At 53.2% G+C, this 122,645-nt stretch overlaps 3 protein-coding genes across 15 annotated transcripts; 1 reads left to right on the top strand and 2 right to left on the bottom strand.

The window, feature by feature from the left end:
- Nucleotides 1–4,053: 4,053 nt before the first annotated feature.
- On the bottom strand, nt 4,054–49,057 carry Tgfbrap1 (transforming growth factor beta receptor associated protein 1). Of its 5 annotated transcripts, none has more exons than XM_063229738.1 (12): nt 48,795–49,057; nt 27,206–27,907; nt 19,237–19,431; nt 17,559–17,713; nt 15,190–15,272; nt 14,316–14,657; nt 14,102–14,159; nt 11,199–11,342; nt 9,254–9,397; nt 8,716–8,875; nt 7,154–7,587; nt 4,054–6,079 (listed from the first exon to the last, which is right to left on the bottom strand). In XM_063229738.1, the coding sequence occupies exons 1-12, from the start codon at nt 48,940–48,942 to the stop codon at nt 5,903–5,905; spliced, it is 2,742 nt and encodes a 913-aa protein (XP_063085808.1). In that variant the 5' UTR covers nt 48,943–49,057; the 3' UTR covers nt 4,054–5,902. The 5 variants fall into 5 exon arrangements, with proteins under 5 accessions (XP_063085808.1, XP_003471651.1, XP_005004530.1 ...); XM_003471603.5 differs by lacking the exon at nt 48,795–49,057 and adding an exon at nt 44,506–44,643; XM_005004473.4 differs by lacking the exon at nt 48,795–49,057 and adding an exon at nt 44,385–44,542.
- Nucleotides 49,058–49,063: 6 nt separating this feature from the next.
- On the top strand, nt 49,064–59,818 carry CUNH2orf49 (chromosome unknown C2orf49 homolog). Of its 2 annotated transcripts, XM_013154485.3 has the most exons (5): nt 49,064–49,230; nt 51,141–51,307; nt 55,634–55,997; nt 57,095–57,184; nt 59,002–59,818. In XM_013154485.3, exons 1-4 carry the CDS (start codon nt 49,132–49,134, stop codon nt 57,149–57,151), a joined length of 687 nt encoding a protein of 228 aa, XP_013009939.1. In that variant the 5' UTR covers nt 49,064–49,131; the 3' UTR covers nt 57,152–57,184; nt 59,002–59,818. The 2 variants fall into 2 exon arrangements, with proteins under 2 accessions (XP_013009939.1, XP_003471652.1); XM_003471604.5 differs by having other exon boundaries at nt 57,095–59,818.
- Nucleotides 59,819–64,473: 4,655 nt separating this feature from the next.
- On the bottom strand, nt 64,474–111,257 carry Fhl2 (four and a half LIM domains 2). 8 transcript variants are annotated; one of them, XM_063229741.1, is made up of 7 exons: nt 111,074–111,204; nt 109,294–109,353; nt 82,997–83,175; nt 76,500–76,674; nt 71,112–71,281; nt 68,830–69,016; nt 64,474–65,751 (listed from the first exon to the last, which is right to left on the bottom strand). In XM_063229741.1, the coding sequence occupies exons 3-7, from the start codon at nt 83,150–83,152 to the stop codon at nt 65,597–65,599; spliced, it is 843 nt and encodes a 280-aa protein (XP_063085811.1). In that variant the 5' UTR covers nt 83,153–83,175; nt 109,294–109,353; nt 111,074–111,204; the 3' UTR covers nt 64,474–65,596. The 8 variants fall into 8 exon arrangements, with proteins under 8 accessions (XP_063085811.1, XP_063085812.1, XP_013009874.1 ...); XM_063229742.1 differs by lacking the exon at nt 109,294–109,353 and adding an exon at nt 97,271–97,481 and having other exon boundaries at nt 111,074–111,200; XM_013154420.3 differs by lacking the exons at nt 109,294–109,353; nt 111,074–111,204 and adding exons at nt 90,975–91,116; nt 91,778–91,863.
- Nucleotides 111,258–122,645: the final 11,388 nt, after the last annotated feature.

Here is a 122,645-nt window from a genome sequence, read left to right as displayed (position 1 = left end):
AAGACAGCCGCCCCTCTCTTCACCCCTGCCCTGCAGTTACCAGTCTTCTGTTCAAAGCACAATGTGCCTGCATCCATGCCTGAGTGAAAGAAAAAACACCACCTTAGACCTTCTGGCCCCAAAGACTGGAGGCAGAAATGCTACACTGTTTAAAATTTGCAGCCAGAAAAGGATGAACTCTGTCAAGACAAGAAAAAAAAAAAAATTACCGTTTCAAACAATAAGCCAACAACACTGCCTGTGACCACTTTGGCCTGTGGGCTTGATTATGCTGGGAAAAGTTTCAGGCTGTGGAATGGAGCAGAGGTCGTCATGGCAGCGTGGAGCAGGACACGGGTAAACCTAGTCACTTAACTCCATAAGGAGAGGCGGGGTACGGAGGCCCTGGCCCGGAACCTGCTTCTGGCTTCTGTAGCAACGAGAGGAGGTTGTGGGCTGTGCCCTCCCCGGGGCAGGTGTCCAAGGCTGCTTTTGCATTCAGAGTCCCTCTGCTCTCTGGGCTTCATCCTGGAGAGTGAGGACAAGGCCGGCAGAGGCCCGCAGGTGACTGCCACCACATCCCCGTTACCAACAGGCCGCTTTCCCTGCTTCCTGAGTCCTCTCTGGGCATTCATAGTCCCTGGAGCCCAGGAGATAATGGCCCAGCTCGCTTGGCGGGTTGCTGCTCCTGTGCACGGTCCAGGTGAGCTCGGCTCTCCTTTCCTCCTTGTGGACATGCTGCTGCCCACTTCCGGAGGCTCAGCAGTGCGCGGTGGCCAGGAAGCCTTGGGATGCTGCGTTAGGAGTGCCAGTTCCCAGGACCGGTAGACCAGGGCCCACACTTCCAAAAAGGCACAGGGAATAGCAGAAAATGCAACTGGCTCTCAGTGGACGGAGGTAAGGGAGAAGCACTGTGTAAAACTCAAGGCTCTTTCTCCCGAGGCCTCCGACGTCTCCAGGCCTGGGTCAGCCTGGCACTGGCAAGCACTTCCCCACACAGAGGCTGGGGCCCGGACCCACCCCTGGGATGGCACTGGTGGCTGTGGTACTCCATTGTCTTCAGCCAGGCCCAGCCAGGCCCCTGGGTGCTTCCCGCATCCTCCAGAGTCTGCAGTGCAAGGCTTGTGTCCCACTCTTAACCTCTGCTCCCATCCTGGGAGCCTCCTCCTCTGCCGCCATGTGTCCTCGTTGTCCCTGGCCTTCCTCGCTGCTGTCCTGTTTCTCGATGCTGTAACAGGACACCCGATGGTGGGCACTGTGGAAAGCAAAGTCCTCAGGGGGCTCACGGTTCTGGAGGCTGGGGTGGGGATGGGGGGCCAGGAGCAGTGCGTGCCCTGTGGCTTCAGCCGAAGGCGTCTCTTGGAGGATGAGTGCTCTGGCTGAGGACCCAGCCACTCTGCACCCACGGGAACAGACCTGACCCGGTGTCCACGCTTGACCATCCCCACAGGCCATGTCATCGGCACCATGGCAGGGAGCGAGTGGGTTCCTGGGGCTCCCACAAACCACTGTGCCCCTTCTCCCTGTGCTTCTCCTCAAGCCGTGCCAATCTGAGAAGGCACCGACCCACTGAGGCTGGGCATCTGGATTCTGTAGGAGAACTGCACACTTCACACCTAGACAAGGGTTTAGAATGCTCTACACACTGGCCCACATCCAGACGCAATTGCTCCCTGAAGAAACAGGAGCAAAACAGCCAACATGTTTACTGGATCCTTTTAACACCCAGACAGAGATATCCCTCCCCACCATGCCGGGTCTCTGGGCAGAGGCCAATGCCCCAGCACACTCTGGGCACCACCGTCCAGGGCCACAGCCTGGACCCCCCTGTGTCAGCCTCTCACACACCGGGTCACCCCAGGTAGGGACCAGACATCAGGACCCTCTGCCCATAGACCCCAACATGATTCAAAACTGCCGGTGCTCAGGGCCCCGCCCGCCTTGGTGGCTCTTCCCCACCCATGGCTCCTTCCCATGCCTGTGCCCAGCTGCTTGAGCAGTCCAGGGTGTCACCTCGGCCTGTGCCTATCCGTGGGGGCTGCGTCACCAGTTGCCCTCCCAGTGGTCCTGACCCGCCAGCCTCAGTGCACCTCAAAACTTCTATTAGATGCTGTCTTTCAAAGCTCAGTCCTCCAATCATTAAACACTGACAACATTGACAGGCGGAGGAGTGAATGGCGACATGGCCCTGAGGGCGCTCCTTTTCACTCCTCTGCCTAAGATCAGGGTAGGGCTCTGGCACCACCTAGCAACTCTGCAGCCCTCCCCAGCCTGTGGGCTCCTCAAACTCCATGCTGAGCTCTAGCAAGTCCTGGGGGCCAGGCAGTCACCCTCCTCAGACACACAGTTCGCTCCTCACACGGTGCAGTGAAGGATGATGATGGCTGAAGGCAGGAAAGGAAAAGCCTGTCCCTGTGGAGGGCTCTCTGTCCGCGGCCTGGCAAGTCCTCCCATCTGTCCTGTGGTCCTCTACAGCACCATCCTCCAGCTCTGCTGCTGTTGGGCTGGACGGTGAGCGTGGGGCAGTCAGTACTACTGCGACACCCTGGGGGGACAGGGCCCTGACAGACCCACACATAGACCTTTCCTGTTGCCCACGCGAGGCGTGTGAGACGCTTATTCCGGGTCAACATCGCAGGGCCACAGGCACCCAGGCCACATGGAGCTGCTGGGCGGTGATGTTTAGAAGAGCCGGGTGGTCCAAATGGTGGCCTTGCCTGTGGGAGTGGCATCATGGCTGCAGGCCGAGGGTGAGCATCACGCCCTCTATACCCCCCCCAATCCTCCGGGGCACCTGCACCCCTCTGCTCACAGCCTCTGCTGTGGCTCTCAGGCCGTGGGTTCAGACCAAGCTCCAGCACCATCTCCCACTGGAGATCACGGGACAGCATGGTTTTCACGAGTGTGTGGCCCTGTCCTCGGTTTCTCTGTCACACACGCGTGCTCCATCAGGGAACGCTGATGCACATGGCCTGTGTCCTGACTGGGCCGGGCTGGACTGACCCGCTCTGCCACTCACTCTCTGGACCTGCGTGAACAGGGACTATTTGCAGTGACTGAGGTTGGTGTAAATCAAGCACTCACAGGATACCAGCACTTCCTTTGCTTGCTCAGGTGGGTTTTCAGGGGGCTCCCCACTTGCCGTGCCCCCACTATGGAGAGGTGCTGCCTGCCTCACAGGCTCTGTCCCTCTCTGAGGCTGTGTCCCGCTGCCTCAGGACACAGGGGAGCACAGCCCTTCTTATCCTGCACCCCAGCCCTGCAGTCATAGCTTGATCGCCCACAGGTGAGGAAGGAAATGGCCCTGCCTATCAGTCAGCTCCTAGGGTCAGCAGTGTCCAGATGCCCGTGTCCCCAGGCAGAAAGATCTACACTGTGAAACAGGAATCAGAGGGGATGGACCATGAGCTGGGGATGGGCACATCTCTCCCTCCCCGGGGTGCCGCAAGAGGCTAAGGAGCCACAAGGGGACACACCCAGGAGGCCCAAGCTTCCCTCCTGGCTGTCGAGCTGCTTCGCACAAAGCTCAGCAGCTGAGCTGTCATAGCAATAGTGGGGACCCTCGTGTCTATCCCTGGGAATGTCACCACAGGAGTGGGGGATCCTTAGGTCTCCTCGGGACAAGGGCTGTGCTCTGGTTGGAACCCATGCCCAGGGCCTGCCTGAGGCCACTCTTGGGCTCTGTGTTAACTGCAGGGAGGAGAGCAGGACAGTGCATGGGTGGGTGCAGAGGGCAGGCAGCAGGTTCTCCTGTAAAGGTCCTGTGAGCACTAAGGAGCGATTCTAACTTTACAGAAAACTACACGTGTAAGGAGTCCATGCAATCCCCTCAAAGGCCCAAGCACCACTGCTCAGGTGACCCCTGAAGGCCACAGCAGGCCACCTAGGAGAGTCTGACCTAAAGGAGGCTGCTCAGAGGATGGAGGGGTAGGATCCTGCAAGGCCGGATGGAGTCTGGGGCTGGCACTGCGGAGCCAGCTCAAGCTCTGGAACTAGACACTAGTGGTGATGGTGGGCATGGGCGTCACCGTGTCACTGGACAATTTTTATTTTAAAAAGAAAACATACCAAGCAAAGAATTAAGAGTTTTAATAAAATTAACAAGTTTACATGTGTACAGGTTGTGTATCTGGGACTCAAGGAGATAAAGGATAAAGTTACAAGGACAAAAATTCCCATGGGACAGCAAAGACAGGGCCAGGGTCACCTGGCTGTGCATCCATGTGACGGTGCCACCCCTTCTGTGGCTGGCGCCGGCGCCCCTCATGGCTCTGTGCTCTGGCCCACGGCCACAGTGCCCTATGGTAGACCACGGGAGGGTGCGGCCTGACAACGGTCATGCAGAGGGAGTCTGCACGCGCCCCTGAGGACGGGCGCTCTGGGCGCCAGTCTCACCAGGCTGCACAGCCGCGGTCACAGAACCTCGAGCCAGGGAGGAAGAATCCGTCTGAAAAGCAAGGCTCGAGAAAAAGCCCCGGTAAGGGTGTGAGGCAGGCTGGGGACGCGGGGCCCCGCGCACAGACAGTGGTGCCATGCCAGGCTTCAGCAGGGACAGGAACTGCTCAGCCCTGAAGGCAGACACGAACTTTAGAGCAACGCGCGGTACCCAGAGTCTGGGCGGTGCCGGCTTGTGCGTGCAGGGCGCAGTGCTTCCAAAAGTGCAATGAACAGTAACGTCATCTCCATGGGACCCAAACCACACAGCACAGTGGGGCTGGTGACACCAGGCAGGGCGTGTGGTCTGGAACAGCTGTCCACAGGGTGCCCACGGCAGGCCTTGAACCCACGCTGGCTTATGTGGTGCAGTGCAGAGCAATGGGGAGAAATTCCCCACTGCTTCTCCTTAAATAACTGAAACACAGGGGGAAATATTGCCAATTCTTTGAACAACACAGACTGGTTTGTTTCTTGGCTCGCGGGCAGCCTGAGAGGTAAACCCAGACTGAGTGCGGCAAGGCTCTCCATGGCCGGCGCCACGCACTCCCTCGTGGCTCAGGCGGCGGAACAGTGCACCCAGGCTCCTTGTTCTACACCTCAGGAAGGCATACGCAGCAGGGCAGTGAAGTGACAACAGCCTCAGCATGTCAGGATGGACACAGAGACCCAAGGACCCCCAGCAATGGATAGGAGGCCTTTTTCTGCAGTTTGGGGACCGTTAGGGCAGGCACAGAGGTGCAGGGAGGTAAGGCAGCCTGAGCCAATATCCCCAGGGCCACGCAGAGGGCACCCGATGTTCTGATGCGTGCTTGTTCTGGGCAGTGGTCTCCTGGGTCTCCAGAGGGGCCAAATGCTAGCAGAAGAAACATCCCCAGGGGGCAAATCTTCAACTGGAGAGAAACTGCAGAGACACTGCGGATTCACATAAAAGTGCCCGGCTGCACAGGGTCAGGTGGACTCCTTCAGGGCACATGTGCCTGCCCTGGCCTCGCCTGCCCTGGTGCACACCGTTCCTCAGGCTGGCAGGCAGCTACCTGGGGACGTCAGGAGGTCCCAGGCACATGAGATTCTCAGGCAGCCAGAAGCACAGGCGCGCTCGGGCGGACAGGGGGGAGCTGAGAGGAGAAGGAACACACGCCACGTCCCCAGGGCCAGCTGTCCATGGGGCAAAGGCTGACTGAGTGGGAACAGGGCCCGTGTCACAGAGGGCTCTACTGGGCGCGGCGTCTGCACCCTGCGGGTGACCCCTCGCCTTTGCTCTGGTTGACGGCACCACACAGCAAGCCCTCGACATCTGGCCAGCATTCTTGGGGTTCGAATTTATGTTCACACAGAGCGCTCAGCAGGGAGGGGTCCCGGCTTGTGGCACAGATGCTTCTGGGCACTGATGCCACTTGTGCTGGCTGGCGCCAGGCGTGCGACCGCCTGCTCGGTGTCCAGCAGACTCAGAAGAGAACTCAGTCATGCTCAAACCCCCAAGCCCAGCTCAAGTCCGGCTGCCAGGGCTGGGGGAGCTAGGGGCTTTCTGTCTGTTGGCGGCACAGTGTGGGTGCACAAGTCCCCCATTCGGGTACCGGACAAACGCAGGCTCCGAGAAGGGATGCTGGCACAGCTGGCAGAGCTTTTGGTCTGAGAGCCAAATGGCGCTGCCTCTCAGCTTCATCTGTAAAAGAAAGGAGCTCAGAGTGCGGTTGGCAGCCAGGGGCTCCTACAGAGGTGACACATGGCATCCCGGCACTACACTGATGGGCCGGCTTCCACGGGGGCTTCCTCAGGCAGCACACAGGGGAGGAAACAAACACTGGACCCTAGGACCCGGACAGAGGGACAGCTCCACATTCCCTGGACATAGTCATCATGGGGTCTGCGCCTCTCTCCACCTGTCTGGAGCTCTGGCTGCCTCAATCTAGGCCCCAGGGGGCTGGAGTGCCATCACCGCCTGCACCTTGATGGTGGGTGAGGAGAGAAAGGTACACAGAGCGACTTGGTCACAGTCATAGCAGTGCCGAGGCCTGGGAAGCTCTGCTGTCTCTGGAGGTCGCTAAGCGGCTAAGCTGAGGCACCCGTGTGCTGTGTCTGCCCAGGCAGGGCTGTCAGCACTGGCAGTCACCTCATCCTCATGCCTGTGCCCACCAGTGTGCCAGGATACACAGGCTGAGCCCCAGGGAAGCAGACCTTCTGTCAAGCTGCCTGCCCTCAATGTACTTGAGGTCTAAAAAGGAACATCACAAGCTCAGCATGGAGCAGCCAGGCGGGCATGAGAGAAGACTTGTCTGCTCCAGGGTGAGAGGTGCCATGGGAATAGCAAGCACAAGCCTCCCAGGCAGAGAGACAGCACATCCCCTCTGAGAGGCCCATGTGGCCAAGCAGGCTGTGCGGTCGGGAGGGATGGGCCAAAGGAGGGGAGGCCTCACTGGGGGACACTGGGGTCCCTACTTGGCGGGCCATGCAAGAGTCACCCGAGGGGGAGCAGAGAGTAGGGACAATGACGTAGCAGGGGTACCTCCGTGCACGGGCCCTGTGACCCTCTGAACCTCTGCCTGCCCTGTGTGTACGATGACACCACGTGAGGAGATGATGAAGCACTGAGGACCTCGAGGGAGCACAGTGTACATGCATCACTCATGCAGGGAGTGCAGCTGCTCTGATGGCTGCCCTGTCCCATCTGGCTGCGCCAGCCCCGCCGCTGCTGCCCCCTAGAGAAGAGTGGGACACCACATCCCTGGGCCGTACCCACCTTGTCAGCTGCATAGAGCAGGTTTTCCGACCTGGCCAGGCCAAGCGCCACCTGTGCAGTCCTCCTGGCATGGACAGTGCCCCTCATGGCCCCGGTGAGGAATGGGCTAAGCAGCTGCACCGACCAGGAGCCAGGCAGCAGCTGCAGCACCTGGGCGGCGTCAAAGTCCGTGGCATGGCGGTTGAGCAGATCCACGGCGGCCACGGTGAGCGTGGGGGCCGCGGGCCCGGCCTGCAGGTACATGGCAAGCAGCGTGTGGAAGAGGTGCTGGCGGCAGGGGGTGTCCTGGCCCTCGGAGCTCCACAGGCAGTAATCCTCGGCCGCTGCCGTGTCCCCCAGCTCGTGCACCAGGACCCGCAGGGCCTGCTCATGCTCGCCCAGCTTCCCGTGCAGGATGGCACGCTCCACGGGCAGCCCGGCACCCTGGATCCGCTCTGCAGGACAGAAGCCACTGAGGGGCAGTGTCACTGCCACACACCAGGCACCGCCCCCAGTACCCCTCAGACACAACAGAGAACTAGGGTGTTATTGAACCAGGAGACAACTCTAGAGACGTCTAGGAACCAACTGACCCCACGGTCCAGGACTGGAGACAGTTGGGGATGACCCTGACCCACCCCGACCGTCCTCCCAGGGCCATATCTGAGGAGAACACAGGTGCTTGCACCTTGGAGAGGTTCCAAGACCCTTGCTGAGGCCCCCGACTCTGCAGTGCTTGAGTCTCATGTAGGGAATATGGCACACACCCTCCCAGCCTTCCTGGGACCACGTGCCTCTCACGCCCAACAGGCTATTACACTACACCACTCAGGGGGCAGGGACCAGGACAAGGCCACTGCATCAGCACAGACACCTGTCACCACACTTCCCCACTGCTGTGGGCCAAGTCACAGACCCAGAACCCAGAGAAGGTGGGCCCCTGTGCACCCTTTACACACGGACGCTCTCAAAACTGCACCAAACCCTCCAGTCCAATTTCAAGCCTGCTCTGTGGAACGGACTGTGAAAACCGCATCCTCATTAGCCAAAGAAATTCGAGGATGAAACAGTTTTCTTCTCTTTTACCAATGAGCAAGATTTCAGGAAAGAAGGAAAAGATGAACCCCAAAGACTGTGCAGGTCCTGATCGAGGTGGGACACAAACGACTACCTTGAGGCTCCCACCCTGGTGGCTAGGGCAGAGAGCCGCAGCAACCCCCATCCTTCTGCTCACCTCACCTGCACTAAGCTCCCAGCACCCCAAGCAGCACCTCAGGCAGGAAGCATTACTGCAGCCTCCCTGGCCTGGCCTAGCCCGAGCCACTGGCCACATGGAGCACTGCCACCAGGTGGCATGGGCGAGTGAGCCCAGGGCTCACTGCCAGAAGCTCGGTCTTGAGAGTGGCAGTGGGGTTAGGGTCACATGACAGGATGGTAGAGCATGCACTTCAGGTGCATGGGCCTGGCTCCACCCCAGCACCCCACAAATATGCAGACAGACAGTCAGATCCCGGCGTGAGACAAGCAGGTCTCGCAGCTCGACCCCTTCTCCCCCTAAGGAGACGGTGTTGCACTGCCCTCACCTATCAGGAAGTGGACTCGGTACAGGTCAGATTTCTGCAGCAGGCGCCGCAGCTTGGTCTGTGTCTCGGTGGCTGTGGGGTCAGCTCCACCAGAGGCCGCCCTCTGCCGCAGCACCTCCTCCAGGTAGAGCACAGCCAGGTGCGTGTGGTACTCTTCTTTCTGGGAAGTGGAAGCAGGGTGGCATGCAGTGTTTGCAGCCGGAGTGCGGGGGCTCTGAGCAGCAGGGCTGCACTGAGCCCAGCTGGAGACTCCCAGAGACCCCAGCCCCAGCGCCCCTCTAGGCTGAAACCTTCTGGGGACCACAGTGCACACAGGGCAGCTCGAGACTCCAGGCGGTCCTCAGGTCACCAGGGTGAGGCCCCGCATTGACCGTAGGCCTTGTGCCTTCCTCCTGAATATGTGTCCTCTGCTCTGTTGTGGAGGTCAATACAGCCTAAGCAGCCGAAGGCCCCAACCCAGGAGTAGACAGCCAGGTCCACTTTCTGCGTGGCCACTGTGGTGCTTTGGCCCACAGCCCGAGCGGCTGGGAAGGCTCACCTGCACGTTCCTGTCCACCACCAGATGCTCCAGGTATCTGGCCAGGGCTCTGGGGTACTTCTTGAGGCAGCTGATGACATCGTCTGGATTAAAAATATTCTGCTGCTCGTCCAGAGGCCGCTTGGTGAAGACCTGAACTCCAACCTGAAGCAGAACACAGCTCGTCAGCAGGGCGCTCGAGGTCACCCTTCCCCACCTCCATTTCGGCCACCACGGGTTGCGCCTTGGATAAGGTCAGTGCAGCGGGTGCAGTGACCAGTACACTGCAGGGCCATGGCTCTCGCCATGTTCCTCACAGCGCCACCAAGCGGCTGGGAAATGTTTTTCAGGAGAAAACAGTTCAACAAGAAGCACTCGCAGAGACTGGAGTACAAAGCCAAGCTAAAATAGCACCCTATGCTTGGAATGCTGCACACATCTGCCAGAAGTTTCCTAAAAGTTCGAAACCGAAGAAAGCAGCACTTGTTGGTAACAGACTTCAAGGACCCCAGGGGAAACCACCCGGCACTCTCAGGGTCACCCCATGCCAAGGAGGCACTGGCCTAGGAGTTAGTGAACCGGCAGGGAAGTGCTGAGGTCTTGGTGCCAGGACCCAGGGCTCAGGCCACAGGCGACCTCCCCAGCCCGGGGAAAGCAGCCAACCTGAGCTGGACACTGGGCAGTCTTTAGGCAGCTTCCTGGGCCCTCACAGGAGCGATTCCATCTTCTATGGAAGGGCCAGCGAGGCAGTGACACCCAGGCTGGCCCCCTGGGCACTCCTGTGTCACCCATCACACACACAAGCTGCGAATCCACAGGAGCATGGCCTCTGGGTTCTCTTGGCCGGGCCTGTGCATCACTTCTAGCACCCCTGCCTGCACCCCTCTGAGCTTCAGTAACTCACATCCACCTGGCAGGGTCACGTGCTGTCCAGAGGTGACCCAGTGGGCATGTGGACTTGGGTACCTCCTGATGTCCATGCCCTGGAGCCCCAAGAAGGGGGTCCAGGCATGGCAGGCAGCTCTGTAGGTTGTATAGAGGACAGTGGGGCAACAGCAGGTGGCATCAGGAGCACAGGCTCCAGCCGGGCCTTGGTAGGCAGATGAAACCTCAGAAGGTCCTCACTGAGGACAAGGTCCTGCCTCAGAGCGAGCTGCCTCTCCAGGAGCCAGAGCAACATGTGGTCACTCAGCAGCAGGAATGGAAACCCTTGTCACCTGTGGGTGCTACTCAGGACTCAGCCCTCAGCCACACACTCCCTCCATCACTAATAAGCTGGATCCTGCTCTCCGCACTCCCACCATTCCCCTGAGCCCGTGTCTGGAGAGGGGCTGAGAAGAGGACATGACCATGCCCTACAGGCGACCTGACCCAGCTGCAGGACACAGCGGTGTCAGACTTCAGGTGGGGCAAAAAACACCAAGGCACCAAGAATGGCGGGCTTCCTGCTGGAAAGCAGCACGACTCAGAAGCACCAAACTGCCAGCGCTCCTCCAGACCCAGAGTTCAGATGATTGAAAGGCACAAAAAGGAGAAAAAAGCCAGATGGGGTGCCCCACGCCTGTCATCCCAGCACTTGGGAGGCTGAGTCAGGAGGATCACAGAGAGGGTGAGGGCAGCCTAGGCTACGTAGTGAGCTCAAGGAGCTCACTCCTATGGTGAACTACACCAGGAGACTCTGTCTCTAAATGAATGAATGGCTAAACAAATAAATGGGAGGCAATGGGGGGACAGGAGGGGAGCTGGGCATGGGGGCGCACACCTGTCAACCTACCACCTGGCAGGCGAAGGAATGCCAAGAGTTTAAGGCCAGCCTGGCATACCTAGTGAAAGCCTGTCTCAAAAAACCAGAGAGAGAGAGAGAAACTGAGGCAACTGCAATGCCACTTCGGCCCCACTCGGACCAGGGTTTGGTTTGGGCTGTTTCTCTCAGCCGTCTGGGGAGGGCTCCCAAGGATGCACGTACCTCCTCGCTCCTCTGCAGCACCCAGTCTGCGTAGGCCCACACCAGCTGCTGGTCCGAGCAGCAGGCGAGGAAATCCACAATGTACTCGTACAGGTCGGCGCGCGTGGAGTCCTGGATGTCCCCGTTTACGATGTTCACCCACAGCTGGACGGAACGGAGTGAAGGTTACACACCCTGGAGATGCAGCTCAGAGGGGCCACGCTGCACTCCTGGCCTTGTGAGGCTCAGAAAAGTAAGTGGAAAGCCCTAAGACCCAAAATCAGAGGCCTTTTAAAGCATGTGACCCCATACTCTGGGCTTCAGTGTTGGGTTGCCCTACCAGTACAGTCTAGGTGAACATTCCAGGATCTGAGAAACCAAAATGTGAACTTTCCAGGAGCCGAGAAACCAAAATGTGAGCTGCTTCCGAGCCCAAGCACTTTGCATAAGCAATACTGCACCTGCTGCAGGTCAAACCATACATGCTGAGCACAACCTTAACTTGTTTTAGAGAAAGAAATGTAAAAAGACACAGTCTGGAAGATGAAGACAATAAGCCTAGTTCCTTCCTTCCTTTTCCTTCTCTCCCTCCGGCCCTTCCCTGCTTGTACAATCCATAACACGACAGCAGACATTTGGGAGAGTGGAGGGCGACAAACGTGTTTCTCCATAAATTGGGGAACATCACCCACGCCTGGGCTGCAGGGGTAGCACACCCCTCCCCAAAACCTCTCTTCCACCACAGTCCCAGGCCCCGGGGCCTCTGTCTCCAAGGCGCCCCCATCTTCTGCACAAGGAGCTTGGGACAGAGCCCGATGAAGAAAGCTTTCTGCCACTAGACAAGAAATGCCCCTCCATGATTACTAAGCTGGGTTCAGGGCCACGGAGGCAGCAGCATGCAGGGGGACAGAGGCCACACAGGGGTCCCCCATGTCACCTGCCCATGAGCCTTAACTCTTTCTACCTGGCCGCACCTCTGAGACCCACGAAGCTCCTGGGAATGAATGAGGCAGTGCTGTGAGCTGTCGGTCTGACGCCAGCATGCCAAGCTCCCTCTCCCAGCTGGACCAGCTGGGCACCTGGGGGCACAGGGCTCCGGACCTCAGCCGGCTCAGCTTTCAGGACAGTCACACACATGTCACAGCACACTTGTAGTTGGGACTCAAGCTGATGCCTGAACCGCACACGTTCCATGTAAACTCCACTATAACGCGGCCTGGAGGGAATCTGATGTCTTTTAGGTGATTTCTTACTCAAAACAGAGTTACACAGTGTCGAACTTTCCACTTCAGGTGTCACGCCAGCTCTCAAACAGGTCTGGATGTTTGGGTCAGAAATATTCAACCTCCAACAGTGCATGGCCCAACCAAGTGGCTTAGCCCCACCCGAGCCCATCGCGCAGTGCTTTCCTTAAAAGATTTTGCTGCCTATGGAAGTTTACTCTGTATTTACTCTGTCTTATTGCAAGTTTGCAAATTTCTTTCTCCATTTAGTTTTGTTAATATTATTGTACTTACATCACATTATAATTCAGAGAACACCACGTTTTAAAAAAATGAGAAATGTAAGCCAGGCCTGCTGGGGCACACTATAATGCCAGCCACTCAGGGGGCTGAGGCAAGAAGAATCGCAAGCTCCGGGCCATCCTGGAGAGCACAGAAGACCCCACTTCCAAGTAAAAACTGAGAAAGGACTGGGAGCATAGCTCAGCGGTCAGCACTTGCTCAGCGTGTGTGGCCCTGGGTTTGACTACCAGGAAGCGAATAAATACATATATAATCAGTGACCCTCAAATCCAGTCTTACACTGGGGTACACATTCACGGGAACCCATTCTTCATCTTATTCTGCAATTTTGTTATCACGATAGATCCTCAAATTCACCGAAGACTAAACCCCTGGCTCTCGAGCTGTGTTAGCCTGGTGAATGTGGCCGATGTCCTAGGCTCCACACAAAATTAAAAGAAAAGGCATATGAGAGAAGGGTCACCCAACACCACACAGGGGGACAGCAGGGCAGCAGGGAAGGAGGTCCTGGGAACGTGGGACACGGCCTCCCTGAGTGAGGGGAACTGCTGGACGCTGTAGCACACTATGCTGGCCTCTGCCCAGGCACTACCCTCACTGGCCACCGGGAGCACTGGCTCGGAGACAGCCCATGCTGACCGCCAGGCCCTGCCCAGCCCGACCACCATGATGTGGGCACAGCTATGACTCAGCTCTTCACAACCACTATCATCAACAGCAGAGAAACCACAAGCCCTGCACCCAAGGTTTCTGATAAGCACTCAATTCACATGCTGTGCGGCTCTGTAAGACATCTCATTTTCAAGGTGGTTTCATGAAAGTCGCGTGAAGAGTGGTTGGCAGAGCCCAGGAAAACACGGGCCAGATGGCCTTCAGTCACGCCTACCAGAAGACAGTTGGGCTGGAGAAATAAGGCCTGGTGTCTCAGCTCGGGAACAGAATTACTACACACTTTAGAAGGAGCCGAAACAGAGGCATGCCAAGGTTCCCAGCACAAAGAAACGATACATTTATGGAGACAGAGATACCAATGACCCTGACCTGCTCACTCCACACCGTATGCAGGCACTGAGTGACCACGCTGTGCCCCACAGGTGTGCGCAACTGTGTGCCAGCTAATATCTACTAAGAAAAAAATCCTCAACACTATATATTCCTTCAGTTTTCAAAGGCTCGATTTTGATAATGTTCCTTAGAGAAAGGTAAAGACAAAGAAAAGAAGACATTTGGCCATCAGTTCTCAAAAAACTCATTTCCTAAAACAGTATTATTTCTGTTCCACATAAATAAGGTTACGGATCAGACAAATGTGGTCTCTATCAATCTGAGATTTTTTAAAAGTGGAGCTAAGTTAAATGGTACCAGCTTGCAAATGATCAAAGACGCCTGTAAGCTCACCTGCACCGCAGTGGCGTCCTGGTTGTTGTAGTGGTAGAGCAGACCCAGCGCAAAATACCTGCAAGAGACAGGTGGTGAGCAGGAGCGCCCCCACCGGGATTGCAGTGGTCACTGCATGGGCCCTGGGTGAGGGAGCTTCCTGACAGTGCCCCAGAGAGGAGCACAGACAGGCAGGCTGGACTGGCTGGGACACACACTGCGGGAGGACACTCACTTTCTGTGCTTTTCCAGCCAGGCCACGCTGTCCGTGAGGAGGCAGAAGTTCTCGGTGACGAGGAGGTCCAGCAGGCTGTCGTGGTCGGCCTCTGCATACAGCTTGAGCAGGGCCGTGTCAATGTCCTCCTTGTAGCCATTGGCCACTTCCGTGCTACGGACCTCGCTGAGGTAGCTCATGAGGAAGCGCTTGCACTTGGCCATCTTCTCCTGGTCACCCTGTGTCAGCTGGTTCAGGTCTGCGTACTCGTGCAGTGGGGGGTGAGAGCGGGTGAAGGAGGAGGAGGTAGGCAGCAGGAATGGGTGCAGGGAGATCAGCTCCCGGACATCGAGCTGCCCGCTCCTGCAATGAAAGCATGAAGCCACATGGAGGGCCAGGCCGCGGTGGGCACAGGACAGCGGGGTGGACAATGCACCTTAATCTGCAAGTGCCAGAGCACTACGGAGAGGATGGGGCAACAGTGAGAGCCAGTGGGACCTCAAAACACCTGTGCTGCCAGCTGGAGAGGCCACTGGGGTCTCCAGGGCTGACCAACTCCGACACTAAACCGCACACTGCTGAGCACCCCTGGGAGGGGAATCTATAAGACCTGCAGCTAAGACGCCACTGGGGAGGTGCTGGGCTCTGTCCTGAGGACAGACAGGCCATGCCAGCCAGCAGAGGGCACTTCCCACAGCATCCCTGAGAACAGGCATGTCAGGCTCACCCAGGAGACCTGCGGCAGTGTGGGGATACCGAGGCCCGCAGGAAAGGGCTGAGGCCCACAGCAAGAGCAGGGTCACGCTGCAAGCCACCCTGTCCTGGGGGCCTGGGGTGGGGAGCACAGGTCCCAGGCCTGGGAGAACTCAGTGGCAGGGGCAGCCCCTCCCATCACCTGAATAGCTCTTTAGCTTCTAGGAACTGGAGCTGGGCAAACTGGATGAAGCCGGCCTGCTGCAGAATCCTCCTGTACATCACCTGCAAGGAGAGACAGGGTTCCCGTCTCAGAAATGCCCTGAACCATAGGGGGTGGGGACCCATGACCCAGGCTAAACCTTAGCTATCATGGAGCTATGCGAAGCTGTAACCTGAAGAGTAAGGAGCCCATGACATTTATCAGACTGCCCTCCCTCGGAGACAGGCACTTGTTCCAGGACAGATGCCAGCCTCTGCCAGAGTCCAAGACCCTTTCTAGAACATGCTGTGCTCCCACAGAGGTGGTACGATCCTCCCAGAGCCCGTTCGACCTTCCCACAGACTCCGCACCACCTCAACTCCGAGCGATACCCGCCGCAGCATCAGTTCCATGGAGAAGGCTGTGATGCTGCACTGCTTCGAGACCAACGTGAAGAAACAGTCTGCACATGTCGTCCGCCCCCCCCCCCCCCCCCCGCAGCTTTGTCGCTGTTTTTTCCCTTCAGTGCTGAGCCTCCCCGGGCCCCACTGAGCCAGGCATTCGCAGTGCCCCGCTCTCTAGGGCATGGCTGAGGTTCCGCCCCAGCCCCAGAAGAAACGGCTTTGGAGACTTTAGAAATCGTGCAAGGCCAAAGCCCACACTGCTGCCTTGGACCAAACTTGGTCTGGCCCAACACCCCACCCAACAAGAAGCAAAGGCAGCAGGCCCAGGCTGTCACCTGGGGACACCAGTTCCACTTCTAGGGGGAAGCGACAGAGGCCTTTACAGCAGAGGACAAAAAGGATCCTTCGCCGCAGATTGGAATGCTCCCCATCATCCACAAGGAACTGGCAGGTGATCATCAGCCCCTCTGGCTATAGGGCCCTGCCCCACCCCACCCGAGGGCAAGGGAAAGTGCTCCTCTTCTCTCCCATCTGTGAGAGCAACGTTTTGAGTGTGCTCCAAACTCGGTTAGTACTGCGTTCCCTTGCGGATGGAAAAGATGTTTTTAGAAACAATCTAAAGCTCAGATTCTGCACAGAGCAGCTGACAGCCCAACACCTGCTCTCTGTCACCTCCTTGGAGGCAGGGGTTTGAGGCTGAGCTCTGCTCTGCTGTCTGGAGTGGGCTGAGGCCAGGGCAGTGACGCCAGACAGCACGCAGGGGTGCTCTGCCCAGGCCGAGGCCAACAGAAGCCCACACCTCTCCAGGCTGGATGTGAATCTGTGCAACATGGAGAAGGCGGGACAGGCAGGAACCTAGAGATCCCAAACCAGAGAGCAGGCAACTCATGATTTTATTGGGTACTGACCGTGACCTCTGCTCTTAGCAGAGCAGAAAAAGACACTGAACACTGAAAGCCCCTGAGAGAAAACGTCACACTGCAAGTGTGCAAGGTGCACATACTCAGTGGAGACAACCCCACTGGCACCCCAACCGAGCGGCTGGCACGGCCCCACAGGACCCCAACAGTGCAGATGGCAGCACGCAGGAAGACAGGAGCCGAGGAGAAGCAGCAGCCGACTCCAAGCTTGGGCCTCGCCCTCCCACCCTGCCATGTCCAGCAGTGGAAGGGAAATGAACAGGGAGGCCCCGCAATGGAGCCAACAGGTCACAACTTTCTTCCTTTTGCCTCTGCTGCCCCCTGCTGTACACAAGTGGAACTCACCTAAATAGAAGAGAGCTGTAATGGTGACACTGGCAGAAGACGCCCCAGATCCTGTCACCCTGAAGGACAAAGATGGCCTCGCTGCACTGGATTCACACATGACCCCTCCCGCAGGCATTGGCTGCAACCACAATACCGCACTTCGATCCACAGTCAAAGTCGAGCCTGGAACCTGATGGGCACCACTGATCCCCAAGGATGCTGCCTGATCCATGCAGATGGCCAGGCGCACACCAGCCTCCTGCTCATTACTCTCCAGGGAGTGGTATGGCCAGGACAATCAACAGCTGGAACTTGATGTATGTAATGACCCTGATCACACCAGCCGCTTTTAAACTTGTAAACACAGTGTGTGAGCTGTTTCCTCCTAAAGGAACCAACCCAAGGGCCCACAGCAGGAGGACTCCACCGGCACAGGGGCAGTGGCTTTCCCACCAGTGACACAAATCTAACCTTGAACCCAACCCGTTCCCAACAGACACAGGTTCTAAAATCAGAGCCCAGTTCACCAGACTTTGCTCTTCCAGTTTATGATAACTGTGTTCTTGATTCTGCACTGAAGGCCACTGAAGAGAGTGACCAAAGACACAGCCCAACGCTGTGTGGCGGGAGCTAAGCACCCGAGCGAGCACGGCGGCAGCAGACCACAGCCTCCTAGCCGGTGGCTGCCAGCCTGTTTTGTGAGCGGCTGATTACAAACCTGGAACTTTTCCTTCGGAATGTTCCTTCGGGCTCCTTTCGCCAAGACCAAAGCCTCCTCCACTCTGCGGCTGGCCAGCAGATCCTGTATTTGTTTTTCCAGAGGTAATGGGACCAAGATGTAGACTCCTTTGCTTGTGGCGACGATCACTCTTCCTGGGGAGAAAGTTAGAACGCTGGAAAGGGAAGGAACCTCGCCGGCCTCCCCGGCACACTGAGTTTTCCCCAGAGTTCTGACAGGAAGCACACATGCCAAGGCTTCCTCCGTCTGCCCTGGCCCTCGGCTGCAGGAGTGTGGAAATCCCTCGGGCCTCCCGTTGTGTGGGCTGCCAGCCCAGGTGGAGCCAGGCCAGGACTATGTGGGTCTCACACGGGATCTGGTGCAGCTTCGCTTCCTCCTGTGCTAGACTAAGACTACAACGCAACCTCGCCTTCTGCCTACCTCTGGCCCACCAGCTCACCCTCCCATTGCCTATCCTCGCTGTCCCTGTCACTGTCCTGTGAGAGCCCACAGGAAGCCCAGGCGGAATCTGAACTGAGGATGGAGCATGCAGACTCTTAACCCGCTCCTCCTCGGAGGCCGGCTCTGTAGCTCCGTCCTGGAAGCCGCAGGTCCCTCTGCCTTGGTCTTTTGTGCCCTGGTGCAGGCTGCTGTTCTCACCCCAGCTCTGTCACTCTGCTTGGTGTCACCTCCTTGGTACCCATGACTTCTGCCTTGGCCCTCTCTACTCCTCTCGCTGAGCGGCCCCTGACACCACTGCTCCACACCCAGCCACGTGGAGTCAGGAATATTTATTGGACAGCACTGTAGCTCAGTGCGGTCTCCCCGGTGGCCCCCAGGACCCCAAGAGCAAGGCAGAAGACGCATGGCTGCTCTGAGTGCTTCCGGCCTTTGCTTGCCATTTTCCCTCAATAAGGAGAAGAGGCCACTTACACAGCAACAGGCCACACTGGCCACCAGGGGTGATGGGTGCACAGCAGGCTGAGCTAGGTTTACCCGCTCTGTGAGGACTAAAGGTCACAAGGGGCAGTTTGAGGGCCCTGGGACCCGCCGGAGGACACCAAGCTAAGACTGAACAGACGCCCACTGCGGTCCAGCACCTCAGCAGGATCTGATGCACTTCCTGTGGGTACTGAGTTTCTTCCCAGTTTAAACCCCAGCAGCAGAGAGGTTTCCATACATCTGAACACATCCAAAATAAAACTGGGCCGGGCCTGGTGGCACACACCTGTGATCCCAGCACTTGGGAGGCTGAGACGGGAGGGCTTCTGTGAGTTCAAAGCCAGGCTGCACTGCATAATGAGACCCTGTCTGGCCTGTGCTCCCCACCAAAAAAAAACCCCAGGGAAGTGAAGAAGCTGCTTCAACTGGCACACATCACCCAGGAGTCTGTGGTCGCCATGCCTTTGGTCGCTCCACAGACCCTGTGTGCAGAGCTGCAGGCCTTCCCCACCAGGAGGTTCCCCACAGTGCAGCTGCTTGGCTGACTGTGGACCCCCAGTCTCCGGGAAGCACCTCCCTGCTGCCCTCCCAGTGGGACCATGCTCCGCACCCAGGCTGTGTCACTTGCACTGCAGTGTCTGGACCCTGCACTATCCCTGTGTCCTCCGCTCCCCACAGCCCCAGCAGCACTTCCTGAGGAAATGCACCACGAATCCCGCAGCGATGCCAGCCGTACCTTCGAAGTCCTGCAGGATGTGGCCCTCCCTGAAGGGCAGTGTCTGCTTCTGCTGCTGGTCCAGCATGCTGTGGACGGTGATGAACTCGCTGTCCAGTGCCAGCACGTAGGGGAAGCACACAGCCGCCCCGATCACATTCTCTGACCAGTGTACAGGGGCCCTCTGGGAGATCCCGGCAACGGTGGCGAACATGCCTGGAGAGCAGGGGCAGAGTCAGGGGGGTCTTTGGAGACCCCGTGCCATGCCACACCAAGTGTGCGGGCAGCGCACTCTCTCACCCTCTTGCAACCTCGCTTCAGGAAAGGAAAGCTGAGGGGATCCAACTGCCTGCACCAGGAACCCTGGTTTCCCAACTAGGGGAACAGAATCACATCTCAGGAGGTGAGGTACTCCAAACATGTGCTCTCCCAACCAAACAGAGTTAAAAATGCTGCTGCCATTTCCCTTGTATACAAGTTTACAAAGTGCACGGCCTCAGCAACACGCCCAGGCCACCTGCCTTGGCCCTCAGCTCCGCAGGCCCACCTCGGGCCTCCCGAGCACCCCCTGTGCGCCAGGCTCCCGCTATGCCTGCTGTCGGAGCGGAGGTCTAATTTCGAGAGCTGGTCCTGCTGCTGTCTGCAGCACACCTCCCCTCTCTAAAGGCACGAACTGTACTACAGACATAGAACCACTCGGCAGTTCACGACCCTGCAGAGTGTCGCCAACAATAACTTCCTGTTAAGGCACAGTCATCTGTCTCACCAGTGAGGCCCTAACTCGGGGTTTACTGCAATGACTAGGTGTGCCAAGAGCAGCAGGGCATTTCAACTCGGTTTCCAGGCCGTGACATCAAGCACCTTTGAAAACAACCCGATTCTGAGAGGAGGCTGAATGCCACCACAGCCGCAGCTGCTGCAGACAGGTGGTCTTCAGGACAGACGAATGGATGGTGGGACCAAGAGCACAGGCAGGAGAAAGCTGAGTGTGAAGCCCAGGCTGGCAGTCATGCTGGAGAGGTGTGGGAGGGATCGGGACCTCCTCTGGTCAGTGAGCCTCGGGGATGAGTGCCCGGGGCTGAGGCTGAGGGTCAGGGGCAGCAAGCCACAAGAGTCGGGGGCAGGAACCGCGCGTAGGAACCCACACTGTGACACATCTTCACCCAGGCAGCCAGGAGGATGTGACCCAGCACTGAGATGGTCACAGAGCAGACCTGGACTCCTGCTGAACTTCTGGTCACACCAGCTGCTCTATGCATCACCTCTCACTGCAGCAGACAAGCCTCCACAGTACTGTCCAGCCTCGTCCTGTATTTGGACAGCAGCCCGAGACCACCTACTGCTGGCTGGACAATCCACCAGGGAGTGGCACAGCGCAGAGGCTTCACTCACATCCCTGACTTAAAAGGGCAGGAACCAGAGGCCAAGAGCAAAGGCTTCTATGGAATAAGACAGCAAAGCCATAACTGGAGAACGGAAAGGCAAGGCAAGGCCACAGCAGGGACTGCAGACCCGAGGACGGAGGGGTGACACTACTGGCACCCCTACTTGCTTCCACACCAGGGCGGGGACGATGGAGTCTCTGTCTCCAGCCTGCAGAATGTCCCTCAGCTGTCACTGCTCGAATGCAACAGATCGGTAAACCATCACTCAGAAGCCATCCTCTTCGGGGGGCCTATCTAAGTTTCAGTCGGGCTGTGCCTTGAGCTAAAGTTGGAATATGTGGGTGGAAGAGCACCTGCATCATTTGCTTCCATCAGGAACCGTCATCCGGGCATATAGATAAGTTGCCACAAGCTCCTGTAGTACAACAATTTGCTTTGCAAAAAGTGAGAAGCAAACTTCCCATGACCCAGGCATGGACATGAGCTAATGCAGGGAGAAGACAGCAGACAATGAAGACAGCTGTCGTGCAGCAGCACATCCGCATTCACCCCAGTAGTGTGCACAGACTAATGCTGGGGATCGATGCGCTGAATCAGTAACCTATGGAAACACAGTGCATGTGACCTCTCAATCTGCCTGCACTCACGCCAGGTACAAGCAGTACGCCCACCAAGAAGGTCGCTCACTTAGCGCGATGCCATGCCATGGAGACAGAGTGTCCCTGGTGGAGGAACCTCACATGCCTACCACTTCCCTTCCATCCTCTCACTCCAGCTAGCAGCAGATGCCTTCAGCATAAAGCAGCCAACGATTGGAACACAACCAGGCAAGGGACAGATGGGACAATACAGAAAACCCAGACGCCACGCAGGGAACAGGGAGATTCCTCAGACACGAAAGGCCACTGTCTGAATCGGGGGAGAACTGGGCAGCCTTAGAAAAGTTGAAATGGCTCTGTTCTTCACACACGAGGATGAGCAGAAAAGATAGGCGATGTGTCTCGGCCAGTGTGGAGGACTGACAACTGGTGGTCAGCTAGTAGCCCTGGCTGACCCCAGTGGGCATGGTGCTGGTGTGGAGGGCCCGCCTGAGGGTCGCTGCCAGCAGCGTAGAAGAAGCCCTGGAGGGGAAGAGGGTGCTGTTGATCCCCTTGGAAAGGTTTGCTGCATTTGACTCTTTGGATATAAAATAATTCTATAAATGACGTGGTCTGTAGTAATGTTTCTCTTGCAAACGCTGCCTACACAGCCAGGGAGGACAGTGAATCCCTGATTGTGACTCAAGATCCAGAGGCAAGAAGAGGTAGATAGTGTAGGTTACTGAGAACTCTTTAATAAAACCTACTGTCTGTCAAAAACTACACACAAGCATTTGAAACTTATGTGGCACACAACCTGGTGTCTCAGCTATGCAAGGGACACTGAGACAGGCTGCTGGTGATTTGGCCCTGGTGTGCACCTTAAGTGTGGAGTATCTACCTCGTGTGCATGAGGCCCTGGGCTCCATGCCTAGCACCAGAAAAAAGATTTAAAACAAAACAGAATAGCTACTCAGCAACATCCACATAGAGAAATGCAGATGGCTCCCAAAGACGCCTGACCTGCGCATAGGGACGCACAAACCATAATGTGGCTGAGAAACCATTTCTACAGCCCTAGGCTGCAAAAACCCAGAGCTGTAGGCAATGGGCTGTGCTGGCGAAGGTGGGGAAAACACCACTGCCATACATTCCAGGGAGAACATTACATGGCAAGACCCTTACGGAGAGGGGCTATGGTCAGACCTAGCAAGGGTCACGCGTATTCATATGGGCTCAGCAGTCCCCCAGAGAAAGCTTCCTGAGATATACTGAAAATATACATACACGCATAAGCACAGTAAACTCCTGCCTGAGACCAGGAAAAAACCCAAATGTCCACCCTCAGGGGACTAGGGAAAAAGTGTGGCACAGCCACACAGCTGAGTGGCATGTAGGAATTAAGAAAAAGAGAGCTAGGCACAGCAGTGCACACCTGTAATTCTAGCACTCTCGGAGGCTGAGGCAGAAGGATCCCAAGTTCAAGTGGAGATTTGGTAACTCAGTAAGACCCTGCCTCAAAATTAAAAAAAATAAAAATAAAAAGGAATGGGTTCTTTGGTTCAACCCTGAGGACCACAAAACAAAACAAAAAAGACAAGGAAGAGGAGGACCATAGTTCCAGCTACTAAAAATGCTGAAACGAGGACCTCTGGGGCCCAGAGCTGGAGGCCAACCTGAGCAACACGGTAAGACCCCATCTCAAACAAACAACAAGAAACTCAGCAGTGAAAGGTCTTTATTTTATGCCACACAATGATCACTATATAGATTAAGGTAAAAAAGTACAGCAAAGAAAAGTATACTACCATTTAGTCAAAAAAAGAGAAACACAAATGTAGTATTTTTTATAGATTTCAAGAATGAATGGAAAGCCTTAGAAATAAAGGCTACCACTGGGAGGAGAGACGGAGTGGTATGGAAATGCACCGATCCTCCCCGGCTGCACCCACACGCCTTGGAAATCTGTAAACACTCACACAACAAAAATAAACAAAACCAAAGCAATTTCTTAAAATCTGGAAGTAAAAGGAAACCAACGAATGGAAACATGCTCAGTTGGTGGCATAACCACATAGCGGGGAACTACCACAAGTGACCACACTGCACGTTTTCATTTCTGCTACCCTGAGGACCACAGGCACCACCAGCAATCAGGCTTTCTAGGAACTACACGGTGGGAACCACTGTGCGTACTGGGGAGGCATCAAAACAACAGGCACAGTGGGAAGAGGACGGACACAGAGAGCCAGGAGATGCTTTCCACCCCAACGGTGATATCCTGAGAGGGACGGAGGCCAGCACTGCCTGCCTGGACCCAGTGGGCGCAGAGGTGCAGGAGGAGAGGCTGGAGCCAGACCTGCAGGAGGAAATACAGGTGAGTGGGGGGATTGGGAAGTCAGGGGGCTGCGGGTTTCCAGGGACAGGTCCAAGGGGCTCGGGCAGCCGTGTGCATCAGCTCCCAGCCGGGCCAGGTGGGATGGAAGGGCACATCCCCGCTGTGGGAGCCGGCACCATGTGGCCATTGAGGTGCTCACCAGAGTCACTGCCAGAGGACCAGGGTGCCTCAGGGCCTCACCTCCTCCCTTCCATCACATGCCTGGTTGACCACATGGGGGTCAGCTCCCTGCAGCGCAGGAAGGAGGGCTGGACAGAAGCAGAATGTCATGGGCTAGCTGTCCCTTGGGATGGGACTGATGCAGGCAATGGTTATCAAGCAGCCATTCCCATCACACAGGGATGACACTATGGGGCCCCCTGCAGCACCTCACCACCACAATGCAGTCCTGCTTCCCACAGAGCCTGCAAATTAAAACCCCCAGATCTCCTGGTCACTCATTTGCGGGAAACAGAAGTCAGAGCATCAGATTTAAACAACACAGGGAACAAAGTCAGACCGGGAAACTAGAGGTGAAACCATCCAGCTGCTTCAACAAAAATTAGCATGGTGGGGCACTTAAAGGAAAACCCTAAAGGAGTTAGAGACCCACTGCAAGGTGTGGGCCTTGGCTGGGATGCTGCAAACCAACTGAAAAGCGCATGACACAGGGTGTAGGCGGACACACGTGTATGTGTCTGTATCTCTGTACATCTTATCACGCGGTATGCTAATGGAGATGGTGCCCACCAAGACATCCTTGGAGCATCAAGGGACTGCTGTTGGATTTTTTAGGTGTACAGCTGTGTCTTTCCTCTGTGTGCATGTGTGTGTATGTGTGTGCATGTGTGTAACAGAGAAATGTACACTGCAGTATCTGCCGATGGAAGGCAGCGGTGCCTGGCGCTTGCCTCGCAGGCAGCGGGCAGCAGGTGAAGCCACACAGGCACTTGTGGCACTGGGCTCGCTGTGCCATTCTTGTGACTGTGCACTTGCATGTGCTCTGGGGAAGAAAAACTTTCATCACAAAATGTCTTTCCCTTGTTCCAAGAAAAGGGTGGTTAGGATAAAGAATTTTTTCTTAAAAAACTAAAAGTTGGAGCTAGCATACCAGGAGACAACGTGAGGAATGTTGAACATACATTACTAAGTGAAGAAACCAAGGTAGAACTGGGTGTGGTGGCTGAGCCAGTGACCCCAGCCAGGCAGAAGACTGAGGCAAGAGGACTGCAAATTCAAGACCAGCCTGGCAACTTAGCAAGACCGTCTCAAAACAAAAAATAAACAGGCCAGGGGACATGGTACACTGAGGGCCAGCTTGACGTGGCACAAGTAGACAGTAATTAATAGTAATAAAGTGACCCAAAAATAAACTGAGAGTCTGTCCCAGGTCTACGTGACTTGTGGTGAGACCTACAACTGGCTTAAGGACAGATTAATCTTTAAACCAATGGCCAGAGCGGAGGCCAGCAAACAGCCTGTGAAGTTCTGGCTCCTAGAAGCAAGATAACAGGGCTGCTTCAGACAGGACTCCTGTGGATTCCAGCTGCTCAGAGGCTGGCTCAAAGGTGGCCATGAGCAGACAATCGGGTCACCAGTTAACCCTGACCTGCTCCTGTGTGCTTTCCCAAACTGCACGGTATGCTTCCTGCAGCCCACCAGGACAACCTGATTATGCTATGTGCCTCCTAAAGGCCAGAGGACCGGCCTTGGGCCATGGCCTGTTCCTGGGCTCTGACTATCCTGGTGCCCTTGTAACTAAAATTGACGTTTGGTTTCTTTTGTCCTGTCGCTGTCCCTCTGAGCAGATCTGTCGTCCTAGGCCTGGACTCCAGTAATGGCAGAGGGCAGAGTCCTGGGTTCAGAGCCTGGCACTGCCAGGAAAAAGTCAGGCTGAACAGCTGAATCCTGCGTGCCTCTAACTAGGAAAGGGCAGAGCCAGGGCTGGGCTGGGACCCTGCTCCACGCTCTGCTGCCGGGTATGTGTCCAACCTGCGGCTCGCACCCTACCAGCAGGGGGCGCCGTGTGTCCATGACAAGCCTCTAGCAGGTGCCGAGGAAGGGGGAAGGGGAACCATGCACAGAGACCCAGGTACTGAGAGCTGCGGCTGCTATGCATCTGAGAAGCCTAAAGTCAGCTCTGTTTTCAAGGTAAACCTAACGGTGTTTGCCAGCTGGCTCACCCTGCGTTTCAGTCAGGGTTCTGCACTCCCCACCCTGAGATGAGAAGTCCACATGGAAAACACCCGCACTGGAATGAGCGGCTCCTCAGTGGCACCCTGGATGCATGCATACCCACAAACCTCAATGGGAGCCACTGGGATGGGAAGAACAAGGGCCACTGCTCTGTCCTCAGCCTGCTGTTACCGGGAGGCCACGAGAGGCCTGGCTGGGGCCGTGTGGGGACAAGTGGAGCCCCTTTCGAGGGCCAACAAGATGCTCTGGTGGATGAAATCACAGGAAATGAGAGGACACCATGGTCACTGTGGTCTGGATTCAGTGGCCTCCAAAGGCCCACAGGCAAGGCTCGGCTCTGAGGGCAACACTGGGAGGATAGCAGGACCCTCAGGACCAGCCTCAGGGAAACCTTTAGTCCACTGGGCGCTGTCCTCCTCTCACTCCCTGGCTGGCCAAGAGGTGGGCCAGTCGCAATCTGCACTCCAGGCAGAGGCGGGAAACACGGCCCACCTGACCATGCACTGGAGCTTCCGCAGCCATAGCCAACCCAAACCTTTCTACTTTATAAGTTGAGAATCTGGGAATTTGTCATAGCTACAGGAAACTGACTGACACACACATGTGAAAATGCTTACAAGCTACCTCCACCCCTTTTTAGAATGAGGAATAAGAACAATCAAGGAATGAGCCAGGTAGGTGGCACATGTCTGTAATCGAGCACTCAGGAGGCTCGGTCAGGAGGAGCAATGTGAGTTCAAGGCCTACCTAAACTACATAAGGAGTCCCTGCCTCAAAAAAGAAGAAAAAAAAGGAAAGAAAAAGGAAAAAGAAGTCAAGGGACAAACCCACTCATATGGGAAAATCTTATAAGAAAGCCTTGAAGAATTTTTTTATTTTTGTAGTTAAAAGAAGTAAAAATAACTAAGATGCCATTTATATAGGTACCAGTTCCCAAAGTGAATGTAATTATAATGTATTACAAACACACACTAATAAAAGGAACTAAATACAAAAAAAGAATCTCCCACGGGATGTCTGCAAGCTCCATTTGGATGCTTTAGGGCCAGCCCGTCTTTGTTGTACGCAACCCACATCCTTGATCTGATGGGACTGCGGTGTGTGCAGACTGGCAGCGCCTCCCCTCCCCCTCGGCCTCGTGGCGCATGTGTCTGCAGTGGACCCAGGCAAGCCCGGGCCCTGAGATCATCACACCACCTGTGATGTCACGGCCATCTTAGCTCATGGCAGTTCACTCTATGAGGACTGCAACATGCCACAGTCTCCTAACAACATGCTTCTTCCTCCTGCCTCAGCCTCCTGAGTGCTAGGAATCCAGGTGGTACCACCAGGCCCAAGGCTACATGGCCTTTCTTAGAATGTATCCCCCGTCACTAGGCCACACATGATTGCTCCCCTGCAAAACCCACGCCCTCCCACTGCCACCTATGTGGGGTCCCAAACCCCATCCTCACCCAGGCCGCCCGGGCCGGCCAGCAGGAACTCTTGCCGGCCAATCCTCTTGACGATTGGCCGCTTCTCCTCACTACAGTAGGGGAACAGGTCCTGCGAGAGGCCCGTGCTGTAGTTGAGGATGATGTACTGTGTGCTCAGTGCCAGGCACAAGAAGTGGCCATCCACAGCCACAGCCAGAGGCTGCTCGGGCGTGGATACCTCCTTGACGATCTGCACACGGTCCTCGTAGACCAGGAACACCTGGATGGTTCTGCGCTTGACAGAGAGGATGCAGACTTCCACACAAAACGGGTCCCCGCCCACGGGGTTCTCGTTGAGCGCAAAGGTGGAGGCCCCCTTGATGCGCGCGCCTGAGGGCACCGGCTCCAGGCTGCGCATGCCCACCAGGGAGATGCAGCTGTCACAGAGCACCAGCAGCCGGTCGAGGGCAGAGGCTGCGCGCAGCTCACTCACTGGCTTCCTGAAGCCCAGGTGTCTGTGCAGCTGCCTGGTGGCTGTGAAGGCAGCGGTGCCCGTGGGCAGCGGCTTCTCCTCCAGCAGGAAGTGGTAGACAAAGCCATCGCTGGTGCCCACGTAGAGGTTCCGGCCGCAGCACTCCACGCACTCGATGTTGACCCGCTCCTTGTCGCCCATCAGCAGCTCCCGCTCGACAGCCGAGACCAGCGTGAAGGCCTTGATGCTCATCATGACTGTTGCGTGGCCTGCAGAAGAGTTGGGGGGGGGGTGTGAATCTCAGGGGGGCAAGGAGCAAGCAGACACATGCCTGTGAACACGGATCCCCAGTTCCCAGCGTGTCATTTCAGCCACAGAAACAACATAAGGATGTCAGGAGAGTGGAAGGAAAGACCTCCCAGCAGGCAGAGGGCGCCCTGCGAGGAGCACACAGCCTATGCTTGTGGGAGAGGTGTCCGTGTCTGCCCCCCCCCCCCCCCCCCCCCGCAAGAGCTCAGAGCTGCGGAAGCAGCCTCCATGGGTCCAGCAACCAGGACTGCAGTGTGTAAGTTTGTCCCCACCCACTTCCCAGGCTTCCCAGCCTATGCTAGTTGCAAGGCTGAAACACCCCAGAAATGTTCAAAAGTCACATGTCAGGGAGGCAAGGGGCTTAGACAAGCTTCGAGGCACCTTTCAACTCCCACAGCCCAGGACTCCACAACCTCTTGCATCCCCTGCCCACTGGGACAATGCTGGCGACACAGGCGAGAGACTCCAGCTCCCCTTCCCTGAGCCAAACCAGTGCCCAAAGAAGCTGCACATCCCAGCCTGGGCACTCTTCAGGTCTCTCCTGTCCCTTCCTGCCTTGGTGAGCAAGTGCTTGAGGCACTTCTCTGGGTGTCACCTTAGGTGATTGCCATAGGGAGACTGCACCTCCAGGGTGGTGTCTAGGGAGGTGGGCGCCAGACAGGTGAAGAGCCCTCAGGAATGTGGTCAGCATTCTTGTCAAAGTTGCCTGAGAGAGCTTGTTTGTCCCCTCCAACACGTGATGATGCAGCCAGAAACCACAGTCTGAAATGATCAAGGCCCTCACCAGGCCATGAACCTGCGGGGACCACAGCCTCTAAACCCATGAGCAACAATTCTTGCGCGCCCGCAGCTCACGCAGTCCAGGCCTCTTGGTGCAGCAACACAAACTGAGACACTTGCTTTTCCAACCCACGTGAGCTCTTTATGAAATGGGCTTAAAAAATAAAAGCACCTACGTCACAGACTGAGGCTGAAATATCTCAGTTCAGGTAAGATGCTTGCTCTAAAGAGGCTGTACCCAGAAAGTCTGCGATCTACCATGAGGACCCAGTTCCCACCCTCTCTGGATTCCCGACTATTTGCAAACCAGGTGCCCAGAAGGAAATGGAAGTTCAGAGGTGGTTGACCTCAGGGGTGGGGAACCTATGGCCTGCTTGCAGGCAGCCAAAGGTACACCATCATAGGGCTACCCGTGCATCCCACAAAGGACACTAGGCTATCCACAGACACACAGACATGAGGGTCCTGTGCCGTGGTCACACTCACCCACATGCGATCGGCTTCTGGGAGACCTTGGAAAGGGGGGAAGGGCTGAGGGCCAAGGCTCCAAAGGCACCTCAGTAGAGGCACCATGTCACCTATCCCCTGGCCTCCGGGCTTGTCCAGGACAGCTGCGGAAGACTCCCACAGACCTCAGCTAATAATCCATGGCACTAAAGTCTAAACCTGTGGGACCACTGCTGCAGTCAAATGGATCCCACCTGGACAACAGGCTTTGCACTGAGATGCTAATGAGCAACCCTAAGCACTGAAAGGTAGGTTTTCAAGTGAAAGACGGCAAGAAATGCTACAAAATCCTTCTCTCACTGGCTGATCATCCAGCGCTGTCTTTGAAAATGGCAGGAAAAACAACTGTTCCTCCAATTTGAACTGTACCACCCCTTTTACAGAAAAAATAGAAAAACAAGCCTCAGACACCTTACAACCAAACTCCATTTAACATCTTAAAGGCAGAATATCTGTACCTCTAGCCTCACTTAGCATACGGGATAAAATAAACACATTTTCTATGAAGATAAAATACTTTGCATTCAGCCTGAGTACTGGGGAGCAGAGAAGGGAGGGAGAGAGGGAGGAGAAGTTGTAGAGAAAAACGTGTGACTTATTAAAAAGTTATTATTCTATACGGAAAATAAATGTAATGTGGTTTTATTCTAGTTACTCAAGTCTTGCTAACAGTAAATTTCCCTAGTTAAGGCCTCTAAGTAAAGGATTTGCTTTAGTAATTAAACAGTAATTTTAAAAAGAAAAAATTGAAAGGGTTTTGGCCCAGACAGGACACTGTAGCCAGGAAAGCCTCAACCGGAAGCAGGAATCCCCTATCTCCCCCACCCCTAGGAATTTACCTGTGACGCCATATTCCCGCCCCTGGGAATTTACCTATGGCACCAAACCTAGGACCAATGGACCACTTGTGCATCCCTAATGCCCGCCTTAGGTTCCACCCCAAACCGAGGCTACTTACATACCCCCCACGCCACGTGTCCGCCGGAGAGATCACCGGACGCCAGCAGTGGGGGGTGCCAGTCATCTCTCTCCATGTTCTCAGAATAAAGGCCGCTTTTTGTTTTATACTTCTCACCTTTTGGAAATATTTTTCATCTTTTGGAAATAATCCTATCATTTGGTGCTGTGACTCGATCGGCAGGCGATTGACTCCTGCGACACACCCAGTTGAGTCCCCAGCCAATTCACAAACCAGATAACATCCTGGATTAATTCCACTCTTTTTCCTCTCCCAAGAAGTCCTTGTCACCAGCCGCCTGCACTAACCATTGGCCAGATTGATTTCAGGTGAGCACTCTCCAGGGAACTCTTGGCACTGGGCATCCCCAGTCGACTGTTCTCCCCGTTCGAGTAGGTCTGTGGCATTTTCACGTCCTTAGAACAGCCCAAGGCAGGGTTCCTTCTGGGCAAACCTGTGTCCACACTCTAAAATCTCTCACGTTCTTTGGGTTCGGATAGTCCCAAGCAGAGATTTTTGGACCGCCCACACTGAAAGGCCCTTACTTCCCTTAAAGCCTCGTGCTTTCACGGGCAAAACTGTTACTGACCCCACGTGGGCTCCACTCGTAAATCTCTCAGTGACGACTGGAATATAAGAGTTTTTGGTACCTTAGCTGCTGTGTGGTACCACAAACAAGTGACGACTTGTTCTGGACCATGGCTTACTTCTTGCCTGAATCAGTCATGGGAAACGTATTTTCTAAATCCCAAAAGACGCCTTTACAATGCCTAATTTCCAATTTACGTACTCTAAAAATTAAAAGTACCAAATTAAAAACTAAACAATTAACTTCTTACTGCCGGGAGGTCTGGCCAACCTACCCACTTAGCGGCAGTCGTTAGCCCAAAAAAGGAACATTTGACCCCTGCATTCTCAAGAATCTGTATGATTTCTGTCAGGCCGGCGACAAGTTATTAGAACTCCCTTATATTCAGGCCTTTCTTATTCTGAGAACACGCCCGTCTCTCATTAAGTCTTGTACTCCCGCTCAGATACTTTTAGCTAACTCTACCGTGCTGCAAACTTTTCCGTCCTACCCTCTGGTATTTTCCCTGCCACCTCCCTACCCCCAAAATGGTTCCTCGCCATTATCTCCCACTGTGGGATTGTCTTCCCCTCCGTCTCCCAGGACCCATAACTCTCCCAGTGGCTCTAATGCCTCTATTAGCACTTCCTCGAAGTCTCTGACTTCTTATTCTCCGGAGAATTCTCTATCCCCTAAAGCATTCTCACTGCCCACCCACCATACTAGGTCTCGGTTGCTATGTCCTTCCAGCAGGCCACGTGACTGTTCCAGCTTGTGCCGGGAACAGTCGCCATGTTACAACCCTCCGCCACGTGGCCGGGCGCCACCATGTTCTCAGGGGTCTCACTGTCAGCGGGCACCCCCTTGTGGCTCCTCTTATGAACTGCAACAGCCTCCCTGTTGCAGTGTACTTGATGCTTCATTGTGCTGCTGACAGCAATCCTCTCGCTGCAAGGCACATAGTGAGACGCCATCTGCCAGTGTTTCCCAGGGTGACCGGCAGCAGCTCTGTAGCCGCTCTACAGATGATTGCTCACACACGTCTACCAGACAGATGGCTGCCCAATGACCCTCTGCTCTGGAATCTTCTCCTCAGGCTCTGCTACCACTTTGGGAGCAAGCAGGCCCTGAGGGACTTGTTAACATCCATGTGCCTTTTTCCCTTTCTGATCTATCTCAGATTACCCATAAATTAGGTAGCTTCTCTGTTGACCCACAGAATTATATCAGGCAATTTAAATTTATTACTAATTGTTATGATTTACATTTTAAGGATGTTTATGTGATTCTAAATACCACTCTCAGCTCACAAAAGCGAAATCAGCTGTGGCAAGCAGCTTGAGAAGAAGCTGATCACAGACATAAGGTAAACACTGCTGATAATGACCCTGGGCCTATAGCTGTGCCAGAGCAGGACAAGCATACTAACTACAACAAACTTTTACAACAGGTCCAGGAGGCTAATCAAAACCCAGCTGTGTTCCTAAATCAGCTTTCTTTTTTTTTTTTTTTTTTTTTGTCTTTTTCATTTTTATCGGTACCAGGGATCGAACTCACGACTGCCTGCTTACAAGGCAGGTGCTTATGCCGCTGAGCTAAATCCCCAGCCCCCTAAATCGGCTTTCTAATCCTCGCGCCCTGTGAGCAGTTCCAGCTTCCCACGCTTTGTTGGGCCACCTCCCAGCCCTTCTGCCATGTGCCCTCCCAGCCCCTCCCTTTCCCATGCACCGTAGTCCTTGCTGCCGCCTTACTCATTTCCAGGGGCAGTCCTAGCCCACCCCTGCATGCTACCTCCCAACGCTCGCTCCACCCCCATCCTGGGTGTGCTCTGCCAGCACGCTGCAAAACAGCAGCTCAGCGGCTCCACTCAGGTATGCTTTTTTTACAATTTGGCTTTGCTCAAAAGATGCCATTTTTTAATTGCAATTCTCAAACCATTTAATCAAGGTTATTGGCCACCTGATAATTTTACCAGCCTTGTTTATCAATCAAAGCCTTTACCAATCTCCTGTTTAACAACTAAGGTTATAAATTCCTTTTTGCTGGAAACCACTAGCTCTGTTCCAAGACAAGGGTTTTGTTAAAGTTTTATTTGTCTTGGCTCATACTACTGTAAATAACAGGTTTTAAAAAAGTAAATGTGTTCAAAACTTGACAGTATTAGATCAGTTTTGATAGATTTATTCATAAGATTGGTAAACCTTTACTGCAAAATGTTTCCATTAAAGCCTTTTTGGGCAGACTAAAGCCTTTTTTGTTAAATATATAATTCCACACAAACCCTAAAAACGATATGCCATCCAGATAAAGCCTGCTCTCTAATCTAAAATGCCAATATTAAACTCCTGCATACTTACTTAATTCTACAGATACCTTTTACTATAGTCCAAATCCCAAACAAAAAGGCAAAACTTGACCTTCAAACCTTAGAGAGATCTTAATATGGTTTTTCATATTTTTAACACTTTTGACACTTGGAGTTCTGAGGCAGGTAAACCTACACAAGGTGGAGCTGCCTGCCCCCCCTCATGGGCCACGCTCAAATGCAGCAGAAGGCACTGGGCAAGAAAATGCCCCATCTTGGTGTTCTTTGAGATCTTACTCCAGGGCTTCTGGACTGTCCTAGCCACCAGAGAGTGGGTAAGCCATCCTAACTTCTAGCCCTCACAGGAAATGTTGACACTGCCAGATTCATCGCTGACAAAAATTGCTGCTTAAGACTGAGGAGGTTCAGGGCAACAACAGCCCCCTTTAAGGTGTCCGTCTCAGCGTCCAAGTCACACTGAAGTCTCAGGTAATACAATTCTCTATATTTATGGGCATAGAGGCCATATATACAGTGTTCTTCCTGAGTTTTCAGGCTGAAGCCCTCAATCTCTATGACAGGGTATTGATGGTCAACCTATGCCATTTACAAACAGGGCCTATTTCGTGCAGGTCCCAGTCCTAAATCTTAAAATGCTTTCACTCCCTTGTGTTTATGCAGGCTCACTTAGACACACTGAGGCCTCGGCAGGTTCCACCTGTTGTCACTGGTGGACCGCTCCTCAGTGATATAAGACCACCCCCTTCCTTTCTTATTCACCAATTTGTCTGACAACCCTGGTCAAGACTGACAGATACATTTTGTCTTCTCACTTTGTTTACACTTTTTCAGGATACATAAAAGCCTTTTCCCACAACCAGGTAAACTGCTGATACAACCAGGTTACAGCGACCCATGCCTAAATCAAAGTTGCTAGACTGCCATCCTGGTTTCACATCACTCAGGCTAAGAGGTGCCCTCCCAGCCCTAAATCTGATCATTCTGAGTGGTCATCTCATCTTCTGTTGCCCACCCATCTCAATCTCACAAAGGCCTCACAGCCACAGTTAGCAGGCTAAGTCATGTTTTGTTATCCACTTTGGTTCCTAATTTCTTACATTCTATTAATGGTCATTTTTACAGCAGAACTCTTGACAGTCTTTCCTAAAGACTCCCACATCATGCATAAGATAATCTTCATAATGTTCTATTTGATAACAGTCGCAGTTCTTTCTACCCTCAGCTGTCTGGTTAAACGTGACATCCCTGAAAGCCTAAGCCCTTACCTTCTCTATACTGGTACAGCCACCGCCATCCCTACTCCCCCTATTTTTTCCAGTTCAACTCCTAGACCGGAGACAAGTTTTATACACCTACCCTCTTAACTTTTATGCTTTCAGACGGGGGAGTAATCACCACTCATAACATCATTTCCCCTAACCTCACACTTAATTTTCAGAATTCTGCCTTACCATGGAATGTGTCTAAATCAAAGGCACCTTTCCCTCTACCACACCTGGGTCCTTAAATATGATAGTGCCATGTCTCCTCATAACATCTTGTCTCTTTGTTTTTCCAGTCTAACATATGTGCATTCACCAGTGAAGCTGTCCTGGCAAAAACCTGGCACCAGCATCTACCTGGGCATCAACTTTCATCCCGTCAATTCCCCTAGGCTCCAGTACAGCACCCTCTGCCAGCAGGAAGTAGTTAAAGAGAAAAATCTTCGCCCCTTTTCATAATAATAACCATAAGACGGGATATGAAAGGGTTTTGGCCCAGACAGGACACTGTAGCCAGGAAAGCCTCAACCGGAAGCAGAAAACCCCTATCTCCCCCGCCCCTAGGAATTTACCTGTGACGCCATCTTCCCGCCCCTGGAAATTTACCTGTGGCGCCAAACTTAGGACCAATGGGCTACCTGTGCATCCCTAATGCCTGCCTTAGGTTCCACCCCAAACCGAGGCTATTATACATACCCCCCATGCCACGTGTCCGCCGGAGAGATCACCGGACGCCAGTGGTGGGGGGTGCGGGGGGGGTGCCGATCATCTCTCTCCGTGTTCTCAGAATAAAGGCCGCTTTTTGTTTTATACTTCTCATCTTTTGGAAATAATCCTATCAAAAATTAAATACAAGTGAAAGCTGATCCTGTACCTTAGATGTAGTTTATTTATTTAAGCAGCAGAGAAATTCTATGTGTTAGTTCCCTGACGTATATAGGTAGTTAAAATATGAATGAAAAGATAAGAAAGATTTTAATCACAGCTCTGCATTGTCTTGAAGTCCAACTTCCTGGAGTCTAACCTGGAGGTTTCACCAATGTGGTACTGAAGTTAAAAGTTTCTGGAAGGGGTTGGGAAATCCAGCTACCCACATGCCAAAGACTGAATCTGCACCTGTTATCTCTCACTAAAGTAAAGTCAAAAGTGGATCAAAGGACGACTTGTTAAGCCAGAAACACTTAACCTGCTGGAAGGCAAGATACAAATACAGAACACTCTAGGGGTCAAAGGCGTGGGCAAGGACGTTCTGAACTGAACCCTGCTGCACAGGAAACAGTCTCAAGAACCAAAAAATGGGTCCTAAAAAACTAATACGCTTCTGCATGGCAAAAGAAACAACTAATAAGAACAAACAACTAACAAGAGTGAAGACACAGCCTACAGAATGTGGAAAAAAAACATTGCCCGTGATTTTTCAGAGAGAGGACTCACATCTAGAATGTATAAAGAACTCAAAAATATTAGACTTTCCCAACCAAAAAGACCCAACCAAAAAATGGGCAAGTTAAATTATTAAATACTTCACAGAAAAAATATAAATATATATAATATAAATACATGAAAAAATGCTCAATGTGGCTGGTCCTTAGAGAAATGCAATTAAAACTGTAAGATTCTATTTTATTCCAGAAAGAACAGCCATCATCAAGAATTCAAATAATGGCAAATGCTGGAGAGACTGGGGCGTGGGGCAGGGAGGAAGTGTTCTACATTGTTGATGGGACTGGAAACCAGCACAACTATGGAAATCAGTAGGAGATTCCTCAAAAAATTAAAACTAGGGCCTGGAATATATATAGCTCGTGGTATAAATGCCTCCCTAGCAAGCACAAGGTCCTGAGTTTGGTTCCTGGTACCCCCCCCCCCCAAAATAACTAAAAGTAGAAATTCCACTTAACCCAGCTATTCCCCTTCTAGGTATCTTCCTGAAGATTCTAAAGCATTCCTATTACCATGCTCCATGTACATGCCTGTTTACAGCAGCATTCGTAACAGCTGGAAGTGTCACGAATGGAAGAGGCTTATATGACCTTCAGCAGATGCATGGATAAACAAAATGCAGTATTTACACACAATGGAGTCCTACTCTGCCATAAAGAACAACTTGAGTCAACTATGGAGATCATAATGTTGAGCGAAATAAATCAGACACACAGCCAAAATAAATATCACATGGCTTCACTTCTATGAGGAACCCAGAGTAAAAATGAAAAGCAAAATAAAAGACAGGTGACAGGAAGCAGGGAGACAGATCGTTCTCGAAGGGGAAGGAGCTCAAGAGATGGAGGGAGATGGGCGGGAGGGAAGGTACTGGGGTGTGACACACATGAGCCAACTGCACGGAAGGAAAGTACATGTGTACCACAACACAGACAGAAAACCAAAGGAGGGGGGCAGGGGACGCTGGAGAGGGCAGGAGAGGAAAGCAAGGGGGGTGGAGGAAGGGATGAAGGAGTCTTACGTTCTAGTACCAACTTCCCACAAGGGACGGAAACATAAGTACTGCATGCAGGTACAGATGAACTGGAACTGTGAAAAGCTGCCCTAAGGTACATCTGTATTTCTCCAACTGATCACGAACTCAAACTTCCTGTTAGAACTTCACATTAAAAGCATGGCTGGAATTTAAAAGATTACTATTTTCATATTTTATCAAAGAACCTCCAAATGCATACTTCATGACACAAAGAAACTGCAAAATGTCAGTGTTACTATCATGGACGATAATAAGGAAAATACTACTTAGGTACAAGTGGCTCTTGGTGTACAAAGCACAACAGACAGTTCTGAGGCACTGTCTCATTTCCCAGGGATTCCTAATCTCTGTAAGGAAACGAGACCAGAGATACAGACAGATCATGCAGCAATGTGTGCTAAAGGCCAAAATAAGACTGCCAGTAATCATTTTCTACCAAACTGAGACTATGATATTGTCCTTCCAGGAACACAGCCACTAATGAGAGCTAGAATCCCAATGAGCACTTTTGAAAATGAGAAGGCAAAAGTACTAATCCTTCTCCACAAGCAGACACAGAGGCGTGTTCTGGTGAGCACCTTGGCCACGTCACAGGAGCTAGCTGCTTTGCCCGCGTTCACCCAGCACTGAGCCCCAACGTGACAAGTCCATTCCTGCGGCTACACAAGGGCTGGGGGCAGCACTTATGTTTATGACCCTAAGTTTCCAAAGCCTTGGCAACGCACGTTCTTTCTGTGTAGGCCGGTCCTCTGGGCCTGTCTTCTTCTCCCGGCCACAGCCCTAGCAGGAGAGCAGGCCCAGGAGGTCCCTGCATGCTTTGTCCCCCAAAGTGAACACCAGTCCGGAAGGCGCCTTTGCAGTCCTGCCAGACCTTCGGGGTCCAGACTCACGTGCTGTACAAATTCTCCTGAGAATAAAGAAAAGGGGGCACAGGTTGCTTTATTTTGTGAAGCCAGTGTGAAGTGTAACTTTGATATTCAAGCCCAGTAAGTGCGAGGCGCAGGAAAAGAAAAAATAGTGGGTCATTCTCACCACTGCATAAACCTGCCTGAATATCAGCAACCAAAAATACTAAAAAAAAATAAATAAAGTATGGGTAAATCGGGATATAATATTGGTTTAAGGTAATAAAAATATGGGTTTGATGTAAGAAAAAAATTATTTCAACAGATGCAAAAAGGAATAAAAATTCAGTATTTACCCAACAAAAATATGTAGCATATCATCCTGTAATCTAAAAAAATTCAAAAATTCTGTGACATCTTGAAATTATCACATTTTTTAAAAAAAGAACAACACAAGGATATTTGTGATCAGCACCTATATTGGGTTAAACCCCACAAAGTATGTTGCAGTCTCTAACACCAGTAATTGTAAATGTCACACATGTGGACAGAGGGTCCTTCTACAAAACAATTGAAAAATACGGTGTTTAAATTTTCAAAAACATGTAACAGTAAAAGACACGCGACCATAAAATGCCCTCAGTATCTAATACACTCGTCCACCGTTTTGGCCATTTTCTGAAGCAGCTCTGGAGTTCTCTTTTGTGAGCATCTTTACTATCATGGTGGCCTTGGTGTTCTGAACTCAAACTGTTTCCCTTTCATGGTCATTTTGACTTTGGGGGAACCAGAAGTGGCCTGCACTGACCTGGTGGATAAAGTGAAGACACTCATGTTTTTAGGAGCCTGCCTTACCATTGGACGGTGCCGGCAGCACACTCACCATGATTTTGATCACACTCAGGAAAGAGCATTTTCACAACAGCTTCAGAAAGTGCCCAGACCAATGGGATGAGTGTTTGAAGCTAGGGGTATTCTGAGGCAGATTCACGGCAATGGATCTGTCACTGTGACACGTTTTTAAAATTTAAGCACTCACTATCTTTTGATCAGATCTTACAGATGATCAAATTAAGATGCGGTCACTAAGGTAACCCTAATACAGTAAGATTAGGTCTTTATAATAGGAGAACTCTGAAGCCAGACACAGATGGAACAGAAGGACAGGGGAAGACACAGGAACTAGGAACCACAGAGGCCATGGGAGGACCTGGCACGGTCTCCCTCGCAGCCTCAGCAGGAGCCGGCCCCATGGACACCCTGGCCTCAGACTCCTGGCTCCGGAAGTAGAGACAGCAGGTCCCTACGGGGAAGGCACTCTGGCTACAGTCCCCTGTAACGGTGACCCCATGGAACTAGCACTGCCCAACACAAGCTCCACTCACCACTGCTCTGAAGGTCTCTGCCAGAACAGGAAAACACACATATAAAAAGTAGTTCTAAAGGACTCAACACAAAGACAGAAAACTGCCATTATTCACAGATGGCACTGTATTTACATGGAAGCCCACCAAAAATCTATTAGAATCAATAAGTTTGGAAATATTATTTTAGGTCAGGTGGGATGGCACAAGCCTGTAATCCCAGCACTTGGGAGGCCAAGGTATAAGGATCTCTATGAGTTGGAAGCCAGCCTGGGCTACATAGTGAGTTTAAGGCCTGCTTGAATTACACAGTAAGAACCTGTCTCAAGGGCCAGGGATTTAGCTCAGCGGCACGAGCACCTGTCTGGCAAGTGTGAGGTCATGGGTCATGAGTTCAATCCCCGATACTGCAAAAAAAAAGATAAATAAATAAAGAACCTGTCTTAAAAAAAATACAAAAGAAATATTTCTTAAAATCAATACACAAAAGTAAACTGCATTTCTATACCCATACAATGATTCAAAACTTTAATCTTAAAAAAGTATTTTAAAAATAAGGTATAAGGGAATTACCTAACAAAGACATACAAGGTCTATTAGGAAAAAAAAATCGTAAAATCTTATTTCTAAACATTACAAAAGACTTAAATCATATCTCAACAGACTTTTCTTCAGAAACTATCAAATTGGTATTAAATTTCAAATGGAAATCAAAGGAGCCAGAGCAGACAAAGCAATCTTGGGAATGAGCAAAACCAAAGCACCCACAGTGACGGTGTCAGGAGCTGCTACGGAACCGCAGCATATAACCAGGACACAAGGACAGAAGAACAGGTCGGCCAGGGCTAGGAAGAAAATCTGCCGTGCACACCCCTGGCCAATGCTTCACACTCATTGCGTGCAAAAACTCTTAGGCGCTGGTAATTGCCCTGCACAATGGTAGAGCCGCACTGTAAAGGGCGATATTATGGATGTGCACGTCTGCAGACAGCGCTGGGCTCCCAGAGGGCTGCGGCTGTGGGAAGAGAAGAAGGAAGAGGGGAAAGGACGGGGTACAAAAGTCTCAAAGTTGTGACCCTCCTGCCTCAGCCTCCCAAGTAGCTGGGATTATAGGCATGCACCACCATGCCCAGTGGAACGCTTTTTATTTAAACAAGAAAAAAACTGTTTGTCTAAAGAGGAGCAAATGAATTAATCTGGGTAAACCACATTAGAAGTGACATATACCAGTATCTGCTATTGGAGAGAATCTTTGAGAAAGCTGAATATATCATGTATTAGCTCTAAACCTAAAAGGCAAGCAGCCTTTAGAAGTATCTTTAAGACAACTTAGCAAGATAAAACATTAATGGGAGCCTGCAGGTCATCACTAAAACACAACCAAGATCACCTCCGACTCCTCCAGCTCCTAGAAAGCATTTGAGACTAATGATCCCTTACTTGGCTTATGGGAATAACACATTTAACACCCGCTCACATGCTGGAGGTCAAGCCTTGGGGTGCTGTGGGTGCTACACAGGTGCCCCATCACCCAGCTGCAGCATCACCCCAATAAAGCATTCACCCATGCCATACCAGGTCTGCAGACATGAAGAGGCACCTAAATGTGCACTGGGTAGCTTCATGGGCCTGGTCCTTCTCCTCTTAGAGCATAAGCCAACTCATTGGTTATAATCACAATGGACAGCTCCCGAGAGAAAAAGATGAGCCCCAGGAGGGAGCGCTAAAGTCAAGGGAAGAATCAGAGGTCACATACACGATTGCTTCATTGGTGACAAGAGGGCAGGACGTTTTTATCAAGCTGTGGTTGGCTTTGTAGGGGAAAGACCTCTCTCCTAAGTCTGCCAAGTGATCTAGAAGAATCTGACTATGCTACCACCTCACCGACACCAGCCACGGAACACCGTGTCTGCACATCGCCTATCAAACCGCACACAGGACTGTGTGATTACCGTGATCCAGCTTCTCGAGGGCGAGCTGTCTGCACACCAAGAACCTGAAGTGCAAGCTCAAACCCACTAACTTACTGCAAAGGGCCAGACTGTGCTGAAACCTGGACACGGAGGCCCAGCCTACATCCTTCTTCAGTCCCCAAAGACAGCTGTGCAGTGAGCCACTCCTGAAATGTGCTGGGGTCAACAATAAATGTTTTGGTTTGTACGAAAGACAACCTTTCCTCTTTCTGAAAATTAAGGCAGTTCTTTACCACCATGCCAGATAAAAAGAGCTAAGACCAGTTACAGCGCAGTGGACCTATTTCAAGGACCTGGAAGAGGAAAGAGGGAGGGAGAGAAGAAAGAAGGGAGAGAGGTGGTACGGGGAGGAAAGTAGGCAGGCAGACAGGAAGGCAGGCAAGGACAAGACCGGTCAGGTCTGGTGTCTAACTTGTCACCTCCTTGACACCGCCTCAGGCTCACTTCTGAGTAAGTAGTCACACCTGGACAATGCTGATCAAAGCTATTTAAATACATGCAAACCCATACAGTCGACCCTCCCTACCCATCCACCCCACATCTACAGACAGACTCAGGCACCCACAGATCCAAAATACTGGGAAAGCTGGAGCTGCACTGAACACGCACACTTTGCTACCAGTCCCTAAACAATTCACTCTAAGAACTGTTTCCCTGCCATTTCCACTTCATTGGGCACTACAAATAATCTCCAGAGATTCACAGCATATGGGAGGGCTGCCTGGGTTCCACGCACACGCTGTGTGACCCTTGTGAGGGACTTGAGCACCCCAAGACCTGGGTTTCTGTGGGGGTTCTGGAACCATGTCCTGTGGGCACAGAAGGACTTCTGCACACAGGCGCACGCACACACGTGCATGTAGACACATGCACATGTGCATTTCACACACACCACGTGCTCTCATACATGAACATATAAAATAACAGCAGTGACAACTAGGTTTAGTTAACTTTCCATTACTGTGACAAAATACCTGAGACAGAGAAGAGGCTTACTGTGGATCAGTTTCAGGGGTCCAGGGGTGCCAGACAGCCTCCTTGTGGAGGCCGGGAAGCAAAGAGGGAGGAGGATGTGTGCTCAACAACCCAACTTCCGCCCTCAAGGTCCCCCCACCAAAGGTGACAGCACATCCTGGAGCCACAGGCCTGCAACCAGGGCTTTAGCGCATGGGCGTCTGGAGATATACCTCTAGGAAGGACCATGCAGGAGTACAACGGGCAACTCCTATCTTCTGCTGCCCTTCCTAACACGTAAGTGACTGCAAAAACACCAGGAGTGTGGATTTTGAGGACAAATAAATTTTAGAGGAAGTGACTTTGCAAAAAGCACAGCACAACTGAAGAAGGGATCTGAGGAGAAGAGTGGCAGAAGAGGAGCAGGGCAGGAAGAAATGTCCTTCAGGCATCTGGTTCCTAACTTCTTCCTCCACACCCAACAGACAGCCACAGGCAGTGATCATGCACCTGTGAGCACCCGGTGGGCTCCCCACACACACTCACTCCTGAATCTGATGTACCCCATGGCAGCCACTGCACGACACGGCAAAGACCTTGATCTCACATTGCCCAGAGACTTCCCAACACATCCTGCAGGAAGCACTCAGTCTCATTTGGGATACCTCTAAACTGTTACTTCTACGCCTGCTTAGTAGTTTGGTATTTTTTAATACGGAAAAATGGGTCAAGTTTGCTACCGAGGAGACGAGTCGTGAACTATGAGCCAAATCGCTGGGCAGAACTCAAACACCTGGCTGCCACCGCGATTACTATAATGTACTTCTAATGAGGGCTGGATTCTGACCAAGACACTTGACCCATTCCATAAAGTTTCCTCGAGTTTTCTTAAAGGATCACAGTTTTTTAATACTAGCCTGCAGGAATAAGCTATAATCACTTCGTTTTTTTCCTTGCAGGAATGCCAGGTGGAAATCAGGCCTAGAAAACAGGCAGTCTTCAAATAGTGAGCTCCCTATATTTTAAAATTTCACATTTGCAGTTGCTAAATTGGTCCGAAGAGGGGGAGGGGATTTAGCTCAGTGGCGTAAAAGTGCCAGCCTTGCAAGCCTGAGGTCCTAAGTTCAATCCCTGGCATCAAAAAAAAAAAAAAAAAAAATGGCCCTCAGAAATCTGTCAGGGGTGAGGGGGGCCGAGGCCACAGCTGAACCCAACCCATCCCAGGACTGCGAGGTGGGAAAGAGCTCTGCCCCTCACCCGTCCAGAGAAGGCCACTTGAAGTGAGCAAAGGAGGAAAGAGGGCAGGAAGGCACCCAGCAGAGCTGAAAACAGGCCCTGTGTGCAGTGAGAACTCACAGGTCTACCTCCAGACAAGACCGGTCATAGGTTCCAAGAGCAGAGGGAGGGTCCGACACCCTCCCCCCCACTGATTAACAGTGATTTAATGTGCACCTTCCAAGCCCAGGCCCTGCCCAGGACCCACGTGGCCTTCCGTAACTACAGCTTACTGATGGAGCAAACTCAGAGCCTCAAGTCAAGCACCCAAGGGTCACAGTCAGAATTTGAACCCAAGACCACGGAGCAGGCTCCCATTCCACCATTGAAGCAGGGCCTGGAAAAGACCAGAGTGACCAGTGCCCTTCCCTACACACCAGAGGGGCCTCAGCGATGACCGCTGTGGCTGCCAGGCAGCCAGAAACAGAAGGCAAAGGACATGAAGCAGCTGGCGGTGTGTGACTAGGGCTGTGTGCAGCTCCACTGATCCAGAGGCGGGTTCTCCTCTGGGCAGCGCGGCACTCCTGCAGCTCCGGGGACGCCAGCTCGCCCCTGCAGCAGGGTTCTCCCCGCACACCTGCCTGCGTGTCACAGCCACCAGTCCTGCTCACCGCTGCCAGCCTTCACCTTCAGGGGGTGCGGTGCGACGGCGCACCTCTTTCTGATCAACCCCTGCCTGGGCCGCAGCACCCACTGTAGCCTCTCTGCATGAGGAAGCACTTGGTGAAACCCATTTCCAGAATCCAGGAAGCACCTAGGGATCCCCTAACAAGCAAGAGCAACGGCAGGTGCAAACACCCGGCGCCCGAGTCCCTCACGGCACCGCTGTGCCACACGGCAGGGAGCGCACCGACCTCCTCCGGCCTCTCCAGCGCGGTGCGGCTCTCACCCCGACCTGGGGCTGGGGACCACCGGTCCAGGCCTTCGTTCCTCCCTACTCACCCCTGCCGTCCCGCAGCGCAGGGGACAATCCGGGGCGGAGGGCGTCCAAATCTCTGCGCCCCGACCCAGCGCTGGGAAAGCTCAGCGGCCGCGCGCCGCGGCAGAAGCCGGGCGTACGGTATTCGGAAGCCGGTCCCCTCCGAGGTCCCCGCCACCCCCGGCCTGGGCCTAGCCGCACTCTCCAGCCCCGGCTTGCACCCTCACCGGCCCGCCGCGGCCTGGCCTGGCCCGGTCCGGCCCCGCTCCAGCTCCAGCTCGGCTCGGCCCGGCTCCCGCCGCCGCTTCCCGTCACGTGCCGGCCCAGCCCCGCGAGGGTGGCGCTCACCAGTCGCCGCGCCGCCCCCGGTCCCGGTCAGGGCGGACGGCGCCGTGGCCAGGGTCCGGGACCCCGCGCCCCGCGAGCGCGCGCCTGCGCCCCGAGCTCCTCCTCCCCCTCCGCCGGAGCCGTGAGCGCGGCACGGAGGGCGGGTGCGGCCTGGGCGACTGGGAGGCAGGGAGCCGGGGGATGTGGGGGATCAGCCAGGGAGGTTTGGAGCCCCTCCCGCACCCAGGGACTGCACGGAGAGGACGCGGGCAGGGCAGTTCTGCGGATCTTGCCTGCTGAGTTTGGAAAATGTGCGGGCCTAGATGACCTCAATCCGAGACTCCCTTCAGTGTGCGGTGCCAGTCTGATTTGGGGGTGAAAGTGTTAGAAGCACCTCCGAACTGTCCATGCGGACTGTTACAGACCCCAGGCCGCCCCTGACTTCGGGACCTGTACAGCACCAATATGTGGCTCCCCTAAGGCCAGGCCACCCCACGTGGAGGTGGGTGTCATTTTCACTCTGCTGTCTTCAGTTTCAGAAGAAGCAGGAACAAGGCTAAGGAACCACCTCTCCTGCAGCCTGTCCTGTATCCCTTCTTCAGCTGGTGCTTTAACTGGGGCTCAGAGGACCCCAGCAGAGCCGAGAGTGGGCCAGACCCCCATCCCTGAGGCCCATGGCCAGTGGACTCCCGAGCCTGAGGGCACCAGGCAGAGTCACCCCAGACTGGAGACTGGGTCCCTTGAGTGTGATCTCTCATCAACTCTTCCAGGGCCCACTGGGCCAAGAAACCACAATTCCACTGTTTGGTTCTAGGCCTGAACACCGCAGACTGAGGCCAGCGGAAATACTGGGGCGTCACGCAAGTGACCCCAGACAGACTTAACACCAAGCATGTTATTCTACATCAAAGCCTCCAGAGCAGGAGAGCACGGCTGGGGGCTGCACGAGGCACTCAGCAGCTCCTTAATTTAGGCTCAGGTATAGTTGAGATGATGATGACATGGAACACAGTGCCACCACCGAGAGGCCTAATGCAGAGGCCTCAGTGTAGGCTTTGTTCATGACTTGTTCACTCCATAAACGTGTACTGAGCACCTGCTAGGTCCACACCTACTAGGGAACCAGGTGAGAAACTCCAGAAAAAGCAAGAAGTCTGCACCAAGGAACTCATGCCCAGCAAGGTGACACCAGGAATCACAATATCTGCTGGTTTCCCTTATCTCTGTTTTTGTCACCCATAGCCACCAAGCAAACAAATTACTGCATAAAACCTCTCCATCTTTGAGTGAAGTGTAAATTCTCATCCTATTTAGCTTAGAACAGAGAATGCCTTCTGGTTGCTATATAACCCAGGCAGACAGTACTATGGCAGGAATACACTTGTCTATCAACTGAAACATGCAACAGTGGATTTTTTTTTCTTTTACCAGAAGCTTCTTTCTGTCGGAAGGCCCCATTCCTCTGCAGTGACAATAATCCTGTCAACAGGACGACCTCCCTGCCCTCAGGGCTGTGCCAAGGCTGGAAGAATTGGAGCTTCAAGCTTCTTGGGCTCACTGGTCCACAGGAATCCCGAGATGTTCTTTGTCCACTCTGGGGTTAGGATTTTGGTCTTCGGTTTGGGGATGTTGTGAGATGTGGCTGAGATCTCTGAGGCAGCTCTGCTGCCTTGGATAGACGTGAGGTTTTTAGAATGGCAAGCACCAAAGCCACCTCCCTGACTTCCTAAATCAGGAGCCTAGAGCAAAACACAGAAAACTGAAAATTCTGGGCAGCCCTACTCTGCCCAGGAAAGCAGAGCATTAGGGCTCCTCCTTCCTCTGGAGGCAGAAGAATGCTATCTTCTCTGAAGCTTGATTGTTTTATTTTAACCTCAAATAACCATTCCCTCTATCCCAAGGGTCCTGCTTCAGAGGTACCTAAAATAGTATCAGTGGCTTTAAGCAAGAAAGTACTCATAGCAGGGAGAAAAAGGGATGTTCTTACCTGCCACAAAACATTTCTGCAGATGAAGAGTCCGAGACCTCAGGTTATGTGACTGGTCCAGAAAAACCCAGGGAAAAAGTACAAGGAAGACTTGTAGCTACACTTTCACACTATCAGTTTGCCTCCTACACTGTCATCCTACCACTTCCACCCTTTAGACCACCAAAACCCTAGCATGTTTCTAGGAGAGGCATTTGACATAGTTCAGCTCTGGTCCTTACTGCATGGGAGCCAGCTCCATACTTTCGTCTTAGAGCAGAAGGCCCTGGAGAGAGGCAAGCAGAAGTATGAGCCCTGTGTGAGACAAAGGTGGGCCACCCTAAAGCCTTCTTGTTTCTAGGCTACCTCATAGGACCAAAACTCCTCTGGAAACCAAGTGCTGGTTCTTCAGCACCCACTCTGTGCAAGTGTGTTATGTAAAATCTGTTCTGATCATCCATTCTTTACAGAAAGTATTGGTAGAGCATTTTTCTGAGGACTAAGGCTGAGTGATCAATTCACCCAAGGTCTTTGTGTAGTAGAATATAGTTGGAAGTGAGGTCTGCATTCAACCCGAGCTCCTCCCAGAGCAGCTGCTTTTGCCACTAAAACAAGAAGCTTCCGGATGAAGGAAGTGGAAACTGCAACTCCAGTCCTGCCAGTTTCAGTACTGTACATAAATATCAGGTTCGATTTGGGGATATGGAGTGTCAGGATGTTAATACCATGGAGCGAACACACTTCAACCTTGGATAGTCAGTTCAGTTTTAAGACTCTGGTCAATCATTTAATCTCTTTTGGATTGGCCTACTGTACACTAAAGCAAAGTAAAGAGATTAATTAGCTTTATTTTTTTAATGACTGAGTAACTTTTAAAATTCCCTCCCAGCTGAAATTCAGTTTCTACACAGAGTACCACACATCAAGTTTTACCTTGTCTTTTTGATTTAGCATCTCACTTATTTTCCATTACTCTATTAAGGTTTTTCTTTTGTCAGCGTGGGTGTTCATGTTCATAGACAGTGCAACATGATATGTCATGATAGCACACATCAAGAGGTGGAACGTAGGGTCAGGGGTTTAGCTCAGCAGCACAAGAGCCTGCCTGGGAAGCATAAGGCTGTGGATTCAATCCCCAGTTCAAAAAAAAAAAAGCAGAAAGTAAACATTCAAAACATACCTACAAGTGTATCTTTTAAATCTGCAAAAAGCCTTGGGGTATGTAGCTCTCCCATGAAAAATCAAAGCCAGGTGGGAGAAATGTTTAATCTACTAATTACTAGAAAGTGAACCATAGTTAACACCTACAACAACCTGTTTAAACTAATAACTGAGGTCGGATACAAGAAATAAAAGATAGAAAAGAGACAAGGAAATCATAACCGGAAAACTACTTTTAAGAAAACTGCAATTTCTGCAACCCACTAAAATCACCCAAGGTGACCCCTATCCGAATTCCTCTGGCTAAATTTAGGCTTATTTCCTTCACACCCAAAATCCCTCAGGAACACTGAGAGTCCATAAATTGGCTTAACTGAGAAAGGAAGGAGCCGGAACCTCATCATAAAATGGGAACAGATTGAGACAATTCAAAGAATGCTTATTCATCTAAAAATCAAAACAACAACGAAAAAAGGCTCATACCTGTAATATGGGCCAGTACCTTGTGGGGGTAGGGGTGGGGTCTATTCCCAGCTCCCACCTCCAGAAGTGTAAAAGTTCCCAGTTCCAGTAAGGGGTCACTCTCCCTCGAAGGCCTGCACAATGTTTGAGTGTTCACCACTTAACCTCTTCTAATAAATCTCCGTGATTTTTCTGACCAGTCTTAAATATTTTTTTCGAGACATGTGTCAGCGAACCTGGAAACATCAGTCGGGGTGGGTTAGGGTTGTGTCTGTTTGGGACCCTCCTTGAACCCTGTTATTGCAATTATTGTGTCGAGAAAGTTTGCTCGAATGTTAATCTTGGCTTTTCCTCATTCTGTGATTCTCAGCAAATTATCTTCCCTATACCTCAGTTTCCTCATCTGAGCGACATTGTAGCAATATGTGCCTCAGAAGGCGGTGAGGCACAAGCTAACCCACGTCAAACAGAAAAGGCTAAAAACGTCCAGCTGTCGCTCCCGGCACTTCTCAGCCTGTTATCATTTCGCTCTGGAGCTGATTAGTCCAGAGTCAGGGACTTGGACTTTTTTGTGCTTATGAAGTTTGAGGCTCTGACTTATTATGGGAATTAATAAAATCGTCTATAATCTTATTGGACTTCCATTACAAACGATCAGAAAATAAAAAGATGAAGCTAAAAGAGAAAAACAGGCTGACTCCCAACGTGCCCAGCGCCCCACCTGGGGTCACGTGTGTGCGCGCTCTCCGCCTGCAGACGACCCGAGAATTCCTGTGGCCTCTGCCATTAGACGTCACAGGAGGAGCGCCCAATGTTAGCGGCACCGTGAATTTCGCTCTGCCCTCTTCCCGCGAGGTTTGACGGGCCATTTATTTCTCCATTGCACTTCCCCTTCTTTCGATTTGTCATTGGCCAGCGGGCACCACTCATGGAAGGCGTGGCAGGACGCACGGCGCAACAGAGTGACGACACATATTCGCGTCCGTTCGTCTACGTCACTTCCGGGACGCTTCCTTCGCGGAGCCTTGTGGGTAACCGGCCGGGGTCTCCTGGCGACGATGGCGGGGATCGTGGATGGACGCAGCTGTACAGACTCGGAGCTGCTGCTGCACCCGGAGCTGCTTTCCCAGGAGTTTCTTCTTCTTACTCTAGAGCAGGTTGGGCACCGAGCGGGGAGGACGGCCTGTCCTGGGAGGCTCGCCCCGAATGGCCTTCAGCGACGACGGGCATCCCGCCGCAGTCCCAACTGCCGCCAGGCTTATTCCCTCGTCCCAAGACCTATCGGCCTTTCTTCGGCCTCAGTCTGGAGAGGAGACTCCCCAAGAGTCTTAGGAACTCTGGGAAGTAGCACTTAGCTATCAGGGCCCTCAGTGTCCCGGGGAGTGGTCACATCTGATCCCTCGCGGTCTGCGTGTAGGCGAGAGCTGGGGCAGACCCAAGATTGGACGAGGGGTTGTGGAGGTGGATGTCTTGAGTGTCGGAGCTGGTATGCGAAAGCTTGCATTCCACATTCGCCGCTACCTCCGATGTTGAAACTGAGTCCCCAAAAGATGCAATGACTCATTTAAAGCCATACATACTATCCGTGCGTCGTGCATTAGCGGATAATTCAAGGTCCCCATCTCTCCATGGAGTGCTGAATTTTCTTAGCTGGTGTGGCCTCTGAAAATACGTTGGCAGTGAGGAAAAAGTGCTATTTAAAGTAAACAGTTACTGAAACTTTTCCTTAGGATTTCATGTGGCTTATTGCGTTTTTATGTTTTTTCCCCTCAGTACTGTATTTTTCTAAGTTCTTCAAGCTGTCCTACGTTCTGTTAGTAGTGATCTTTCATTTGTTACTCTCAAACTTTTAGTCTATCAGAGCTGGCCATGGACTTGTTAAAAGAAATCGTGGAGCTCATCCTCAGGTTCTTGGTACACTTGGGATGTGAATGGAAAGTGCGTTTTTAGCTGATTATTGCTTCTTATCCAAGGACTGCACTTCTAGAACCGCTGGACAGCAGTCCACAATACTAGAGGGTAAATAAAGTAAAATGTGCTTTTAAATTTTTTTAAAAGAGGTTAATTTTGTCAGAGGGCAGCTGTTTCCAGGCTTTCTGAGTTGAAGTTTCTGAGAGAAGCTTATTGTCTTTTTTACTCGTTTTTACTGAGTCCAGACTGCCTCTGTAACTGTCCCTGCACTTAATCCTGTATATCTTGCATCATGTCAAGAGTACATTTTAAAAAGTGAGGGGGAAGGGGATGGGGATTTAGCTCAGTGGCTTAAGTGCCTGCCTTGCAAGTGTGCAGTCATGAGTTCAATCCCTGGTACCAAAAAAAAAGTGAGGGGCAAATGAGGTTGTTCCAAGGGGAAGGTTGGCTGGTCACTGAAAGCTACTTGAAAGGAGCAGTGAGAACCCCAAGTGGGGACAGGACAGGCTGCTGTGACGAGTGACACTGCTGTCCTCCATTGGGGCTGCAGGGACCTTCTGTAGGGCTGTTTGAAGTCTTGGTCTTCAACCATAAGAAGCTCTGTGGGGCTCAGTAGAGGAGCATGTGATTGGCACACCTGAGGCCCTGAGTGCAGTTCCTGGCAACAAAGCAAAACAAAAAGGCCCTGTATTAGAGTAATGTAAAAGTGACACAGCATGCAGGGTGAAGGCTGAGTCTCCATCTCACCAATTTGATCATCATAACACGCAAGGAAGCTTATTGGCAGAATGGGGTAATTGCTAGCATTGTTTTGTATGTTTTCCCCAAGCAGTCTTCCGTTTTCAATGCTCTGTAGCTAATGTTGCTGGAAATGGTCTTCATGCCTAGGATATTGCCCCAGCAATTGTTTGTAGCTGTCCTGGTGATAGTGACAATATGTGACATTGTCTTTCAGTGGAGGCCAAACTCAGTATTTGCTGGTTTTAACCTGTCTGTAATACTGCATTTGAAATAACTTGCAGGGCTATAGGTGCATGTGTGATTGTGAAAATGGTTTTATAATTTATTATTTAAACAATGTTTTACCATTTTAGGTAGGTGGTTATTAAAATGAAAGATGTTGTTTGGAAATTAACATTTGTTTCCTTTTCTGCAGAAAAACATAGCTGTTGAAAATGATGTAAGAATAAACAAAGACAATCTTACTGATCTTTATGTCCAGCACGCCATACCATTGCCTCAGAGAGAATTGCCAAAGAATAGATGGGGGAAAATGATGGAAAAGAAAAGAGAACAACAGGAGATAAAAAATGAGCCTAAAAGGTGTGTTATGATGGTTCTAGTTTTTGTTCTATCTTACATGACTAAACAGTTCCGCTTTTTTCCAGCTAAACTTAAGTTAAAAAATTATCCAGCTATTTATTGACATGAGGCATTGAGACATGTGCTGGTTTGTTTTGTTTTGTTTAAATTTTTTTTTCTTTTTTTTTGAGACAGAGTTTTGTTGTGTAGTTCAGGCTGGCCTTGAACTTATGCAGTCTTCCTCCCTAGGCCTCTTGGCACTGTGGTTATAGCAGTGAATAAAATTCATAAAATTCCCTGCTCACATTTTCTTTGAGAGGAACATTTTAAAAGTTAAGTGTGTAGTGTGTTACGTAGTGAAAGGTACTAAAGAGAAATGCAAAGCACAAAGAAGCGTTAGGTTTTGGCAAAGTGGCCTGGAACCACCTTATTGAGTAATGACATTTCAGTGGAGAGGACTATAGGAAGCACACAGTAAGCTCAGATCCCAGCACAGTACAAGGGTGCGGAGCAGGAGGGTGCCTGCCTGTCATAGGGGAGGTGTGATCACAGATAACAGTGACTGTCTACATTTTAAAATTACACTGCAGTGAGAGACACATTGCTATTAATCCCTCTCAAGACTCCCACCCCCACCCCTCACCTTATCTTACCTTATTCTTGCCACTTGTGTAACTCCTGGAGTCCTTTCTCTTGAGTGTCTCTAGTTGCGCTGTTAGGCTCCCTGGATTTCCTGAATCAGCTCACAGCATTTACCTGCCATGCTTATTTTGACTTTGGGGAAGAGCTGGAAGTCACAGGCTGCCAGGTCTGGTGAATAAGGTAAAAGTATAGAAAGCCCTTCTAGACCTCATTGAAGTCCAAAGGAATCCACATTTGTGATCCTATGGAAAAGTTACTGGAATTCTAGTGAGTTAATTCTAATCTAAAGACACTAAGGCATAATTGTAGTTGCGAGGAGCCAGAGGGGTCCTAAGTCCAGCTAGTATGATGGCTGACCAGAACAAAGGCCATGACACAAGCCAAATGCAGGTTTCACTAATTCATGAAGAGGACTGAGGCTCAGGGGTGAATGACTGTGGTTGTGGCGGGAAGTATGTGACACTGGCGCTGGGCTAGGTAGGAGGCCTGAATTGCTGCCACTGCGTGCTGAGAGACAGGTATGCAGAAAAGGGCGATCTGCAAACACAGGGAGAGGCAGGGTCAGTGCTCAGCTTTAGTGTTCAGTTGTTTTTGCCCTGAGATGTCACGGCCTCTCTCTCAAGGCTCAGTCCCAGCCGACCTCGGGGCTGCACTGGGTCTAGCTCACACAGGCTGTCTGGGAGATGTAGGCAAGTGGAGCTTAGCAGCTGTGCACAGAGCAGTATGTAGACCCTGGCCAGGCTTAGCCATCATGGAGATCACTGCACTTCAAGGAGAGCCATCCCCATGGTCCTCCACAGATGAGGATATCTGTAATTTTTTGACAGAAATTACTCTTTGAGACTTTTCGGTTGATTCAGCACTTTGTGCCAGCCACAAAAACACACATGAAAAAGGACTTTGTGTCCGAAAGTGGCAGAAATGGTGAGATGAGTGTGTTCAAAGCAAAGGTGGGTATTTCAAGGGAGGTTAATGGCAGTATCTTGTGCTATAATAAATCTTAATTTTTATTAGAACTTTTAGTGTGATTTGTGATCACACAACTACCAGGAGTAGCAAAGTGGCCATCTGGCAGAGATGGAGGGAGTAGGAGGTAAGAGGTGTACCTGGGATGCGGGGCAGTATGGATGGCCGTGCACAGCTCTTCAGGAACTTTGGCTTTGCTCTGAGAAACCATTAGAAGGTTTTGAGCCAGTGCCGGCATGGTGCCATCAGATGCCATTTGACAGGACCACCGTGGTGGCCCCGAGAAGGTTTGAGGTGGGAGTGCTGCGAGGTGGGAGCGGAGGAGCTGGGCAGGAGGCCTGGTGGTCCTCCCTGCAGCGCGGGTGCAGCTTTCACCTGGTGGTGAATTTGATAGGTAACACACACCAGTGGGATTGCTGAACTTTGGGGAAAGGAGGACTGAAGTGAGACCCTGAAGTCTTGGAATAATGCAGAGGTGAAGAGTATGTCAGCTAGTTTCAGGAACACTGGTGAAGATGTTTAAATTTCAGACAATTGTTGGCAAAGCCACAAGTCTTTGCTTTTTGAGAGAAGGTCAGGAGTGCTTGGTCAGGTAAGGCTAATTCATGGGGACACAGTGTGTGGAGCTCACTGGGTAGGGGAGCCCTTGTCCTGTCTGGAGGGCACTGTCCTGGGCGGTGCATTGCAGGCAGTGGGAGGAGCCGGGTAGAGGCCTGGGGTAGAGGAGTGCTTACCTCTGATGAGTGCTTTTAATCTCTGGTTTCGAAGAAAAGCTCATGCTTGAGCATATCTCCCGAGCCTGCAAAGGTGGAGTGCTCGTGTTTGCTGCTTGCCTTTCGGAAAGGAAGTGCACACGCAGCCTCTTTGATTAGGAACAAGTTTTGGTTCAGATTGAACGGTTCAGTGTGGTGGTTCTGTCTTGGGCCAGGCTGTGTGGCTCTCGCAGAGTTGTGTTGCATGTGCCTTTCTTCTTTTCTGGTACTGGGGATTGGACCCAGAGCCTTCTGGTGAGCTGTGCCCCGGCCTTTTTTAAATCTTACATTTCGAGACACTTTCATTAAGTTTCCTGGACTGAACATGAGTTCCTGACTCTCTGCCTCAGCCTCTGTGCTAGGTTACAGACTTTGCCACTGTGCCAGCTCGCACACGCCTTTAACCCACCTGCTCCGGGTGCCCACTGCATCCGTGTGTTCTCTGGCAGCAGCTCAGATACGTTGTCCTAGTAAGCAAACATTTGAGTCCTGGTTACTTTGCTCTGAAGCCAAACTTGGTAACAGCCCCTAAGTCTCTCTTGGGGAAGGATCTGTGGTTTGTCTTCAGCCTTTGCAGTTTGGGTCTGGAATCAGCACTAAAGCTGGGGGGATCTGAGAGTGTCTGTGTGAGGAGCCCGGGACCCAGAGCAGTGCCAAGACCAGCTGTGGTCACATGGCCAGCCCCAGGGCACTGAGCCTGTCTGTCTCTCAGCGTCCCTCTGCGACTGCTGAGGTGCATGGTGAGCTTTTCATCTGAGTGCCAAGTTGTACCCAGCAGCACCCAAAAGTCAGTGAGTTTGGCCAGCTACGGTGAGACCTGGCTAGAATGCCGGCTTTTGTATTCTGACCTGGCAGCTCTATGGAACCAGGAGCCAGCATTTCTCCCCCTGCCCCCTGGCTGCCGCTGCTGCCAGTCTTTGCTGTGCTGGTACGGTGAGGTGTGGTGCCTCCTGAGGGCCGGCTGCTCACATCCTGCCAGCAGCTCAGTGCAAAGGCATTTTCTTAAACACTTCTGCTGCATAACTGGAACTTCAAGCAATAAACAAATGAATGAGGGTTTGCTTTGACCGTTAAAGGTGGAAATCAGTGGGGCTAGGTGTCACCTCCCTGTAGCTGTGAAGGCTGGGGCAAGAGGGTCACAAGCTCAAGTCTGGCCTGGGTCAGAATGAAAAGAGCGAGGCTCGTAGCTCAGTACAGAGGTCCTGGGCGTGGCCCACCTTGCTGCAGAGATAGCAGGGTAGCTGATGAGTAGATGGATAAAGATGGAAATTAGATTTTCAGGAGCTAAACATAGAAGACTCAGAAGTCTTACCCAACTAGAAGCGGGTAACTGCTACGGTCCCAGTTAGTGTGGAAAGTGCCTTCCCCTTGGACACGCTCAGTAACTGGAGTACAGTTGCTGCCTTGTGCAGACTGCTTTGTGGCACGGTTTTATAGTTTGCTTCTTAAAAAACACTTGATGGTTGCTTGGTTTCCCAGCACCCTAAGTTCCAACATGGCGTGGATCTTGGGAGACACTGGGTCAGGTAGCTAGATTTCTTATAAATACCTTATACTTCAAGTTTAGAAGCATTAGAAGATTAATTCTATTACAAAAGTGAGTTTGGAGTCAGGCGAGGTGTACACGCCTGTCATCCCAGCACTTGGGAGCCTGAGGCAGTAGGATCATTGAGAGTTCAAGACCAGCCTGAGCTATAAAGTAAGCTCAAGGCCAGCCTCAACTGCTTAGTAAGACCCTTTCTCAAAGAAAAAAAAGACAAAAATAAAAGAGTGAGCTTAGAAATTTGGAAATTTTCATTTCTAGGAATCCCACTTAGAGCAGTCTTCTCGGTAGATTTCTTTCTTTTTTTTTTTTTAACCTCAACTTGTGAAAATGGAATTCTTGGTAGATTTCGTTGGCTGCTGTTGACTCTTACTCTGGATTCCGGTGAACCTGAATTCTTTCGCCCTGGATGGTATTTCTAAGAGCGCATCTCTTTGATTTCAGGGGCGGCACTGTGGATGGATTAAGGAAAAGACCCCTCATCGTATTCGATGGGTGCTCCACCAGTACAAGCATCAAAGTGAAGAAGACGGAGAACGGAGACCATGATCGGCTCAGGCCGCCCCCTCGGGCAGGCATTGCCAGTAACGTCTTTCGAAAATCACCAAATTCCCCATCCCTAGGTTTGTCTTCCACTTTGCATACTGATGATAAAACGGAACACAGTAACAGTGACACTAAACAGAACCATGACATGCGGCACAGGAAGAGTCCTCCGGGCACCATGCGGTCACCACCCTTGTCCCCTGTTGGAACTACTCCTGTGAAGTTGAAGCGTGCTGCTCCCAAAGAGGACACGGAAGCTCTGGTGAGCACCCAGGGGTGCGGTGGGGCCTGGCGCCTGCCTGGTCTTCCGGCAGGAACACTTGCACAGTTGAGAGGGTTCTTGTTTTCTCGGTGCTGGGTTGAATCCACTGCTCCTGCACTGAGCTGCACCCTGTTTTTAATTTTAACCCAGGGTCTCAGTAAGTCACCTAGGCTGGCCTTGAATTTGTCCTCCTCCTGCCTCAGCCTCCCAGAGTACTGGAATTACAGGCATGTGCCACTCTGCCACTCTGTCTGACCCTTTTTACATTTTATTGCTTATGTGTTTATTGCTTGTTTGAACCCTGAAATTGTAGAACCCATGGTCATTGTTTTTAAAGCCCACTCATTTATTATGCCTGGAGATGCTTCAGGTGGGTGCTTTCCCTGGATTTCTCACTGTAGTCCCTTCTGTGTTGTAACGAAAAGGAGTAATTCTGTTTCTGAGTGAAGTTCAGGTACATTGATGAAGCAGCCTCTGTGCCTTGACGTCAGATCTGTCTGCATCTCCCTTAAAGCCACACTAGATTCTCAGGGTTCATCCCTTGCCTCTTGGCCCCAGGGATACCTGCCTGAAGAGCGACCTGGTGATGGGGCATCCAGATGCCTGGATTCCACCCACTGGCAACTTAGCTCAGTTACACGATTAAGTGGCATTTAATTAGATGATTCTGCACTCCACGTACAAAAAGATCCTTTTGACCTCAGGCTCCTCAGGAAGTTCGATGTCCCTTAACAACCCCTGCAGCTTTGCAGCCATTACTGCTGTGGCAGACTTGGATCGCATCACCTATGGGTTTTTTTTTTTTTTTTTTTAATCAGTACTGGGAATCGAACTCACAACCATGCGCTTACAAAGCAGGTGCTTATGCCTGCTGAGCTAAATCCCCAGCCCCCCACCTTCCAGTTTATGTCAGGGTCCTACGAAAGCTGCTGACTGGCCCTTTCCCTGCACTTAGTTCTTAGAACATTTTTAGCTGCCTCGGTGTTGAGTCCCTTCCTGCCCGGTGGCAGCAGTGTCCCTCACTGGGGGAGCAGACGGTGTTGGCTGTGCCAAGGCACTTCGACAGGTGTAAACTGGTTTCTGTCCTTGTCTTGCAGAATAACCTGAAGCCCCCAGAAACGAAGAGGAAGATACAGCACGTTACGTGGCCCTGAAGGAAGCATCCGAAATGTAAATACAGCTGCCCTGTAGGTTTCAGCTAAGTTTGCGTATGCTGACAGCATTTGTGGATACTGAATGTTGGTGGATTTTCTTAAGAAGTTTAAAATGGGTTAAGAACAGTGTCATTCCTTCTTCCTTCCTTTTTAAATTTCTTCCCTTGATTTGGAAAGAGTTGGTTTTTAAAATAAGGGTGCCGCGCACGTTTCTAGCATCCCAGTCCAAACATGAGCGGCCGCTCTGCTCAGAGCATCTGATGGCTCACAAAATTTCCTCGGCCTTTTTCGGTCTTGGGGACAGTTAAGGTTTTCCTTTTTAACCTGCAGCACCTCCGGGTCACCGTTTTTGCTGATTGCTTCTTTCACACAGAACCGCGCAGCGGCCCGTGTCGGGCCTTTAGTGCTTCTCCCACACTAGGAGAGAGTTGCTTGCCCTGCTGGGGCTCCGCAGTACCCGGAGGACAGCACTGCCCGTGCCTCCAGCTCTGCACGCCCCGTGGGGAGCAGAGGAGGCCCAAGATGCTGCTGCTCCTTCCCTGACCCCTGTAGGATGGGCCCTGGGTGCACTGGTCTCCATGTCACCCCGCTCGCTCTCCATCAGCAGTCTGGGCTATGTTTAGTTTGGCCGTGACTCCCTGCTAGGAGCTTGAGCTTTAAAAACGAAGTTGTTGGAAAACGGTCAGGCTCCCACAGTCTCAGTTGAGAGGAAGGGAACGAGCAGGACCTGAGAAAGTAGGGGAGCCCGGGGGATGGTGGCAAGGGGCGCTTGGTGGCACAGGTCACCCCCAGGACCGTCTGCAGAGGATTTAGTTTTGTGTGAGTGGTGTTATCACTCTCCATCATGGAAGTTGGTGACAAGGTGGTGTTTCCGTCATGATCCTGGGTCCTGGTGACTGCTTTCCTGCTGCAGATTTCTAGCCAAGAACAGAGGGTACTTTATAGCAGTGAGAACAGACAGCCCCCTGCCAAGCACATGCCCCAGACTGGCCGCCACTGCTTTACACTTCTTTCCATGTACAAGTGATCTTGAGCTGGGGTTTGCCTTTTACAGTATGTTAGAGGACTGTTACCCTCTTGATTTGTTACAATAACACTTTTGTTCAGCTGTTTAATAGCCTTACATAAAGTTACTCAGCCTTGCAGGAAGTACTCCACTAAGACTGACCATAGTTTCCATCATTCTGCCTTTATGTGTGCAGAAGGCAGAACTGACAGGACTAAGGATCGTGTGCATTTTGATTTTATGGTAAATTTTGAACACATGATTCCCTGCAGGGCTGATCCGTGTTTCGTTGTTGATGGCATTCTGACCTTAGGGTGTATGTGACGGGAAACTTGGAAAGTCCAGATTTTAGAGTACAATGACATGTTCTGTTTCCTGTTCAGTGGGCCCCTCTGCTCCCACCTGTATTTCTCTCTTAGTTAAGAGAGAGTTAACCATTTGACGATTTTAAGTCAGTGGGAACTTATCTTTAGTTACTCAATGAAATTAATTTTTAATTTGTATATTTAACTTACAGAGTAGGTTGGTAATAACAGCTGAACTGTGTAACACTGTTGCTTCAAATTGAAGTTTATATTACAAATAGTGCTTGGAGCGCAGCATCTTCCTGCAGTCTGGAGCTGGACAGGCAGAGCGCCAAGCTGCCACCATGTGAGCTCCCAGACCTTGAGATGCCCCTGTGGGGGACCTGGCAGGGAGCTTCTGGGTCCGAGATGTGGGCAGGCAAAGCGCTGAGCTATCACCACGCGAGCTCCCAGGCCTCGAGATGCCCCTGTAGGGGACCTGGCAGGGGACTTCTGGGTCCAAGGTGTGGCAGTGCTGTTTGCTTTGCTTCGAACTGTAGGAGGATGTGCCTGGAGCGACAGCTGAGGTGACTTTCTCCCTGCGGTGACTGCTGTCCCTCCGGACTGCCTCTCCTAGCTCTGCTCTACTCCCTGGGTCAGCAGGCGGCTGGCGTTTGGGTCCAGAGGTGGCCATGAGGTGCAGTGAGCCTGCTTTCCCTTCTTCTGCCTTCCACTGTTCGAGCCCCCTACCTGTGAGCTTCCTGTTCCTTCTCCCCTCCTCCCTTGCAGAGTTCGAGCTGAGGCTGCGGTTTGCAAGGCATAGGCCTGTGCATTCGACAGGGGCTGAGCCGTGCTGGCCCAGGCCGTGTCCATGGGCATCCAGGGCTGTCACAACCCCCAGATCTCGAGACCCTGCCTGTGGCTGTCGCAGCTGCATGGTGTCCGGAATGGACAGCCACCGGGCACTTGGGGAACTCGGCTCACTACAACTGTGAGGCTGTAGTACATTTGCAAGTGTTAGAAATCTTCAGAATCGGAGTTTTCATTTGAAATTATATTTTGGTTGACTTGTTTCAAGAGATGATTCTAAAACTGATCTAGAGACTCATTCAATAGCAATGACTTTTAAAACTTACATTAAGTAACTGCCAGTAGATCAAGTCACATACGTGCGGATGAGCATCCTTGCTTTACCACGGTGGGGCTTCAGTGCTTTCAGAGGCCACCAGATGGTCCAATGTTTCTAAGTGTGCTCTTTTATTAAATGCTTGTGCAAGTTTTGTATTCAGTCCAGAAAAGCTTGACCTTGTACATTTTTGTATGTAAAAAGTCTTTTAAGTAGGTTCATCCTTATTTAAATAAAGCTGAGTAAAATGATCCAGTATGTCTGTTGTTCTTAGAAAAGTGAACTGGAAAGCGCGTGGCAGCGTAGCTGCTGTGATCCACGAGCACCATGGGGAATGGCGTGGTCACTGCCTGGTGGCCAGGAGCTGGCGTCCTTACACACGTGTCTGATGTTGGGATGTTGTGGGGCTGCAGAGGGGGGTGTGTTGCTGTCATGGGACAGAGGTGTGGCCAGCCTGCCCCCGGGGAGAACAGCTCCCGGGAGTTGATGTGCCACTGGGAGCCTTCCTGACCAAACAGGCCAGTCCGAAGCCAGCTGCTAGTATCAGAGTGATGCTGCAAGTGAAGGCGGGAAGCCGCCTTGCTTTCTAAGTGGGTGACTTTCATCTTGGTGCCAGGGGTTGCACCCAGGGCCTCATGCATGCTGGACAAGCACATGGCCCGAGCTGTGCCCGGCTTCAAGCTGGTGTCCAGACGGTACCTGGTTTCCTTCAATTAAGTCACTTGGAAAAGATTGAGGGAGGCAGCTCTGCCCCACCTGAAACCCCGGGCTTGTCTCCATGGCTGCTGTGGGGTCCACAGTGATGAGGCCATGGGAACAGCACCTGACTGGAGGGTCTGCCCCCGAGCTCCTGCAGGCCATTCTCCCACAGGCTTCCTCCAGCTGTGCTGTCACTGCCTTGCAAAAGCCATCTCCCAGGCACACTCGTTGCAGCCCTGCACGCTGGGCTGCAGTTCAGATGGGTGCACTTGGGATCTTGGCACCCCAAGGACCCCGAGCTTGAGGCCTGGTCCCAGCCGCGTAGCCCTGCAGCACCACTGGAAAGTGCAGGGGATGCAAGGCCCCTGGGCTACCCTTGAGAGAGGATGCTGACCAGGCAACCTGCTCAAGTTGCCACAAGGCGACAGTCTCCCAGTCCCAGATACTCCCTGCCACATCTGCCTCTCTGCAGCCCCAAATCGATAGTGCAGACTGGCTCTGGATGGAAACCTAAGCAAGTTGAGCCGAGGACTGGCTGCCTCCGAGAGGAGCTGCCCTATGTGTCCTGTCTCGGTGACACCTGCCTTCCCTGTCCCTTCCTGCCTTCCATCTCATTTCTTTCTCCACAAGTTTTTATCAAATGGCTTTTTTTCCCACTGTTTTGAAATTGGCTCTTGCCTTGGAATGGAGCCACGCTGTCTGGACTCACTGTGTGGCCCGGCGGGCCTTGGACTTGCATCTTCTGACTGCAGTGTCTGGGATCGCGTGAGCACTCCACCATGTCTGGCCAAGAGACAAGGTCTTGGTAACAGACCGAGTTGCCCAGGCTGGACTCAAACTTGGAATCATCCTGCCTCAGCTCTCAGAGTGTTGGGATTACATGTGTGTCCCACTGTGCTTGGTCTGACTATCTAGAACTGAACACCTTAGGGCAGTTTGGCATTGATGGGAATACCAAGGATTTTCACACAGCTTCACGCCCAGCTTCCTTAGTGTGGTACTTAGTTTGGCACATTTTTGAAATGAATTAATACTGATGTGTTATTGTTAATTAGAGCCCGTATGTTTGCCTGGGCCTGCTTAGGTTTTCCCAAGTGTCCCTCGTGTTCCTGACCCACGGTACCACCGTGCTTTTCCTGTCTCGTTTAGCCATGCTGATTTTTCAGACTTCCCTTGTGTGGCCTTGACAGTTGTGAGGGACACTGGTCATGCTTTATGTCCCTCGGCTGGGATCTGAGTATTGCTTTTCTGTAAGCAGATGGGGGGTGTGGGTTTAGGGGGCACAGAGGGAGGGCGCTGTTCACTCACACTGTTTGGAGGACACAGTGACTGTGTCACCACTCCCAGGTCAGCCGGGGTCACCTGGCCGCAGTAGTGTCTGTCAGGCTTCTCCACTGGGGGGCGATTCCCATGCCGCACTGTGTTTTCATCAAGGAAGTCACTGAACTCATCACATTCTACATAAATTATTTGCATTTCTGCCTGAGATGCCTGTCCTCCACGATTCCTGACTATAGAGGATCTATGAATGACTTGTGGAAACTTCTAATGCTTTCTATCCCGTTTCCCAAATTGATCATTCGCCATATCCCGAGTTCCTGACGTTGGAGAGGACTGAGGGTGCCCGTTATATATTCCTGCCCAAGGCCTGGGGTCAGCTGCTTACCCAAGAGGTATGGATTGGTTGTACTGGAGAAGAGTTAAGAACCAAGACCCGGCTGTGAGGGGTGCTCGCTGCTACTGGGCTGTCACTACTTTGTTTCCTTGACAGTAAGTTGCGTGTGTGTGTGTGTGTGTGTGTGTGTGTGTGCATGTGCGCGTGTGTAGCACTGTTTATAACCCTAAAGATTCCTACACGTAGCCCTCTGTGTTGCTCTGCCATCTACCTGTAACAGAAGAGCGAAGACGGTTTTAACAGGCAGGCTTCCGTGGGGCTCGGTTCCGTGGCCCTGCTCCCTGCCTGCGTTGTGTTTGTACCTGTGACGTGGCAGCACCCTGGCAGGGCTGGGGCAGGCAGAACTGTGAACCTCCAGGCAGCTGGGAAGCAAGACCCAGAGACCTGCATTCCCCTCAGGGCCGCTCCCAGGAACCCTGAGAATCCTCCACGGCCCTACCTCTGAACACTGCCTCGGGGCAGGGCGAGACTTTACCACGCAGGCCATGGGGACTTCAGGGTCCAACCTTTGCCACCATGCATGTCTGAAGTGAGGTGAGCCGGTGGCTCCAACAAGGGTGGCCTCTGGGCAGGTGGTTCTGGGCTCCTGGCTTACCTACGAGGCCCACTCAGCACAGTGAGCACAGCTCCCACCAGCACCCGCCAGCACTCGCCTCCACCATGCTCTCAGCTGCCCAGCTTGAACATCAGGGCCAGGCAAAGTCAACCCGCACCAGGCGGGAGCAGCTGCTGCCAGCGATACAGCGACCTCTGAGGTTCCTCTGCTGCCTCTCAAGCAGAGGGCTTTCCTCTGAGCCTTATCTCACAACCACGAACCCTCCTGTCTGTTCCTGAGGGGGGGGCTGGGCCAGCGGACATGGGCCAGTGTGCCAGTGCAGTGCCGGTGGGCTTTGCATACGTGAGCTTCTGCAGCGGTGTGGTCAGCTCCAGTGTCAGCCAGCATTGCTCTCCTGCTGTAGCAGGCAGAGCTGAGCAAATGCTTTCCAGCATCAGCGGGGGGCAGGGGGTCTATGGGGCCGACTGAGCTCTTGAGTGCAGCTCTGCACAGCATTGGGATCCAGTTGTGACATGCAATTAAGTGTCCAGCACCCTGGCATCTGTGTGGTGACAGGGACTTGTCTACAGCTGATTTGCCAGGGCTACAATGGATCAAGCCCAAGGTCAAGACACCGAGCCACAGCCAGCTTGTTTGATTTTTTTTTTTGAGAAAGGGTCTCACCAGGTTGCGGAATTGCCTAGGTGGCCTTGAACCTGCGAGCCTCATGCCCCACTATGCCTGGTCAGCTGAATTCAATGGCAATCATTTCTTCCAAGTTTTCCCAAGGGTGGAGCTTCTGCTGACCACAGTCCTGGGATTACTCCAGGCTAGCTAGAGCAACCTGCACCCCAGTACCCTGGGCCCCACCACGATGGCCCCTAAGTGAGCTCTTCCTCCAGTTCTTTTGTGACTACCCTGTGCTCCTGGGTTTGGTTGGCCATTGACTAGTTCTTTTATTTATTTATTTATTTATTTTTTGTCTTTTTCCTTTTTATCGGTACCGGGGATCAAACTCACGACTGCCTGCTTGCAAGGCAGGCGCTTATGCCGCTGAGCTAAATCCCCAGCCGCTGACTAGTTCTTTTGTAAGTTTTACCATATTCTAAATTCTGGCCCAAGTCTAAGTATACCATTTGTTTTATTATGCTGTAGTTTAGATTTAAACTGAAGATGGAGACACTGAGACAGTGGCTTCCTGGGAGAAACAAAACATGGCGGGGAGAAACCGCAGCCCTGTTTGTTGCAAGGCTAGCAGGGCCCGCTGACCACCACCAGCAGGGGTTGCTGGCACTTAGAGTAAGGAGGGCCCCTGCAGGCCTGCTCGGCTTCTTAAATGTGGAAAGCGCTTCTGCAGGGATGTTTTTGGGTTTTTTTGAATCTCGAAAGCTCTGAAGAGCTATAGGCAAAACCTAAGAGAAAGCAGAGCCCCGAGCAGCAGAGTTATCTGCCTGATGCTTTGTGGACACTCAGCTGTGGGTCAGTGGCGGAACCCCATCAAGAGGGCTCCGAAGGGCACCCCACATCGCAGGAGGGGCCTCGAAGGAGTCTGGAAGTAGGGCAGAGAGTAGGGCAAGGAACAGGCGGAGCAGAAGGAGCAAGGACAGGGTAGAAAGAAGAGCAGGTTGGGGTGCTGGGCATACATGCAGCCAGCAGCTCCATGCAGACCAGAGCCCCAGTCACACCCTGTCCTAGGTGGGGACTGTGACCTGGGAGTCACTGAAGCAGCTGGCAGTGGCGGTGGGAGCCATCGCAGAAAGACAGTCTTACCCTCCGTCCTGTCCTGGGGACATCACCAATGGCATAGGAAGGCAGCCATCAGCACAGGGACAGGACACGTGCGCCCAGAGTTTCCCCAGTGCTGGGACAACAAAGTGAAAACCAAATGAGTTTGTTCACTTGACTTAGGGAAAAAAGATGTAAAATGACTGTCCTCGAGGCTGGGTTCATTCCCCAGCACCAACAGAAATACAAAATACCCAGCACAGGAAACATCATAAAGCATAAAACACGTACTTTAAATTTATTGAGTTGGATGTGTTGTGTATTCTCTTACTCTTTATTTTGTTCTGAAATTAAAGCGTGCAAAATAAAATAAATTTACTAAACATGAAAAATAAAGTTTTTAACTTGTACAACTCAGTGAAAATCTGTATGTGTAGTACACACAAACACACACCCCTGACCTCTCCTGTAACTACAACTCAGGTCAAGACACAGAGCAGGGTGGGTTGGCTGGTTTTCTCCATCAAGGCGACAGGAAAAGACCTTGTGGGCAGGCCAGCGTGTAAATGAAAAAGCATGGCTGTGTTCCAGCGCAACCTTTTTAAAAAACAGAGCAAGTACTTCCTGTAATACTTCGGGAGGCTAATACAGAAGCGTCCCAAGTTGGAGCCCAGCACAGGCAACTTGGAATTTAGCAGTCCCCAAAGAGCTACAGATAGTTCTCTGGCTTCAAATGGCCTGTGTCCTGTAACCCTTCACTCTGTGGGAGAGAAGACAGGTGAGGACTGGCCCAGCTCCATGAGCCCCAAATGAGCTTTCCTGTTCTTAGCCTGGAGGTGCTGTCCACATGTGGGAGCAAAGGTCACTGCACCAATGTTGACCCCCCCGCCAAGAGACAGAGCCTGCATGTAAAAAAGGAGAGAAAGCTGCAAGGAAAGGTATGTTCCCGCCGAGGATGTGCTGTGACCAGCTGGGGCAGAGGGGTTTCGACAGCCCGGGCCGCATCCAGGGCTGGCCATCACTGTGAGCAGGCACCAGACTGCAGACCCAGCATTCCATGGTTATCACACAGGGCCTGGCAAAGCGTTTGTGGGGAGCAGCTTTACTGTGAGTCAATCATCCTGCTTTGGGCTTCATGTCACAGAGCTGCAGGGCTGCTCTTCCTGACTGGGACAGCCGGGACACTGTCAGTGGGCCGCTGTCACTCATACTTACAGAGGCAGTGAAGAAAGGTATGTGAACAGACATCATTGCAAAGGAGTTTTGCACAGGGTTTGCCTTAGTGACTACAGAAACTCTAAATTGCCTTTCTACCAGGTTAAATTAGGCGCGCTCTTCCGGGGCTGAACTGCGCAGGAGGAAGGACTGAGGGCTAACAGCGAGGCCAGCGCAGCCTCAGATGTCCTTCCCACAGTCGGGGCACAGGATGTCATCCCTCTCCGTGAGGAAGCCCCGCCCCACCAGGGACAGCGAGCACTTCTTGCAGTTGAAGCAGTCGTTGTGCCACTGCCGCTCCTCGAAGGAGATGTACTTTGTGCCACCGAGTCCTGCTGACAGAGAAAGCATGCTGGGTGAGGGTGGGCACCCTGGAGAGGTGGGCGGCTGGGACTGGGGGAGGAGCCATCGGTCCTCGGTGCTCGCCTCCTGGCACAGGGGACAGGTGCTAAGGCTCTGATCAGTAACTCTCCCAGGTCTCATGCATCGGGGCAGTCCCTGGGAGTGGCCCAGGAGGGTATGGTCTGATCCTCAGTGGGATGAGCAGCCTCCCCCCAGCCACGGATTGCTGCTTGGGAGCTGGCTGACCATGGAATGAACCCTCCAAGGCCAACAGCCACATAAGCCTGTCCTCCTTTAAGTGGTGGATGCCAGGTGGGTACTGGGGGATGGACGAGTTTTCCTGCAGAGGGGAGACAGAGTGGAGCCCCCCGAAGCACACAGTGGGGTACAGAGGATAAGAAAGAGCTTAGTGAGAAGGGGGTATTATGGTGGAAAGTGGGGGCAGACTATGGAAATGCTGTAAAGTAGATGAAGCCACCCTAATTTTTAAATTTGAGTGGTGCTCAGGATGGAACCCAGGTTGCTACACCCCCAAGCTACACCACATCCCCAGTATTTTTAGGTAAAAGGTTTATACTATCTGCAGAGAAACCAGAGTGTCACCGTATTTTTACACAAGGAAGGCAGCAAGCAGCTCATTCCCTTTCAGCCCCAGCCTGACTACGTGGGCGACCCCTCTGCATGGCTGTCTAAAGCGTGTTGGTCTTGGGTCGTAGTATCTAGGGCAGGGGCTCTGTGCTGCTCCGCCCCCTGGAAATAGCACAGGCGTCATGGATTCTGTGAAATCTAGGCCATGAGTTCCAATGACAACGCGTTCTTCCCAGAAGCCACGGTGTGCTCCAGCATACTAAGAAGAAGGTGACCGCCTGGCTACTCCACTGGTACTGTTGGAGGTCTCGGGTAGTCTCTGGAGCTTAGTTCTCACCCAGAGCTCTTCCTCCTCAGCGGTCAGCACTCCTGTCTGCAGCGCAAGATCCTGTGCCCTTTCTGCCAACCCTCAGTCCCCACCCCTGCCAGTGCTCTTTGTCCTAAGTATCTCACAGCTGCCTAAAGAGCTACCAGAGCTGGGGCTGGCTCAGTGTGGGAGCGCTTGTCTAGCAGGTGCGAGGCCCTGGGATTGGGCCTGAGCCCTGTAAAATCACTACCAAACCAAACCCTGACACTGTGACAAGCAGCTAATGCTTCCGGAATACAGACAGGCTTTCCTGATGCTGGACCGTGAAGACTGGGGCCACTGGCCCCAGGCTGACCTCACCAGTATGGGAGCCAGTGGATCTAACTTTTCTATGCATCTGCATCATCAGAGCTTTCAAAAATGCCAGAGCAGGGTGACGGCTGCTCTGGGGGATCCACACAGCAGGGTTTTAAACCTCCTTGTGGAACCCAGGGCACGACAGTTTCATGGGACCATAGGCAGGGGCTGCACAGGGCTGGAGGGGTTTCTTCCTTTCCCCAGGGACCGCAAAGTGAGGTGACATCTCTGCGCACTTCCCATCTCTGCACTCCCCTTCTCCCACCTCAACCTGCTGGGTCCAATACACAGCTGTGGGCAACGTATACAGGGCGCAGGATGAGGCCCCAGCGCCCAGAGCAAGGCCAGCAGCACTGCCGCTCACAGCAAGTGCAACACCTCCACCAGGTGCTGCTCTGAGCGGCCTGAGGCGCACACCTGGGGACCTGGGGTGCCATGCGAGACCTATTTTAGGTGCAGAGGTGCCAGCAAGACCGTGCAACACGGGGGATGACGCGTCACTGTGGAGACTGAAAAGGATGCTCAGGTCCAGTGTGGGAGGTGAGCAAGGCAGAGCAGCCTGGCTCCCTGCCTGGGGACCTCGGAATCCGTGTCGCCTGTGCAGGCCTGAGTGGGCACTGCTGGGACCCACATCTGCGAGTCGAGAGGATCAGCTGCACTTTGGTGTGAATCAGGCCCCTGGAAAGCCGGAAAATACAAACTTCTGACGTCTTCACAAAGATAATTCATGTTTTGTTACAGAGGAAAAAGAAAGATGGATTTGAAAATCAATCTGAACTCTAACTTTGAGCAGTTCTCTGGTAACCTGGCTGAAAGTACATTCTGGCCACAATTCCAGCGCTCCTGTGTACACTCTTGAAAACCAGCTTCTCCAGGAATGAGTTCTCGCTTAGTGGGAAGGTTTCTATTCCATTTCTGCTGAGTGTTTCTGGTTGACAGTACAGCAATAGCTTCATTAACATTCACACACAATCTACTTCCATGCTCTCATCTCAGAGGATGTCACTTTACAACCTGAGTTCATACACAGCCTCTAGACAGATGCCCCTGCGCCACCAGCCTTAGTGATGACCTGTTCGGCAGAGGGACCCCGAGGTGCACTGCAGGAAGCAGACGGCACTTGCAGGAAAGGCAGTGCCACAGTGCTTTCCTAGTGCTTCAGTGCTCGTGAAACACTCGAGCCCTGGGTCACACAGTGGGCAGCTTCAATGGGGGAGGGGAGTTACCTAGCCACGCCCGGAAAGAGAAAGCCAGAGCAGGAGCACACAGTGTGTTATGGTAGGAAAGCCCGGTGAGCTGGCCAGGCACTGTGCCCACGCTTCCCCGAGAACAGAATGACAGGGCTGGGACAGAGTACCCACTCTCCTCTGCCCAACTGCCGCTGACTGGTGCCTGTCTACACCATCTACTTGTTACCCCAAGTCCGTCCACTCTGCACCCTGACTTCCCACATGCTCATCGCCCAGTCAGCCTCTGCTCTTCAGGCCCTGACCATGCTGAACACTTTGATTCACACCGAAGTATGTGCATGTCCCCTGGGAGGTGCCCTCTGACTGTGCCATTCCATGCCATTGGGCACCTGCAGAACCCCAGGAAGCCGTGAGGCTGCCAGTGCCAGTCTGCCTTGAGTGGGAGGCCTGGACTGACCTTGCAGCTGGGTTCTGGAGACCACTCAGCCCCAAGTGGACAGGGTTCCCATGGACAGGCCTCGTGGGCCCAGCGGGCAGGGTGATCGGAAGTTACCTACAGGCGTAGATGAGGGTAATGGGGAGCCCGGGTATCAGGCGCTAGCCCACCCCCGGCAGAGCCCCGCACTCACCGCTGATGGGGTGCGTGCAGCCGGCACACCTCTTGGCGTACAGCTCGCAGAAGCAGGTCAGGCAATAGGCAAGGTCATCTCGGGCCGTGAAGCGCTGGCCTGATAGCGGCTTTTTGCAGGCAGTGCACACAAAGCACTCTCGGTGCCAGGGCTGCTCCCGGTAGGTGACACCGCCCGCTGTGATGGGCTGCGAGAAAGGGCATCAGATGGGTCCTGCACCATCCAGGATGCCAGCCAAGCTGCCCCTTCCCTGAGCTCATCGCAAGGGATCGTCTTTACAGTGTGCCCCCACCCCGATGACCTCCTGTGACATCATCTGTGGGTCTGCCCTCATCCTTGGTAGGGTGTAGGGTGCCAGGGAGGGAGGTCAGGGATGGACATCCCACTGCCAGACCAGTGTGGGGTCACAGAGGAGGCTGTACGGACAGCGGATCCCAGTCCCGGTCCACGCTGTATGCAGCTCTCGTGGGGACCCCTCCACAGCTGCCCACCAGCCCATCTTGCACTGGGGGACAAAGTGAAGCCACAGCCTCGGTCTTGGCTTGCCTCAGTCTCAGGACATCTGCGAGAAGCCCCAGCCTGTGCTATCTGGGGACTCTTCTCGTATGTCACCCTCATGCCAAGGGACAACACAGTGTGGGGGTCCGGAGGCCTGGTGACACAGAGGGGCAGCAGGCAGGTAGACAGGCACCATACGCTGTGCACTGGCCTGCTTTGGTCTATGAACTGCATGGTAGCACGTGGTGATGTTTGCAGCATCTGTAGAGCTGGTGACATAAGACAGATCATTCCCATTTCACAGACTATAGACTGAGACCCAGAGATGGTGATTGCTCAGGAATTAATTCTGAGCAATCTAAGAGCTAGCTAAAGAGAGGCAGGGACTCAGTCCCATATTCACAGAACTGAAAACTATGAACAGTGGGCACACAAATCTCCTGCTCCCCAGGACCTGCTCTCCAGAACCTGAGGGGACACGCTGGGGGCAGTATGTCCTGAGGGACCGGAACGCCCTCTCAGCTACATTCTCTGCCATCCTCCTTTCCACTGCATTGGCCCCCTGGGACCTGAGTCCCCTCCACCAGGCACTGCTTTCTCAGGAGCACTGAGGAGCCCTCGCCTGTAGGGGTGCCCTGTGCCCCAGGACCTTGTCCTCCCTGTTCCCTGGGGCATACACCATGCGTGTGCATGTGTGTGTCCCACAGGAAGTGTGCTTGGCATCTGTGCAAGTGGGTCACCAGGCAGCAGGGTCACGGGAACAGGAAGGGACAGCAGAGTGGCTCACGAGATGAGAACTCAATCAGAATCCCAGAGGTCAGCGCCCTCCTGCCACACCTGAGCCCTGGGGCAGTGGGTCACCATGGCCAGATCCACAGGACCCACTGAGCCACACCAGGCAAAGGCCAAATCTTCCTGCTAACTTTACCGGTGCCCAGAACTGTCCAATTAATAAATTGGACAGCTCAGCTGAGCCAATCCAGGATCCGGGCTGCGAGTCCACAGCAGTGCTCACAAGGGCAGTGTTGGCCCAGAGGGTGTGGGCTCTCTGCACAGTGTCTCCTGTGACTGACGTATCACAAAGGGGTCAGGGTGGCCTTGGCCAGTCCAGAAGCTACTGCTCCCTGCCACCAAAAGGACTCACTGTGCCCAACCCAGAAGAGGCACAGAACTCCCACAAGGACTCAAGGGAACCAGGGCGCAGGATAAACCCAGCGCAAGACCAGTGCACAGGCGGAGGATGAGCTGGGGACAGTGACAGGTAGGGGACAGGGACAAGCCACTGCCGGAGGGAGGGCACAGGTGACAGCCGGGCAGCAGGAGTAGAAACCCTCTCCCTTACCCTCTCCCTCTTCTCTCCTCCCTTCCCTCCCTCTCCTGCTGTCCTCTCTCAGACTGAGTGGTCAGTTTTGCTTCTTCCAGATCAACATCACAAAACAGAAGACAGATGACAGGAAGTAGGGTACAGGCTCTTTTGCCAATGACAAGGTCACCCAGCGTGGAGGAGAGAGGGGCGGGAGAGGGCGTCCTATCCCCGTGCCAGCTCCCCCAGTGAGACTGTCACACCTTGCAAATACGGACCTGCCCTGCAAACACGGACCCATGAGAATGCAAGGCGGAGCCTGGGCATGAGCCATAGACAGGAGACATGCTCAGAAGCTTCTGGAGGAAGGCAGGGCTGAGGGCTTTCCCAGAGTGCTCTGTGCTGCTCGGTTACTCGAGAAGGGACAGAAGGCACCCACAGCCACGACCCTCAGCCACGCGGGCCACAGGGGCCACCCTACCTTCTGGCACTGCACGCACTGCGGCGCGTGCTGCTGCTCGTAGCAGGGCACGCAGAAGTTCTCACTGTCCTTGGGGATGAAGCTCTGTGTCCCGATCGGCCGCCTGCAGTGGTGACAAACGAAGCAGGTCTCGTGCCAGCTGCTGCCCTTGTACTCCATCTTTCGGGTCCCTGTCGTGGAGGAAGGAGGCAGCACATCAGCGCTGGGTGGCTGGAACTGTGACCCAGCAGTCATTGGGCCTCCCCTCCCCAGGGGGCACCACAGCGGTCAGGAAGGGTGAGGGAGGCGTCTTCAGCCTCCCAGCACTGCGGCAGTGTGAAGGGCTGCAGAGATGCAGCAGTCCTCCAGCAGAGTGGATAAGGGCGTGTGGACCATGGACGTCTCCCATCAGCCCTGGCTTCTGCTCTCCGTAGCCAGCCTCAGTTCACAAATGTCAGCAGTAAACAGCAGAGGGTGTGAAGAAACACCCCAGCGTCCCACCCCTCCCTCCCTCCGGGGCGAGAACCACCTGTGATCAGTGGATCCTTGCCATGTACGCTACCCACCTGTCAGTGCCGCAGCCCTCCTGCCCCATGTCACATCACCTGTTGCAGGATGGAGGGGGCCGGCCGTGTGCCAGGAACCCTGACTTCACTTCGTAATGGCCCCCTAGTGCTCTTTTGATAATGGTTCTGGCTTACTGGTCGTCACTCATCTCTTACTGTGCCTACTTAGCAGGTTAAATCTCATGGTGAGCGCACGGCCTCTCTAGGGCTCCACACCCATGTTCCAGGCAATACGGGCTGTGCGCTCTCCTGCTGTGAGCGCCCTCCACGGTTCTAGGAGCGAACTCAAGCTCACTGGGTTCCCTGCAGAGATCCGTGCACTCGTACTGCGCTAGGAACCAACTGCAAGAGCTGGGCTGGGCTTTGTGTGCTGCCATGGAGGCCACCTGGAATCCCACTTAGCAGCTCTCCGGTCTGGTTGGGTGCCGTCCCCTCTCCTGGTATGGTCTAACACCATCTCCCTACAGTCAGGAACCTACATGGTGAACCACTCAAGACAGACAGCGGCGCCCTGTGTTTACAGAGCACTTGGCTCATACTCTGCCAAAAGCCACGCATATTTATGGCAAACAGAATTCAAGACAGAAGACAACACAAGCGCCCTTTGGAGAGACAGAAGGAAAGACAGACGTGGGAGAAGGAACACAGTGTACGCAGAGATAGGAAAAGTTTCCCACACATCACACCTCGCACAGGGCCTTGGCCTGGGCTGGGGGATGGGTGGCACTGAAGTCCCCTTTGACCACTTGGGCAGCCACATGGGTGACAGACACCCATGCAGACATCACGCTGAAGTCCTGGGCAGGGTTTGGTCTCAGCTGGCAGCTAGGCAGGTGGCACCTGCGCCCCAGCTAAGGGGCCGCACTGAGAACCATCGCACCACTGCCTCCTTAAATGCCGCTACTGGGCCACTTCCTGGGCTTTCTGTGCCCATCTGTGCATGCTCAGGGACACATGTGGGGTGTGTCTGTATAAGTGTGGAGGGGTGGCACCAGTGGTACCCCCATGCTGGGCACAGCCTGCGGGATTCCCATGGGCAAATTGTCCTGCAACAATATCCATCAGGCCACTCAAATCCAGGGAGAGACTCTGGAAGCCCTGGTGTCCATGGCAGCCGGGTGTCTGTGGCCTCTGAGGCACAGTCCCAGATTCTGCCATGGACATGGCCAGCCCCATGATGCAGTGACGCAGCACAGCCAGCAGGTGGTGGCAGCACACTTGGCAGAAGGTCGAGCTCAGCTCCTGTCCAGGCTGGGACTGGGCACCCCAGGTGGGGCCAGAGTCTAAGGCCTCTTCACTCTAGGAGCCTCGGGCTGGGACTCAGGTTCCTGGAGATGTCAGGAGCCTGTGCGGCAGGTGGGAGCTGCGCCTCGGGGTCCCGTCCCACAGACACACGTCCAGGGCTGCAGCCTGGCTTCGCTAGATCATAACTGAAGCTCTGCCAGTACCCAGCGACCCCGAGCAGCTCCCTTGAGAGTAGAAGTTTTCAGCCTTTTCTCCGTCACCAGAGAGCACCATGAGAAAAGGAAGGCAGGATGGTTGGCTTCTGGTGCCAGCCCAGCTGCAGATGGTACCCAGCGGTTTCAACAACACCCATCTAGCCAGACATGAGAGTGTCCCCATGGATTCCCAGCTCTTTTCTTTTTTTTGGTACCGGGGATTGAACTCACCACTGTGCACTTGCAAGGCAGGAGCTTATGCCACTGAGCTAAATCCCTGGCGAGACTCTGACTCTTAAAAACAAGTACAAAAAAGAGCCCTGCACAGACGTGGCTCTGAAGGAGTTTTTTAGACATATTTGAGATCATGAGCCTTGGAGTGGCCCAGGCCACCCACTGTGACACAGGTGCGCCTCATCCCATCAGGATCAGGACCAGGGTCTCCTCAGGCCAGGGAAGTCCGAAATCCCCAGAGTGAGCCTGCTGGGGCTCCAGCCTCCTGTGGACTCACAGGGTGCTGAGCCCGAGTATCCACTGCTGCCAAGCCCAGGCCACAGCATGCCATAAAAGAGTCGGTCTCCTGCATGCATCTCCCTGGGGGACTGTCACCCCTGAGCCCTCACATGGAAAGTCAAGGTCAGCAGGGTGACAAAGTCAAAGGTCCAGCGCATGCAGTGAAAGCATCTGGTGTGTACAAGCCTGGGCTGAGGTAAAGGTCACCTCACTCTGGACCACCTCCTCTTGCCTGGTCAGAGGGAGCTCGGTGGCACTGAGCCTGTGACCTGCGTGACCAGAGCCTGTGTGTCCATCCTGTGGGGGCTTCCTTGTGCACCATGACTCAGCCTCACTGCAGGCGGGACACTGTCCTCTGCACTGATATGATGGCCCTGTGACTCAAGTCCATTCCGGCAATGTCCAAGGCAGCAGGACGCATGTGGACTCCAGCCTGCAACCTGCACTACGCTCCCCTAGCGGCAGGCAGGATGAGGCTGTGGGTGGCTCCACGGCCCTTCAACCTCGATGAAGACATCTCCAAGGGTACCACAGCCCTGGGCCCTAGCAGCATCACATACCACCAACCCGAGCACCTGGCTTGCTCTGCAGCCCCCTCTCCTGCTCAGCCCTGACTCCTCTGTGGGTGTCCTGTCTCCACACTGGGCTGGCCTGGGGACCCAAGAGGGATTCCAGCCTTGCTGAGGAAGCACAGGAAAGCTGGAGAGGCCAGAGTGGAGGACACAGTGACACAGGGAGAGGACCACTGTGGGGGCAAACAACCCCACGCTGGCACTGCAGGGAATTTGGGGAAGGCATAGAAGAGAAGAGGTCTCCATGCCTGCGACATTTGAAGAAATGAGAGGAAAAGGGAATTCAACCAGTGTGCCAAGATTCAGGCCTGTGACCTAAGTCCCCACACTCGGGAGGCCGAGGCAGGAGGATCTCAAGTATGAGGCCAGCAGGGGCTAAGTAGCAAGCTCAAGACTGCCTGAGACCACAGTGAGACCTCGTCTCAAAAGCCAAAGTGAAAAGCAGCTGCCGAGAGCACAGGGCGCCCACCTCAGGCTCTGACACAAAAGCTTCAGCTCTGACACTGGGGGTAGTGGTATGTTGCACAAGGTCACCTGGGACCCACGGCCTCACTGCTTGTGGCCGCTGTCACATGCCACTCGGGCCCTGAGTTTCCAGAAGGACCTTCTGGCCTGGAGCTCCTCCCATTGGAGGTCCCTAGGGCACCCTGTCCTCCCAGGGGCCCTGTCCGCAGGGTGCTTTCGCTCCTTCCCATGGCATGGTGCTGTTATTAATTCTGAGGTGGGCTCAACTCCTGGGCCCAAGCAGTCCTGCTTCTGAGGAGCTGGGACAAGTGCTGTGTGCCGTCACGCCGGCCACTGCAGTCACTTCTAACTGTGCTCGCTGGAGGTGTGGCAGTAACAGGAAGCCGTCTGTGGCCTGCCAGGCTGCCTAGGTCCCCTCTCTTCTCCGGCATCCCGTGTCTTCCTACTCCTGTGTGTCAGCTTCCCACTGCACCTCCTCAGCATCTCCTCAGTGCAGGCAAGGCAAACCCAATCACACAGGGACGCTGTGGTGGCCTGGCAGGGACTTCCAGTGACTTCCAGTGACGCCAGAGCTCTCTGTGAACCCCACTAGCAGAGATGCGGGGATGCAGATGCTGGCTCGGTTTCCAGAAATCGGTGTTTGCTGTGCTAAAACCACAGACTCAGGCCTTCGACTTAAGTCCTTTTCATGAGTCTTGCTGCTGCGCTCATTAATGAAGTGAACTTGTAAAAATTTCTTCAGGCCAGGGCATCACTGAAGCATGTAGTCCCACCAGCCAAGAGGCTGAGGCAGGAGGGTCTTTGAGCCCTGGAGGTTAAGACCTGCCTGGGCCACACAGTGAGACCTTTCTTTTTTAAAAAAAAGTCCCTCCTTAAGGAGGCTTTGTGTTTGGTTCCATTTACCAAGAGGGAACTGAATTTCTTTAAAATTACATGTTCAAATTTAATATATTTGTTAGTCTTTTTAAGTTTTCCAATTAAGAAACCTCAGATTCTTATAGTTATCAAAATGAACATACAGCGGCGAATCGCAGGAGACCTTAAATGTCAGAGTAGTTTATACATTAAAAAATTTTCAGTGTAAAATCGTAAGTTCAGTTCACTTATCCGACTGCATACTTTAAAAGGTCACACAGTCAATTCGCCTTCACACACTGCCCGTCACCTCGCAGGCCGCTGTCCCTGCAGGCTGAGGCTGTCCCCACCACGCCACCTTTGCTGCAGCCGCTCCTGTGGTGGTACTATGCTTTCCAGAGCTCAGGGCTCACTGCCAGGCTGTGCTCTGTTCCTCCACAAGAGGGCGCCATCAGGCTGCCCCAACTCAGGCAGAACTCACCCACCCCAGATGTCTGTCACCTTTGGACCCGAATGTGGGCAGCCAGAGCCTTCAGGGTTCCATTGGCTTGCGATGGTGGGGGTGGGGAGCTGCCCCTTTCTGGGGTCACAGCAGAGCGGGTCCTGCATGGCCAGGTGAGGTACCCACAAAAACACCCCAATATTAGGGTTTAACTGGGCTGGTTTTTTTTGAGCTCCCCCAGCCACCCTGCAAAGTGCATCCCCAATGGCCCAGCTCTGGCACAGCCCCGAGGGACAGCTGTGCTCTTCCTCAGCCTCCCAGCCCAAAGCGGTGGCTCTCACCCGAGGGCTCAGCCACTCTCCGCCCTGATTTCTGCACATGTCTACCAGGATGTGCTTTTTAATTCTGATTTTAAGATTCCGGATGTTTGTGGGGTTTTCAGGGGCAGCCCAGTCCATGCTGTGCGCAGATGTCGTTGGGTGCTCCTCTGGTTCCCACAGGCCCCCACTGACCTGGCATGATTGTCTTTCTGCCCCCCAGCCCCTCAGCCCACTGACCTGGCATGATGGTCTTCCTGCATTCCTGGCAGCGGGACGAGTACTCGTTGGAGTAGCAGTCGGTGCACAGCAGCTGCTCCTCCTTGGCAGCGAAGGGCTTGTCCACCAGTGAGCCTCGGCATTGCGAGCAGCGGAAGCAGCCCTGGTGCCAGTGCCGCTCCTTGTAGGACAGGTCCTGCGGGGAGAACTCGAGGATGTCCGGCTCTGGCCAGGCACCGTGGGTGGGGCAGGGGCAGGGGCACGGACACCAGGGGCACTGAGCAGGGAGGGTGGAGTGGGGGTGCCAGGACTCATGCCACTCTTGGCCTCGCCCAGGAGCTGTGTCTGCCTTTTTAAAATGACATCCAGGATTCTGAGAGACCTCGAAGGAAGCCAACCCAGCCACTTCTCCACCCTGCATCATGGGTCGGGAGCGCTGCTTCCCTGTCGCTGTCTGAATTCCCAGCTTGGACCTAGACCCATCTATTAACGTGTAGACACAGAGCTTCAGACCCGGCCTGTGGCCTTTGGGCCACGGCCAGGCCTGAGGTGTCCAGAAGTCCAGGGGAGGGAGCTGCCCACACAGATGGCTCCAAGAATAATGTCCCCAAGGGTCCCCCTCATGCATGCTGCAGTTATGCATGGGCGACATGAGGACACAACTCCCATTTGACTGGAAAGGACCTAGGCGAGCAGCTCTCTTCTGCCGGGTCCTGCGGTATGCGTGTGTGTGTGTGTTCCCAGAACCTCAGGTCCCACTATCGCTGCCTGACTTGATGTCTGTGCTCATTCTTGTCTTAGTTCCAAGAATCTGTCCAAAGCCAGCATCCTCACCTTGAACACAGTTGTTGGAGTGGCGCTGGGGGGCTATGGGCTCTCTGAGGTGGAGGCTGCCTGGGGCTGGGGCTGGGGACAGCTGGGTGGATGCTCGGGGTTAGGAAATAAGGCCAAACTGTCTCTGGCATTGTTATCTTTCAGTATTTTCAGAAACCTGAGAGGAAACCAGCCGTCCTCCTTGGGATTATAAAAGTGAAACTGAAGCACTGTGACTCTGGCGAGCCCATCTGTGTGAGCGTCCAGAAACCACAGGGCCAAGGCACATGCCACCATCACTGCTAAGGAGGCCCCGTCCACAGCATACCCTTCTTCAAGGAGACAGCGGAACAACGTCGACTGAGCATGCAGCCTGCCTTCCCCTCTGACAGGCTGCGAGCACACACCCTTTCCCAGGGCTGGTTTATATCACAGCAGCTGAAAGCTGGCCAGGAACAAGAGCAGTGCCCTTCCTGACCTGTGTGTACCCAGTGAAAATGATTCAAAAGCAACCACACGGTCACAGCCTTTCAGGGCTTATTTTGCATCCCGATAAACCCAGTTTGGCTTGGCCTCTGTGGTGACACCGAGGAGAGAACACTGGACAAACCCTCCAGGAACTGGGCACAGCCTATGGGAGAGTCTGGATTTCTGACCACGCCTTCACCATGTAACGCTGACTGTGGAATAAATGCATTTAGCAGGCTAATTTTGTACAGAAAATAGACAGTTCCTTAAAAAGTTAGAAATGGAATTTCTGAGTGGCACAGCAAATCCTCCTTGGAGCTGAAGCCCAGCAGCAGAGAGCTGACTCTCTGCACGACACTCCCAGCAGCAGGATGCCCAGGGGCTCACACGCAGACCCACCCAAGGGTTCCTGAGGGACGTTGTGGGTTTGTGCAGCCTTAGGAAGGGAGGACTGGAGGGCAGAGGATGTGGAGGTGGCCAGGAGGGCAGGTGTGGGGACAGAGGTCCAGGGCGGGCAGTGCTTGGCGTGGACAGTGGCCATGGCTACAAGGCCAGGAGCTGTGCCCCTCTCCTTTGAACCAGGCTGAGGGGATGGAGAGGGTCACTCTGTGTCACAGAGACTTTGCCCACTGCTCTGATCTGAGAAGACACAGCGAGCAAAGCCCTGGTGGAAGGGAGCTTGGCAGCGACTGCTCCTGGAGGACATGCAGCTGCTCAGGAGGGCAGGGAGAGAGGGAAGAGGCCTCTGCCCCCCAGAAGGTATGTGTCACTGGGTGGGTGGGGACTCTCCTGGGTACTGTTCCGCATGGCAGGGCCACTTGGTCCCTGTGAAGAGAGAAGAGGAGGCGACTGGAGGAGCCCACCTGCCGCTGGGCTTGAGCTTCCAAAACCAGGGAGGGAAAGCTTGAAGGAGGCAGCATAGACACAGCCCTGGTGTCCGAGGATGGCAGCGGGCAGGTGGGACATGACACTGCCATCCACAGACCCGGCTCTGTCCTCTCGGTCCCTCCTGGAGTGGCCTGAGAAACCCCACACGGCACCCTCTGCACAACTCCCTCAAGCCAGGGCCAGCGTGGGCACCCACTCCTGGGACCCCCAGCCCCTCTCTGCACACTGGAGTCCCCCAGCCCAGAGGTGTCCGCCTCTAGCAGCATCCACTGGAGGACATCTGGTAACCTGAAACACCTCACAGAAGCCACTGCCCTGCAGATTAGCAGAGCCCTGGCCTCAGCATTCCCGCTGCATCATAAACCATACACCCTGAAACAAGCCGGCCAGAGCGGGCTCCAGGTTCTGGAGCTGGCAGAACTTTTTTCTAGAGTGTTGGGGACCGAACTCAGGACCTTCACACTGAACTATGCCCTCTGCTGTTTTTTTTTTTATTTTGAATTTTGTGATAAGAATTTTGTTAAGGGCACCGAGCGTCTCCTGAAAATGCAATACCAGAGTGGCAACCGTGCACTCTTCCAGGACGTGCAGAAGCCTTCTGAGGATGAGTGGGGTTAAACCCTGGATGCTATGGAAGCAGCCCTGACCCTGGAGAAGAGCCTGAACCAAGCTCTTCTGGATCTTCATGCTTTGCCCTCTGCCAAGAGAGACCCCCATGTCTGTGCTCATCAAGAAGATAGGTGACCACCTCACTAACCTCCGCAGGCTGGCGGGTCTCCTGGCTGGGCTGGGTGAGTACCTCTTTGAAAGGCTCACCCTTAAGCTTGACTAGGAGGCCCCAGAACCTGGCAGTCTCTGAGGGGCTCCTGCATCACTGGCATCAGGGCTTTGGCTTGACCCTTTCCCTCCAGCCACTAGGCAGTTTTTTCACCTCTTTGGAGCTTCCTCCCAAATCTTGGACCAAAAGAAAATAAAGCCTTTCACAGCAAAACAAAACAAAACAAACAAACAAAAAAACCAAATTTCGTTAAGTCCCTAAATTACCCAGGCTGGGCTGGAAATTGTGATCCTCTTATGTCAGTCTCTCAGAGTGCTAGGATCACAACCTATAATGCCCAGCCTGGAGATGAAAGCTCCCTTCCTGGGCCCTCTGAAGTTGGGGACCAGAGATCTCGCATCCTGCATGTCCAGGCACAGAACCAAATGCCTTTGGGTTTCTCCTGGGGTTAAACTCAGGGCCGTGAGCCGGGACCACTCCACTTAGGCCAGCTGCAAGGCCAGGCAGGTCTTGGACCTCCCAACCTCATACTCCACGCCTCCTGTGGGCTGTGACCACAGCATCAGGGGGTGCAGTCGCTGGCTTCTCCATAAAGTGGAAAGAGAAGGGCGCTGTGTCCAGGGCCAGCAGGGTTCCATCCTGCAGTGGGGACATGTCCGGTCCCCGTGGCCGAGGTGACAAATGGCTCACAGACTTGCCTGCTGCCCTAGATTCAATCCAGGGACAAAGCCAGCTCTGTCATCACTGTCCTGTGCCCCCTGCAGCACTGTGGAGGCACACAGGGGCTGGCGGCCTCTCCCGAGGCACCACACGTTTGCACCTGGGGACCTGTGTACTCTGAGCCCAGGGTTTGCAGAAATCACCAGTTTGTTAAATGCACACTACTCCACAGTGACAGCCTCTCTTTTCTTTAGTTTTCTGAACTTCTGAAGTCCAGAACTTTGGTTGCCTCTAAAGAAAATCTGTAACCAGTCTCCAAAAATGTCTGCTAGTATCAACATGCGTCTGAGAAAAAATTCAGCAAGGCTACAACACAGTCAGGGGATGCAAGGCCACAATGGCAGGCCTCCTCAGCCCGACACCAGCTGCCCAAACCGGTGCCTCTGTCCTCGCAGCCCAGCAGCTCTCCCTGCAGGAGAGCAAGAGGTCCAGATGCCGCACAGAAACAGCAGCAAATATGCAGACACTGGCACGGGCTCTCCTCTCACCTGTCTCATGCAATAGTCAGTGGCACCCTAAAAACTAGCCTGGTTTCTGCAGGTCTGCCAGGACTTGAACATTATCCACACAAATGTTCCTTCAGGGGACACAGTGGGAGGTCACAGTGGCCAGCAGCTGTGCTGCTGCAAGCAGAGACAACAGCCACCAAACCCACCAGTCAGCTCTTCCCTCCAGCGCCCCTGGGCTGGATTTTTGGCCCTACCTACAGAAATAAGAGCAAGGCTCTTTCTGTCACTGCTTCCTCCAAAAAGCCAATGGCAACACCATGTTTGAAAGTCAAGCAATCACCGCGAAGGCAAGGTCTAACTGCCACTCTACGTCTCCTTCCGCTCTAAGCTGCAGGAAAATCACATGCAAACCCCACACATCTTGAGCTGGGTTGAAAAGTTCAGCCTGATTCACTCCCGACTTTTGCGGCAGCTTGTGGATTTTGGCCCTGCATGGTGGACTCTTGTTTATTTGTTCATAAAATCTCTCCAGGGAGATGACCGGTTCTGGGGTCTTTCCACTGAGGCGCACTGGAGAGAGGAGAGATGAGTTTTGCTTTGTTTTCATCCTGCGTGCCACCAAGGACGGTCTGGCCCGGATAGCCAAAGCCATTCTTTAAATGGCAGCTACGCTAACTGAGCCCCTCACACACAGAAGCACTTCTTTTGCAGGTAAAGCTTCTATAAAGTACTGACACCTTCCTTGCCCAGGGATTCATCCTCCAACTGGACGCTTTTACTGCTCTTCCCATACTGGAATCAGAAGGAGGGAGGGAGGGCACGGTGTCCGGCTTCCCGAGGGGCAGGAGGGAGGAGGAGTGCTTTACAGAAAGAAGAGAGAAGGAGAAGAGCGTGCAGTCTGCAAGGTGAGACCTCTCATCTCTGAGGCACAGCAGGCACACGTTGGGCACAGCGGGATCAGGGGTCCTCTCAGGTTCACACAGCCAGGGAGACATGGGCAGTGGGGCAGCTGATCTTGGTGCCCAGCCCTTGAGAAAACAGAAAGAGGCTGAGAGCTCCTGGAAGTCTCCTGAGGCCCAGATGCCAGTGGCTCAGCCCAGGGTGACAATAGCCCTGTGGAAGGTCCTGATGTCCTGGGCAGTGCCCTCCGTGGCTGGCAGGTAAGGAGGTTAGAGACCTCAGAGCCCTCCAGGACTCGGCTACCATTTGGTCTAAAAGTACCCCGAAAGTCTGTGCAGCAGGGGCTTGGTCCCAGCTTCCTGCTATGGGGGTGGGAGTAGGGGTCCAGGGGAGGCAGTCACACACGGGTGTGCACGCACTCCAAAGAACACAGGGACCCTGGCCCCTTTCTGTCAGTGTGTACCCTACACTCCCCGCCAGGATCCTGGGCCTCACCCAGCTCACCAGCAAGAGAGCCAACACTCCACTGACTGAATCCTAGGAAACTGTGAGCCAAAGCAAACCTTCCCTTTCTGTAAATTGTATCCTTCAGGTGTTTTGTCACAGTCACACAAGGCTGACTAATGCAGAATCCTGTCTCGGTCACTTTCTCATCACCAAGACACAATACCCACCATTCACAGTTTAAAGGAGGACAGGATTATGTTGGCTCATGGTTTTTAAGGTTACAGCCCATGGCTGGCTGACCGTGCCACACAGACAGGGTCTAGGTGAAGCAGAGCTGCTCACGGCATGGCGGCCAGAAAGTGGACAGAGAGGAGGAGCTAGGGAGGGAGATGCACCCTTCCAGGTTGCTCCCAGGGACTGCCTCTTCCACCAGACCCTGCCTCCTAACAGCAAGGCAGCTACAGCTCTGCCATGACCCAGTCACCTTCCAGAGGCCTGGCTTCTGCCCACAGGAGGATTTGGGTCTGAACGGTCACACACCCAGGGCCTCCTCCCTGGCCTTGGCCAGCCTAAGGACAGGCTGAGAATCCCAGGGTTCCACCTGCACCCCCTGGTCTGGCCACAGGGACCAGCATGGCCCTGCTGCTCCACGCCATTTGAAGCTGCTGATTCTTCAGGAGCCAGCCTGGCTCCCTCCTCCCCAGGAAGAAAAGAGCCTGTTTATTCCCCGGAACTCTGGGGCTCCATTATCTGGGAGGCGCCCAGGGCTCCCCAGTATACACCCAATTGCAAATGTTTACCGAGCAGCACCTGCTCCATTTGTCACCCAGAGGCAAACAGAGGCCGACAGCAGAACCCGGAGGGCACTGGTGTGGGCGGGTGTGGGCAGCCACACAAGGAGGAAGACGACTTGGGGCAGTCATGGGTGCCCAGCAGGTTGGCAGAGACCAAGCCTGCAGGGAGGTGTGGTGAGGCCACAGGTGGGGCCCCATGGACAGAGCAGGGGAGACACGGAGAGGCCCAGTATGGGGCGCGGAGGCGGGCACAGAGGGTACCTTGCAGTCACAGCCGATGAGCTTGCCACACTCCTCGCAGGTGTTGGCATACAGCTCCTCAAAGCAGGCCACGCAGTGGGGGTTCTCCTCCCGCAGCACGTACTTCCTGCCGAACAGGGACTCCCTGCAGTGGTGGCAGTCAAAGCGCTCTGTCATGGTGGCAGCAGCCTCTCGGTGACCTGGGGAGAAGAAGAGGCCTGGGACTCACCCTCAATGCTCCTGATTTCAGGGCCCATTCCCCTTCCCACAAATGGGGCACCCCAGAGTCTCAATGCCCCCCTCATATTGCCCACTGTGGCATGGAGTAAATGCCGGCTTTGGGGCCTTGGCTTGCCCTGGCTGTGCACAGCTTCCAACACAGGCCCAGCCTGCTCTTCTCTTCCCTCCACCCGAAATAGAAAAGCAGCGTAGAAACAATATGTCCACGTCTATAAAAAGATTTTCCATGGGTTGCTTTATGATTCATGTGTGGAGTGGGAGAAAGGCAAGGCAGAGCGGGACGCTGACGCAAGATATCTGCCCTCGGATGCCAAGGGAGCAGCAACCTTGAGGCAACCTTGCGTGGGCCAGTGCCACCTGCCCTCACACAGGGGATGCCACCCGGAGACCTTAGGGACAGTCACTTCTTCCGGACGAAGAGATGGTTATCCTGCAGCTGCCTGGGCACCCAGAGAGCAGAAGGTAAAGAATAGGTCACTTCTGAGAACCTGGACTCTGGCTATGGGTCACTCTTAGATCTGCAAAACTGGGCAGGACGGCCTCTATGGGGCAGACACCGTGCTGTCAGGGCTGAGGACACAGTGTGTGCTGGGTAGAGAGGGACGTGTTGCAGAGGCAGGGTGGGGACAGGAGCCCCCAACTCTTCCTACAAACAACTACTTGGACACAACATGGGTGTAGACCAACGTCTCAGGACATTGCAGACACAGAGTCGATGTGATTTGGGGGTATCTCCTTAAGTGGCAATAATTAATTTGCAAAATGTTGAAAGTTTTACCAGCTGTTAAGCAGGCCGCTGGTTGGCTCTGTAATCCAGCTGCTATTTCACAAACTCAATTTGATTTCCAGTCACCACAAACCATTTGCCGGTGAAATCCCAGAATTAGACTCTGATGCAAGTGGAATATCGCTGCCTGTCTTGGGTTACAGTAAATTTGTTTATTGATCTTATACTCTGTGCATCCAAGGTTCTGACCACTGTAAGCAGAGACACAGTGTCTTCCAATCAGTCAGGCCGGGCAGCTCTGTGTTTAGAGAGTAATTTTCCTCCAAGAGCATTCAGCACGCAGCTGGACCATGTGGCAAGGTCCCTCCTCCTAAGTGGCTCTTCCTGGGCTTAAGGAAAACATCATCTGGACATTTCCAAGATAACATCACAGCGCAGGCCCGGGAGGCTGGGAATCCCTGTGCTGAAGCCCTCCGTGCGTAGGAGCCACACTCTGCTCTTGGTGATTCCTCCTTTACTGCCCTGAGGTATCTGTCGTTTATTCTGTCCCTGCTGACAATCATCCTTCCAACCCATGCATCTTTCCTTCAACCCACGAGTCTTTCCCATAAAGGCTGCCATGTAGGTGTGGAGTGAGGGGCTTCTCGCCTGCTCTGCTCACACAAGCAGAAGGCAGTAATGTGGGCTGGGTGAAGGGAGAGAGAACTGACTGTAAATCGTGGCCCTCTCAAAGCCGGAAGCAGCTCTTGAGATGAACCAGAAGCACGGCCTCCAGCAGGCACGGAGAGGGCCGAGCCCAGCAACGGAAACCAAAGGGGTCTCCTGAGCGCGCCCGAGGCTGCCGGCCTTGAGGGACGTCCTCCGATCTCCATGGAAACATGGCCCCTGGAGTGCCTAGGCCAGTGGGGACAGGAGCTACCTGCAGCTCGAGAGGCCCTGTGGAGCCCAGGTATGGGTCTGGAGCACGCAGTGCTGTTCCTGGCTGCATCATGGCCACAATGGTCACCGGAGCCAGAGGTGGCACACAGGCTCCGCTCCTGACTCTGTTGCCCCAGCGTCACCCAGAGTTGTCTCCTTGGGACAGTCAGGGCACACCCCTGCTTGAGCACATGAGGCCATCCTGGGGTGCATGCTGACCTCACTGACCCTGACTCCCCACAGGGACAGCGTGGCCACTGTGACCTCTAGGAGTGCTGTGACATGGCCCCGGCTGGAGAACCACTCCTGACCCTCAGGCTCCACTCTCCCCTATGCATCTGCAGGGCAGAATGTACCACAAGCACCACCAGAACTTAGGCACAGAGTGGCAGGGGCACCTTGAGAGGCTGCCTGAGGATTCTACAGGGCGCAAACCGAGTCGGGAGAGCTCGTCCACCAATGGGTAACGCAAGGGCTTGGAGCTGTCTGTCTCCACAGAGGGCTCAGACCCGCAGCCCTGCAATGACCAAACCCAATGTTTTTTGTGTTTGGTGCTGGGGATCGGGCCCAGGGCTCCCACACATGAGGCAATGGGTCCTACCACAGAGCTGCACTCCAGCCCCAGAATTCTCCCTTTAAAAAGCTAAGCGTTTACAGCTGCCCGAGGGCTCTGGAGCCTGCTCTTAGTGGGGAAAATGCACGAGACGTCCCCGTAACTTTGCACTTGTGGGTTCTCTGAGGTCCCTGCGGTTCATTCATTCTTCACTAGAGAACTTCCTGGAAGCTGACGGGGACACGTCAGTGTCAGGCAAGGGGTTGAGACATGAAGACCGGGAGACGCAGGCTGAGACCCACAGGGATGGGGCTCAGGGGCCATGAGTGGCAAACAGCAGAGCCCACAGGCCACTGGGCACAGCCAGCTATAACACAGCAAGGAAAAATGGGCAAGTCCAAAGAGGCCGAGTGGCCCAGCAGGTGGGGCACGAGTGGCAGCCAGCGTCACCAGGGCAGGCAGGGAGGTCCCCACGGCAGAGGTGCTGAGTGCGATCCCCGCCTGGCTGTGCTGCTAAGACTGGGGGGACCCAGCTGAGGGGCGGACTCCTCAACACCAGCTGGTGCTGTCAGAGCCACTTCTGTGTCATTCCTCAAACAGAGGCAGACACCGTGGCTCGGGGCTTCTGGGTCCCATGTGCAGGGCCCACTGACCGTGTCCGGGCTCTGTCCCCACCTTACTGTAGGTTGGGGCGTGGCCACCCCACTGTTCTCTGGCACTGAGGATTCAGCGAGGGAATCCAGATAGAAATCCGACCCCGGCGGGACCATGGCTGCTGACCACACCGAGCCAAGCGAAACACAGATGCCAGCATGTTGGAGTCCTCAGCCCTGCCCAGGGTTCAAGCTTCCTGCACATCCTCCCTCACTGACTCTGCGCTCCAGATGTTTGCAAGTGTTAGGGCAGCAGGTAGGGCCTGGGGCTGGCTGCCCTGGGTGGGCAGGGGAGGCAGAGTTGGGCTCAGCTCTTTTGGCTTCTTTCAGCAAACAAAGGAGCAGTGACGACCAGGGATCCGTTAGTACTAAAAATAACAACAAAGCCGGGCATGGCGGCGCAACCTGAGCCTCAGTGCTCAGGAGGCCGAGGCAGAAGGAACGCTGCGAGTCCCAGGTCAGCTGGGCTGCACAAAGCGACCTCCTTTCAAAAAAGCCCCAAAACGTGAATAAATAAAAAGCAGAAAGACGAAACAGGCATTGGTGTGACAGTCTGCCTTCTCGCACCCAGGGAGTTCCAGGCCTGCCCACCCCAGCAGGACCTGCATTGTCCATTCAGGTGTTACTTCTTTCCAGTTCTCCCTCTGTTCTGCGTGCCACCTGCTCTCACCTGGCCCCAGGCTGGTGTCCTCCGAGTGGACCCTGCCTCCTCCACACCTCTGACGTGCCCACTGCCTGACATCCTGAGCCCCTTCTGTGCACCTGCAGACACAGCCCCTGCCAGTCCGTCCCAGACAGAGCCAGCCCAGCAGGGACCCTGGTGTGGATGGCAGTCACCAGAGTCCACATGTGTCTTTTTCAGATCGGTGGAACACAGCGCTTCACTGCCACATGCCTCACAGACCCTGTGTCCCTCCGACCCTCGGCACTGGGCCATTTAAAGGCCCACATGGTCCAGCCCTAGTGCGGTGGAGACCCTGGAGTCACAGACCCTGGCACCTGGCCCTCCTGCCCCCCACTCTGTGCCCCCTCTTCTTGCCCCCCTCTCCTTGTGATAAGCTGCTGGCCGCACCATGAGAGGCCTCTGTCTTCTGCTCTGGACTCTGACCCTGAAGGAAAAGGCAGTGGTTCAGGATGTGGACTGGCGGAAGCAGCAAGCGAGGAGGGGCTCTCAGGCGGGAGGTGCAGACTCTGCTGGGGCCAGGTCTGCAGTCAGCGCTCCCCTCAGCACCCAGGATGGAGGGGCAGAAGCAGGCTCTTCAGCTGCCTGGGGTAGGCGTGGCAAGGCTCCCTGGCGCGCCCCAGTGCCCCAGTTCCTCCCTGGACGGCTCCTTCGGTGGAAATTCCAGGAAAAGGCCAAGGGCGCTGGCAGTGGGGGTGCAGCTGTTTAAAAATAGAACAGTGCAGGTGCAGGTGGCCGTGTGCAGGGCTTGCCCAGCACGTGTGGGTTTGATTCCCAGAGTTAAAAGGAAAGGTTAAAAACAAAACCTATCCAGAGTCCATTCAAAATCACTTTCTGGATTGTTGGAATGGAAAGCATTTTCAATTCTGAAGTATAAGATGGAACACCTGAGCCCTGTGCACTCATCACGAGTTCTTTCAAGGCTTTGCTGGACCCCCTGATGGGCAGGGCCAGGGGCAGGGGCAAGGCCATGCACACTGCAACTTTCAAAAATTAAAAATCACCTTGTAGCCAGGCAGAGTGGTGCACACCTATAATTCCAGCACTTTGGAGGCTGAGGCAGGACTGCTGTGCCTTCAAGGCCAGCCTCACTGCATAGTGAGAGCAAGTCTCAAACAAACAAACCAATGACAGCAAAGCAGAGGGGAAATTGGTCTTGGCTAGTCTGCAGCAGCTTTAAGAGACACTGTGTGATAGACAAGGGTTCCATAAGGAAAACTGCTGTCTCCCGAGTCATCTTTTGAATGCCAAAAATGAGGAACTCAGAAAAACAGTAACTGTCACATTCCTGATCTGAATTCCACACACACACAAGAATGCTTGTTTTCTGATGTGCTTGGGACTTTTCGGTCCACACAAGGAGCCCACACTGCACACCATTTGTGGTGAAAAGGGTGCCGGCCTGGTTCTTGCTCTGAAGACCCAAAGTCGCTGCCTTGCCCTTTAATGTCAAAATGTACCAGTTCAGCAGCCTGAGACTACCCAGAGGTGCAGGCCAGGACGGCAGGCAGCCAGGCCCACGGATCACACCAGCCTATGGATGGGGACGTGGCAGTGCCATGGCCCTGCGAGGCACATGGAACCACCGCCAGCACCACCTGCCCTCAACCACGGGTCCCCCTGCTTCTGTGGGCAGTGAGCTTGTGCTCCATTTGCCTGGCTTATTTCTGGCTTCCCAGGATGGGGCCAGCCTTCCCCTGTGACATCTCCGGCGTCCCTGAACAGCTGGCCCCTGGTGCATTTGAGCCGGGCGTGTGCACCCCACTGACACAGGATCACATACTGCTTCCCCACACTCTCAGAGGGCCTGTTCTGTGGGCTCTGACTTGGACCATAAACAGCGCTGTCCTCTCTCGGACCCGTGAATCCAGTATTTGGGGCTCTAAGGACTCTGGGCGTGAATGCTGTTCCATCCAGACAGGGCAACGCCTTCTCTTCCTGCCGTGGACCTGGCACTCCTCACTCAGTGCCAGAGCCCAGAGGACCTCTTCAGGCCCCAGGGCGAAATCAGGGCGGTAAAGGTATGGATCATGGAGGCACAGGACAGGTGTGACCACAGGGTTGACCCAGTTCAGAGGACTCACAGGAGCTGGGCTGGGGTGAGAAACCGGTGCTGCCCAGACCTCTCAGGACCTCAGGATTCACAACTTTTGAGATAACAGAAGCAAGCTGTTGAATTCTAAGAGCCTTATTTCCAGCGAGATAGCTCTTAGAAGTCAGAGTCAGACAAGCAGATGACAGTCTGCGGCACCAGGGGAGTCCAGTCACTGTCATCTCAACAGGGTTTCCCCACGCAGCCTTCAGGAAGCTGGAAACTTTCCACAGACTCTTACAAAGCTAGAGCTGGAGAAAATCTCTTTTTACCTATGGATGGCACCTCAGGAGACCAAGACCCAGGCCCATAGAGCACAGGACAAAGTGGCAGGGTGAAAGCCAGGCTTGGGTTTCAACTATTTCGAACTGTGCTACGACCCACCGTGTGCTGAGGACACTGGCAGGCCAGGGACCCAGGACAGCCAGCAAGGTACCAGGGAGAGATGACACCACCCATCCCAGCCCCAAGGCTGGAAAAGGCTGACACCCGGCTGCAGTACTGAGAGGGAGGAAGTCCCCACCCCACGGCCTCTCTGTTCTACCTGGCAGACAGGCACAGGACACAGGTCTCTGGGGTTGCGGGCATGCCTGGTAGGTGCCAACCCCTCCAGGAGCTTCCCAGGGACATGCCCTAGACAATGTTTGGCTGACTGTCTGGGCACCTCGAGGCCCTGTCGGGTTGACTCATCCCAGGAGCCAAACTTGAAATCCACAACTTGGGGTGGTGGAAGAAACTCCTTGGACTAGCCCCAAAGTCAAGACAGTCAGACAGGCCAGCCCTGTCTGCTGCAGAACAGCTCTCCGTGGCTGGAGGAAGCACCCAGACCATCACAGAGGCTGCAGCCCCAGCTCTGTGACAGCTGAGTGGACACCTGGTAAACACAGCCTGGGGGGAAAAATTCTTACAATGAACCCACAAGAAGGGAGGTCAATGGTTGCAGCTCAGACTCCAGGACCCCGAGGCAGGATTACTCCACAGAGGGAGAGGCCAATGAGGCTCCTGATTTCAGGGATCCTGGAGCCTGTGGCTGGACTCCTCAACTAACAGCGGGAACAGTGCAGGGTGAGATCATGCTAGCAAACCAGAGGCAGAGAGAGGGACTAGGGTCCCCAGATCCCTTCCCAGAGCAGTACCTCCAGCTGACCTAACAACTTCCTGCCAGGTCTCACCTTGGGAAGACCCCTTACTGCCCCATGAAGCACTAGGTGCCCCACACAGACCAGAGCATGTGGAGGGGCATGGAGACCCTGTAGACTAGGGAAGTGGCCCTCAAGCAGGGTGAGGGAGAAGCTGGGCTACTGAAGGGCACTTGCACCTGTGGTTCTGACATCCTACAGTGCGATCCTGGGTTTCACAGCCGTGTCACAGGCAGCAGGCCACACAGCACTGGAGGAAACACTGCACATCCTGTGGGCCATCAGAGGACAGTGCTCAGGGCCACTCTTCACCAGGAGCCTTGCGCAAGCTCCTTGGCCTCTCTGTGCCTCAGTTTCTTTGTCTGTAAATGTGGCTGTGGAATATGCATAACCACTGCAATGTGCAGCTTTTAAGCAGCCCTGCCTCGGAGGCAGATTACTAATCCTGGGTCCCACTGAGGAAACTGAGGCACCAAGCTATTCTCCCTGGGGGGCACTAACCTGCCCAGAACCCTTAAGACTTGGCCAGGTAAGGAGCTGCAGCCAGGGTGGGTCCAAATAAGAAAACTGAGGCTCCCAGGCCAGGCAGATCAAGGGATCTGGAAGCGACTTTGGGCAGCCACGGGGCATCTGTGGGTCTGAGCTGAACAGCCGGGCAGCAGGCCTGAGGGTGGTGGTGGCAGCACCAGTGCCAGGCGTGTCATTGAGCTGTCACGGAATCGCATCTGAGAACAGGGCAGGAAGCCAGGCACCATGGAAACCAACCCCACCTATTCACATGCGTCCCTTAAATGCACAGTGAGCTCAGCCTGAAAACCTGAGAATTTTTTTTCTAGGAACACACAGAATGAGATGTTTTTCTTTGAGTCTGGTTGCATGGGCTTCCAGCTGTTGGCCAGAAATGTCTAAGGCTTCTTGCAAATGTCTTTGGGTCCAAGTCCCCTTCAGGACACCCCAAAAAGCACCTTTCCTTAGTAGGTGGTTGTAAAACATACCTCAGCAGCAGCACCGGAAAGCGAAAGCATGAGAGGCACTTAGGGTAGCATTTTCAAGACAGCTCTCCTGGTTAGACGTCCAAACTGTGAATCACTGCTTCCCCGAATCTGCCAGATCCATGCAAGACAGCGCCTGCATAACCTGGCCACAGCCGCAATCCCGGAAAGGGTGAGACCAGGGAAGCACCACAGGGCATTACAAAGGCAAGCGATCGAGTGTTCATTTAAAACCAGAAACAGTTAAAAGTTCTTCCCACAATTTAAGTCACACTAAGACACCATGCATCCTAGCTCAACATGACCATCAGACTTCTAAACTAAACCAAAGCTTTCACATGGTGGCTTGGATTTTTCAATTCCTGCAACAGTCAGGGTTCTGGGTCACTCACAAACGCCATGCTCCCTGTCCAAGGGGAACTGGCACCCGCCTGAAGGCCCCTGCCAGGACAGTCCCTGCAAAAGGACTCAAGGCCCAGGGTCTCCTTCCCAGCAGCTTAGGACCCATGCTTCTGCCGGCTCAGTTTGCCTGAGGGTGGCTTGGCCCCTCCGGCACCGGGGTGGGGACCCACCTAACATGAAGGCCACTGCTGTCCCAGTCTGGGGATGGGTAAGTTCCTGGGGCTCCCGTGCCTGTGACTCCCCCTCCCATGCCCAGTTCGGGTTCCCGGTCCTGGCTTTCCCTCGGGGCTTTGGTTCGAGCCCTGCATGGTCCTGGGCCCTCTCCCGGGTCCCTGCCTCCGACTGGGGTTCCGCTGGCCGCGGTAGGTTCCCCTGCCATCGCACCCCAGCCCCTAGGTACTCACGCCGGCTCAGGACGCGGCTGGCGGCGGCGCGGGAGCAAGGCGCCGAGTGGGACTGCACCCGTTCCGGCCCCGCGCGTCGTTTGACCAAATAAGGAGCCGCGGCCGGGCGGGGCGGGCTGGGGACCGGGCGGGGCGGGACTGCGCGCACCCAGCCGGCCTCCCCACGCTTTGTTTCCCGGCCCGCCGTCGTCCCCTCGCGTCGCCCCCGTGTGCTCTCACGGAGCCGGACAATCGCCCCACTCTGTACCTGCAGACGCCCGCGCTTAGACCCGGGGGAAGGTGAACCGGGCGCTGGGTTGGCGGAAGCTCCTGTGGCCCAAATGGCCTCCTGCGCTGTGGGCCAGGGAATAGCTTAGCAGGGTGTATGGCGGGGTCCAGGCCCAAGCGCCTGGGGCCATCGTGATCAGGGCCACGTGCGCGCAAGGAAGATGGGGGTGCGCACGTCGTTTGGTTGGGGGGTGGGGCGCACCTGCCAAAGCTCCTCCAGGGAAGGCGGCCGGCTTCCAGCCATCCCCCGACCTGTGTGAAAGTGTCAGCACGTCAGCTACTTTGTACTGGGGGTGCTGGGCCTAGTCTACTGCAAACCTCACCCCTGACTGGACAGATTACCACCCCGTTTATGGTGAAGAAAGTGCAGTCAGATTTGTCCTGGGCAGCAGAGTGGCCACACAGCAGCTGAGCTGTGCATCAGTGGCCCCAGAACAAGGCCAGCAAGGACCTTACAGGACCAGAAATCCCACACCCATCAAATCACTAGCCTTGCTGCAGAGGAGAGCCTAGAGCCAGCTCGGAAGTGGGGGGGTCCCCTAGTCCCAACCCACCTTCTGGCTCCTGTGCTGAGGATGCAAGGATCCAGCTCCCCCTGAATCCTGGCCCAGGGTAGTGCAGGACCTAGCAACTCAGAGCTACCCATGCAGAGCAGAGCGGGGTCCCATGCCCCACTCTGCACATGCTCTGTGGGTGTGGCTGCATACTGTAGGCTGAACTCTCCACAGGGAGCCCTAAGCTTCAGATTTAGAAACAGGCTTACAGAATGGTGAAATGCTGGTGCTGTTCATACCCTCTCTCGGGTTCCTTTTGTCTTTCTTTGGTCCAGAATTGTGCGCTCAATTCATATACTTTTTATTAACACAGTTGGTGTTACGGTTTTCCTTCTAGTCACTGTGCCGTTGCCTGTGTCATGGGGACTCTGGCACACTGTGCTGTCTCTATTACCAAGGAGTCCTGCCTTCCAATGTGTGTTTTCCTTTAACCTTAGTAATGTTTTACGTGACTGCTGGCAAAGTCCAGTGTCAGGAAACAAACTTTCCCAGTTTCACTAGCAACACTGCAGAGAGAAAGAGAGGAGAAACAGAAATAGGGCAGGACGCCCCAGATTGAAGAAAGAAGTAGAAGTAACCACAATGCATGGGTCTCACTTGGTTTTTGATCAACAGACAAACTGCTTACAGATAGACATCTAGGAGACAAACTGGAAAACATGACATTGGCAGGAGATTTGATGGCATGATAAATGATTTTGTTAGGCATTGTCAGTAAAGTCATGCACATGTTTCTTTTCTCATTTCAAGCTTTTGCTTTTCAGGAATAGTGCCTTGGTGTTTACTAGTAACAGTATCTGGGGCTGATTCAGAACAAACTCTGGGGTAGGGGCCATGGGCATACAGGGCAGTATCATCAGAGCTGACTGAGGACCGCTATTGGGATCCTTAAACGCTCTTTCTCCTGCAGTGCTTGAGAGATGAGAAAAGTTTTAAGTCACAAATGCACACCCTGGTGCCACCCTTAGCATTTCCCCCAGGAGCTTTCCTGCGGAGCTGGCTGTTCCTGTGCACAGTGATCCATCTCCCTGTGGAACTGTTTGTAACAGCAGAACCCTGGGCCACAGTAGACTTGGAGGACAGGGTGTGAAGGTGCTGGAGAGGAGGAAGTAGCTCTGTTTTCTGAGGGGGTACTCATCGAGTCACAGAGTGGGTCCTACAACAGAGAGAGGAAGGAGGAGACGCGCACAGCAGTCCTTGCCTCTGTGAGGAGCTGGGTGGCCAGGAGCGCGGGAAGGGAGGGAGGTGTCTCGTACCCACAGGGTGCCTCTATGTGTGCGCGCATGTATGCTCTGTGCAGGTATTCCCCACTCCAAAAATAACAATATTTAAATAAACATAGCACATATTCCTTGAAGACTAATTCATTAGGTTGTGATAAATAGAAAGTTATAGTAAGTTTGCTAGACACCGAAGACAAGATGCAAAGAAACCTGCTCGCATGAACAATCAAAGGGTGGGTTTTGATGAGTCCGCCTGAGAGAGTGTGCTTGAAAAGTTCTGTCCTGTACCCCGTGAGATGCCAGGATCGCCTGTGGTGGACGGCACAAAGCATGTGCTGAGGAATGCTGATGTCCAGTGCACAGCAAGCCCCGCGGCAGGAGAGCCCAGGAGCCTTTCCTTTTGTTTGGCAGCAGAGCAGGGGGAGCATTGTGGAAGACTGCTTGATCACCAGTCAGGCCTGGATCTCAGTGCCTGTCCTGCCACTGGCTGGCTCTGTGACCTCAGGTCACCCCAAACCTCCCAGCCCTCAGTTTGTTTGTTTGTAAAATGGCCCCAGGCCTCAGCTTGATTTGAAGATCTCCAGAGCTGGTGCATGTGAAGCATTTCGCCCCAGTGGCATTGCCCTGGGGACACACTGGGTCCTCAGCAAATGTTTGCTGTGATCCAAGGGGAAAGGAGACATGAATCTAAGATAGGAAAGAAGTCCATTAGATCCTGTTTTGAAGATAAAAGTCATCCCCAGACAGTCTTGAACCCTCAGCTCTGGGTAAAAGGTTGGTTTGGAGGAGGGGAAAATTGAGAAACATTTTCCTAGGGGGTAGCATGGACAGGTCAGCAGAGATTTTTTCTTTTGTCTCTTCCAGTGCTTCAGCAACTCCTCCATTGATCTCTGTCCCCCCCCCCCTCTCTCTCACACACACACACACACACACACACACAAAGGCCACCTTAGGGCCACAGAGCTGGGGCTCAGGAGGGACAGGAGGACTCTCCCAGGTGGTAGCCAAGTTCTGAAAGCCTGGTGTAGGCCCAGACACCGTCAGAAATGCCTGTAATCGCAGCTGTCCAGGACACTGAGGCAGGAGAATCCCAAAGTCCAATCCAGCTTGGGCAACTCAGCAACCTAGCAAGACCATGTCTCAGAATAAAAGAAATATAATAAAAGGGCTGTGAATGTAGCTTAGTGTGAAGACCCTAAGTTCAGCTCCCAGCTCCACACACAAAAAAACCGGGGGCACTTTTGGAGGCTGTGGGATGTTTGCAGTGACTGAGTAAATATCCTGGGGCTTCCAACTGAGGCCTTGGTAGTTGGCCAGGAGCCCAGAGGAAGGCTGATTTCCCGAGTCTGATGGACCGAATGCAGACCTGGTCCCAGAATGCAAAATCCCAGCTGCAGTTCTGTGTTTCTGTCCTCTTCCCAAGTGGCCTGCATGGGTGGAAGCCGACTGAGAAGCTGTGGCCTGGGCTGAGCAGCCAGTTGCTGGAATCTCACTTCCTTCACCTCTGCAGTGCACTCCAGGCTACTTCTGTGTTGGGGTCCAAGAGGGCGGGGCTCAGCCTGCCTACCTGAAGGTCCCCATTCTGGAATCAGAACCACTTCATCGGCCAGGGAAGAAAGGAACCGAAACCAGATGGGGCCTCTGCTTGGCTGTGCAGAGAAGTCGAGAGCACTTTGTCCCCTTTAAGAAAGAGGATGTCCCCAGGCCCCTGTCCCCCAGCAGATTCTCCAACAGGCAGGCAGGAAGCAGCACTCAGCCCGGTGCACCCCACCCTGATCCAGAGCTAATTGCCCTTAGTGCTCAGGCGGTTGGAAGGTGAGTAAGTGAGTAAGCAGCCAAGCCCACAGAGGTAGGGGGGGGGGCTCGAACTCCACTGCACTGCTGTGAGCTTTGGCCACCCCCCAGGTGCCCCTGGGGCAGGGCCAGCAGTCTGGGCTCCCTCTTCTTAAAAAACTGTTTGCCTAACCTTTCTGGAATCATCTGCAGAGCGATTCCACCAGCCGGGTGCCCACCTGTGTACCCTGAGCTGTGTGAGGCCCTTGAGGCCTCCCCCAGCCACCAGAGGAGCCTCTTCAAGATCTTACTGGGTCTCGGCTTCTTTCCCCTGCTGCCCCAAAACTTGTGCAGGGCTCAGCAGGCCTCTCCTTCCACCTTGCCCCTCAGCCTCTGCCACGCTCTGGGTGGGAGGAAAAATGCCCAGCTCTTTCCTGACCCACGAAGTTCACACACACACACACACACACACACACACACACACACACACACGTTTCCTCACGCTCCTGTCCACAACTGATTTAATGAACGCCAAGAGTCAGAGTTGAAAGCCCCAGAGCTTGTCCACCTCGGACCAAAATCACAGCCAGCTTGCTGATTCCAGCTAATTCCGCGTTTCCCAGGGGTCAGAGCTTCAGGGGTACCTTGGACTGCAGCTTCCCCTGGGCACTGCTTCCCTCAAGATGGGTTCTGCATGGACCCCACAGCACCCCAGACAGAGTGATTGACACCACAGCTCTTCTCGGGCCTGCATGGGGCTGGACTCCCAGAAGAAAGCTGTGTCCGCTGTGGGTCCTGGAAAGGGCTTCTTATTTGTGTGGTTTTTTTTTATTGACTCATCAAACTTGCGCGTGTTCTGAGATCCTTCCGTTTCTGAGTTGCTCTCTTCTGGTACAGTCCTCACTTCTCTGCTTGCTGTTGGGGGCAGCTCTGCCATCCTTCAATTTCTAACATCCATTCCTGGGTAAGGACAGTGAGGCTGCCCTGGTCTGGGCAAACTGGCCAAGTCCCTCCTGCAGGAACTTTAGTAGCATCTCTGCAGCCTGTAAAAACACTTCTCCCTGTGGCCTCCAGTGCTTCTCAGCATCCCCAGCCCAGGAGAGTTCCCGGCCCCACCATCCTTGGGACGTTAATTCCAGGAGCACTGAACTCTGACTTTGTGCATCCAGGGTTGTGACACTAAACCCTCATTTTCCACCATCACTGAAGTACTTCTGCACTCCTGCTATGACCAGTCGTCAGCCGAGAGCCCCTGTGGCCAGGTAGGACCCAGGGGCTGGAGCAAAGGACCCAGAACTCCAGTGGAGCTATGTCTACTTCCTGTCACTCTCAGGAATGCTGGAGATGACCTGCTGGTGCATTCTAGCTCAGCTCTGGAGGCTCCAGCCAGGACTACTTGGCCACGTTATTGCAAGCCCAGGCGAAAAAGCTCTTTACAACACCACAGAACAGAGCCACTGACCTCCTGAGTGGGAATGGCTCCCACGATTCCTTTCAGGGCCAACGACCTAAAGCCCTCTCATGAGGCCCCGCCCCTTAAGGTTTCACCTCTTCCCACAGCATCAGACTGAGACCAGGCTTGTAACACAGGGGCTTTGGGGGTACACTTAAGACCAGGCTTTAGAGGGCACAGTGCATGTGGGTGCAGGTGAGTCTCCTCTCCTTCGTGTCTTTACCTCTCTTGTAGGACAAAGGATGCAACTTTCCCTGGAGTCATTTTTAGGCCCATTTCCTGTGCAGAACTGTGCCTTGCTGTAGGTCTGCAGGTGATGAAAGCAGGCTGTGGGCCCTCCCAGGGCCTCTCCCCACTTCCCCGCAGCGTGGTTGACAGCTGATGACTAGGGTTTCATAACATGTCCCACCTTCGGCATCTCCAGGCAGAACTATCTGCCAAAACATAAAAGGAGGGGAAATTCCTTGGCCATCACAAGTGCATAATACTTCTGAAATCTTCTCTGTGGGGGAGGTGTCAAGTGATGACTGGCCTCCATGGCAGATTACTCACTGCCTCCCGGAAGGCCAGAGAGGCCTGGGGCAATCACTGGCAGGGTTGGCTTTTTCTTTCTTTTTCTTCTTCCTCCTTGGCCTCCTCACCACAGTTTGCACTGGGCCTGAAGGTGAGCAATCGGGCTGAGCTGGTGACTGCTTGGTGACTCACCCTGGTTCGCGGTCTCTTGCCCTGTGTGCCTTGTGGCTGTTGGTCCCCTGGGTCTCCAGGTAATGCTACAGGCAGATGGAGAGAACGCTTGAGAGATTTCCTTTATCTAAGAATGTGCTCGGAAAATACCTGGACAGGGAAGCAAAGACTGAGATCCCGAGCGGGAGACAGTCGGGCAGGCCTTCCTGTACGCTGCCTGTGGCCCCACACACTCTGCCCACAGCCCACATGGGAGGAGTGTCCACACGTGTGTGTGTGTGTGTGTGTGTGTGTGTGTGTGTGCGTGCGCGCACGCGCACACATGCACGTTGGGGCTCTAACTCAGGGCTGCCCTCACCCCTTTCTTTCTCTGTTACTTTTTCCCTCTTTCTTTCTTTCTTTCTTTCTTTCTTTCTTTCTTTCTTTCTTCCTTCCTTTCTTCCTTCCTTCCTTCCTTCCTTCCTTCCTTCCTTCCTTCCTTCTTTCCTTCCTTCCTTTTTTTCCCCTTCTTTTTGACAGCTGAGAGGGTGGGGCAGAGTCTACCACCAGGAGCCTGGATGCTCAGGGCGGCTGTGGCAGGACAGGCCCAGGAGGGGAGAGCGGGAGGGGGAGAGTGGCTACAGGGATAAGCCTTGGACACAGAGCCGTGCTCTGGGGCCTGGGGACAGTGCAGTCCTTGTGGGAGCAGATGGCGGCTGGGGACAGCATGTCACCATGTCACTGGGAGCAGTCTCTAGTCTGACTTTAGCCACCACTGGCTCCAGGAAGCTTCTTGATTTGGCAGAAGTGCTCTGGGAGGTGAAGGGCGTACACCTCATGGGGCAGAGGTGACAGAGGTGACAGAAACGGGGTGTCATGTGTGGGGCGAGGGGAGGGGCACCCATCAGCCTGGCCCAGGGGCTCAGGGGCCCAGGGCCCCAACTGTGAACACCAAGGGGCCTGCTGCCTGTTCTAGAAAAGCCACTGGCGGGTGTGACACCAGCCTCAGGAGAGACGCCAGGCCCCGCAGAGAAGGCATGTGAGAGCCTCACAGCCCTCAGTAAGCACAGAGCCTCCGCCAACCTAGCCCCAAACGGGTGGCCAATTGACTGAAGCCATGTGAAATTTAAAGGATGAAAGCTCAGGAACAGGAACCAATGCAGAAGAACTACAAACCCCAGGACTGCTCTCTCTGTCAGACTTCAGAGATTTAGTTTCAGTCATTCTAACCTTGCTAAAAATTGGACACTAAAATTAAGGCAGGGCTCCATGCCGTATCCTAAAATGTGGCCAAAATCGAAGCACACTGTGTAATTTCCTAGTGTTATCTTTTTTTTTTTTTTTTTTTTTTTTTTTGTCTTTTTCCTTTTTATCGGTACCGGGGATCGAACTCACGACTGCCTGCTTTACAAGGCAGGCGCTTATGCCACTGAGCTAAATCCCCAGCCCCCCTAGTGTTATCTTTGATTTTGTTTTAAAAACTGCAGGAAAGATAATTTTAAATGTAGGGACAGTGTGATTGATGATCCTCACTGTCTGCGTTGAGAGTCACTTTCTGTTGCCTGGCGTTGAACCGAGGGCCACATGTAGGTGCAGTATAATTAAGCTGTGATCCTTGTTCCTGGCTTCAGTTAAAACACATTTTGGGGACACACGCAGAATCCTGGAGTGTGGGGCCACCTCGGCATTTGGGGCTCAGCTGACTCCCTCTGAGTGCTTGTGTTGAGCAGGTGATGGGCAGCTTGAGAGAAGGAACTGGTTATTTGCCCAGTCCTCGCAATGCCACCAAGGTTGCTGACCCCCAGCATGTCCTCCTGCAGCATGAGGTGTGTGACTGGGGGACAGAGGTGGCCCAGGCAAATGAACTTGGGGTGAGGTCAAATTGGGGTTCAGGTGGGAAAATCTCCCACCTCCGGGAGCAGATCTGAAAGGACTGCGAGCAGGTCTTGGGGGATTCTCATGACACGGGCTTTAAGGTAGACACAACCCACACGCCCGAGGTGGAAGGACAGGCTCCTGATGGGCCTGCATGCAACCGCAGGAAGGCTCTGCCATGGCTTACAACATGGGTGAAACCAGGGGACCCGATGCTGAGCACATCCAGCCAGGCATGGAGGGGCACTTCGGAGAGCCCAGGATTCGGGGGGAGTTGGTGAGGTGGGCATCCCTGGGCCTGGAGGGGCTGAAAGCGGGCTGCACACACAGCTTGGGGGTGAGGGTTCTCGGCGCTACTGACGTGGATGCTGGACAACGATGAGGATGCTGAAACATGACGCACAGTGCACGGAAAGTGCTGGAGGCCAGCAAAGCCCACTGCCCCAGCCGGGGCCATGGAGGCTCGCCAGCCTCAGTCTGCTGGACTGCGTGATGGGAAGCCCAGATGGCTGGCCAGACCTTGCCCTGGTCCATCCGAGGGGATCTGGTTGCCCATCCTGCCCTGGTGAAACCAGAAGCATGGTAACCTCCCAATCCGAGTGGGAAGGGACCCCTTCTGTCCACCCACCTTCCCACTGGTCTGCGGCCGCTTCCCTGCCTCAGCTCAAACAGAAGCTCAGCTTTTCTGGGATCTAGAGGTGTGGCACCTCCAGCTGGAGCTGCACTGCCCTCTCTCCTGGGTCTCAGTGTTCAGACTTGGGCCACAAGGGCACCACCGGCCTGCTGGGCCCAGCTGGCTGGCTCACCCTGCAGGATCATTGGCTTCCATATGGTGTGAGGTGTGCTCTGACAAAAGGCCTTTCACTACATACACACTCACACACTCACACACACACACACACACACACACACACACACACACCTGTCAGTATCCATGGGCAACTGCCTCAGGCCCCTTGCAAACATCAAAACCCACAGACACCAAGTTCTCTGTGTAAAACATCGCAGTGTTATCACAGAACCCCACAGGCCTCCCAGATAACTCAGATGCACTGGCAACATGCGGCACTGAAGCAGGTCTCCTGTTGCGTTGGAAACTGTCCCGAAGCCTCGCTTAGGAAGCAGCGAAGAGAAGTCAGTGTACGTTCAGCATGGATGCATTTTGCAGAATACTCCCCATGGTGGGGCATCGAATCTATGGCAGGAGATGGCTGAGGTGCAGTGGGCACTGACAATCCTGGGGAGCACACAGTCTCAGCACCATCCACATCCCAGTCCAGGGGACGCCTCGAGGGGCAGGGAGGAAGTCAGAGAAAAGCCCTGGTGCTGGGCAGACAAGGCAGGGCCAGGGAGTGGGGCTCATGCACATGGCTGAAGCCCGGAGGCTCCACGCTGGGAGATGGGACCAGCTAGAGGTACCCCAGAACCCAGGATCCCTGTGTCTGCACAGGTGGCCCTGGGCTCCAGAGCCACTGGCTCGGCCTCAGGTGTGCTAGAGCAATGCCACTCTGTGTCACAACCACAGTGAGCACAGGGTGAGGGTGACATGCACCTAGGAGTGTCCACAGCCCCAGGCTATGCCATGGTGTACCCTGACCCAGAAAGGGTGTCTTTCCACGCCCTCCCCTTCCTGCTCTGTCCCCAGGCAGGCCAGACTCAACAAGACCCACCTACCCATGACAGGGCCATTGGGTGGGCTGCTAAAGCAGGTGAACATGGGCAAGGCTGGCAGTAGCGGGTATGGAAGGTTTTGTCCACTGTAAGATTTTTTCATTTGAGACAGGGTCTCGCTATGGAGTGTAGGCTGCCCTGGAATTCATGATGACTGTCCTGCCTCAGCTTCCTGAGTGCTAGGATCACAGATGTGCACCACCACACCCCGCTCATTTTAAGACTTTTTAAAGCTATAAAACCAGCTGAAAATAGGCCTGGTGGCTGGATGTGGGGGCTCCATCTAAGATAGTCCCAGCTTTCCTGGTCACCAGAAGGGTCAGCATCAACAAACCAGGAAAAAAACCCAAGAAGGTGAATCCAGCTGTGACTGGTTGAGGGAGCACTTTAGTTTTTGGTTGTACCAATGGGGTCATTTCCTAAACCCATGTGAACACAAATCCTGGGTGTATGTTGGGCTGGTGGGGGCACAGGTAGGGTAAAAAGTGAATCTCTCACCCTAGAGTGGAGTACAGACCTGGACCTCAGAGACTGGGCAGCTTCCTATAGAAAACAAACCACAGAGCCCCATGAGGAAAGCAGCCCAGGCAGGAAGCCTTGAGCTCGGGGGAGCAGAGTGGGTCCCACAAATCCCAGCCGTCCAGCTATCCAGACCCCGTCTGCTTCTCTTTCCATTGCAGGGATGCACCACAGGTCAGCTGGGCTGTGCAGACCACTGCTCTGCTCCCTCTTCAAGGTCTCCTCCATCTGTCTGTCTGTCTGTCCATCCAACGAGTCGACCAGCTCAGGCCATTCCTTGGGGTAGCACTTGTGAGAAGGGTGCCTTGGTCATTGTGTGTAACAGATTTCTGTCACAAAGGGAGCCTTCTCATATGGGGACATCAGGAGGATAGCCACACAGGAGAGCACAGTGCATGAACAGGATGGGTGGAGGTCACCCCAAAGGCTCCTTTAAGGGCTATGTGGAGCTGAGAGAAGCAGCCAGCCCAGAGGAATCTCTGCTGGCCTCATCCCTGTCTGCATAGAAGCAGGAGGGCATCTTCCAAAGCGAAGAGGGTCCCTCTCCTGTCAGAGAATTCCCCGTTATGGAGACAGGAAGTCAACACCCCACTAACCCAGGTCTGTGCCACAACTCTTTCTGAAAACCCTTCTTTCCCATCAGCCCCTCTCCCCCGCCCTGTACATCCATTTCCCACAAGTCATGGTTCCTACAGCTCCTGCCAGCTTTTCCTTGTCACTTCGTAAATGCATCACTCTTTGTTACAACAATGTCCAGACCCCTCAGCCCAACACCTATGACATTACATCAAATAGGATTTCTAGCTTCCTTTCCTCATAATCTGTTTGCTGTCAGTCTAATTCTCAAGCCCATTTGCAGAAGATAAAAGGATAGAGGAAAGTTTATTTTTTCCCAGCTCATATGGCCCATGTCATGGTTTGTATCTAGAAGTGACTATAGCCTCCTGCTTCCTTAGTGGGGTGTCCAGGAAGTGATGGGTCATCAGCAGCTCATAGCTGACTTGCTGTTAGGAGGTGGGGCCTGGTGGAAGAGGCGTGGCCTGGAAAGGCTCGTCTTCCTCCCGGCTCCTCCCCTCACTCTTTGCTTCCTGTGTCCCATGCCCCTCTGCCATGCCTTGAAGACAGCTATCCATGGGCTGAAACGTGAGCCAGAATAAACCTCCCCTTCCTTAAGTTGTGGGTGTCAAGTGTTGTGTGTTGGCCAAAAGGAAAGTGGCAAAGACAGTCTGGAATTACTAGACAAACAGAACCAGGTGAGTGTGTCCAGTGGAGGCAGAAGCGGCAGCGGCCAATGTTTCCAGGAGAGACGCAGCTCCATCTTCTGGCACCCTGTGCCAGGCTGTGAGGGCCACCCTAGCAAAGCACCATAAGTCGCATGGTTTAAGGCACAGCACGTGTGCTACTGGACACTGGGAGTTCAAGGCAGAGCTGGGCTGTTTTGATGCCAGAAGCAGAGTCCCTGCTGGACTGCTCTCCCAGCTCCCAGGTTCCCTGGCAGCCTTGGGCAGTACCAGGCCTAAAGACTCACTCCCTTCATCTCTGTCCCAATGGACGCCAGGGCTTCTGCCCCACTGTGCCCTCTCTATAAGGACACTAGTCGGTGGGGTTCCCCGGTGGCCTCATCTTGATGAATCATCTCTGTAACAATCCCATCTCTAAATGATGTCCCTTGTTGAGTTACTGAGAGCTGGACCTCTGCATGTGAATTTTGGGGACACAGTCAACTGTACTAACGATACTGGAACACGGTTCCTAACTAGTAATGACATGAAGAAGCTGATGGACACGGGGCAGGAAGGTGACAGCATGGCCTGGGAGAAGAGGGGGTGCTGTTCTCACTGACCACCCAGCTGTCCACATCACAAGATGGGCCCTAGTCCTGTAGAGCTGGCAGCATCCAGTGTCCCTGCATCTTTGTACTACACAGGCAGATGCTGTAGCTTGAAGTCAGGCTCCTGAGGCCCAGTGTCTCCTGGGACTAAAACAAGGACAGTCTTGTCCATAGCCACAAGTTGCCACTGATGTAGAAGGGTGGCCAGCCCCGGGAGGGTGGCCTGCAGTGAGTCTGAGGGAGTTGGATTTGCACTGGTGACCTGGTTCTCTCTGCTCAAGGCCAATGGCCAGGTTCCGAGGCTTGTGGTCCAGATGGATGGGGCGTGTTGGGTAGAGTGGACACAGCTGTGTCTGTGCATCCAAGGGTTAAACTAACTCCACATCAACAATATTTGAAAAAAATTCCAAAGCATCCCCGAAGCAAACTTGGATTCACTGTGCCCTGGAGCCCCATGCTGTGTCCAGCAGGCCCTGTGCTCGGCATCACGAAGCATCCAGAAGGACGTAGGTGATGAGGAGTGCAGAGTCTCTGTAAAGGCAGAGACTTCATCTATGGAACTCGAGCATCTGTGGCCTTGGGGCCCCGGGGGGTCGTGGTGCCAATCCCTCGGGTCTTAGGTTGTCTGCACTGTGTAGAAAGCCCAGGGCCTGGAATATAGAAAAGGACCTCAGCTCCGACCAATGAGATGGGTTGGTCCGTCCTGACCTAGTTCACTGATGATGTAACCATGTAGGCGAAGGGCACATTCCAGTGCTGAGCTCACAGAGCCTTGTATTTGCCATCAGCAACCGCACAGCTGGGCTTTGGCTTTCCATGTTTGTTTCTTTGGTTTAATAGCAAGATGTCTCTATTTTCTTCCCAGGCTACTTTTATATTTGCACTGATGTTCACAGAAAATATTCTGGTTTCTTCAGCTTTTTGTCCCTCTTGGGGTCCTGTAGTCAGGTGGGAAGCTATTATTATATTTACACTAGTGTTCAGCAGGAACTCATTTGGTTTCCACTGGTTTTTTGTCCCTCTTGCAGTCCTGTACATGTGGGCATGGGCCACACAGCCCAGAGCACGTGCCCAGTGTAGGGTTTCAGAGCAGGGTGGCCATCCTTAGCCTTCTGATCAACTCTGTGTCCTCTTTGGTTTGGTCCATTAAGAAAATGATTGTCCTGAACAGTTGCACTGCCACCGCCACCATCACCACCATCACCATCATCACCATCAGCATCACCATCATCACCACCAACATCACCATCATCACCACCATCACCACCATCACCCCCATCACCACCATCACCACCATCACCACCATCACCACCATCACCATCTTCATCACTGTTTGGAGACAAATCACTCACTCTCACTGTAGTCAGACTGGCCTTGAATTCACTGCATACTGACTTCAAACACACATCCTCTTGCCTCAGCCTCCCAGGGGTGACGATTACAGATGTGTGTGCCTGTGCTCAGTTAGATCAGTGACTTTATGGGTTTTGTTGGCCATGGTGCCAAAATCATCACAGAATTACTTTTTTTTATTCATGGTTCTCGCTGATGGACAGTGTCTCTCAGCCCCCGAGTGGAAAAAGAGACCAGGAATTACTATCTGGCTCCCAGTCCCTGAGAACCTGCTAGAAGATCTCAGAAGCGCATTTCACAGACTCCAGCACTGGTGACCCACAGCTGCTCGAGCTGCAGGGAAGAGAGATGGGACGGGACGGGACACAGTGGCTGGCTGCATCCAGGCAGCATGAGTGGGGAGCCCAGTTTTGCCCCAGCGATGTCCTAGTACTTCTGAGGGATAAACAGCGCTTCACTGCTGTTGTTTTTGGTTCTAAGGCCCATTATTGAGCTGCCACACTCTCTCAAAGGGAGGACATTTACCTTGGCACACTGCCGTCACCAGTGTTACAGCCATGCTGTCACACTGCCCTGAGGTGTCTTTCCCTGCCGAATGGTGCCAGGGCCCTTAGAGAAATAGGTCTCTCTCCTCAAAGACAGAGGGAAGAGAACCTTCCAGCTCTCTGCGAAGGCAATGTGCTTTCTGTCTCCACCATTGCCAGTGTCTCTAGCTCAGCCCCAGACAAGTCAGGGTTCATTTTTGACTTCTGAATGCACCTTGAGCCAAGCTACCTTCTCCAGGCCTCAAACTCAAGTTGGGAGAAACCAAAGAGGGGATGAGGATCATGTGATGCAGGGGGAGACGCCAGTCTGCCCGGCATGATACCTCGAGGCCCTGCTGTGCCCAGCCCCACTTCCTCTCTCAGCTGTCAGGAAAAGCAGCTTTGGTGTGGGAGCCCCTTCCCCACCAGCGAAAGCCTTCTGCCCCACTGCAGGAAGAGAGACCAGAAACTCTGGAGAGGAGGGGCCTTGGCCTAGGGCTGCCCGAGAAGGTGCACTGGGACATAGGTACAGGTGTGGCAGGGCCACACACAGAGACACTGCGGATGCTGTGGAGGTCAGAGTACTCCTGGTCAGCATGGCTGCTTTTGAAAGTCCCAAATGTTTCCTCTCATGGCCCTGTCACTTGTGGTGACTGGGGCAGACTTTCATTTTTATTTTTCCCTTTTTTTAATGAGGTAGGCAGCATTGGGTCAGCCCTAGGCTGGAGGATTGAGCTCAGTCGCTTGCAGAGAGGTGTCCAGGAGAGGCAGGAGGAGAGTTAGAGAACTGCAAATGTCCCAGCACAGGCGGAGGAAGCCCGGAAACAGGGTCTGCAGCAAGGGGTCAACACCTACAGCCACTACCTCAGGGAACTGCGCCAGCCTCCAGGGTGGGCTGGGGGACCCTGGTCCCCTCTGTGCGGTGCACTCTGGTGCAGGTTTTTAGCAGTTTCCCTTCTAATCTATTTCTGGCTGCTCTCCTTCATTCACACAGGGCCAGAGAGCTGTCCCCAATGCCTGTCTCACATCACCTGACATTTCTCGCTCCCCGCCCTGTCCACCACCACCCTGATTTCTAGCTTGTGCCACGCCGGGAGACCACAGAAGCTGAGAAACTTCGACGGGGAAGAGTTCCTGGTGGATGCGGGGAGCGGAAGTGATGACAAGCCTTGTTTCAATAGAGAGTCACAGCTGAAGGGCAGACCAGTGGCGGCCTGGGCTCATGTCCACAACCTGCTGCCCACTGCACTGGGACTCACGAGCTGCATGTTGCTCCACGCAGGACACACCTGTCACAGCACAGTGCTGGGCAATGCCATTGCTACCATAATACCTTAGCTGTGCTCACAAGAGCCTGGACAGATTCACTGCTGCACGCTGGGCTCTGCAGCCCCACTGCTCCAGGGCTGTGAACCTCAGTGCCTGGGCTTGCGCTGAGCACCAGCAGGGCTGGGGCTCCGAGGGAGGTAGCAAAGTCTCAGCCTGGGTGTGACCCACAGGCCTGTGTATCATACGGGTGTGATTATCACAGGACACAGGACACAGGTGTGGGGCTCAAGAGAAAAACATTACAGTAAAAGATGCATTGCAGCCAGGTGTGGTGGCACACGCCTGTCATCCCAGCTCTCAGGAGGCCGACACAGGAGGATCATTGTGAGTTCGAGACTAGCCAGAGCTACAAAGTGAGCTCAAGGCCAGCCTGAACTACATTGTGGACCAGACTCTGTCTCAAAAATAAAATAAATAAGTAAAAATAAAAAACCAAAAAGACACATTGCCAGGAACGTCCTCTGCATCCTCCCTCTGGCCCCAAACTTCCCTATCCCATGGCTCTGGCCCCTCGGAGACCCTAGGAAGAGGGCTGCATGATGTTGCACTGGCCCTGATTTGTCACAGCAGTGTCAGTAGACCAACGCAGCTACTGCACTGCATGGCAGTTGCTTCTCTGGAGCTCAGCATGTCCTCAACGGAACCAGAAGTTATAATAGTGGCTGTGACTACAGTAGTACAGTGCCACAGGGGCTGTAAAGCTGCAGCTGTTGTGCAAGTGGCGTTTGTGTGTTTATACTGCCGAGTTATTTGCCATCTGGAAGTGGTTTATGCAGTGCAGGAGGGTGCACAAAGGATCATGCGACTGTGATGCTGTTGTCTATAAGACATTTCAGCCTCAGCAGAGCCTGGGGTTATGGAGTCCTGCAGCCAGTTTCCTGCATACAGTGAGGGGCTGTGTACACGTGTGCACACCACACACATGCACACACACCCACAGACACACACTATTTGCAGGTGTATACATGTGTAAGATAATAAGTGCCTTGAGGAGAAGTCAAAACCAGAAATAAATGAAGGTGAGGAGCTAGAGACGAGAGGGAGGGAGGTGGGTGTGCAGGGCGGCTCTCATACCTGTGTAAGTGGGATGTTCACACTCAACCATGGCTTCCATGCTGTGTGCAGCCCCTCTATTTGCAAAGTGCTGAGGTGGGACGGTGCCCTTGCTCAGTACACACAGAGGGTCACAGTCACCAATGCTCCCAGTGCCCCGCTATTCTGTGAGTCTGAGCTCCAGTGGCCAGAGAACTCACACTTCTCCACACCTGCAGTGAAACTCCCGCACTTGCCCCGTGTCATGTGTGTCACTGGAAGTGAGTTCTCTTCTGTCTGATTTTTTCAGTGTCAGCTTTGAAATAAACACATTTAAAATGCATTTCTGTGTGTGTCTTTTTTTTCTTTGTACCTAGGGATCGAACTCATGACCTCATGCTTGCCAGGCAGGTGCTTGTGCTGCTGAGCTATGTCCCTGCCCTTAAAATGCATTTTTATTCCTATTCTGCCTAAAATGTATCTTTTAAATTCAAATGAAGTCCTGAGTTGTCAAAATCTCCTCAAGGTTAAAATTTGATTTAAAAAATGACTGACAGAACATGAGCTTACATGTGCAAACCTGCCTGGGTTTAAACCCCAGGACACACAAAGAATTAAGGAAATGTTTTCCAGTTTCCACCATAAAAATTACGATGTTTGTGTGGCCCACCTGCTCCTCATCCAGTTGACTTCCCGTCCCTTTCTATTTTTCCATACAAGTTTTAGAGCCAGGGCCAGGATGTTGGCAGCCGACACAGCAGTGGGAAGGAGACAGATCCATGGCTCAAGCTCCGGAGGAGCAGCCCAGCCACAGCCCATGGGACAGTGGCCATGACTCCAAAAGGGGCAGTGGCAGCATGGACATCATCAGACACACTGTGCTTGGAAAGAAGTTGTAGTGCCCATGATGCCAATGCTCAGGGAGGCTGAGGCAGAAAAATGGCAAGTTTGAACCAAACTTGGGCAACTTAGCAAGAAAGAGCCTGAAAAATAGCTAACGGGCTAGGGATGTAGCCCAGTGCGAAGGCCCTGGTTCAATCTCTAGTACAAAAAGGTCTCACTGACGTCTGCATTTATGCTTCTTCCCAATCATCCAGCTGCTAACGTCTTCATGTGACTAATGAGGTCAGACAGACATTACTGATGTCAAGGAGTCAGATTTTGAATAATTAAAGTAACTGACCATAGATTGGAGCAGAAGCAAGTTACCAACTAATCTGACTGAGAGGGAGAACAGAAAGAAAGAGGCCCTTACTGTGTTGTGCAGATTATTATTTTTAAGGCGAATCCAAAAGCATTTCCTTGTGGGGAGAACTATAAATTACTATCAAAGGAGTTATAATCTTTTCTTTTCTCTTGAATTGACTTTAAATTAATGGTTGCTATTCTTATCAGGCATTTTGCATTAAAAGGAGTTAGGGTAAGCTGTCAGAAGCTCAGGGTACTTACTCCTGGGTAGCGGAATTACACATCGTTTTCCATTTTCTTTTCTCTGCTGGTCTGTATTTCCTAGAGGAGTGCAGAGATAACCCTCACTGAACAACTTGCCTGTTTAACAACTTTTTGGATTTGTGAGCTGCTGCTCAGACTCACAGCCCGTCTTTTTATTTTCCAGCTGTGTGTCTTGCTGGTCGAGGCTCCTTGTCTTTTTCTGTACAATGCACCTGGTTTGTACAGTACTGCAGCTTTGTGTTCTGTTATGCATTACAGCACTGCATGTAAGTTATGCACATAAAAGCAAAGTCACCCAGCTGGAGCATCTTCTTGATCGCTTCTTTGTTCATACTATAAAAGCTGAGTCCCTTTTTGACCTAGTTGCTGAACCATAACTCGGTCGATAAACGAGGCATGCCTGCACATTTTCTGTATGGTATGAAAATAAAAACATCATGATTGTAATTCCACCTCCGAGTTGGGTAGGAAGGTGAAACCCTGCACAGCTGGGTGGGGACACAGAGGCAGGCATGGCTCATTCCAGAAACAGCACCTGACATCGATGTGGAGCCGAGGTGTGAAATCAGCAAAGCAGAGTGTGCTCCCAGACAGGCCAGGGCGAGTGGGGGCCAGGGCACCCTGACAGGGGATGGGGAGTACAATGCATTTTCCCAAGGCTAGGGTGCATCTCATTGGTACGGTGCTTGCCTCATGTGTGAAGGGCCCTGGTTTCAAACCCCAACACCACTGAATAAAGTTTTTTAACTCTTCCTATTAGAAAAGGCCTCCAAAATGCAATCATTGTTTCACATCTCAGCTACTCAGATAAGCCCCAAAGCATCGGAGAGGATGAATCGAAACATGCCCTAGGCTGTGTTACAGGACAGCTTGTCAAAATCCTAGGAACAGCACAACAGCTAAATGCCACTGCCTGAGTTGCGAACAAAACAAACAGCAAAGCCACACAGCGGGTGCTGGCCCGAAGCTCAGCCCCACACACCGTCTTTGGACTCTAGAACAACAAGCAGGCCACTAGACGATCGGTTTTAGGGTTGGCCCTTTGCCAAGTCTGGCCAGGGCACCCTTGCCTGCAGGAGGCCCCCATTGCCAGGCTCCTCTGCCAAGTCTGGCCAGGGCGCCCTTGCCTGCAGGAGACCCCCATTGCCAGGCTCCTCTTCTGTGGGCTGCGATCGCCCCAGCCAGTCAGAGCATCTCTCAGCACTGTGAGCCCTGGCCCTGGTCCTGCGCTAGAAATCAGCACGACACCCACCATTTCCTTCTCAGAGCAGGCAACCATGCTCTGGACTTTCATTCCCAGCAGGGATGAGTCACCCTGTGTAAACATTTGTCCCCTGCGTCACAGCCACTCGCCTTTGCCCCCCACCCCACCCCGGCATCTGGAAATTCTGTCACACAGAAAATGCTCCAGTGCACTGTGTTCTCGCCCCCTTCCGATGTTTATCTTGCAATTTGTCTTCTCTCCCTTTCCCTTCTAAAATATTGTTTCCGGTGACCAGAGCCACTCCCACAGGAGAGGTGGTGAAGGGGCAGTGGTCTCCCTTGCACTGCGTCCTCCGGGCCCCTGTGTGTGCTGGGCCAGAGTCCTGCTCCCTCCCTGTAGCCTGGGTTCTGCCAGCCTTGTGGGGCTGGGTGCTGGCAGAACTGGGGGCCTGGGGCGGGATGTCCCTGCCAGGGACACAAGGAGAAGCCAGTGCAGCTGGTAGCTGAGCCTGGCTGCAGTGGACACAGGATGGGGGACACAGTAGGGGAGAGGATGGATGGGTCGGGGCCTTACCTGTATGTCCCAGCCCTGTCTTCTCCCTGCAGCCAGCCAGGGACAGCAGCTGTGTCCCACCAGCCTCCTGGCTTCCCCTCCCTGGTGGAAGTGCTATAAATAAGGGACCTCTAGAACACAGCCCAGAGATAAGAGCCCAGCACTGGCTCCCGCAGGCCTTTTAAGGTCTCCAAATACAAGGAGCTGGGGGCCCTCGAGAAGGGGCTGTCGTATCCCCTTGTCCTCATGTGGCCTTCCTGCTTCAAGGGCAGCCCAGCGAGCCAAAGAGCAGCCAGCTGTGGGTGCCAGGAATGGGTCCTGCCCTGCCAAACAGGTGGCACAACATCTCAGATAGGAGCCTGCTGGTTGGCTCATGGGCAGAGAGCCCCTCACAGAAGTCCTGGGCAGTGGGCCCAGGGTGGGGTGACCTGCTAGTCACCTGGTCTCTCACCTCCTTGTTGCACAGGGTGTGAGGGACCAGCAGGGTGTGGAGGCTCCAAGGACCACTGGGTGACTGTAGCTGAGGATGCCGTTGTGGGCAGAGTGGGCAATGGTGCAGACACCCCTGCCTAGCTTCCCCAGCTTGGGGCAGCAACCAGGCCTCCCCAGCCCCTATGTGTGAGTGTGTCCTGGAGTGGGCTTGCCCCCCAGAGCACTCCCACAGTTGTCTGGGTCACCACGGTGGAGCAGTTGTGGGGTTTCACGCTGAGGAAGGGACCCAGATGTGGGCAAAGGGTCAGCCGCCGGACAGTCCTTGCCAGCTTCCTTGTGGGTGGGAGAAGTTGGAATCAATTGGGATGGCAGGGGACGGAGGCAGTTTGGCCTCTGCCCACTCTCCTGGCTCCATGTCTGCACTGTGGATCTCGGGATGCCAGGCGCAGAGGCCAGCTCCCTGGACCTCTGAGACCCAGCCAGCCCAGTTGACTTTGTTATTTTCTGTTTCCTATCTAGACCTTTCAAACTGTTCCAGTCACCCAAGTCTCCTCATAGACCAGCATCTGAGCACAGTAAACTAGGAATGCTGTCCTTCTTCCACGGCTGCCTGCCTTACACTTTCCTGTTGGAGCCATCGAGCACCTCCAGGGCCTGAGTGCTGCTCCCTGGGCCAGCAAGCTTCTGACAGTCCCCTGGGAGTCCCTGAGGCCCAGCTCTGCAGACCCATCACTGGAGGGTCACGGGTATTTGGGAACAAATGTGTACCAGCTTCCTTTCCTGTCATTATTCCCTAAGCAACACAGCATGACAACCACTCAGTGTCTCCACTGTCTCCGCATCTCCAGTGTCTCTGGTATCACGGGCTGTGGAGGGGTGCCCTAAAGCTCAGGACAGAGCAGGGATAGATTCTGTGCAAATGCGATCACAACTGATGCCAAGGACCTGTGATCTGTGGATCACAGATTTCGGCATAGCTGGGGGTCCTGGAATCAGTTCTCTGTGGATCTGTGGCTGAGACGACCATACTCAGCCCAGAGTGATGTGTAGCATGCAGTAGGAAAATTCACTTAACACCCCAATGGCTAGCAGGAAAGGGCACGGAAGTTATTAGGTATTCATTCCATTAGTCAGGTTAGCAGCGTTCTGATTAGAAGAAGCTATTGTTCAGAGGAGAAAGAGGATTACGTTTAGTTAGTGGTAATAAAATGGGTTCCCCAAATCTGAAGCCCAGGTGGCAGGAGCTGGGCAGGTGAGGGTGTAACCCCACTCCCTCCTCTCTTAGCTGTGTAGCAGAAGCCCGTGGCTATTTGTCTTTGTTATCATTTCTATCAGTCCTCACCCCACCTAGGGGAGAGCTTTGAGGAGGTGGTAGGATTGTGGCCACTGTACTCCTGGGTGAGTTAACCCACCGATGAGGTCACAGCTAACTTACTGGTAAGGGTGGGGTCTGGGTGAGTTCGGGGAGGCTGTGACCTGGGAGAGCACTTCTCCTTCCCTTCTCCTCCCTTTGCTCCACTTCTAGGCCACAAGGGTGAGCAGGTTACTCCCACCAGGCCCCTCTGCCATGCTGCTTTTTCTTTGGAGCTGGCCAGCTGGGGTTTAAATGTGAGCTGAAACAAACCTGTCTTCGTTTAAGTTGCCAGTATCAGATATTTCGTCCCAGCAATGAGAAAAGTGACTAAGACAACCCCCTGTATCCATAGATTCTGTACTTTAGGGTTTCCATCTATCTATGCATCCATCCTTACATCCACCCATCTATCTGTCCATCCATCCATCCATCCATCCATCCATCCATCCATCCATCCATCTATCCATCCATCCATCCATCCATCCATCCATCCATCTGCCTGTCCATCCATCCATCTGTTCATCCATCTGTCCATTCATACATAAGTCTATCAATCCATCCCACCCATCCATCCACTCATCTGTCCATCTGTCTGTCCACCCATCTATCTTCATGGATCATTTCTTAGGCAGCAGCTCCTGTGTTGTATGATCCCACAGCAGACTGGCAGCACTTTTAGAAAACAGACAACAGCAACAAACCTTGCTTCTGGCCCACTGGGGAGAGCTTTCCAAGTGAAATCCACATTTAGCACTCCACTCCTGAACTCTATCTTCTCTTTGGTCCTTCTTGTTTCATGGTTAGCTGTTCTTTAGCTTTGAGCAGAATTAACAGTTGAGGGCAGGACAGTTTGGAAGCTCTCGTCTCCTGCAGGTGAAACTGGTAGGAAATAAAAGTCACAGCCACTTTTGAGGCCCAAAAGACTGGCTCTCCAGGCTGCCAGCCCTGGCCCATGCCTGTGTTCAGCTCGTGGGCACACTGAGAACTTGTGGATCTGAGTGGTGACAGGGTCCCAGGACTGTGGCTTCCCAGCTGTTTGCCGTGAGAACTTGTGTCTACATTCTGTGACTACGTCGAAGCTCCTGCTGGCACCCAGCTGGTAACTGAACCCTCACTGGGTCCAGCCAACTGCCTTGAGGAGGGCTTCTAAAGTTACGCCAGAGAGGTAGCTTGATTCTGATCCCTAAGCACTATGCAGAGAATTTAGGAGAGGGGCTGGAAACGGGCCCTGCAGGCGACAAGGAACTGAGTGGTATTTCACACAGAGGCTTTCTGAATTTGGAGGCTAGATAACCCTGCTATTGTCAGCTGCTGAAACCCACCCTGAGGGACACAGTCACACATTTAATTGGACATGTAAGAATTAAACAGCATACAAGGTCACAGACCTGTACTTGAGGTCCCAATAAACCTATTGTATCTTGAAAATGTTATAGGTCAAAAATGTGTTTATTACACTCAATCTGCTGAACCCCATGGCTTAACAGCAGGGTCTGTTGTGGAGAGCAGGTGGCTTCCATGGTTAGAATCTGCCTGTCAAGGTTGTGGTGGAAACTTAAACCTCGGACAGCAGTGTTGGGAGGGTGGAGGCTCACGAGGTGATTAGAGATGGGTTGGTTTTGGAGAGAGTGGGTGTTTCATGAGTTGGGCCCTGTGGTCCCCTCTCTCATGCCTGTGCCCACACTCTGCCATGTTACAATGCATCAAGAAAGCCCTCATGAGATGTTGGCCCTGACCTTGGACTCCCCAAGTCCCAGGACCATGAACAAACCACTGCTTATGAGTTACCCTGCCGGTGTTTATTCTAAGGCAGCTGGCAGCCTCCTGATCATGATCCCGAGTGGGACTGTGGCTTACTGCCTCTGCTGGCCCATGATAGAGCATCCCACTCCCCTCTGTAGCATGGGAAAAGCTTAAACCTTATGCATGGTTTCTGCAGATTACATTCACATCATGTAAAGTCCTAACAAAAAATCCAAAATTGAATCCTGAACCATGAGGTAGGGGCCATCTGTAAAAGATATTTTCCTGGGCTGACAGAGGCCCAGCTGTTTTGTCAGATGTGACTGTGGGCTGCTCTGTGATAGGGGGACTGCAGGAGATCGACATTTGGACAGGAGATAAATGAAACAGGTCACCCTCCATAACATGGGCGGCCCTCGCCTAAACAACAGCCTGAGTCCATCCTTCCCCATTAGAGCAAAGTCTCGCTGATCCCAAGTAAGAGACAATTTTCCAGCCTGATGCTCATCACACTGGAATATTTGCTGGTTCTTCCCAGATCTAAAGCAGCCTGCTGGTCTGTGAACTTGAGCTGAACATTGCTACAGTAGATTTAAGAGGCTTCATAATCCACTGACCTCAATAATCAGAATCTCTCTCTCTCTCTCTCTCTCTCTCTCTCTCTCTCTCTCTCTCTCTTGTATGCCTCCTACTTGTTCTATTTTTCTGGGAAATCTTGATTGACTTTGGCAAATACCGCAGTTCAGCAGTATTCGCTAGAATTTAAAATGAGCATATCATTTGATGTGGAAATTCCTATCTAGAACTGTGTTCTAAGGAGACATTTTCTAACTACACAGACAGAAAAACAAAATGTTCAGTAAATAGATCCAGGGAAGTCATCTGTGGGTGATGGGACATGGATAAATTTCATTTTAGGTCTCACAATGTTCTGATTATTATGTTTTATAATGACTTCATAATTCTTAATCAGAAAGAAGGTTATTTGTTTTTTAATCTTCCTGGAGGTTTATGGCTGAGCATGGGCTTAGACTTGTCCCCTAGTCCTCTGCCAGTCTCTCACTCTGTGCTTTGAGTCCCATCCAAGGCCAAGCCCTGGGCTTCTGTCTGGGACTTGAAGACCCCCACGTCTCTGGGGTGCTCCACTAGGAATATCTGGAATTTCCCAGTGGGAAACGGTTTTCCAGGCCTCCCTTCTGTCTTGGTCACCTTCTTGCACTGGGACTCAGTTCCAACATCAACAAATTACAGAAGGAGAGGTTTACTTTGGCTCAGACCTTCAGTGTGTGGTCAGCCGGCTTCTAAGCAGGAGGCATGGTAGAAGGCCTGGTGGAGGAGAGACGCTCACAGCATAGCAGGCAGGAAGCAGAGAGAGAGAGAGAGAGAGAGAGAGAGAGAGAGAGAGAGCGCCAAGGAAGGAACAGGGAGGGGGATAAACCCTTCCAGGTCATGTCCCCAGGAACCCTCAATCAGGTCTCACCTCCTCACAGCAAGCCAGCTCTAGGCCACCACACTTCCATCACCTTCCAGAAGCCCCAGCTGTGAGTGCATGAGACTCTTGGGGGTCACCTAGGTTTAAATAATAACACCTTTCAGCAGCATGTGGAGAATTCTCACAGGATCTTCTGAACACCACCATATCAACAGTGATGACAATGACCAAAGTATCCATCACCCATGCAGACTTCCAGTTGAACATCTGATTTAACAGAAGCACCAAGGGGGCCATTGCCCACATGGCCTCTTCCTTGACATCAGCCTCAGGCAGGTGCAGCAGAGGGCAGAGATTTCAATTTTCCTTTCATCATCTCTGTGCAAGCCTTATCTGCTGGCTATGCGTGCTGGGCTCGTTTGCATCCTCTGCCTGCAGCATCTTCTGATACTGTGCTACTGCCCTAAAGTTAGCACCATTTGTGCAGAGTATAGACTTGAGCATACCCATCTGAAAATCCAAAATGCTGAGAATCCAAAGCTTCTCGAATGCCGATACACACAAGTGGGAAAACTATTTCTGACCTCACCTGATGGATGACAATCAAAACACAGGTGCACTGAAAATATTGTATGGTGAATTGGACGCCTGTGAGACACAAAGGAATTTATGTTTTGATGTGGACTTCATCCTCAAGATCTCTCATTCTGTCTAGCCAAATGTCCCCCAGCCAGGAAACACTGAATGCCACAACCCTTTTGGTCCCTTGCATTTTGAAGACAGGAGGTGGGGCACACAGTGGCACTGTCTTGTGTTTGTCCTAACATCACCAATTCTGCACTTTAGGGAGGACAGTGCTTCAGGGAATGGTCATTGTCTCCACCAGGGTTTTGATGCTCAACCAGAGATTCTGTTGTTATAGTCCACCTTCATGCATCTATCTCCATGGCTCACCTCCAGCTCCATGGGTCACATAAAAACCTCAGTGCCCAGAACTCCCAAGGCAAAAATGCATCATGATTTGTGCAGGATAACTCTGGAATACTGGCATTGCTGTAGAGGCTGAGCCATCAAAAGTCCATCCAGGAGATCCCAGGATGGCTTGGTCATGCAAAGGCCACAATAGGGACCCTCAGGAACAAGGACCTGTTTCAATGCTTCAGCAACCAAAAGAAAGGGTTGTGTGCCTGTGTGCTGGTTGAGTAAGTAAGGCCCAGCTAAATTGGTTCAGCACAGCTCTGGGTGTGGAAGGCCCACCCTAGGGAGAACCGTCTCCAGGATGGTATAAAGGGAAACAAAGACAGAGGGCTGCTTCTGTGTCTTCCGAGAAGCTCTATTCTTTGCTTTCACCTTGGACATCGTCTCCTGGCTTCTAGTGCAAACACTTCAGCTTCTGGCTGTGGACTCCCACCGGATGCTCCACTGAGCTGCAGGCCTTCGACCAGATCCTTCGGCTCCCCAGGGACTTTCTACACCCTTCCCCACCTGACTCCTGGGTGGCCATCGTGAACCAATCTGTAAATTCTTGTATTATTTCTGTATCTTGTATTCTGTTTCTGCCATTCACCCAGGAGAATTTTCTTCTTCTTCCTCCCTCCTTCCAGTTCCTCTTTCTCTTTCTCAGTTGTGGGAGATAAAGGCCATTCCACAGGGACTGGAAAAACCAGATACACAAAATATGCAGTGCTATCAGGGAAAATCGAATCCGAGTCCTGATGGACAATTCCAAGGACCATGAGCTGCACAACAGAAAATCACCTGCCCTTTTTGCTTCCTCCTTCCACTACCTTCTCCTCCTTTCTTCTTTCTCTTCTTCCTCCTACTCCAGTGTTTTCACCTCTTGTTTCTCTAGCTAGTGTGTTGTGTGTGTGTTGAGGGCAGGAGTGAGACTCAGGGCAACTAAGCAAGTTGTCATGACTTTCAGGTAGCAAACACCAGCCTGAAAGCATTTCCCTGAGTGATCTGCATGTGAATCCTTGAGCCAATGCCACCCTGGCAGCTTCCACCTTCTGTCTGCCATTGGGACAGCCATCCCAGCCTGGCTGTCCAGCAGCCACCCTGCCCTGGTCCGCTGCTGGAAGACAAAAGCCTTGCCGGGGTTACTAAGGTGAAACCACCTGGGCTTAGCCCTGGGTCCAACGGCCCTATGAAATTTCCCCTCTCTCAACACTGGAATAATTGCACTAACAGCTACCCTTTGAAGTCACCTGTGTGCCCCCTCTTGAGGTGGACTGGGGGCCCATTTGGTTCAGAGATGTCCATGAGCGAGCAGAGAACGCTGTGTGTGTGCACACGTGTGTGTGTGTGCACATGCACATGTGTGTATCTTCTTGCTCAGTGCCCAAGAACTGGGTAGGATCCCTTACCCAGGTTTGCTGTCACCACACAGTAAAAGAGTGAATTTGGGCCCAAATTGCTTTCCACATTCCTGGCAGAATTATGACTCTTGGGGGTTGTTGCCAGGGAGCCCCATACCCCTGTCCTTATGTAGAGCCAAACCCCTGGAGCTCCTGACCGTGTCAGGTTATAAGGAAAGCTGGGCTCAGACTCCAGACTTCTGCACACCCAGGGCCACCCACCTGCATGCAGAAAAGGGTTTCAGTTAGATCGTATTTAGAGTTAAGGGAGCCTCAGACTCTACGCGATGCTTCAGGGCTTTCTTGAGCTCTGTTGATAACACGCCTTTCCCTTTCTGATTAGGCTTTTCTTTCATCTTTAAAAATAATTTTGCTCTTGTTTTAGGAGATATTTTTTCACTATGTGTTAGGATTACAGGTGTGTCCCATCACACCTGGCTCTGGGCTTTTTGTTTTCTTCAAAAATACCAGGAAAAAGAAAAAAGAAATCAACATTCTTTGGACACAGATCTATACAAGAAGAACTAAATCTGAGGTGTGTTAGGAGAAATAAAGATAGGTACAAAGGAGACAAATTTTAAAATTGAACTTTTAAAGAAAACCTGCAGTTTCAAGACAGAAAGTTACCAAGGTTACTGGGACTTTTTCCTCACGAGGCCTCTTTGTTTCCAAACTTTCCACCTCTAAGTTCCTGGGCATCTTCAAGGCTCAGCGCCTCTGGGCTCACCCTCAGACTTCCTGGGTGAGGTTTCAGCCCGTTCACCTGCTCTGTGTCTCCAAACACATACAGTGGCTTGCATTTAACCTGGTCCACTCCTAGGTGACTCAGCAGACACTAAGGACAATGTTCAGATCACTGAGCACAAGAACAGTCTTTCGGCCTCTACCTGCTGCTTGGGAGACTTCTTCAGACCCCAGCAAGTGGCAAACTGAATTCTTGCTTCTTCGCTGGGTGCTGGGAATCAAACCCAGCACCTTGCGCATGCCAAGTGGGTGCTCTGCCCTTGAGCTGTGCCTGCAGCCGACGAAACCAGTTTCTGCAGTAGATGATATTCAGCTTCTGAACTTTTGCAGCGAGATTACAACATCCTCAGGCAGAGGCAGAGTGGAGCTCCTGAGCACGCATCAAAGAAAGGAGTGACTGTCGTCCGCTGACACCCCCATGCGCTCCCCATTCACACTTGCTGGGAGACCAGCCTGGCTGCAGCACAGGAAGTGGTGGGTTTTACTCGCATTAAGAGGCTGGCTGATGTCTGAGCTGTTGGAGCCACAGCCAGAGGTTGCAGACCTCTTCAGACATCACAGAGCATGAAGCTTCTGTGCAGACATGGCCTGGGGTTAGGCAGGATCGTGGAGAGGAAAGGAGAGCCTGGCTGCTGGGAAGTGGAGAGGCTGAGGCCCTGGGGAAGTCTTCACCCACTGCTCTAGTGTGGAGGTTTCATGGTCACTCGCAGCCCTGAGTCACTGACCCTTGTGAGCAGGAGACAGAGATGAACAGTGTACTTATCATTTATTTAGGCACTTTTTTTAGTGATTATGAAGTTGTCTGGAATCTCACATATGCACACTTTTGAACCGGAGGGAACAGCACCTCCTTTTTCATAGTGCTGGGAGTCGGCCGGGAGACAGCACTTGCGCTTTGGAAATGATAAAAGTCTGTTTACCCTTAGCAAAAGACAATTTCCTGTTCAAGGGCCTGGGAGGAAGAGCGCCTTTTAAAAGGGGCTTACTCAAAGCTCTTAAAAGTGTTTTTGGACATGAAGAAAGCAACAGTTGGCTGCATTAAGTGCAAAAGTAGGAGAAACATCAGGATTATATTTCACCTAAAGTACACATGGAATTCAGCAGTCACAGGAAAGCTAGAAACAGTCCAGGAAGGGAGAGAGTTGGTTTTGCTGAACTAAAATTGTTGGAAAATACAAGGTGACGTTTATTTGACAAAATCAAGATGTCGCCCTGTTCGTCATTCCTCCCTCCACGTGAGCTCTTCTTACCTGAAGGACAGAGTTGGTTCTCACCTCACTCCTGGAAGATTCACGGAGGGTTTTAAGGCAGCACAGACTGACCCTGAAGCTCTCCATATTCACAGGAAGGGACTTCTCTTTAAGGATAGAGGAGGCTTTATTGCTGTGTGGAGCAAAAACGACACAGGAGTCTCCTGCACAAGGACAGTGCTCTCCCCTGATGAGGGAAATATGGAGATTTTACCTCCATAAAGGAGAGTAGTTGAGGGACAGCATGCCCTCGGCCAGCTGTTCAGTGTGTGCACAAACTCACAGACAGTGTTCAAAGGTTAGGATGGCGGACATGCTCAGGTCAGGTCCTCAAGACAGTGGGCATGAACACTTCCAGGCTGGAAGAAAGTTCACAGGCCTCTTCGGTGATAGAAGGGTTTGGCTCTTCAGGGCCTGTCCCGGCAGCTAACACCCAACTGCATTCCTTCCCATGCTCTGCCCTGTAGGTACCCTCATTAGGATGCCAAGCTGGTTGCATTAGTTTCCTGGCCTGGGAAGGAAACTTCGGCATTCAGGGTTCTGTGATGTCTTGGTGGCTCCACAGCCAGGATCCTTAACAGAAGCACAAAGAACCAAGGCTCATGGTGGAGGAGAAGGGAGGCTTGACCAGTGAGGGTCACAGTCGCCTAAAGCATGGGCGTCAGCTCAGAAGGGCAGCAAGTGGGGTGCAAGAGTGGAAGGGCACAGAGGAAGGACGTGGGGTAGTAGGTGTAGGATGGGAAAAGCAGAAAGGCTGGAGGAAGAAGAGAAAGGCAGAGCGGGACCCCAGGCAGAGGTGCCATCTCATGAAAATGTCTCAGCCTCCAGCAGCGCTTATGAATTCAGGGAGACGCAGTGTGGAGACCATGGCACACAGAAGGAAACCAACAGAACTCTGTGGCCGGTGGTAATTACCTACTTCACTTGCATGATACTCTGCTTCATCTACTTCTGCTGCAGAACCCATTCAGGGGAACAAGGGCCCCACTTCGGTGCACTGTGTGGGACAGTAAGGGAAACAGCTCAGATTCTCCTGGGAAGCTGGCACTGATTAAAGACCCTGTGGGCAGGAAGTGGGACAGGAGGTCAGGTGGTAAAAACCACACAAATACTGACTTGCTGTTTTTCTTTATTTTAAACAGGACCGCTTCAAAGAAGGGTGAGGTGGCCAGAGGCTGGGAATGCAGCAGCGAGACAAAGGGCTTCTCCCAGGAGTCCTGGATCCCATAAGGACAAGCAGGACAAGGACAGCACAGCACTGGGTATTTGGAACCCAACTCGCCTCTGAGTGTGATGCTCCTTCATTCTTCCTTCTAGAAACTTCCAGGTCACCCCACCACCATGGTGCATGTCATGCACAAGGAAAAGGTAATGCAAAAACTCCTTCCTCTCCCTGCTCTAATCTCTTGTTGGGACATGGCTGAGCTTGGCCTTGCATGGCCAAAGAAGGAATTATAACCCAAGCATCCTCCTTGCCTCTGTCAGGAAGCCCCAAGGGCCCCTGATCTTAAATGCCTTTGGCCTAAGGAATTCTGGTGGAGATTCCAGAACTAACGTGCAGATCTGAAAAGAATTCTGCTTCCCTGGAAAAGCCAAAGAACAAACAAAAACAAAGCAGGAATGTGTGCGGCTTCCTCTCCTCTCCTGTCTTCTCCATGAACCGGGATATTTATGGAAAGTTGGCTTTTCTAAGTAAGCTTTCTCAGTAACATTCCAGAAGCAAGATGCTCAAGGTCTGTTTTTTCTGGAATTGAAAAGAAAAATGCAGAAGGGGGAGGAAGGGGGAAGCAAGCAATGGAGCAAAGGCTGCTGAATATAACAGGAGGTAAAAAGCTCAGGCTGCTCTGGGCTCGTGGGTCTGTCCTGGCCCCACCACACCACTGTCTGTGCCAACCTCTGCCACCCTGAGGTCCCCGCCTTCCATCAGCCCCGGCAGCTATGGGCAGCTGCAGCACGGTGCTCAGGGCCGGCTTCGTCACAGGCTTGGGAGAGGCCACCCTCGGTCTGGGCTCAGGAGCGACTTCCTCCGAAGCAGGTCACAGCAGGAGGGACTCAGGGTCAGGAAAGAGCCCCTTGGCATGGTGTACAAGGCTGGTGATGCAGCAGCAAGAAGAATTTACCCTAGCCAGGATGAAGGTGGAGATGGGGAGACGGGGAGGGATGAGGTGAGTTACCAATGCGCACATTTCCCATGGTGAATGTGATCCTCGCACACTGCAAACAGAGACTCAGAAATAAAAAATACTGAAAGGAGTTGGTAGAATCAGAGTACACCTACTGC

This window comes from Cavia porcellus, unplaced genomic scaffold, assembly GCF_034190915.1.
Source record: "Cavia porcellus strain 051 isolate PalLab524CR breed Dunkin Hartley unplaced genomic scaffold, mCavPor4.1 scaffold_18, whole genome shotgun sequence".
NCBI lineage: Eukaryota > Metazoa > Chordata > Mammalia > Rodentia > Caviidae > Cavia > Cavia porcellus.
The sequence above is the reverse complement of the archived record's forward strand: the minus strand, read 5'-3'. Positions and strand labels throughout refer to the sequence as shown.

What these genes read in the sequence shown, in the direction of transcription:
- CUNH2orf49 (XM_013154485.3), top strand. Translation starts at nt 49,132, where the DNA reads ATGGCGGGGATCGTGGATGGACGCAGCTGTACAGACTCGGAGCTGCTG. An exon ending in ATAAAAAATGAGCCTAAAAG is followed by an intron (nt 51,308 to 55,633) that starts GTGTGTTATGAT and finishes CTTTGATTTCAG; the next exon opens with GGGCGGCACTGTGGATGGAT. An exon ending in AAGAGGACACGGAAGCTCTG is followed by an intron (nt 55,998 to 57,094) that starts GTGAGCACCCAG and finishes CTTGTCTTGCAG; the next exon opens with AATAACCTGAAGCCCCCAGA.
- Tgfbrap1 (XM_063229738.1), bottom strand. Translation starts at nt 48,942, where the DNA reads ATGGCCCGTCAAACCTCGCGGGAAGAGGGCAGAGCGAAATTCACGGTG. An exon ending in GCGCACACACGTGACCCCAG is followed by an intron (nt 27,908 to 48,794) that starts GTGGGGCGCTGG and finishes ACTCTTCTGCAG; the next exon opens with GCCACGCAACAGTCATGATG. An exon ending in TGCTGCAGAGGAGCGAGGAG is followed by an intron (nt 9,398 to 11,198) that starts GTACGTGCATCC and finishes GTTCTGCTTCAG; the next exon opens with GTTGGAGTTCAGGTCTTCAC.
- Fhl2 (XM_013154421.2), bottom strand. Translation starts at nt 83,152, where the DNA reads ATGACAGAGCGCTTTGACTGCCACCACTGCAGGGAGTCCCTGTTCGGC. An exon ending in TCATCGGCTGTGACTGCAAG is followed by an intron (nt 76,675 to 82,996) that starts GTACCCTCTGTG and finishes TTCTCCCCGCAG; the next exon opens with GACCTGTCCTACAAGGAGCG. An exon ending in CTGCACGCACCCCATCAGCG is followed by an intron (nt 65,752 to 68,829) that starts GTGAGTGCGGGG and finishes TTTCTCTGTCAG; the next exon opens with CAGGACTCGGTGGCACAAAG.